Source organism: Fringilla coelebs, assembly GCF_963513975.1.
Source record: "Fringilla coelebs genome assembly, chromosome: Z".
In the NCBI taxonomy this organism is placed as follows: Eukaryota; Metazoa; Chordata; class Aves; order Passeriformes; family Fringillidae; genus Fringilla; species Fringilla coelebs.
In genome coordinates, this window is record NC_140031.1 from 67551244 (window position 1) to 67695422 (window position 144179).

The following is a 144179-nucleotide window of genomic DNA, read 5'->3' on the forward strand; positions in this document are numbered from 1 at the left end:
CAGATGAAGCCTCCACATTTATCTCAAAAGAAAAAGAGTTTATTTTTTGCAAGGTTTGCATAGGATCATCTAGGTTTACTAAAATATTTCTCTTTGCCAGACAGATTCATGGCTTGATCACGACCATGAAGTTTTGGGAGAGGTGTTCTGTATTTATATTTTTAAAACAAGCTTTTATTGGTATCTAGTGCAAAAAATTTTAACAGGAAAAACTTATGAATTATTAAAGAAATATAGGCATTTTAAGTTATTATGGTAACAGTGCAAGTAATATACTTTTCTTCCTTTTATTAGAAGTTAGAAATTTGTTATTGACTTCAATAGGTGACTTTTAATTTTAAAAATGATGACAGGTGTAAATTCGCAGTTAAAAAACTTTGCAACTGAAATTTGCTTATGTCATCACAAATTAATGTTTATGTGTATACCTTAATGAATGAGTAAATTCTTTGGGTTTTCCCGGTTGATATAGTAGCACTGAAAGTAGTAATGATAGAAGTATTATGAATAAACTTAGTAACATGCATTCTAGGATAATACACAGTAGCCCATACTTGAGACAGAAATATAATACTTTCTTAGTAACTGTAACAGAATCAGCTGTCAGAGACTTATTAATTTTGGTTTTAACAGACATAAAAAACAGTAATAGATACTGTACTATGAATTCTAGGACATATTTAGTGAACAGTTGTGTTTTTGTCATGTGTGTGGCAACTTTTTTACAACTGTGATGGATTTGGTTAATTTATTAGAATCTGTAGAATAAGAGAACTTTTGTATAGTTGAAGCAGCAGAAGGCAGGGTGGCTGTGAAACTTTTTTGAGCTATAAAGGGTAGTGTTATAAATGATCAAATCTGCAGCCAAATTATAAAAAAATTTAACAAAGATTTATTTGATCAATAACAAAATATAATTTCGAAAAACCCACCACAGCCAAGGCAGCGTCAACTCCGGAATTTGGTGCTGGGTGAACCTGGATCCGACTGACAGAGTGCCAGCATCTCCCCAGTGGTTCACCCCAACTGTCTCATGCAGCCAGCTTATATCCTGTGTATTCTGCCTGGGGCAGAAATGACAGAATGTCCTTTTGTGTCCCTTCACATGTACAACTGGGACCATGTAGACAAATGCCACTCCAGATGTCCAAATGGCTGTCTGAGCTTCTTCGAAATAGCCTTCTTTCACAGGTATAACTGGGACCATAGGATACAAAAGCCAGTCCAAGTGTCCGGATGGCTGTCTGAAATTCCTCTGGGTAGCCTTCTTTCACATGTAACCCAGTGGTGCCAGTACTCCAGATAGTAGATGCAATCTGCTCCAGGTGCAGGTCCTCTGAAAGGCTCAGACATTCCTGGGAAGTCAACACTCATGGTCTGGGAAGCCTTCATTCTTAAGCTAACGGGCTTGATATTTTCTTTAACATTGCCCGGGAACTAATTGAATAGAAATAGGACTCTGCTCACAGTCTGGGTGGTCAAAGACATGAGCTGGATTTTTACAATATTTTATATACATAAATATATATAAATAGCATGAATGAACTCTATATATATAACAGTAGGAACTTGGTGCTGCCTTTGTTGGTGTTGCTTTGGCTGGAGTTGTTAGATTTTTTAGTTTGCCTTTTCACTGCCCACACGCAGGGAGGTGCTGGCTTCATGCTGGGCTTGCTGAGGAGGTGGCTTGCTCCTAGCTGTCAAGAGGTAGGTGTGCTATGCTGCCAATACCATTTTTTCAGGCATGCTAGTTTACTAAAGTTCTTATGGTATAACCACTGTTATAAATGAATTAGCCAATTTGATTAATAAGGAATTGTAAAAAGGCACAAGCAAAGATTAGATCGGTGCTGAACCAGGCTAACAACGTCAGGGGCCACTATGGCTCCTGTGCATCAGAAAGAGACAGCTCTCACAAAGTCTTTTTTATACATTTCTAAGCTCCAAGGGTTGCCAGGAAGGATTTCTTGCTTTCTTATCGTATCTTATCCTTTTAGCATATTCATGTAGTTTTTCCTTTCTTGCTGCCACTCTTGCTGAGAGTTTCCCGAAACTGGTGAATAATTCACCTTGTTAGAGGAAAATCTCCTGCAATATACATTCTAGGAGACACATATGTATCCTATCGATGATCGAATGCATATTGCTGGGTTTTGGTCAGATGAATAATCCTCTGGAATCAACATTTCTGGAGACGAATACTCAAGCTAGGAATTTGGTGCATATCGCTATAATCTGGGAGTTTCCTGGAACTCTTCTTTGGTATGCTAGGATTTTCATCAGGCAAGATTACTGTAGCCTCAGCACGAATTTATACATATCATCTGTTACATCACTAAGAAACTAAACACCCCTCTGTGAAAGACACATGTTAAAACAAAAAAAAAACCTCGGGAACTTCCTCCTTCTTTCCCAGCTGGCAAGAAGGTGACAGCTCCTGGCCCAGCAGATCCCGGGAGTCCTGTCTCGGAGCAGGAAGCACACCCCAGTCCTGGGCTGGGCCAGGCAGGCTCTGCCACAGAGGGGGCCAGGCCCCTCTCCGGGGGCTCCAGGGGACTCTGAATCCTGTTCTGGCTGGGCTGAGCCCCAACAACTACCAGGCAGGAAGGCAGGGGAGGCTGCAGAACACTGACCAGAGCAGAGGGGCCACGGCTGCTAAGATCTTGCCATCAGGTTCCCTCTCCACGGCGTGGCTGAGACCAGAGACAGCCCTACAGCCACGCAGAGTGACCCTGCAGCTGAAATTAAACACAGAAAAAGCCAAGAAACAACCACAAAACTGATCCTAACACAACCCCAACCACAACTCCCACCACAAATTACCAACAAATCAAGTGGAAAACATCTTGCTCTGGAATGGTGCCAGTATGGGAGGCGCATTTAGGGTGGCTCAGTCACATGAAGCCCATTTCACCTGGCTGCATGTTCCACAGGCTTCGAAAGGTGCCCATCCCCACCCAAGAACTCCTCTGATGCCCAGTCCTTGGTATTTAATGTACGCCTCAGTATTTACCAGTCTTATTAAATCTAAGATAAGTTTCCACAGCTTTATAACTCTTATTGCATTTTTGTCATCTCTGGAGGCTGCTTAAATTCTAAATTGGCCAGTTTGTCCCCAGGTATTAGAGTCAAAGGCAGCTTTTTAACGTGGTTTTTAGCCCACATTATTAAAACTAGTAATTAGCTTTTTCATCATAATGTATGTTGCCTTACTCAAGAAGAAGTTTCCGTACCTTAAGTAGTGGGAGGTCTTACACAGAGACAAAGCCCCCCCATATCTTTGGTGGGATTTTTTTCTTCTATTTTCAACTTCTCTGGTTTCTTGTTTCACACAGTCCTTTGGCTGTGAGGTTTTTTGCAGCCTTTGCTGAATGGTGGGCTCTACTTGCCTCTGGTTTTTTTCCCAGCTTTTCACTGTGGAGACATGCTCTGCAGGCACTGCCCTGTGTTTCCCTCCATTCTGGCCATAGGACAATTCTTGGACTGTTCTTCCTCACAATCCGGGTCACCACATGTTACCACAGTGGTCAAGCATCGGAGACAGACACGCCTGACAAACCTCTGTTGGTCATTAGCAAACAGCATGTTTTATTCTTTGGAGCTTACTTTTATAGGCAATTCAAAACTCCTGGATTTAGACAGCTCATTGGTCTGATCTTTATGCTCCCCAGGCCCTGGACCAGTGATATGTTTGCACCTTGGGAAGGATGTTATTGGGTGGTGAAGCCTCTGCCAGTCAGCCTGTTATAAATGAGAAGCTTGACTAGGCCAATATTCAAGCAGCAATCAATTTATTAATTAATATGGTAAAGTATGAGCAAAACAGCACTGGGTACACTGGAGGCAATTTTCTCTCCAACTGCACGCTGATATTTGGGACTTACAGGTATTCATAGGGGTACTCATAAGCTTTCTTAGCAATTTCTATTCCAATTTTTTTTACTTATCAGCGGTTTCTATTTCCAATTTTTACATCACAATTCTATACACTATTGTGATTTAGTTTTTCTTCAGGATGTGTCCCAAAAAGGAGGATCCCCAGATGGTGGTGGTAGTTTCTAAGATGTTGGTCCAGTTTCTGCAAGAACAAAGACGAATCCCATCTGGTGAAGTCCAGCTCTCCAGATGTGGGTCCAGCTTTTTAATTACAATGACTATAAATCTCATAACAGTGATGCCCAGCTTCCCTTGGTCAAAATTATAAATCCTTGAGAGGATGTTCATCATCTTCCTTTCTCAAGCTGTTTTTCTCAGTTTTGTTAAGGAGTGAGATAAGCATATTTCCTTTCTATATATTCCAAAGCTTTAGTTTCAAGGATACAAGCAATATTCTAAAATTCTACTTAAAAAGGTTATTATTGCAGCACTCTTTAAGGCCTGACTACAAGCAAAGAGCAACATCCTGAATGCTGTAATTCAAATGCTCCTAAATCAATTCAGGTTAATTGCAAACCAAGGATAGGTTCAGAGGCCTTCTTCCATGCTTTACTTTCCTCAGTTATTATTAGAATTCGTCTTTATAACTGTCCCATGGTCAGTGTCCACACATATCACAATCACAAATACACACATTGCTGGTCTGTACCTGACAGAAAACACAGCTTTGTATTTCACAAGCCCAGGGGCTGGTTTATGAACCAGGCTGGGTTTCTTATTTATAACTGGATTAATGCTCAGTACAAGCCAGCTAGCACTGTAAAACAGGAGAAAATTTATTCAGGCAAAGTAAAACTCAATGAAAATGTTGTTTGATTCATAATAGTCATCTGTCACTCAGCAAGTTGTAAAATGTACCAATCTCTTGTTAAGGTTGTATTATTTTGCTTTAGTGCTCCATACAGGGCTAGCCAAAAATTATATGTTGAAACTACTTTTCAAAGGATTTTTGTTGAATTAAATTTTCATCCAAAAGTTTGTTTTTCTTTAAAGACAAAGGGAAAAAAATAATCAGTGAAAAGCTGACAACAGAAAAGATTTCAGTCAAGAGGTAAAAACACTTTGGAAAAAATCTTCCCATGCCTACCCTACTGTACTCAGCCTTTGACAGCAGGTCCAGATTTTTCCAGAAGTTAATAACTACAATTTTTGGTTTTGTTTAATTTTGTTAATGCATGCCCCCGGGTGGATAACTTTCAATAAGATGGAAAATACAAAATTCATCTTTCAATAAGCACTCACTAAGTGTCACCTATTGTCTGGAGAACGTAACCAGAATCTAACAGCCATTACAGGCAAAGTTATATTCTCCATTCTCAGACTAGGCAGCCAAATACACTGAGATCTGCAAGTACTGAGGAACAGTTCCACGACTGCTAGTGGTTCTGTGAGTGCTGATAATTTGGAGACAGCAGTTTTGCCACATATGTTAAAGTCACTTCAGAGTATCTACATAAGCTCATAAAAAAAATAATAGTTATAAATTTACTGATAACTGTTGAGAAACCCTAAAGAAATAAATCAATTACTGTAAAAATCAAGGTGTAACAAGGAAAAATTGACAAATATTACTTTTTGATAGACAAAAAGCAGTTCAATAAGTAAGAATACCTGAGGGTCATTTTTCAAATATCTAATACCTAATTTTCCACTGTTTGTTTCCTCATATTGACAGTGAAAAAAATGTTAAAAGAAAAAAAAATGAGTATGGTGACATTAACCAGAGTGAAGTACTTTTTTTGTTCTTGTCATTTGCTATCTTAGATTGGAAAATAAGAACAGAAAATTCCATTACAAAAACTAAAAGTTATTTGGTACCTTTTTGACAAGAGGATAAACACTGCACTTAATGTTTTTTTTTCATAAATATACATAAGTACGAGGTGGTATAACAGATGGGCCTCAAAGAAGGTCATCATCAGTTATTGCACATCTTTCAGACCAATGGTGAGGAAGGACAATGAGGTTTATGCCAGCAATGGAATATGTGGAGTCATTGGACATATTCAGCAGCAAAAAAGTCTATGGAAATGTCTAGTGCCATACAATGCTGTCTTAATGTGGCACTTGGAAAGTGATGCACTTCACATTACTGAAAAAAATGTTCCTTTTGTGTTCACCTTCCACATAGGTGTGATCTATGTCCCTGCTGTAGTGATGATGCAAAAGAGCTCTAAGAATTCAGATACAGTGTATTTCGTCCTGTCTAACAAGAGAAAGAGCAGCTTCAGAACCTGGACAGCACAGAGGAGTGCCAAGTTTTTTGTCTGGTCTTATTGTAGAAGGTAAAAGCATAGCATATGCATTTTAGTTTAGTGTAGAAACTACCATTTGACACCTAATTTTTATTTGGCAATGACATTTAATTCCAATGATTTATGATATTTTATCTGTTAATTATAGGTTAATAAACAGAATTTCAAAGTGCAACTATGCCGTGTGAAATAAGACCACTGCAATAACTTATAGTGGGAGGTTTTTGTTTGGTTTTGGTTTTTTATTGGTTGGTATGTTTGCTTTTGTTTGTTTGGTTGTTTGGTTTTTTTTAAATTTTGTTTGCTCATTTGTTTGGTTGGTTGTCTGGCTTTATGGTTGTCAGTGTCAAAGTTACTACTAGAAAAAGAATTCGGGTCATAAAAGTGAATCTCAGAAGACCTAGCAAATAGATTACAGAACAGGTATCCTGTTTCTGGCTCTTCATCTGACATGTTGAGGGAGCTTCTGTGTCTTTCAGTTTACATAGCTAGTAAATGAAACAGTGGTGCTGAACTTTTTGTTAAAGGTGAAAACAGTTCTTGATGAAGGAAAGATACATAAATTCTAGGTACTATTATTGTTATCTGAGCACGTAAATTTTACTTAATATCCTTTGCATCCATGTAATCGTAAGTCTACAATTGTAAATTGTAGACCAAATAGTATAAATTTACGCATGGAAGATTTGTTATGAGCATATGTATTCTGAAGGTTTTATTACATCCTTCACAGCCCACTCTCTTTCTTCCCTTGTCCTATACTGTACATAAGAACCAAAGAACTAGGTACCAGTTTGACCTTATGGCATAAAGTATATCAGCACAGATGTTTCATTGAACTTGTCTTATCTAATAGACCCTCTAGAGGCAAAATTATGTTACTCAAGATTACAAGAAAGAATACACTGCATACATCTAAGTAGGAAGACAGACCAGCAGTGTTCCCTGAAATAAAAGGGGAAAGCACAGAACTCAGAATTCAATGTGCTTCCATTTGTTCAAGGTGTAAAGCAACAATAAATACAAAAGATAATACTTACAAGAAGAAACTGTGCTTTCTGAAACACTTCTACCATCCATCTATTCTATCTCATGAGATCATGGACAAAATCTAGGCAATTCATAGTGGAATCAGTTACTTGAGAGCTTCCTTCAATCCTCTTTTTCACTCTTCACAAACCGTATTTGATAAGTATGTGCAGACTGTTTGTTATTCTAATTTATAGATGAATAAGAGCTGAACATAATACATAATCCAATGTGATGAGGAAACTTCTCTTCCTCTTCATTAATCCCCCAATTTTATTGCATCAGAAGTTAGACAGTAGAATCTTTCATATTTTTATTTCTAGGAAACATTTACCATACTTTTGGATACTATTAAGCAAGGTAAACTGAAACTGTCAAGGGACTTTTTCAGAGTTGTGAACATAATCCTCAGAAATCTCATCCTGACAACCACTTTTGGAAAAGCATTCAGCTCGAAGTCACTAAGAATAAATATTACAAAGCAACGACATCCTGTGACTTTGTGTTAGAAGAAAACATAAGAAAATCACTAGTACAGTTCACATTGAGATGAATTGTTGAAGCAATTTCCTTAGGGACAAAGGACCAGCATTTCCACTACTTCAAATAAAGCAACTGACACTGACATGTGCGCTGTCTGCTGAAACTTTCGCTCTGTCTGCTGAAACTTTCGCTTGCATTAAATAAATAAGTTGAAGGCAAAGTAATTTTGTCCTGTTCAACTTTAATGCTTAAAGAGCTGTAGCAGAAAGCACAAAGGTATATAAAGCAAGTTCAAGGTGTTGCCTATGAGAATATTTATCTAATCAGCTTAAATGACATTATATTCATTGCCACAACATCTGCAGCAATAGCAGATATTACTCTATGTTTTACCTGTTCATCTTTACTATCTTTTACTATCAGGCATATTTCAGTTTTACTAAGAAGTGAAGAGCAGTTTATTTTAAGATTAGCAGTCATTTCACTCTTGACTACCTCAGTTACTTTTTAACATTAATTTGATATATTTGTGGCAATCTGTGGTGCTCTAAGTCCCGCATTCTGACAGGTCCTTCCAGATGTAATGCTTTAGCTAGTTCAGTGGATGTACTGCACATCTCATTTTGATGACAGAGCATAATCAGCAGCACAGGAATTCTTTTTAGTCTACAAATGCAATTTTCCAAGCTTCTTTTATGCACCACTTTAGAGTAGCTATATAATTAGCACTTATTTTTATAAAATAAAATTTACACTCGAGATTATCACTGGGTTTCAAGTGTGTCCACTGAGTAAAAAAAATCAAAATTTAGCCCAGGAAGTTCAGATCTGTATCAGGAAGTTCAGTTGCATCTAGGAGTTACTCCCCTCTATTTCACATACATTCAATAACTAACGACATTACAGAGATTGTGCTTATGTTTCAGTTCCATTTGACCATGCTACAATTTTGCTGGAGAAAGGCTACGTAAGAAGAGAAAAATCATTTGTTTTATCTTAGTGATTTTACAAATCTGGTGTTGTTGCTGTCTAGCCAAATGCAAGGCAACAATGAATTCTGGTGGATCCCAGGAAGTTACTGGCTGGAAGATGTTGTCTCAGGAGTAATTGTTGTAATCCATTAGAAGTAAAAGGTCAAAGGCAAAATAATATGGTGATATTGGTGTAACAGGGAAACAGATTCAAACAATTGTAAAGAAATTAGCAGCTGAGCTACACAAATGTCCCAGGGTGGCGTTATGATGCTTGTATCTCCAATCATGTGTTCTGTTTATGCTGGATGTTATATTCTGTGCCTTCAAGACTTGGTCTGACTGTGAAGGTGGGGAGAAGAGGAAGCAGAGAGTTTCGTTATCAGCTGCACTTTCCCTCACAGTCTGCTGCAACACAGAACTCCACTGTTGTTGTCTGGGCATGGACGGGGCAGAACACAACGCTCCTTTTGCTTTGTAGTTAGTTTAGCTAGCTAAGGCAGCCCGAGTTTTCCCTGGACTGTTTTTTCTTTCCCTTTTCTTGGAACCGTTCAAACCTGCTCCAGACCAGGACCCAGGGAGACACCGAGAGCTCTCACTTTGTAGCCTGCCAGGACCTGCTGCGGGCAGCAGACTTTCCCAGAGCCGGAGGGACTGATAACAGAGCAGCCACTCCCAGGAGAGACTTTCTGAGTTGGTCGTCTCTTCAGAGTGGTGAATGAGTTTTGTCATCCTCTATTGTTCATTTTTTGTGCAGGGGAGTGCTTTGCCTGTTTAAATAAACAGGTTTTCTTCCACTTCTCTCTGAGGAAATTTTTCAGAACCAGTTGGAGGGGGGGGCCATGTGGGTTTGCTTTCGCGGGAGGGGGTGGGCCCTTTTGGAGGTTTTCCCCCAAATTGAAATAAAGGGGGAGGGTGGGGGGTGGTGGGCTTTTATTATTTTGATTTTCTTATTTATTTGGGTTTGTTGTTTGTTAGGGGGCTGTTTGTGGTTGGTTTGGTTTTTTGGTTGGTTGGTTGGTTTGTTTTGTTTGTTTGTTTGTTTTTTTTTTGTTTTGGTTTTTTTTTTTTGGTTTTTTTTGGTGGGTTTTTTTGGTTTTGTTTTTTGGGGTTTTTTTTGTGGGTTTTTTTTTTGTTTCTTTTTCTTGTTCTTTCCCATTTTAATCCCTGGTTGTCCACACTGTCCACACAACAAATCATGATTAGCCATGCGTCTCTTCATTGTCTTCAGCTGTTCAATAAAGGGCACACAAGAACACACTTGACTCTAAAGTACATTGATGTCTGACTTCTACTACACTAAGTATTTTTTTTATTCATCGAACTCACACAAGTTATGTGCTATTTCCACTCTCCATTGAGAAATGGAGTATATCAAGGATCTAGTTACAGCTTTCTGATTCTGGCTCAAATCATGCACATATACTAGCAACATCTAAAAGAGCACAGGTGGCATTTCAAACTCTGCCAACTTGGAACAGCTCCCTGAGAATCCCTTCTCAGTTTCTAAAAGCCCAAGAGCAGCACATGCTGCCCAAGTTTTGCAGCCCTAGCCAGAACTGAAAATGGAATGGAACAGCATCTGACTACATAGCTCTGTAAATGTTGAGAATTTCTCTACTTTGGTAAAATACAGTAAGTAATTTTGCTTCTTTTTCCTCAGTTATGCAACACAGTAACAGAAGGACAAGGATTGGGGACAGACCCATGTTTTTTCTGTCTTCGAATTAGTTGCCCCACACCATACAGAGTACTTCTTTTTGGACAGTTGAAAAATATTTTGAAAACAGCTGAATATTTTCAGAGCAGATACCCCTGTAGCTTTTAAGAGATATGATTACATATGCTTTTTTCTATACAATAATGGTTTTGTACTGCAAGAAGAGTAACTGATTTAGTTGGCAAGAATTGTTTGCTGTAAGATTTATTAAGTATATTAGACTTTTTAAAAGTGTTTGCATAATTTTCTTTTAAAGAAAGCATAACATATTTCTAACTTCAGTGTCCTAAAACTATATCTTCAGGTATTAAAAAAAAATTAGAATGATGTTTCAGATCATCAAAGGTAGCAATAAAAGTATTAGAAATTTCAAGACTGTACTGTGCAGTCTTCCCCTCACCTGATCTGACAGATGATTTTTCAATGTAACACCAAAAAACCCATGCTTGCTCTTTTGAATCTTCCAGGCAGATTAAGTTTTTGGAAATTCTCTTTGGAGTGATCTCTTCCCACCCCTCCCATTTTATGAGGTAAATTTTTATCTGCTTTGTCTGTCTTTATTCATCTGTAGAATCTATGCACAGAAACAAGTATTTATTCTCAAGTTTTAGCTGGGCCTGCACAGGAGAATTGTGGAGTCTGGGTAAAAACGACCATCACCATATTATCACACTTGAACTTTGCTCTGAAAAGATGGGAAAAACCTTTAATTATTCGCTTCTTGCTGTTAAATCTGTTGCTAATATTTTGCTGGCATGAGTTTAATTTTATACTGCATCTAAGAAATAGGTAAAATTCTGAAGGACTTTTCTTTGTGCTTTGATACTACACCTCAACTGTGCAGAAAACAGATAAATCTACCTCAATGAAAATTCAACAACCTCTGAAGTAATTTTATATCTAAGCAACCAATTTGACTCAGACTGATTGAAAATTTTCCCTCTTTCATGGTTTTTCAGTCTGGCAAGAATGGGAGGGTGAAGTGAGTTTTTGGCCACAGTGGTCTTTTACTAGTGGACAACTAGCCAGTGGCACTGAAGTGCTTTCCTAGCCCCAAAATAAATCCTTTTAATTTGACACATTGACCAGAGGAAATGCACTCGGAAAAGTCAGTAACAGACACATTATAAATCAAAAAAATTCTAAGTCAGACTACCTATTTTATAGTTCTTTCATCTGTTTCTAATACACTGAGAAAGAGTATATCTTTCTTCCAAAATTTCATCTTTTCACTATAAAATATGAACAGAAATTAGAGCTTATTTCTGTAACCATCCAAAATTAGTCTCATTTTTATATTGGAATCAATATTTGCAAAAAAGTGTGTAAATACCAGAGCAGTAAAATTGGACACTTTTCCAGTGTACCTTTTGTTGTCTTTCAGTCTGGGGAGCAGCCATATTTTTTGAAAATAGTTTTTCCATATGTTCACTGTGATGACAGCTAGAGGCTTCAGCTCATGATTCGGCTAAAGTAATGGGGTTTTATATCTTGTTTCCATATATCAAAGCTAAAATTTGTATGATTGACTATGTCTATTCACTTCCTGGTTGAGTCATGATAGAAATGCATATATGCAGAAATTCATCAGTATAGTTTTGTAGTCTTAAAAAGATATTCAGTTGTTCAAGACACTACCCGAAAAAAAAGGACAAATGAAATCAGCCTTACATTGACAGCAACTTCAGTAGTTAAGTTTTCAGGGATATCACTGAAAATCAGTTCTTCCAGGACATGTGATGATCTACCTGCTGCCTGGGTCAATCTTCCCAAGAAAAGTGTAAAGCCTTACTCAAAGCAAATATTGCTCCATTCTAAAGTTAAAAAAAGATGGCTGCAATTTATGATTACAAAAAAAAAAGGGACAAGATACATGGAATTTCCTAGCTCACTGTCATGAAACCAAATTATAAGATTTGTGCAAAAAAATTTTTTTTTACATAAGGAAAATAGTAGTTAATGGCAATGTATTATTTAGAGTTTCAGTAATCCTTTGGCAATGAACTGTTACTGTAGGAGACATGAGGTGATGTATAAAGCACTGGTATATGAGTAAATTGCTAGCAACTCACAAACTAGCAATAACTGAGCAGTTTTCACTTCCAGAAAAAGTTAACTGTAGTCTGGTCCAGGGTACCTAAATAGGCCCAATCATAAGGTTTGTTAATGTTAAACTAGCTCCCCAAAACAGATATTAACTGTGAAAATTTGTAGATGACTATGGTCTATAGTTTTAAGCAGAACTCCTTCACAGACCAAAGATGTCTGAATCTCTTCTGGTTTTAAAGCTCAGGTATACAGTATTAAAAATATTATGCAAAGACTTTTTTAGGTCACAAGAGGCCATTGTGGCCTTAATGAAATCAGTGGGAGTTTTGGCACTGGAATCAAGAGTGACATGATTTTAACTTTTTTTTTTTATCCCTTCATTTCTGAAGGTTGGTCTCATTAGAGGCACATCCACTACGTAGATTTTGCTGACACAGTTCATATGTACAAAACACAAATCTCTCCTTTTTTACACAGTTTTGGAATTTGAGGAGTTTAAGCCTAAGGAGAGAACAGATTGAATTTCATTCATGAAGTTATGTCTGGCTATCATCAAACAGATGCCCTCATTTCCTATTACTTCTTACATTTTATATGAACTAGATAAATTTGTGTTGTGCCCTAAAACTGACTTAGTAAAACAGAAAGTAGACTATTCACTATAGAAAATATGGGAGCAAGCATCCATGACAAATTGCTGATTTTTTTTTTGATGATTATATTGGATCTGTCTACAGTCAAAAGATATATATGAAAGCAAATCTGTGTACCATTTTCAGTCTCTACAAACTGTAAAATAGGCTTCTTTTTTCCACTGCACACTAGATAAGCAAAGAGCTCTATTGCAAGAGTAAGCCAATATCTGTTGTATCACAACACTCTGGGACAGTGAAAAATTATTAACAGAGGAAATAAAAAATAAGAACAGTACCAGGAAACAGAGTTGAATTTCTAAACTTGCAGCACAAAAAAACATGCAACATCACAGATAGTTTGTTTTAAGGTCTTGCTCTGGGAAAGAAAAGGAGAAGAGTAAAAGCTTTTTTTTTTTTTTTTTTTCCATAGTGACAGTCTGTTTCTGATTAATAGACCTGCAATAACTGAATAAAATCCTTTAAGTCTAATTATTCCTGAAAATGTCTTCAATGCATAAAAGAAATTCAAACTCGAATAAGTACTAATTAGGGTTTCTCAGGTCCTGATTGTCCAGAGATAAATCAACAGAATTCATCTCTTTTCTGAACAAGGAGAAGTTGAGTAGCAGAGGTGTCAGGCAGGGAAGTCACATCACAAAATTTATTCCCATGTTGACATGTATGACAACCAAGGCAGGGACTCAGACCAGCAGGGATATTGAAACATTTATTCACACAAATGAGCTTGTTTTATACACTTCTTCAAGACACAGTATTTCCTTAGATGGTATTTCTTACTAAGCCACCTATCACACATTGCCATGTCAGCAACACGCTTTCTTAATGTCCTTATATTCAGTGATCACGCGCTGCTCGGGTGTCTGGCAGCTTCCAGCAGGCTCCTCTCTGCGCAGGACATCTGCCTCATTGCATCTCCTCCCTCCAAGGTCAGGCAGAAACAAGCTTCTCTGTGCTGCCATGGCACTCTGCAGGTGCGTCCCACAGCCTGTAATGTGATTCTGTCTTATCTCTCTCCTCAACTCCTCCGTTTTGATTTCAAACTGTAGTACTATAACCTTTTATCCATAACAAAAAGGAATCGGAAAAAGCAGGCAGTCACAAGGTGGTATGGTAAAAAAGCAGTCTTTGAGATGGGGTCCAGGATTGTGTAACATCGCAGGAGAGAGTAGGGCACTGTAGGGCCCCAATAGGCACAGTAACATAATTGATTTTTCTAAGATCGTGCAGCAATCACCATCTGAATAACAAAACCAGGAGAGTTCCACGGACCAGCTGCAGGAACAACTTGCTCAGCCTGCAGCTGCCCCACCACAAGCCAGTGCGAATACTCCAGCCTTTCCCGAGCAACAGGCCACCCAATTATCTACTCCAGCACAGTATCACAAGGGTCCTTAGGAGGCTGCAATCTATGGCAGACAGGTGGTTCAGCACTGCACTGCTGGGTGCTTGCTGGTGCAGCTGGGCTCCCAGGCTTGTCTCCTGACTTCCCACATGCAGAGGGCCATGCTTGCCTTGCCAGACCCACTGTGATGCTGGCCCACCGCTTGCTGCCATCCCCGGGCTGCGCCATGCGCTCACTGCCATGGCATGGTTTCGCCATGTGCTTGCCACCATATGCTCATAGCCATGTGCTTGCTGCTGCTTCTCCAGTGTACTGTGGCTCCACAACCTCCCCACCCCATCCCGCTGCTCACAGAAAGCGGGGAGAGAGGGAATACGCGGCCAGGACAGGCTGTCCTAGGTCCTGCTGATGCCGAGATGATTTTTTGCCTTTTCTTTTATATACCTTTTATATAAATTTTATGTATCTTCAGTATTCTTAACATGCATACTTGTAATTTCTTAAGTCTGATAACAGCATAGTCCTAGCATTTTGTTAGGCCACGAGACCAAATATCCTAAAGGCCTTATTGTAGGAGGCCAGAAAACCCTACACCATCTTGAGAGACTGAGGAACCCTCTAGAACATATCCTGTAAACTAGAGATTTGGCCCGTGGAGGGGGCAATTCATTGAATGGAAAAATATCCCACCATTCATCCAGGCCTCCCACTGGGGCATCCTTGTTAGATATGCTAATTTGTAAGGTCTATAAATTGTACATGCGATCTACCATGTTTGTGCATTGCACTGCATTCCACTTGAGCAAAACAGTGCACCATAAGGATCCTTATTAAAATACTGAGGTAAAAAACCCTTATCCCTTAACCGTATCTGGCTCTCAGTTTTTTAAGACCAGGAAAAGGCATCACTGCGACTTGCTATGGCAGTGCTCCAGCTGATCCTGCACAGCACCAGGCAGTGTGAGCTCTTTGAAATCCACATCCCCCTCTGCCATCCAGATCGGGGAGAGGGGCGGAAGGTCCAGCTCCCCCCAGGATTGGGGGATCAAGGGCCATGCTTCCCTTCTCCTCACACAGAATGCACAGAAGGGATGTTGGAAGGGACCCACAAGATCATTGAGTCAAACTCTTAAGTAAATGGCCCATACAGGGATTGAGCCCACAACCTCAGTGATATTAGAATCATGCTCTAACCAAGTGCAAGCTTAGGATCAGAGCCTTGTGTTTTGCTCAGGGGCAGTACAGAAGGGGTCAGCGTGGCTATCAAGGTGACAGAGGTGTCCTTCTTTTTCCAGTTTCCAGGTGCCACAGGCACCATGAGTGCCTCACACGCATTCCGCCGCAATCACAAAAGTTCTGCCAGCATTCTGTCACCTCGCGTCACTAGGTTCCACAAAGTGTCCCCTAAAGCGTCCCATGTCCGAGGCTCAAAAACATTGGTACTATTCAGAGCTGAATCACAGTCTTTCAAATGTGTAGGTTCAACTTTCCTGCCATGTTTTTTCAAAATCTGTTTCAACGTGTCCGCCATGTCTGTTTGTTCCTGGTGATGCCTTGTGAAGGCTGACCTAGAACAGAGGGTAGACGGAGTTAAAGACGGAGTTAAAGATGGAATTAAAGAATAAAGTAGGCATTTATTAAAAGGCTTCAAGAGACACACCTTTGTGGTAGTTTGGTGTTTTATCATTGTTTTGACAGAAAAGTTGGACCTTCTATGTTAAGTTAGTTATAATGGTTTCTCCCATGTACCCCATTCTGTTCCCCCAAATGGTTCAGTCCAAGTTTACCTCAAAGTCCTTCCTCGGCCACAAAGTCTTCCTGCCGCCCGTCTGCCCAGCACAGCGTCAGTCTCCCTGTTCCTCCCCTCATTTCCTTATATGTCCCTGTCAATCCCGGTCACCCTGCCCCTTGTTCCTGTCAGCCACTGTTGTCACGCCCCTTGTGTTCTAGAATGTTCCCTGTCAGTTAGCCCTGCTTCAATGATTGATTGGTTTGAAAGGCTTCTTCCCTCCCCTGAGTACTCCCTATTGGTTATGTGATGTAACACTGCCCTAAAATCCCCCTATTAGTTAAGAATTGTTTTCACCCTTTGTACTGTCCCGTCTTTAAAAGTGCTAGCTGGACCCATTTTCTCTGTCATTTGCTCCTGATCCCCTTTGGGAAATAAACTTTCCTTGGAGACTCAGGCAAGTGATCTTCCCCTGTTTCCTTCACTTGGGATTCCTTGTGCTGAGCCCCTGCTGTCACCCACGCCACAGCAAGCACTGCCACCCTAGTGGCAGAGATCAGGGGGTGGCCATCCTTGTGAGTGCCCGCCGGCCACTAAGGGTGTGCTAGCCAGCAATCCTGCACCCCGTGGCCGCAGACTGCGAGTCACACACCTTGGGCAGTATAAGAGCTCAGCCAGGGCTGCACCCAAGCTGAACCCAAAATGGTCACAAAAATGGATGACCAGTCATGAGGTCTCTCACTTTTACAAGTTCTGGTCCATTAGCATATTGATCTTAATTGTCCCACTGTAGCCTCAGGTTATGAAGTCCCATCCTTCTTGTTTTTCTCTCTTCATTCCACATTGTTTATGCTGTTGGGCCTGAAATTTGGGTGGTTGTCCTTGGCCCTAAGCTAGAAAAGGAATTGTTTTGTCTAGCTGTTCTGTGAAGAGAGATTGCCATTCCTTAATAGGAAGCTCAGAGCTACATACTAAAGCAGTAGTGGATCAGCAGTAGATTCTGAAAAATATAAAAGCTAAAACCTAAGGCATCACTGGAGTGCACCACTTTCCATAGCTGCTTACTTTCCATCCTTCAGAAAGGTCAATCAGGACCACAGGCTTTGTTTCAGCTCCCAAATTTCATTTCAACTCCCCTGGAGTTCAGCCACACATCATTACCAGCACAGCAATTAGTTGCCTATCAAGTCCCAGATGCAGGGTTCCATTTGTAACAACCAAGGCATGGACTCAGACCGGCAGGGATACTGAAACATTTATTCAGACAACTGAGCTTGTTTTATACACTTTTTCAAGATAACAATATTTCGTTAGATGGTATTTGTCACTAAGCCACCTATCACACATTGCCATGTCAGCAACACACTTTCTTAACGTCCTTATATTCAGTGATCACGCACTGCTCGGGTGTCTGGCAGCTTCCAGCAGGCTCCTCTCTGCACAGGGCATCTGCCTCATTGCATCTCCTCTCCCAAGGGTTGTGGGTTGAACTTGGTTGAATGCAAGGTGGTCAGCCAAGCCTTGCTATCACCCTCAACTGGACCTATGATGAAAATATGATGATCTCATGGATCAAGATAGGACAGGGACAAGTCACTCAACAACCAGCTACGACTGCAGACAACAGACTTAGCTCAGGGAAATTAATATCACTTATTGCCAATCAAACACCAGAGCAGGATAACTAATACAAAAATACATCTTAGAACACCTTTTTCCCTCCATTCCCTTCTTCCTGTACTGAACTTTACATCAAGTTTTCTATATCCCTTCCCCATTAAGTGGTGCAGGAGGTACAGGAAGTGGTGGTTAAGGTCAGTTCACCACATATTGTCTCTGCTGCTCCTTCCTTCTCATGTTCTCTGCCTGCTTGAGCAGAGGGTCCCACCTAGATAGGACAGTCTCTCATCTACTTTCTCAAAAATTGCTCCAGCTGCAGTTTCTTCCACAAGGCGCCAGGAAAGGATAGATTGTACATAAGATCCCCCTATGGGTCACAAGTCCTGCCAGAAAACCTCTTTCAGTGTGGGTTTCTCTCTCCACTAGGCTACTGCTCAGCAGCCAGTTCCAGTGGGCTGGAGGATTATCCTTTGGTCATCCACTGTTTCTGGTGTGGGTATCTGCTTTTGATGAACCAGTTTAAACCCAAAAGAGCAAAGAAAACTAAGTCTATGTGTAGAAAATTGAAAGAACTTTGAAGGTTCAAAATATTCCCAAAAAATGAGGTTAAAACCAAACAAGATTAAATGTTGATGCCGCAAAATTGATCTTTTTTTCTTTACTAGTAAGAGAGGCAAAGAGAAAGAAAGAGAAAAGTAGAGAAAAGTTAGAAAAAGCTAAGGTTACTTTAAAACACACAGGATAGATCACCACCACACTGTGCTACTACCTTTGTTGCTGCTGAAACAGTGTGGGGATCAGAGAAGTTTTTATCCTTTTATTATTTTCCCTGTTGTTTAAAGCATCTTATCTGCCTTCTCCAATCTCTGGAGCAGTTTGGCTGGGATGTGGTGGCTAGTCGTCCAAGATGCAGGTGTGATGCCTGGTTGCTGTGGCTGAACCCTGGTCCACTTGTGGTGCTCTCACCACAGAGCAGCGGGGTAGGGGTTCCATAACTCACTTGAGACTTTGGCCCAAGGGTGCAGGATTGTGAGTTCTCTCCAGGTGGATGCTCTCGGCTCCTGGAAGCCTCTGGGTATCTCAGAGCAGGCAATGGTGAGAGCAGGGAGGGGCAGGGGTGATTCTGCTCCCTTCTTTTCCCTACAAATTTTGCATCTGTTTTGCCTCAAGGCGGGTTAGCAAAGCCCATCTCACACATAGTTTCCAGGTGTTCAAGAGTGATTATGATAAACAGACATAATGACAAAGCACTTTTTGAAGCGTTTCTCTTATTAGCAGGGTCTTACACTGCTCCAGTATGGAGCTCCATGGGGTACAGGGTCACAGCTGCCTCACTATGGTACCCACTGCAGGCTGCAGGGGAATCTCTGTGGCATGTGGAACACCTCGTCCCCTGTCGCTGTAGGACACGAAAGAACACATGCACACACCGCTCTCAGGGTGAAGAAGAAAAAAGGCAGTTTATTTTCTGACTCCAACATTTATAGTTTTACAAAGCTGACAGTGGATTGGAGGGTGACAGTGACACCTGTCCACTGACAGTGGTTTAACCAACAGTCCATCAACTCTCTCCTCCTCCATAAAGGAATGCAAAACAATGAGTTGTTTACAGAAAGTGTGTGAGAAAGTTCGCTACAAGAATGTCAACATCAGAAGGCTTAGAAAATCTCAAAAAACCAGGGTGACGTCTCACCCTTTTCTGTTTAAAAGGAAAAAGAAAAAGGAAAATGAACAATGCTCAGTGTCCACTTGCGGAGGAATCATCGGTGTGACCGCTCTCATCATCTGCATCAGAGTCATCACTCAATGATTCACCTGCTTGATACCTTTCAGGTTGGTCACGGTTTCCATCTTGCTCGTTGGCTGGATTCTGTCTCTGTAGTCGCAGGTCAGGGCGAACACATTTTGAAGGTACCCAGCGTACCCCAGTATCTGTGGATACACAAGTATACCCGCGCCCCAAGGCGATCAGGTCATAGGGACCTTCCCACTGTTTGGTGACTAAATTCCGCACCCGAACCTTCGCCCGAGGCTGATGTGCCTCGTCCGCAGCCTGCAACAAGAGATGGTGATTCAAAATGACAGGATTATTTGAGTTCTGCGGCACTGTGAGATGATTGATTGTGCACAAAGCTTTTGCCAACCGACTGTGCGGGGTTTCACCCTGCATTCCCCGTTTTTGTTTTTGTAGAACCTGCTTCAGAGTACCATGAGCGCGTTCTACAATAGCTTGACCAGTCAGAGAATGCGGGATACCAAACCTGTGCGAGACACCCCACAACTGCAGGAACGGCCGCACCTTTTGTGATGCGTAAGCAGGACCATTGTCGGTTTTCACAGCAGAAGGTATGCCCAGAACAGCAAAGGCCTGCCTCCAGTGGGCAAGGACATCACAGGCCTTCTCCCCAGTGTGAGCCGAAGCCCACATCGCAGAGGAGAACATGTCCACCGTGACATGCACATACTTGAGCCGGCCAAACTCAGCAATCTGGGTGACGTCAGTCTGCCAACGCTCCAAGGCCCTATGGCCTCTGGGGTTTACCCCTGCTGGCAAAGGCGGAGCAAGTGCATGGCAGTCATCACATGAGTCAACAATGTCATGAGCCTCAGTTGGCGTTAGGTGAAACTGCTTCTGCAGGGTATGTGCGTTTTGGTGGAAAAACCCATGCGATGCCTTGGCCTGCGCGAGTGTGTCAGGCTGAGGTGCTACCTACGCCGGGTTAGCCAACTTGTCAGCCCTCGCGTTACCTTCCACTATAAAACCTGGCAAATTGGTGTGACTCCTCACATGCAGAACATAGAATGGATGAACCCGAGCCTGAATGGCACACCACAGGGTCTTCAGTAAACGAAACAAGGCAGGATTACTGACCTCCTTCAAAACCGAATGACCCAACCACTGTGCGATATCAGCCACATAGGCGGAATCCGTGACCAAGCTGAAAGGTTCCTGGGAAAATTTCTCAAATGCCATGACAGCAGCCCTCAGTTCAACCAATTGGGCTGACCCCTCCTCATGGCCTACCAAAACCTGCCACTCAGATCCGTCCCTCCAGGTAACAATGGCCTTTCCTGTCCTTCCTGAACCGTCAGTGAAGACGGTGGGTCCTTGCACGGGGTCCTGGCTATGTTTAGGCCGCAAAGAGATCTGCGTGCATTTTGCCATAGGCAGTAGCCTATGGCTGGGCAGATGATAAGAGATCTGCCCTGAAAAATTTTCCAGAGCACTCTGCAGCGACACACTGTTTGCAAAGCTCCAGTCAAAATCCTCCCGTGACACCGGGAGTATGATCTTTGCAGGATCCGCACCCATCAATTGCAAACACCGTTGCCAGCATTTGAGTATCAAGTGAGCAATCAGCTCAAACAATGCAGTTGCCGTCTTCCGCGGCTGATGGGGCAGGAAAACCCATTCCAGAACGTGCTAGGGATCAGACCATTTGTCACTCCATTGGCCAATGATGCCTGTGGGGGTACGAATCTGGAGTGGTGACAAACACAGTGATATCAACAGAGGGATCAATGCGATAAACCTGGCAAGCCGAAACAGCCTGCTGAACCACCTCCAACGCTTTATGCGCCTCGGGGGTGAATGTGCGAGGTGACTTTAGATCAGAGTCTCCTTTCAACAAATCATACAGAGGAGACAACTGTGCATCGGTCAGTCCCAAATACGGACGCAACCAAGTGATGACGCCTACCAGTTTCTGAGCATCATTCAGCATCTTCACGGAATGCACAAATTGCACCTCCTGGTGACAGATTGTTCGTTCCAGAATCTTGACCCCCAAGTACTTCCAAGGTGGTTGTTGTTGAACCTTTTCTGGAGCCACCTGCAGTCCATGAGCATGCAAGGCATCGAGCAACTGAGGCTGAATCCTCAGCAGCTCATCCTGGGTGGACACGGCCACCAAAATGTCGTCCATATAATGATACAGACGTGCATCAGGGAACTGCTTGTGAACTCCAGACAAGGCACGAGCCACGTACCACTGGCATATGGCAGGGGAATTGCGCATGCCCTGAGGCAATGTCCTCCATTGATATCTCTGTGCGGGCTCAGCCTCATTAATCGCTGGCACCGAGAAGGCAAACTTCGGTTTGTTATCAGGATGCAAAGGAATCGTAAAGAAACAATCCTTCAGATCCACAATGAGGACCGGCCAGTCTGCGGGAAGCATGGTAGGTGACAGCATGCCTGTTTGCAACATCCCCATGCTTTCCATCACGGCATTGACCTTTCGGAGGTTTTGTGACAACCTCCATTTACCAGATTTCTTTTTTATGCAAAAGACAGGAGTGTTCCAGGGACTGGTAGAAGGCTCCAGATGACCCTGGTCCAACTGCTCCTGCACCAGATTCTGAAGGGCATCCAGTTTATCTTGAGGGAGGGGCCACTGCTTTTCCCAGACAGGTTTGTCCACCAGCCACCGTATAGGAGGCGTAGGACACCCTGCGCCCTTCACTGCAGCGGCCCCCATCAAAAATCCGTCCCGATGCGCACCCCCCAGACAGACAGAACATCCCTCCCCCAGAGGTTGGCAGGAGTAGAAGTAACATGAGGCCTAACCCAGGCCGTCTGTCCCTCCGGGTTCGCGACCAGCACCGGCCGCTGGCTCACGTAGCATTATGCTGTCCCTCCCAGGCCCGCAACAGACGTCCCCACCGGATCCAAAGGCCACTCCGGGGGCCATGTGGCAAGGGAGAGAACCGTGACATCAGCACCGCTGTCAAGAAGCCCGCGGAGGTGGATTTCCGACGGCGTTGCGCAAGGAACAGACAGGGTACACAGCATCTCGGGACGGTCCTTGGTCAGAACAGCAGTCCAGTGAACTTGAGGCGGCCCAGTGGATCCAAAGCCACCAGCTCCACGTGACTGGTCAGCTGTCCTGCGAACAGAGGACTTTAAAGGCACAAGTTGAGCAAGCCGCGTCCCTTTCGGGATCGTGACGTGGGGGTGGGTGTGTAGACCGTGGCACAAATCTGCCCTGTAAAATCTGCATCAGTGAGCCCCAGGTGAACAATGATGCCCTGAAGGGTGGCACTAGACCTCCCCATAAGGAGAGCACTCATGCCCCCACCCAAAGGACCAAAGGCATCCAGGGGAAACTTACGTATCTCAGAAGAATCTAAGACAACTCTTGCTGCGGTGCAGACATCCACGCCTGCTGATCCGCGGGTGCTGGCTGCAAGCCGGCAAAGGAGACCTCCATCGGCTCCAGGGTCTGGAGAGGAGCTTGTGTCCGAGCACGTCCCCCCAGCTGCGCACTCCGCTTGATGTTTCCCGAGCCCGGTAAAGCCTGGCCATTAACATGAACAGTCGCCTTACTGTTGGACATGTGATTCGACCTACCACACCGACCGCACAAGAACATGGGGAATTTGGCCTTCTGCGCTTTCTTTCTCCGATTTTTTCCAGCCTGCGCAGTCCCCTGTTGTGGCTGCCTGCCCTGTGGCGATGCCCAGACCGGCTGCACGGCAGCAGCCACGGCAGCCAGCTTCTGACCTGGGGCAACGACGTCCACACAGGCCTCCGCCATCTCCCAGATGGTAGGAACACCAGGCATAGCTGCTATGACCTTCCTACAAGCCGCGTTGCAATTGCACCTGACAAGGTTTGCAATCGTAACACTCCTTACCACAGGATCAGGCACCTGCCTCTCTATGGATGCAGTCAGCCTTGCCGCAAATGTCATGAAAGGCTCATCGTCCCCCTGGACAATGGTTGAAAACGGCTGCCTTGGAGCAGCCATTTCCAGGGTCTGAACAATCGCTGCCATGCCCAGCGTGCGGCACTGATCAAGCACAAGGGGATTGTATCCAATCTGCCCCTGAACACTGTCATAATGCCCTGCCCCCATCAGCATGTCAGCAACAACTCCACGCCTGGGGTCCTGTGGTGCCAGCGCAGCATTCTGCGCCACCGCCTGGGCTGCCAAACGAGCCCACTTGGTCTCAAAAACACCAAACTGCACAGGGTCAAAGAGAGAATGTGCCACGCAACGAAGATCATGAGGTGTCAACACATCTGAAGCAATCCTGCGGAGAGTCTGCATAACTTCAGCAGACCCCAAGCCATGCTGAGCAACTGCCTCCCAGAGTTCCTTCTCCAGCTTATATGAAACGGGCTCATAGGTGTTCTGAGCAACACCCCTGAACACAGGGAAAACCTGGGGAGCCCCTGGCAAAGCCACCGCACCTGCTGCGTCCCGGTCCTTGGGCCCACAGGGACAAGAGAGGACGAGCAACTGAAAGCCGGGTTAACGCCACTCGTCCCCGCGCCCCCTGCAGCACTGGCAGAGCCAAAGGAGTCCACCCCGTGATCCTGCAGATGCCATGAGGAGGCAGGCTCATTCATCTCGTCGGCTTTGGTTTTGGCATCACGCCAAAAACGCTTGGGGTGCCTCGGACGTACAGTGACCTGGCACTCAGGAAGTGTCCAAAGATCCGACAAGGAGGTGCCACGGCTCCGGGCGCCCACCGGCCTCCCGCCAGCCGTGTCAGCAGTTGCACTAAAGGTAAACACCCCAGCGCCCTGCTGTGCCGCAGCCCTGTCAGGGGCCGCCGTGCTGAATGCAGGTGCTGGCACGGCCCCCAAATCCGGCTTGGGCCGGGACGCAACCGGCGCGGGGCCCCCTGCCCCGACACGGGAGGGGGGCGGGGCGCTGAAAACGGTGCAGCCTGCGGAGCCGCGTCACTGGGGGGCGGCACAAGGGAGCCAGGCAGGCCTCCTATGAGCGCCCATCCCAATCCACACGATTCCACAGAGGGCACCGCCCCCACCAAGCGGAGCGGAGCCGGGCAGAGCGCCGACCGGTGCCCCGCCCTCAGGCGGGAGAGGGGCGGGCCACCCGCCTACTGGGGCGGGGCCAGGCGGAGCGCCGACCGGCGCCCCACCCCTGGCTGCATTCACCGACTGGGCATGCCCAGCAGCCTGCGCAGGCTCAGGGATGGGCGAAGTCGTCCCCTGCTCCGAAGGGCCCGACTCGGGGGCGGGAGAACCCATCCCCGTCACGCTCGGGGGGAACGTGATGGACACACTGCAGTTCGGACACAGAGTTGTCACCGAACCAGACCCAGGCGGAGGTGAGTCCTGGCCCTCGAAGGCTGGGAAGGCATAGAGAGAGGGCGTCCCACCCCCTTCCCCGCCGCTCGCGCAGGGCGGGGCGGGGCAAGGACGGACTGCCGACTCTCCAGAGCCCCCCAGACCCGAGGCTAGCTGGGCAGGAGCCCAGTTCACCCTGGGAGGGGCAACCGCCACCCCCCAGCACACCGTCCCGGGGCGGGGAGGGGGATACCACCTCAGACAGAAATTCAAACTCCCCCTCATCCACGTCCGAGATGGAAGGGCTCCCCTGGGAACTCCAAGGAGTACAAGAACCAGACCCATGCCAAACCGCCTCACATCTCTGAATCAGCAGCGGTGCCACGTCTATAGTGCAGTCATCAAGGAGGGCCTCCATGAGGCGGTCCCCCACGAGAGACCACGCCTGCCTGGAAAACGCCTTCGTAGGGACTGAAAAGAACCCTTGCTCCCGGGCCCACAGAAACAACCTCTCAAGATCACTCCAGGAAACAGGAACCTGTCTCCACTCCAGGAGAGACTTCCACAGGTCTGAAACAATGAAGTCGTCCTCAAAAGACACAGAGGTCGCCATCACCCCAAGAACAGTAGGCTAAACACCGAAGGGGAATAACACAACCTCACCAAACTCCACAGTCTGTATCTCAGCCCAGGCTGCAGTACACTCAGCGGTCACCAGATGTCGCTGTAGGACACGAAAGAACACACGCACACACCGCTCTCAGGGTGAAGAAGAAAAGAGGCAGTTTATTTTCTGACTCCAACATTTATAGTTTTACAAAGGTGACAGTGGATTGGAGGGTGACAGTGACACCTGTCCACTGACACTGGTTTAACCAACAGTCCATCAACTCTCTCCTCCTCCATAAAGGAATGCAAAACAATGAGTTGTTTACAGAAAGTGTGTGAGAAAGTTTGCTACAAGAATGTCAACATCAGAAGGCTTAGAGAATCTCAAAAAACCAGAGTGACACTCCCACTCCCTACTGACTGACCTGGATGTCTTCAGAGTTGCTCCTCTCACATTCTCACTCCTCTCTCCCATTTTCACTTCTCACTCCCAGCTGCTATCTAAGAGGTGCTATCAATGTGTCTGGTTGGCTCAGCTTCAGCTAGTGGCATGTCCATCTTGGAGATAGTTGGAACTGGGTCTACTGAACATGGAGGAAACTTCTGGCATCTTCTTATAGAAGACACCCCTGCAGTCCCCTCTCACAGTACCAAAACTATGTCATGCAAACCCAACGTCCTTGACAAATGTACTCTCTTCTGGGTCATACCCATCCAGAATGTTTCTACAAAGACTATTCTCCCAACCTTTCAACTAGGTAAAGACACATTTCTACATCAGTCTTCTACTGTTCCACTTTCTCTATCCCATCAAATGGATGTTTATTGTATTCTTTATTTTCCCTCTATATTTTCATGTTATCTAGGCCAATAGGCTCTTGTGCCTATTACAGTCAATGCCACATACACAATTGCAAATACAGCAGCATTACAAGTGTAAATCTGAAAAGCAGTCATTCCAATGAGATACATTTTTCTAGAAGTTTAAAAATTCAAAAGGAGGATAGCTATGTTTGCCATGGAGATAAAAATTCAAAACGATCAAATACATAAATCAACACTGTTGTAGGACTGCACATTTCCCCTCCTGTCAGAAGTTGGTATTATCTTAAAAGACATTGTCCTAGATGCAAGACAATATGTATTCTATTTGCCATCTGTTAGAGGTGTGACAGTTATCTTCTGTTAATTGGGCAGTTTTCTTTGTATTACTTTTCAAAATGGGTCTATTTTTAAAGTGAAAAGAAGACATTGGGAAACATTCAATTGCTAAATTTCATGATACACTGTTAGATTTTTGTTTCTTTTGAGAGACAAAAATGAGTTCACCTGACCATGGGATCACCTGATTTTCTTCCTTTCACCCTGCATTAAAATCACAACCATCTGCTTAGAATATCTCTTATCTGCTGTGGACATAAATACAAAAAAACTGTTGACTTATTTACAAACAAATAGCCATTCAGGAAAAAAACCAAGCAGGAAGCTAATACATACATCATTCTTATCCTTATTTATGTGGTTTTATTAACACATCCTTTCTCCTGTGACATAAATGAATTTTAAATGCTTATTAGTTTATATGATTCTAATATCATCAGTCTGCCCACATTTTTTCATGTTTTAATGTAAATGCATGTTAATGTTTTAAGAAAAAAGGACTGGAGTGAATGACTCTAGAAAACCTATGGTCTAGAAAACATTATAAGGTTACTATATTTTTATTAATTTCTCAAACCTTTTTAAGCCTCACCTAGGTTACTATTGCCCAAAGATAAAAGTAGGACAAAATATAGGTTGTTTCTATTTATAATTATATATAGCCTTTCTTCCCAAAGCTTAAAACTCATTGTTCTAGAAGCATACTTTGGCATTTGAATTAGCCTCACTCTCTTCCAATTTTTTAATTGTACATCTTACGATCTTTCATCTTGGCAGAAAGATTTAGGCGGAAATAATAATAAGGAATTGGGAGAAAATGGAGGAAAATAATGTGGGAAAAGAAAAGAAGGAATAAAGAAATATTTTAGCACACAGAATATGGTGTACTGTAGGCAGATGAGAGAACACATATAAGCCATATAAGAGATAAGTTATTTATAAGGAATTTTTTAAACAGTGATCTTGGAGACAGAGTATGTTTTCTTTATCTTTTTGTCAGTTTGGTGCCTGGTTATTGTATGTGCTGTAAAACATTCACATGATAATCTGCAATTAGTAGACGCCTTTTTGACTGTAAGGATGCCAAGGAAGGAAAAAACCCCAGGACAGCCATCAGAGAAAGACTGCAAGTAGAACCACATTTTTTTATAAGTCAAAATAATAAATATTGATAGTTTCTTCTGGTGTTTGGGATGGGGCTATTTGTTTATTTTGTTCCTAAGCAAGAAGGACATGCTTTGATATGTTTCAATTTAGCAAAACAAAGCAATCTGAAAGAATCCAGTCACCCAAAAATCATCCACTTCTTTGACTTTATGTCGTTCCTTTTTCAACAGTCTTTGTTTTTCTGAGTTCCAGACTAGTGCAGGTGTAATTAGTGCTACTCTTGATTCTGATCTTGCTGCTGTTGAAACTGTTATTACTTGTGGTCAGTACAATGTCCACTTTTTCTAGACAGCCAAGAAGTGTGATCAGAGTTATAAAGTGGAGATTGAATTGCCAACATTTTGAAATGCAGTGTCCTAAGCATGCCAAAATGATCTTCAGAATATCCACAAAATTACTTCTATGTTAGTGTTTCATTTACAGGCCAGGTTGTATCAGAACAAAGGAAAAACACTTCATGGATATGATTGCATTAATCTTCCATGTATATCAGAAATACAGGCTTAATATAATCAACAAGAAAATTTAACCAGTAAAATTAGGAGCAATAGAAGTAAAACAACAAAAACAACAACAACAACAATAAAAATAACAAACAAAAACCACAAAAAAACCAGAAAAGAGAGCCAAAGAAAAAACACCTATGAAGGCCACAAAATTTTTTTCAAGTTTCTAAAATTAGATCATACTCAAGTCTTCTTTTATTTTCTATTCCTCACAATTTTAAATTCTTTCATTGCACCTGGATTTTAATCACGTAGATTTTAAATCACTTAGATTTTAGTAAAATCACCTAGATTTTTGTCCCTCAGAATATATTTCCTACAAGTAATGATATCTTTTCTCAACACAGTAACAATGAAGCAAGTAAAACATTTTTTATTATTCACTGAAACTTAAATAAAACCAAAATAATTTAGATTCCCTTAAAAATATTTTTTTTCTGAGGAAAAATTAAAGGCCTCATGAATCACTTTGGAATTAACTGAAGAATTCTGCTTACAAATGAGAGAAATGTGACTGTAGCAAAGCTTATTCAAATATTTTCAAAATTCACAACATTTTTTGTTCACCTAACTTGTTAGAACTCTATTACTTAGTACTTAGACTATTCCAAAAAGTACTGTTCAGCAAAAACACAAGTAGCTTCTCATTTAATAGGTCAGTCTGTATTAAGAGCTATTAATTTTGTCCACCAAGCATCAGTACCTAAATGGTGACATGCTATATTGTAAACATTATTTTTTATAAACCCATGAGCCTAGAGAATTTATAATGGGGAAGTATTTGAAATATTTAGGCAGTTAAAAGAAGGGGAACGACTTGTAGTAAATAGTGCTGAAGAGTTGGCTTTGCATTTGTATGAAAATACTTTCTGTTTATGAGTTTCAATACTAGACTGCCAAATCTAAGTGATAAACAGAGTAAGTGTTAAGTTGATTATCCTCAGAAATTCCCAGCTGAACAGTCACTGGTTCCCACTCAGCAATCTCTAAGCAAAGTATTAAATATTAAAACCAAACGTTTCCTTAAGAAAATAAAACTAAAATTAAGAGAGTTTAAATTAATAAATTACTAATCTTAAAAGAATACATTCTACCTGCAGATAGTAACGTTTATTAAAAAGTCTTTTGCAAAGTACGGTGCAAAAATAGAACAACAGAGCCTCTCAGTTTTGTAAAAATGCTGAACACAAACAAATTTTTTTATCCCTTTGGACTCAATAAGTGTTGGATTCCATAGCTTTGAATATTAGTTAGATCTAAGCATTGCATTCCCACAGCTTTCCAGGTGCTTTGGCAAAGTGCAACCCAAATGCCTGGTCAAGACCCAACCCACATAAATATATAAAGATATTGTACTTCAAGCTTACTAAAGTAAATAAATAAAAAAAAATAGCAGACTGGAAATTGAATTATTTACCAAAGCGAACCAAATCCCAGCTGCCTCCCTTTGCACTACACAATAAAAGAGGCTTCCTGAACACCTCATTTTAAGGGATGAGTCCCTTGTTTTGTTCCCTATCTCTTTTCTCTGGTGCTGAGAGCAGCACATGTCTAGCCTCTGACCTCCATTCTGTTCACGTGGAAACTTTGAATGCATCTTCTTGAACATATAAAAAGACAATGTATAAATCTGTCCTTTCCAGCATACTGTTACCTGTATGGGTAAATAATCTTTCACCAATGGATAGCTAATATGCCTAAGGAAAACAAAACCTATCTTGTCAGCAGTTTTCATCTCTTTCAGCAATATGCTTGCTTTGGCTAACTCCTTTGTAGCACCAAAAAATTAGCTCTTTGACTAATGTTGCTTTGCAATTTGTAACCAAGCAAATAATTTATCAATGAAGAAATACTGGCTTAAATGGAGGAGGAAGACAGTATTTGGTTTCCTTGAAATTTTACATACTGGGCTTCTTTTGCTAAGAAATCTCCAAGTTTTTAAGAGTGGCAGAACTGGGTTCAGTTTGTTGCTCATTGAGAATGATTATTGCTTTGTGTTGAAAAAGCTCTAAGTGAAATAATTTCCTTATGCCGCTTACATGACAGATGAACTGAAAGTTGCAAGATCTTCTGCAGAGCTTCACGGGAGTAAAGTCCTGCTTGTCAAAATTGACTTCCTTCTACAACAGGGCAAGTTGATCAAAGGAAGCTAGTTAGTTGTGGCAGTGAGGGTTTGAAGCTTCCTGCCTGTGGCAGTGGTAGTTTAAAGGTGTTTGGTATCTCCTTGTCTGTGGAGTTGGTGGTTTGGGGATGTTTGGTCTGTCTGAGGTTGTTTGCATCCTATCTTGCCGTGGCAGTTGATGGTTCCAGCTTCTTCCCTGTCGATCCTTGGGGATCCTGCCCCTTTGCCTGGAGGGTTCTCCGTCAGTTAGGATTTTTTCATTCTTGCGATTGGTCTGTGTCTTTCCCGCTTCAGATTATGTTTACAGTTGTCACCCCAGACCCCTCCAAGCTAGCCGGAACAGTCTCTTCCAGGGTTTCCACCCCGCTCTTGCATAAAAGCCGCCGTTTTCCTCTTTCCCCTGCTCTCTGGGACTGCTCCCCCTTCGGGCTGCGCAGCTCCCGCGCCCCACCGGCACCCACCACGGTTCAGCCTCTGCAGCCGGCGCCGCTTTCCGCCGCGAGAGAGGAGATCACCGGCGCGGCACCGGCGGGAAAGCCGCCGCCGCCCTCCCCGGCGCTCCCCGGCGTTCCCCCCGCGCCGCTCGCGCAGCCGTGGCCTCTGCCGAGACAGAGATCACTCGCCCTGCTGCCACCGACCGCTGCCGGTACCTGCGCGGTGCCGCCACGGGGGGAGGGACTGCCACCGCCAGCGCCGCCACTGCTGCTGCCACTGCCCTGGGCGTTGTGTCCTGTGCCTCACTCCGGCGCTGCTCCCGCCGCGGGGAAGAAAAACTCCTGTGTCTTTCCAAGGGAAGGAATAACTCCTTTGTCTTTCCAAGAGAAAGAGTAACTCCTGTGTCACGCTGCCGGTTTCCAGTGGCATCACCCCGGCACTGCTTCGCCACGGGAAAGAAATCAAGCAGCTCGGAGAAACAAGCACAGAGTCCTTCCTTTTTCCCGTTACCTCGATCCTTCGGCGTAGGGTCCACGTTTATCGGCCGCCTCTGGCGGTTTAGGGACCCCAGCCAGCGGCTGTACCGTGACCCTGCCTGCCGGCGGCTAAGGCACGGTGCGCCTCTCCTGGCGGGCGTGCCGGTCGCCTCCCGCGACCAGGGCGCGACGTCAGTCAGGGTAATTTTTTGGACTTCACAAAGTTTTTGATACTGTCTTTCAGAGGATCTTTCTGGACACAAGGTCTAGCTCACAGCTGGATAACCAAGTTAGATGATGGATAAGCAACTGGCTCACAGGTTGAGCACTAAGAGTTGCAGTGAATGGGGTGACATCACATTCGTGACCTGTCACTAGTGGGGTTTTGCAGAGCTCTGAATTCTCTTCAATATCTTCATTAACAACTTGGACAAGGGATTCAAAGGAATACTATGTTTGCTGATGATACTAGACTGGGAGGAGCTGTCAACTTCTTCAGGGACTGGGAGACCCTATAGAGAGACCTCAACAAATTAGACAGATGGGCATTCACCAGTTATAAGGAGTTTAACCAGAGCAAGTGCCAAGTTCTGTACCTGGGGTGGTGCAACCCTGGTTGTGCGCAGAGAGTAGGAAATGAGAGGCTGGAGAGCAGTGCCACGGAAATGAACTAGTTGAAGGCGAGTTGAATGTGTGTCTCCAATGCCGTGGCAGCCAGGAAGACAAAGTGCATCAGGCACAGCATTATCAGCTGGGCAAGAGAGATGATTATCCCACTCTGATCTGTGATGAGGTGGCTTCACCTCCAGTCCTGGGGGCAGTTTTGGACACCAAAATACAAAAAAGGTATCAAGCTATTGGACAACATCCAAAGGAAGACATGAGGATGGTGAAAGACCTTGAGGAGAAACCGTATGAAGAGCAGCTGAAGTTACTTGGTCTGTTCAACCACAGTCTGCAACTTCCTTGTCAGGGGAAAAGGGACAGGTGTCACCAAAATCCTGGAAATAAATTCTCCCACCAATTTGTTAGGTTAGAAAGTTGACATTGATTTATTAGTAGGGCCAGATGCATGGGGAATTTTCCCCAAAGCATGTGTGCTCAGTAACCTTACAGACCAAGTAATATTCCTGAAATGAATAAATATTAGTCACATTTTTGAATACATGCATATATGCTAATTATTTCTATAGATTTGTTTGGATGTGGTTCTGGATCTTCTGATGAATCTTTTCTCCTTGAGAGTATCTCAGTATGTCAGGTCATACTTCCCTTATCACTCTTTGCTCTTACACACAATCCTTGTTCTTGAAACTAAGATATCAGCTGGTACATAGTAATCACTGGTAGAAGTAAACAAGGAAGCATTAGCTGGAAGATGACTTTTTAGTCACAGATATAGGGAATAACCACAAGGTCACATTAATCTCTGGCATTTCTTTCAATCACTGTAGGGTACAAAACTAAGCATTAACCATGAATACAGAGATCACACACTGCCTGTTAAAAGAATTTTTGAACATCTTTTCCCACTGCTGCATAGACTTTTACACAAGTGTTGTAGCAATGGAGAACACAGACACACAGACCTCCTTGCTTGCTCTGAAGAATATAATTTATTCCAACAAAACAAGCCTTTTGATGTTCTAAACTTAACCCAAAGCAGGCACTCATTTGGCTGCCTGCCCCTGCAGTATCACTGTTCACACATCCTTTACCCAGTCATCTCTCTGACCAAGTGTCCGTGCACCTCCTCAACCAATTGTTGCCTCATGCAAGAGGCAAGCACACACCAGCCATACAGCCCGACCTCTGCTTACAGGACCTGGTTCGTACCTCGTTGTTAGCTGAAACTTTCCCAGAGTGCTTTCTGTTGAGCTAGAGAAAACAGGATTTCTTGTCTCCCACAAAGTATAACCTGTTCTGTAACACAGACACTTGGTCTCTTCATTGTGGTGACGAGTGATGGGACTCAAGGAAATGGCCTGAAGATGTGACAAGGGAGTTTAGGTTGGACATCAGGAAAAGGTTTATCACCCGGAGGGGCTTCGGGCACTGGAACAGGATTCCCAGGGAAGTGGTCACGGCACCAAGTCTGGCAGAGTTTGAGAAGTGTTTGGACAATGCTTTCAGGCTGATGGTGTGATCCTTGGGATGTTCTGTGCAGGCCCAGGAGTTGGACTTGATGGTCCTGAATGGGTCTCTTCCAACTCAGCTGATTTTGTGGTTCTATGGTTTTGCCTCAAATCACAGAAAGCTGATAAAAGCCAACATTTTCAGGAATCTACTTCTTCCAGACCCGAGTCCAGGCTTTTCGATGATGGCTAGTAGCATTCTAACTGTTTGTGACATGTGGAAGCACATTGTAATGCCAGAACAAACTGGCGAGTAATTGTAAGGCAGTACCAGAAATCATGACATTGGTATGGCTGTATGAAAATGACCTCCCTCCTGTTGAGCAGTCCTGCTCAAAAACATCTAGTCCTGCTAAAAAAACATCTAATGAAATACAACCACCTCTGTAGCACAAGCTTTGTACAGCATTGTCACATGCTATAGGAACACATGTGATGGACTTACCAGATGCCTTGTAAAAATTTATGTATCAGTAAGATGGTGCTGCACTGTATAGGATCAAGATGCCTTGGTCAGATTTTCAGAGTTTCTGGCAAGCTGACAGCTCTCACAAGTAAGTGCTGAGAACATCTGGAAATCTTCCCTTTCCTTTTGAGAGCTTAAAAGCTCCCTCTGAACTCATTAACTAGAGATATTAAGATTAACATTGTTCACCATGGTTGTTACCTCATCCATGATAATTTTGTGTGAAAGTGAAGCAAGGTTTGTAGAGAAGAGACATTGCTTTTATTAAAACTATTCATGCAGTGTGGTAAAGAAAGATTTGAAGATCATAATCCTTCAAGTCTTTCTACATACTCAGTAATACAGGTGCTGAAGCATGTAAAAAGTTGCCTCCTACAAAATTCTGCTCGATTTAAAATACATGGTTAACATATTCAAGAAAATTATTTTTATTCATCCTTCAGAAGTAAAGTAGGGGTATACACAGAGAGGAGAAAAAACGAGGAAGAAAAAAGAACAACAGATGTTGGAGTGCAAGCCTCTCTGAGCTCCTTAGAGAGGGAAATAAATGCAGGGGTTGAATTATAACCTTTAGAGAAATTCAGTTATATTAAGCCACATAGATGTGAAGTAGAAATGTGGGTTTAAGTTTAAAGTAAATTGAAGTGTAAGTTATAGTTTTAAGTAAGTTTAAGTTTTAGGTTTAAAGCAAGCAGGAGTATATTTTAAGTGCTTTAAGAAACTGCATTAACTAGCAAATGCCCTAAGGCCTAGTTAAAAGTTCAGCAACGTAGCCCTAGACATAATATAAACACAGGAGAAGCTTGCCACTAGAACAGATAGAATTATTCATGTAAAATAGATAAAACTACATGCGTAAATAGATAGAACTATCCACGTAAATAGATAAACTTTTTAATGTAAATTTTAAGTAAGAAAACAGTACATTTGCATAAACAGATAATATTTTATGTGTAGTTTCTTAGGTAAGACTTGATAATACTTTTGTACTACGTTTGTACATTAGAATCAAGTTCAGATTGGTTTAGAAACAATGTTTTAGAATCCTGTTTTTAGTTGATTGGATGTTTTGTAAATAAAAAGCTCTGTAGTGGGGTGCCAAGATCATTATCATCATCAGCAGCATCATCAGCAGCATCATCAGCAGCATCATCATCTTCATCATCATCATTCACCATGACAGCATCAACGCATCAGCAACCAGAGGAAGAAGAAGAAGAAGAGGAAGAAAAACAAAGAAAAGGCTATGGTCCCTGGGGCTGCCTGGAACATTGGACTCTGTGCCTGAGAACAACTGTTGCTGTTGCTGCTGTTCCTGCAGGGAACCTGGGACTCTATACTAGAGAGCAGCCTTGCAGCTGCTGCTCCAGCTTGGGACTCTATACTAGAAAAGCTTTTAGCACAGGCTTTAACACCCTGAACTCTTTGCCTTCAAGACTGATGTATTCATGCAATATACAACCTTACAGCAACCTACAACTTCTGGTGTCTCTTCGAAGACCCTAGACACACTAAAAGCTCGACAAACAAATCTTTCACCTAAGACATATTTCTGAGTAATGAACAAAAGCTACGTTCTTCAGACCTCTAAGGAGTTCCATGGTTTTATTCTTAGCTTTCTTAGGAGATATGGAAAGTACTAAACAAAAATTTATTGATCATTGGATACTATCAACGGTAAATTTCATCACTATTTACTCTTCTTACACTTCAATTACAGTTCCTTTACTTCAGCTTAATATGTTGTTTACTAAAAAGACACCAACTGGGTGTGGGCACAATAAGAATAAACATTATAAAAAGAGGTTTAATGAGACAGGACACATACCCACTCTTATCTTATTATTCCATAGGGTGTCAGAATAGAAATGCATCCATCCTCTGTTGTGGCAGATATTAACTCTGATAGACTAGTCTTTGTAATAGAGGAAAATTGCAGTGGGGTAGTCTTCAGGGAGCTTTCACTGTCATTATGTTATATTGCACCTAAAGCAGGGCCAGCAAGAATCTTAAAAAAAGATGACAGCTAAGTGGCAGCAAGACGATTAAGAAAGAAAGAAAGAAAGAAAGAAGGGTAGACTTACAGCACTTGCTACTTAACAGAGGAACGAAATGTATTTCGGGGAAGGAGGAGGTATTTCAAGCAACTTCCAACACTTCATGTATAATTTAGCTCATTCTCCTATGTACTTACACAAAGGTTATCTGTACTCATCAATAGACAGTATTTACTGGTGCTCAAGTGATTCTTTCCTCCATTTGTAGCCATACATTTTCAGCTTTGAGTTATAGTTTTATTATTTTTTTAGCAAAATGGCATGTAATGACTTTGTGCAGCATGTTGTAGCAGCATCAGGAAACGAAAACTAGTAATCATGCAAATCAATAAACTTGATTTCCAAATATCACATCTGATGGTATGTTATCAGCTTACTGTCATCTTGTTTCTAAAATTAAAGACTGTTTATTCTAACCAAACAGGTGGATAGTAGAGCATTTTTACGTCCCTTCAGTAAGCATTATTTTTAAAAAGTCTTTATTGGGAGCTTGTTAAAAATAAGTCTACCCAGCGGCAAACTATATTGTGATATACAATTATAGAGAGCTCAGAAATATAATTTTCACACAAATCAATACTTTTAGATTCCCATCACAATTATCTATTTATATTTGCTGATAGAAATTAAGTTTTCATGTTGAATTAGCTCAGGTAGCGTGGAATACCTCATGTCAAGATTTAGGCAAAGAATTAAAACTACCTGAATTTTTAGAAAATATTTTCAAATTCCTATACAAACATACAAAAATACCATGTAAGACCAAAATGTTGTCATTTTTGTAAGCAAATATTTTGAAATATGTTACCTTTTTTCAAATAATGCTTCTGGTTATGCAACATACCTTCTGGTGAAGTTATTCACTCTGCTCAACAAGTCTTTTTCTCTGATGTGATCCCACTGTTCTTATCTCTATTTCCCTGAGATAAAAGGTGAGCTTTCAAAAATTAACCACATAGCAAGGTTTCTGTGTAAAAGTATTCCTGGTACTAAGTCTCATATTAAAAAATGTGATACAATCTCTTTTACTTTTATACTGTGTTCAGTCTGAGCTGAACGTAATCTTGGAGCTAGAGGAATCATTGGGGAATATATTCTGATTTCCTTGACTTATTTGCCTTCCTAACTTGTAGCTTGGAGGTGCCATTAAATGTTTGTTCTTACTGCTGGGACAAAGTTTATCTGAGATACATTAGTTTTTGATGTTGTAGTAATGGCAGCTACAGGGTAACTGTACTATAACATTCAGCAAATACTCCTCTGAAATTACTTCCACACCATTTGTCTGGTTAACAAGTATGATATGACCCACTAAACCCAGTATTTTTACATGTCAATAAGCCAGTTGCAGTTTTACACGTTATCATAACATCATTACTTTAAATTTCCACTTTTAAATTTTGTTTTAAATATATTTTCTTTCAAACAATTTAGTTTCTCTCTGGTTTTTCATGCTTTAAAAAGAGATGAAATTGTCACATAAATCATCTGCGCATTAATATGGATACAGAAGATTTCTCATTTTTGTGACTCTTCACATGATCATCATCCTTTTTCATTTGGATTACCTGAATACTAATTTTCAACCTGTTTCACATAAATTTACAATGCAGAGGTATAAAATAGAACATTGTCTTGAAAATTAACCTGAAATAATATATGTTTGACACTCAACAAGTCCATTTGAAGCATAATGGACTGGGCTTAAAAAAAGAAATTATTGTAACCTAGAATAATTATTTTCCTAACATTAATTCTGGGTGTCTGAATAAAGCCCAACAAGGAAAAGAAAAAAAAATTCATGTTGCAAATCCTTATGCTGCATGAAAGAATGTTCCAATTTAAAGTTTATGAGAGAAAAGTTCAATACATGTTTGGCATAGTTTTTTGCAGTGAGCAAACTTCAAGAGCAGAGATAGGGTCTTTGGAGTCATTACCTTCCAATCAACAGTAATTGCACATTACTTTGTTTTGTATAATTCGCACTTCTTTCAAAAATTAAAATTATTGCAATTCATACATTTAAGTGAAATATATAACCTTTGAATTTCAAAAGTGAAAAGTGAAAGCACTGTTGTATGTCTAACATGCTGTAAAGCTTGTTGGTCAAATGAAGAGAAATTATGAGACAACTAATCAACAATTATTCTGCAAAATTCTTTCTTGCTCTCCCTCAATGTGTTTGGGAGTTTTAAGGCACATTTCTTGTTACATCACCAGGTTTTCAAACAATTATTAAAGGATATCTTATTAAAGGATATCTGAGTTTTTCAACTAGCTTCGTATCTGTGAATAGTCATTTCATTACCTTTCATTTCATTTAGGGTCTGTGAAAGTGTGTCATGGTTTAATCACAGCAGGCAACTAAGCCCCACATGGTTGATCAGTTAATCCTTCCACCTGGTGAGATCGGGAAGGGAATTAGAAGGGTGAAAGTGGGGAAACTCTGGACTAAGATAGTTCAATAGGTAATGCAAAACCACAGGTGCAATCTACACTAAACAAGGAATTCATTCACCCTTCTCCCTCATTCACTCCAGTCAGGTGTTCAGCCATCTCCTGGGGAGCAGTGCTCGTTTTTGCATTAATAACTTGGGAAAACAAATGACATCACTCTAATTGTCCCTCTTTCCTCCTTTCTTTTCCTGCTTTACATGGTGATCATGATGCTGTATCGTCTGGAATATCCTTGTGGTCATTGTCCCCTCTTCTGGTTGTGTCCTGTCCCATCTCCTTGTTCACTCCTAGCCTGCTCAGAGGTGGGGTGAAGAAAGAAAGCCTTGTGCAAGCCCTGCTCAGCAATAACTAAAACATCCCCATGTAATTTACACTATTTTAAAAACAAAACATGGCTCCATAGTAGTTACTGCAAAGGAAACTAACTCTACCTCAGCTAAAAACCATCGCAAAGGTCAGACTGACAGCACAGGAAACTTATATGCCAACAGGTAAAACACTGTCAGTGGGTTACTGTGGGAAAACAACTGAGAGGTAGAACAGGGAGCACAGTGGAGCTTCTGGATCAGGATATTCTGGCCTTGGTTGGGTACAGGCAATGGCATAAGTGAACACTGGGAAAGTACAGCATACGCAAATATCAGAGGTTTTTGAAATGGTGTAGTTTTGTAAGGCTGCCAAGTAATGCAAACAATAGGCTATCTGTAGTGACAAATTTTTGCTGGAAGCTGTAGCCCTAGGACTGCAAGACTATTAAGAGGCACTATAAGAACAATACTCTGACTTCAATACCCTGGACTTCATATGCTCTGGCTTCAGTAAACTACTTAAACTCTGACTTCTGCTTGGTCTTTGGCTTTCTTGCTTGGATTACTTTTAACCCCTTTTCCTTTCTTTGGAGTCCTCTCAGTCACTGGCATGTTATGGGATTCTACAAGCTTGTCTCTGGAAGTGTAACACAAGGGAATAGTGAGTCCTAAAAACAGGGAGATTTTTTAACCCTGTGCAACATACAGCAGGTTGGGTAACTCCAGTATTTGATGTTAGTTAGAGCTTACAAAAATAATTCTTAATTTCTAAGGCACAAAAGGCAACCTTAATTTCTAAGAACTCAGATTTTTCTAAAGATTCCTACACTGGGCCAAACCAGGGACTCTAAAATCAGAACACTGAAACAGTTATAAATTTTATTTAAAAATATTTTAATCTGAAAACAGCTTTTTGCTGCAGAATGATCCACCAGTTATGCTGTGTCAATGACTCATTATTTAAGAATATGCTATACAGAGAGAATGCACTCAGGGGAATAAAGTTTCACTCTACATTATTTTATTTGAATCAATGGCTGCTGTTTTAATATAACAAAATGAGTGAAAGTATGAGTCTGCAGCACTGAGACCATAAACTGCTGCCTCCTAGAAAAAAGAAAGTCTAAAGAAATGCTATTTATTGCCATCTTCACATTCAAGCATGCTATGGAGCAGCAGTTGATAGTGGCAACATCCAAAGCAGTCAAACATCTAGAAAGTATGTCAGTGCAGTAGATAAAATATTTGCATGGAAATCAGTCACTCAACAATAAGTACTATGTTGGTAACTTTTACCTATAGGAAATAGTAGTTTTGAGGACTGTTAGCTGCTGCAGAGCTTAGCAGTCCCACAGAATAGCTTGCTCACTCCCCCACAGAGGGGACAGTCAGGTGCAAAACCCCATAGGTTTATATAAAAACAGTTAATTAGAAAAAGGAAAATTTCTATAAACAAAGAAAAACAAGGAATTTTTCCACTCTGTCATATGGTACTCAGCTATTTCCTGGACTCGAGAGATTCATAACAGTTACTTGGCAACAAAAACTTCTTAATTTTGAAAATTTTCTTGAGAGAAAATACCTTGTAGAATAAGAAAGAAGAAAGGCAGATGTTTATTGCTTTGGCATAAAGACAGTGAGCAAAATATCCCACATAAATCTGGCATTGCCTGGATTGAGGTGCTCTCATTGCCCGTTTTGGTTCCACAGCTTGTTTAACTGTAAGTGAAGATAGTATTTCATAGTTCTGTTCCCAGAATTCCCTGAAAGTGTGTAAAGATAGAACCATAGAATTCTTCAGGATGGAAAAGACCTGCAAAATTACCAAGTAAAAAGCACTTTCAAATGCCCCACTAAACCAGATCTTCAAGCACTGCATCTACATGTCCTTTAAATACCACCAGAGGTGGTTGTTATACCACTTCCCCAGGCAGCCTATTTCAGTGTTTGGCAACCCTTTCAGGGAAGGAATTTTTCCCAATATCCAATCTAAACTTCCCCTGGTGCAACTTGAGACCATTTGTTCTTGTCCTATCACGTGTGACTTGAGAGAAGAGATCAACCCCCACATTATTACATTCTCAGGTAGTTTAGCTGGCTGCATTACTACTGATGCAGGCCTGGTGCCTTTGGCCAATTCTTGTTTAGCTGCTGTTGACAAGCATTCCTTTGACAGGTCCCTTCCCACCAGACTGCCTTCCAGCCGCTCTGCCCCTGCCTGCAGCACTTCAGGGGTTGTGACCCCTAAATATTTGTCAAGCTTTATAGGGTGAACACCTTGAGAACAGTCTAATAAAAGATTGCAGCCATGTCCATAGTAGAAAGTTATCTCTTTATTCCTACAGGGCAAGCAAGCTGGGCTAATTAGTGTGGAGAAACACATAAATTTGAAAATTCAACAGTGGCTTGGGGGGATATAGGTGCACTTCTGTGATACAATCACACTGTAATTAACTCTGAGCAGCAAAAAAAGTCTTTGCCAGGGAAAGTCCACAGAGCTTTGTTACAAAAAGTATAATGATCATTGATCATCATCAATGGAATAAGAAAAAAAATGATACTACATTAATTACTTTATTACTCAGGATTTATATTAAAATGTGCTGGATATTTTCATCATTAGTCTTTTACTATAATCATATGTACAAACACAAATCACAATGAGTGTCTCTCAGTCAAGGTGCTACTGTATTATATGAGAGTTTAAAAATCATTTATATTGTTGTTGCACATACTTTTCTGTCATCAAAAGCTTTTTGATGTAACCTGGCATGTGATCGTGAAATTTCAGCAAGTTCTACAGATATCTGCCCTATTTGAATGTTCCTCCACTACTCTTCCCACATGACAAAAAAGGTCATGCAGAACAGAAAAGTCTTTGCATGACTGGGCAGGATACTGGCGATTTCTGAGCGCAGAATCTACTGAGACTGCATCTGCATTGCTGTGTAGAACTACTACAAGTCTCCCTGAGGGAAAGTCCAGCTGTGCCTCAGGAGATGTCATCCACAAGAATATTCTGAGGGCAGCACAGGCATAGCTGCCATACCAGCCATAGCTGCTGCTGCTTGCTTCCTGCAGAGTTCTCAGCCATTCTGTCAGCAGAATTGTATCTTAGGACAGCCCTGCCTTCCTTCACAAACCTCAAAGCACACAATGCAACCTTCAATCCATTGCTGTGAAAACATGACTCCTACAGGCCTCCAAAAAAGGCCTCACATTAATTCAGCCATGCTAAAGGAAAGAAATGCCTACAAGAATGCCATATGAAGCCTCGAAGGAGGCACAGGATATGTGATGCCATGTCTCATGAAAATGGCCATTTTATTTAAAGGATGTAGATGCATTTAAACTATATCTCCAGTCCACAGGACAGTGACTGCAACTGGTCAGTATAATACATTGTGGTTCAAAATGCCGCTCTTCCCTGCTGGGGCTGTGAAGAGGGTGACATCTTGCACCTCACCACCATGAGCCAGCAATTTCCAGAAAAGCTGGTGGGGAAGGTGCAGAAAACAAATTTTAATGCCTGGGGAGTAAGATTTGATTAAATGGATTGCATACATTGACATCCAATAAATTCTTGAGGTCCTGAATATTTCTCAAATGAAGGAAATCACAAAATATTACAGAGATGCAAAATGTAGAAAAAGCAATAATATTCCCAGGCTAATATTTTTTCTTATATTTTGAAAATTTTCAATACTTCTAAGCTCCAAAAGCTAATGAAATCACCATCAATAAAAATACTTTTATGTATCTGTGCAATGTTGATGGAGAAGAGTCAGTTTCTGATCTGAGCTGCCAATCCAAAAGCTCTGGCATTCTCTAACATTTCTCCAGGGCTACAATTTTATAAGTAGCAAAATAAAGTATTTAGACATATAAATGGACTGTTTTTATATTCCATTCAGTCGTGGTTTTCACCATTTATACTGGATAAATACTGACAAATATCAAATATATAGGTACTTGTTTAGAGGCATGAGTTGCTTCTTTAATAAACTCTATGATAAGTTCTGCCAACAGATACTTAGGGAAGAGCAAATGACCAGCAGATACTGAGTTGGAACAACTGGGCAACACTCAGCGTAGTGTAAGAGAATATTAGAAAGCTTCTGAGGTAATGAGTGAGGTAATTCATCCATACCAAGAATCTGAGCACTTTTGTGTCATTACTTATTTAAACTCAAGAAATGTTCAGAGAGTTGCAAAGTGAAAATTGCAGTAGCATAGCTAGGACCAGAAAAGGCAATAGATATACATATGTATTTATACATATGTATTTATATATGTATATAAGGTAACCTGAACACCCAGCCATCCAGTCAAGTAATTTAATTATTTAAGAATAAGAAACAAGGAGAGAGATATTTTGCTACAAACATGTAAGAAGCAATGTATGTCAGGAGAACTTACTGTTGCTGCCTTTCACAATCAGACAAATCACCCAGCTTATTGCTGCCCCTTCAGCTGAATTTGGCCTTGCATATTAGTCTTCATATTTGTACTGTTGGGCTAATGAGTACTACCTTCTTCTTAAGTATAAGCAGGTTTATAATGCAGGGTGCCCAGTATGCCATTTCAGCAGCCTGCAAATGACTTGTCAAAGGGTGAAATTGTTGTCTTTCCACTACTGTCACCTCCCAAAGGGAATCAACAGGCTGTTACTTTGTAGTGGCAGGATTCAGGGAATCAACTAATTTGCAGGTTTTAAATACTCCATCAGGTAACATCACACCACATCTAGAGAGTACTGTTAGGTGATGTCTGGTAGACAGGAGCATTATTCATTGGTTCATCTCTCTCCCTGTTCACATAAGCGGAAAATGACAGTACTCAACAGGTGTTGGAGAATAAGGATCAATCAATTTCCTCTAAGCCTCTCTGTACTGCATTCAGTGTCCATGTGTTTAAATTTCTTTTCACAGTATGGCACTGCACTGCTGAGTACAGACTGTGTCATAGTTTCATAACTAATACATTAGTTAGTGGCAACCTAAACATTTCACTTAAAACTTTTGAGCAATAGATTTTCCCTCCAAAACAGAATTATTATATTTTGTCCTTACCCATTTCTCTTGTTTGATAAGAAGAGTACCAAAAAGACTGTTAAACCTGTATGGATTTCCCCTCAGATTCTACTCTTTCTTTCCTCTCTTGTCTTTCATTAACAAGTCTGCCCTGTCTTTTTCTTCAGAATTTTGTTATTAATCAATATTCTGACTTACAGCATCTGTCATTGAGAGCCATGCTACATAGTGGCTCAATATGGGATTTCTCCAGCTAAAAATATTTTCTGCATATAGTTGCCCTTTTGCATTGGTATTATTTGCTTCTTTCATAGCAAGCATAGCTCTCTCACTGAATGTCTTCATCAGACACATACCAGTTGACAATGGAAAAATCACTTGTCTTGGCGTGACTTTATGATACTGTCACCTGTACCATCTGCTTTATGCCATGTAATGGGTCCTGTAATTTTAAGTTAGGCCCTAAGTTAAGTTTTTAAGTTAAGTTAGGGGGAAGGGGAAGCCAAGGGAATTCTTTTGGCAGTCTGCATTCATACACAGATACTCTTCTGCTGTCCCTCAGTTTTTTTCCTCAGCAGTGAGAGGGACAGTTAAATTCTTTGCTTGTAGGTAGCTTCTTTTTGTTAGCTGAGGCGAGAAGTTTTTCTTGGGACTGTGGCTGTTTTTTCTGGAACTGCTCAGCTTTGGTCGGGTCCCAGCACCAGAACATCGCCGGGAGCCCCAACGGGGGGAAGCTGCAGGGACACAGCATCCTAGCTATGGAACTCGGGAGAAGCCGAGCAGAACTCTGAATACTCCAGCTTTCTCCACAGTGAGACAGTTCAAATATTAACTGTTATACCTTTTCTCCCTGTGCCTGTGTTCACTCTGTTTGTTAAATAAACAGATTTTTATCACTTTCCACCAAGAAATTCTTTTCCTAGCTGAGGTGCAGGAGGGAATGCTGAAACCTGGCTTCTTTAGAGGAGATTTTAGGACACTTCCTCCTGAACTTGTCTCAAAGCGAGACATCATTTAACATTTGGACCAAGAGTATGTCCTGAAATCTTCAAGTGTCAGAGCCACATGATGAAATTTCTTGCAGTTCTTAATGGATGCACATTTCTGGTCACAGAACAAGTAACAGCAAACACTGACATTTGAACTGCAATGTAACATACAAATGTACTACACGCTTGCCTTTTGTCTTTAGAGTTACTTCTCATGCTTTGAATATCTTTCAGATCAAGTTCAAATGAATCTATTGCCATTCTTTTCACAACCAGATCTACTTCTTTCACATGGGACCTGGGACAACTTCCTTTACAAAAAAATCTTATAACAGGACATTTGCTTCAAATATGTTATCAGAATGCAGTTAACAATAAGACACAGTAGTTAGAGAAACAGTATTTATTAGCAGATCTCATTGATCGGCTTCTACATTAAACTAATCTCAGAGGTTTTTTCCTCTGCACCCTGGCATTAAGCTATAGAACCTTTAGACACTTTTTGCTGCCATAAATCTGTTACATCTCCAATTTAGACACTTCATATCTGTGCAAGTGCTTCCACAGTTATATCTATGGACTGTCTGCTAGAAAAGCTGAAGGACCTGTACTTCCTGTTTTGTTGCATTTTGTTTTGTTTTCTTTCCAATATCCAAAATATAGAATTGTGTGTTTCAGAGTAGAGGTTTGATCTTGTTCAGATTTTGACAAAGAGGAAAAATAATTTCTGTTTAAATCAACATAAAGCAATGCACTCCTCCACCTAGTTCCTACCCATATAAAACAATGGCTTGGAGCTGTCCATTACTGCTCAAGAATAACACTTTGTATGTATCAAAACATTACCAGAGTGCCAGTAATGATTAAAAAAAAAATAAAAGCATATTGCAGGGGAAACAAAGCAGAGAATTCCATTTTGCCAGTATGAGTCCTTAACTCAGCCACATTTGGAAAGCACTCACACAAAAGCAGTGGGGATAATCACTGTCACAGGGTAGTGAGAGGCCAGCTCTTTATCAGCCCTTCTGCTAAAAAGGCTCAGGATGTTATGTAAAACATAAGGATGTGATTTCTCATGTAGCAGGTAGCACGGATATGAAATGCATTGTCTTCAGAAACTTTTAATGCTAATGACTTTGGTTACCCATATTTTTAACAGAATAGAAGCACTGGAGATTGCATTTTAATAGCAATCTTCAAGTTTATGGCTTACCTTTTTGCTCCATGATAAAGAGAATACAAGTAGCAATAACAGGAAGACTCACTTGATTCATTACATGTTCCTAAGCACCCACACTTCGGGCTGATAAACACCCTGCCTACAAGAAAATTGCTGAAATAATGAGAGTAACGGGTGAAATAAATGTACCTGGTAATGATTTGAATAAGACAGCAAAAGTAGCCTACAACACCAATTGCTTCAAAGCAAAACAAGGACAGTGGATTGCTATAGAAATTATAAATCATATGCATTGAACTTTATATTGAAGCACTGATTGACTCATATACCATGTAAAAAAATAGCTCTTCATAATACTACATGTTTTTATAATCAAATTAGACTTTATGGCCATTTCAATAAATGATTGGCAAATGGTGCCAGGCATCTTCCTTTTTACTGGAATCCTGTTTCATCTTTACGTTTTAAGCAAAAATTAATATATAGAAAAGACCCATAGCAATGTTGGCTGAAAGGTAGTCCTCCAGGTCTGCCTACTGAAATAGGTTATGCTGTATATATGTCTGTACAAAAATCCAAATAGCTGAGTTCCAGATATTTTCAGAACATGCACGTATTTATTTTAAAACAGGAGTCATGAGATAGTTCTAAATGGTCAGATGACATCTTCTGTTCCCTTCAGAGAACACATAGGCATGGAGCTGCTGTGCAAAGTACACCCTAGAACAAACTAGAAAGAAAACAACAACTACAATAACCAGAAGAAGAAAAGATGACTCAGAAGTCCAAGTCCAAATGCTGCAGAAATTTACATTCTCATTTATCTGCTGCTTTGAAAGATACCCTTTATGTTGTATGTTTTTCTGTTTGGCAGATAGAATCAGTTTTGTCCAAAGAAAAAGAATTGGTAAAACTACTATAGCATGCAGATTCTCTTACTAGACTGCACTAGAACCTGGCAATTTCCTAATATAGTTCCTCTGAGATTAACAGAATAGAAGTCTCTCAGGTTGACTGTTGAGAGTCATGCTTAATAAACACATTCAAAAATACAAAGATGTTGGAATTCTGAAATTTCATCTGTTCTTAAGACCATGAAAAATTTTGATTTCTATGTTTTTAACCTAAAAGCTATTATCTGTGAACTATGTCATGTAGTGGTAGCTACAGTTATTCTACTAGTTGAAGACGAGAAGCTCTTCCAGTGATAAAAGATCTAAATTTTAAGTTGGTAATCAAAATAAAATAAAGAAAATATCTTTATCAATTATAACTACATTGACGGTGCAGAGTGCTTCTAATATTTTAATCCAGCAAAAGGAGATTTTATAACTGATTTAGATTCATTATGTCTAGACTAGATTTAAACTTAATTAAAAAAAGACAAGTATTCAATCAAAATAATAATAATAATAATAATAATAATAATAATAATAATAATAATAATAATAATAGTATTTTTTCTTAAACTCCTAAGCAGAAAAGCCTAGAAGAGAACTTGTCTTAATATATATGTAGAGCAGGTTTACAGGTTGTTAACTATCAGACAGGCTTAGGATGAAGTAGAAATACATCTCTGTGATTAAATTATGTGAAAAGACCATTATACAAAAACTTATTTCATCTGGAGCAATTTTATTACTTATTCAACCATTAACCTGTATGCACATTAACCTGTATGCACATGCTCCACTGGTTTCAGTCGAACAACTCCAGCAAGACAAAAGAAAAGAAATTTGGTGTTGGAAAAACAGTATGTAAAATTCACTGAAGTAAATGTTGACTAAATATTGTGGTTAGGCCGTGTACCTGACAAAAGATTTACATTCTCAAATAACTGCTCCTCAAGGGGCATATTGTACAAGATGCTGGTCTTGTCAAAGGGTAGAATTTGTTTTTACAAGAGGAGGTAACCACTGTAGTTACAGTAAGGTTACTTATAAATTAATAATATACAATTTAAATTACTGATAAATTTTCTGCTGTATTTGCTAGTGGTTCTGTAAAGCAACATTAAAATACGGGTAGACATTTTCTGTACTAGTCTGTTAACAGTCTGTTAAATTAAAAAAAAAAAGAAAAAAAGGAATACCCCAAAATATTTGAAGCCCTTTCAAAATCTACAAGACTTTTTTCTATTTTTTTCCTCTTTCTTTTCCAAACTGGGTGACCCTATTATTATTACTATTATACAATAGTAAATAAAAATTAAATGCAATGTTTTCATTATTTCCCAGTAAAAAACATACTATGAGAAAAAATTACTCTGTCAGATATTTTGTTCCCCTTTTACTTTCTTCACCTTCAGCAGTAGTTCAATTCCAGTAATTTTCTCACTGACTTTTTAAGTAGTAGGGAAAAAAATCTAGAATGTACCACTTTTATTAAGACATTTGCATAACATAATTCCACCTTCTAAAAAGCAAGGAATTCAAAAACAAAGACAAAGCAGGAGTTTTGTTGCAAAAGAGGAAAAAAAGTCAATTGGTTATACGAAGGTATGTTAGCAAATTATTACCTGCGTAGATTAATAGGTTATTATATGATGGCCATTTGGTAAATCATACAAAAGAAAAAAACAGTGTTGGGCTGGTTTTCAGCAGGCATTTGCCCCATTAGCATCTAGTTCTCATTAAGAGGCAAATTAGAGGAACATATATGGCAGGGGAGCCCTGGACAACTGTTTTCCTTTGTGATAAATGGCTCTGTATAAAAATAATGACATCTCTCTCACAGTTCAGAATTTTGAATATATATGGTGTTCTCTTGGACAAAAGCATAAAAATACTATCCAGGAGCAAAAAAGTGTTTTCAAGAGATTGCAAGAGATTACTTGGCTGGGTTGTGTACCTGCTGCTATGGAACACAATAATCAGGACACATTACGAGCACAAAAGCTGAGAGACCAGAATTTGTTAACCTCTACTGAATATTAGGTTTTTCAGAAAATCCAGGGAAACCTGTCTTTCCTGGAATGGGAGGAACAGGAGATCTGGGATAAAGTATAGGCAGAAATTCAAGGTAGTTTACATATAATTTTGTTTTATCACCTTGCTTCCCATCAAAAAATTGCAGGAGAGTAGGTACAAGTCTCCGACACAGACCAGTCGCTTGGAGATGACTACAACTATCCCCATCTCCTGGCCTGTGCCAAAAGGGGCTGCCCCCTGTCCACCCCTTGGGCCAGTCTGGGTGGCAGTCGAGCAGGGCCACTTAACTCTCAGGGGCAGCAAAGCTGCTCTGTGCGGCTGCTGTTAGAAATCCTGAGTTGAGGAAACCAGAGCAAAGGAAGGAGAGGGATCACTTGTATAGGTTCTCAAGAGGCTCGAATCTCTGAGAAGGTCCAGGGAAAAAAGACAGCAAATACAGGCTTACAACAGCTGAAGTATGGGGAGGGGAACAGGGGGAGGATAGAAACTTGGACCGATGACAAGAAACTTGGGGAAGAGCACAAGGTGGGGTACACATTATGACAACCAATGGGGAACAACAGGGGAGGAGAGTAAACTAAGCATACCAATGGGTGTTCAAGAGATACAAGATGACAAAGAAATTTCTAGAGATATATGTGGGGTTTCTGTAATGGGCAAGAGAGGGGGCAGGGTTTCTTTGAGGGGGCAGGGAGGCATCTGGAGTAAGGGGTAGGTCTTTAGGCATATGGACAGAGGGATGGGAAGGTATGTCTCTGGGGCAAGCCAATAAGCACGGGGGACAACTGGAACAAACTGTTTTTGAACTTATAGCACCATAATTCTATAACAAATGGAGTCTCCATGTGCTTGTAAAGTAGTTTTATTTCTGCTGCAAATTCAAGTAATTCACACTCTACAGACATCTTACTATTTTTCTTCAGCTGACTTCTTCCTAAACTCCTAGATTCCATGAAGAGTACTTATTCTTGCGTAAATATATCTTATTCCTCTCTTTTCTTAAAAGATGCTTTGTATGACATTTTATGGACTTACCAGAAGAAGTTCAGGTAGATGTTTGAACTTTTTTCTTGCAATGTCTGAATAAAATAGAGTGCGCCTTACAGTCTTACTGTGGAATACTTCTTGCTCTAATATGCTGGTAAGACATGACTATAAAATTGAATAAGTTATCCCAAAACATACAGTAGAAAACAAAATTTGTTATAGCATTTTGAGAGCATAATATTCAAGTTTATTAATTAATGTGAACAGCTATCATTTAGTTAAGGTTTTTTCATCTACTGTTATTTATAAGACATTTAACTTACAATCTTACCCTTGGTGAGTCAATGGGAGTTTCTTTATTTATTTCATTTAAGGCAAAATGATTTTAATTTTATCAATAGGTTTCTAAGAGACAAGTGCCTTGTATCACTTTTTCTACTCAGTTCAAGAGGGTTGTTAAGTATAATTTGTCTTCTACACATGAAGGGTTTCCCTATTAGGCTCTTCAGCATTCAGCTATCCCCCACATTCCTTGCAACATCTGCAGGGTAAAAATAGGGGTGGAAACATGGACGATAGTGCCATTAGAAAACAGATGTGTCCAGCTCTATAGAAGTTCTAAAAAATGTAAAATTTATAAAATTTTTATGAAAACCAGAATCTTTAGACCGCAGTGGCTTAATCTGGGTCTCAGGGAAGACTAATAAAATTTAAAGCCTTAAGTGGCAAGATCATCCTGGTACATTCATAGTCCAAAACAGCATTTCCTTAAAATAGCTTTAGGCATTTTTCTATAAAAGGTGGAATAGACCAGTTATAAAATACTTGCAGAATACTTGCTTCCATAATATAAACTCCCTCTCTCAATGAAGTACTGATGGCTAAGGAGAAGAAGGAATGCATTGCAGGAATGATACCCGCTTTGTACTGTTTTCCATCAAATGGCAGTTTTGATGGATTCAGGCTTCCTGAGTCTTGGGGGCAGAGACTTTTGTGATTTTTTTTTTTTAATCAATCGACAAGTTCTTGCTTTTGGCACACAAGTCTCCCTCCTAAGAGAGTGGTCCACTTCTAATAGATAGGAACTCTGCTGAATATATATATGCCATTGTAAAACCTAAAGATGAGAACAATTAATCTACTTGCACATTTTGTCAGGAACTGATTTATATATTTCTGCTGTCCTCTGAAACCTGGCTTTAAAATATAACCAAATTTCCATTTTATTTTGACCTTCATTACTACCCTCATTGTAGCTATTCTTCGTGCTTGTAATTTATTTAAGGTTGACTCTGATATACTGAAATACTTCTATATTTCCAACTCTTGCATTTGTAGTATTATATGATTCCTTTTTTCAACTAATGCCACAATTCTCTAAGCATAGTTGTGCCCCACTCAGTCAGCTGAAATCTAGCAGTTATAAATGGGATGTATAAGAAGAGAACCAAAGATACCAGATTTCTAGGACAGTTTAACTTGCTCACTGTTATAGTGATCAAATTCTAAAGAAACTTATCAGACAAGAATCCCTGTCCTAATCTTTATGACTCAAAAACATGTCTGTTGCACTACATGGACAGGCAAAAGTGAGTCTCAGTTCCCACTGTAAAGGTTATTTTGTTTCAGAATAAACACTAGAGCTTCTTGATGTGGAGGAATTCATAGACTATTTTTCTCTTCTTTTGGATTAATTTAAGATTTGAGATGTCAGAGTGTGTGTTTAAGAGCAAAAAGCAATCATTTTTTAACCACTGGTGGGAAAGCAATTTGTCAGTGAAGAAAGAAGTGTTGCAAGCATGCATTAATCAAGCATAGTTTGACCAATAAATCATCAGCAGATATAAATGGTATTTGAAAAGTTTCATACTGAATTTAAACTAAGTTGTAAATTGATACCACAAGCAAGAACAGTTCTAATATAAACTCAAAATTAATCAGCAAAAGAATAACAACTTCAGGGACAGCAACCAGAAGCAAAAATTTCATTTGTTCATAATGTTTAGCTGAAAAACTTTTGTAGTGAAACTGTGTCTGGAAATAAAAAAGGATATAATTTAGCTCATATATCACAGCAAAAGTAGCTGGATCTCAGCTCGATGTTCACTGCAAGATTCCAACATTTGGAAAAAAAAAGTACTTAAATAGAAGAGTCAAGCTAATGAAGTTTCATGCTTTCAACCCAGGAGAAAAAAATTGACCCTAAAATTCTATAGCAATTCTACAATCAATTTAATTTTATTTTAATGGATGACTCTAGAGGTTATTGAAACTCACAAAATACACTAAAGAAAGCATTTCAGACAAGATCCATAAATGTTTGAACTCTGTATGTGCCTGCTGTGGTTTCATTTTCTGTTTCATAAATTGAACATTTACATTTTTAGAGTTTTCCTAAAGAGAGGTTACAATTTTGAGTTCAATGCAAGGACGTAAAGAGTACAAGATCTGCCATGATACTAGTTTTTTGGTTTTTGACTGCACGTGGATAGTTGCTTTTTGGTCAACACTGCAAGAACACAGCTGAAACCCTTTTAGAAAGAGAAAAGTTATACCAAGCATTTGAAATGGAAAGAAAGCCAAAAGTATTAGTAGGTCATAAAGAACGAGTTCTTCAGGAGACCTGTGTGTGTCCGCATTTCTCTTCACAGAGAAAAACAAGGCACAACTTTCCAAGGATGTTTTCTGGGAGTTGCAGCGACGAACCTCAGAGAAAGAAAAAACAATTCTTATCTCAATTGCTGTTCCTCTTGTTGTGCACAAGTGGAATGCATTGTGGAAGATTGTTTACCAGACCAGAATTGGTAATTGGATTCTGGGGTGAGTGTTTTGATTCATTAACCAATTGAATCCATCTGTGTGCGTGTTGGGATTGTTGGCTGACAGTCACAAGATTCTGTTGAGTTGATTTGAGTGCTTGTGCAGTTTCAGTTTAGATGTAGTGTAATATAGTATAGAATAATATAGTATAATAAAGTAATTAATTAGCCTTCTGATATCAGTGGAGTCCTCCTCATCATTTCTCCCTGCCACAGGGGTGCCTTGAATCCAATATCTGTGCCAAAGTAATGCACAGTAGGGGTCAAGATAACAAATCACAAGCTCATTTTAAATGGTTTCAGGTTTTAGATACACACACACAAAAAATTATTAAAAGCTTCCAAAAAAAATTTAGAAAGACAAAAAAATAAAAGAGATTGATTTTGACTCATTTAATGACCAAAACCCACAAAACTTTGTTATTCTACTCTTTTTTTTTTTTTTTTTATGAAATCAAGCCTTTTTACTGGGAAAAAAAAGTTTATGTCTTTGTAAAAAAAGATCCAGTTTGAGACATTTTAAATAAGCTTTTGCTTTGATATTTCCTAGAGAAGACTGACTGTAAATACCACTTTAACCTTTTCCCTATTTTTTGTGTGTTCTTCATATTTCCTCAATCACATACAGCAGTTTGCTTTTTAGCTAACTTCCTCCTGGTCAGCACACAGAAGCCAAACTCCCAAGTGGAGTTCAAAATGTCAAGAAAATCAGCAAAAGAATTTCTCCTCTTATCTGCAAGCTATATTTTCCTACAGGTTTTTTATTTCCTTGCTTATCCTTTTAAAAACAAAATAGCATCCTTACGCAAAACATCTGGTTTTGAAATATTTTGATACAATCAGAACTAAAACTGGTATTGCCATAAATGGATTAATTAAATTAAAAAAACCCTATTGTTGGTATTATTCAGATCACAAAACAGTAGTAGGTAGGCAGTATTGAAAATATACTATTACATTTTATTAATAAGTACAATTTACTTTATCTTTGACCAGAGTGATATTTTCAATTGTATAAAGCCTGAAGATTTCAATACACCAATTATAATATCTATTTTGACACTAAAGTCAGAAAGGTAAAATGGCAAAGCATGTCAGCAGCACAAATGAGAATAGAAGCCAAACTTCCTTAGCCATTGTCACTTGGCTATCACTCAATACTAACACTCACTTTTACAAGACCCTTCAAAGCTACATCACAGTTTCTGAATTAACTTGAATTTTGCTAGTTTTTGAAAAGTCTTCAAGGCTAAATCCCTTCAGCTCTGAGCAGTCAAATTGATATGTGGTATTATCTTTGCTTATTCCAAAAATAGTGACGGATCCCAGCAATACTATGGATGTTATTGTACACCCTGTTCTGAAAATCCTGTCATTGTGGAAGAAATGCTCGACCTGGTTACATTCAAGGTAGAATGTCTCCTCCCATGCTCCAACACCTCACCATCATTTGGCTGGAGAGACCTCCAGCCAACTATACCAACACTGAGTGGCAGGAAACTGATTCTACATCCTCACCAACACAACTGGATTTTTAGATAATGTTAAACAGCGGCAGTCTTCTGAAAAGAAACCCAGCTCTCTGAACAAAAGTGTCTGTGCTTATCCAAACACCATGAGGAAGGACACAGAGAGGCAGTACCATTCAACCAGAGAAAAAAACCCTCATTGCAGTGCCATGCTCATGCCTCAGATATTGTGTTTTCTTCCTGAAGCTGTCACCAGATAAGGTCACCGTGGATGGGATGAAAAGACAGAAGAACAGTTAATAGGACAAGCAGTAAAAGAACAAGTGGGAAGAAAATGCATTTTATTCCTCATGGTAATGACTGAAAAAACCCTCTTAATGTCTTCATATCATTAACAGAGACAATCAAAATTCCAGTGTCCATAAATTAACTCATTCACAACTAAAATTATCTTTATCTAATATAAATATTTTAATTCACTTAAGACTCCTATTCCCTTCCCAACTTAAAACTTGCAATGAATCTGTACTGATGTTTTCTGATCCTCTCAACAAATATGTTCCAACAGTTTGGGCTGCGTCTATTGAGCAATTTTAAGTTATTTGATTATATACTCTTGGATTTAGTTCTTACAGATGTAGAAGTATACACTTTTTTTCCTCCTATGAAAAATTTCAGATTTAATCCAAGAAATGTTACCAAAAAATTGATTTATATTGCTTATAAATTCACCCTAGTATTTTTGTTGTCTCACATCTCCGATTTCTAACTAAACTGGCTCCAGCATGCATAGCATGGGGAAGACTCCTGTAGCCTGAGACAACTAAAACACAGGATTTTGGTGCATATAGGTTTTCTTTTGATCCAGAGACACTTTGATTTATGTATTGACTTTATAATATTAGTCCCTGATATAGTAGCAATGTGACAGTGGAATTAAACTTTCTGACTGGAAAATGGTTCCCTGCTTTGAAAATAAATGTCTAATCTTCACCTAAGCATTTTTTAATATAACTTCACTTACAGTGCCTCAAAATTTAACTTGCTGTTGGTGACTATTATCTGTTCAGTGATCAATTCCACTTGCATCACTCCTCATTTGTCAAATAGAATTGACATCAGCCAAACAATCAGCTGGAGGCTAAACTGTCTTTATTGTTATTTACTGCTCATGGTTTCTTAAAACACCTATAAATAGACAACTATAACTATTTTAGTTATAAAAGTGCTGCCAATATTTCTTGACTGGAATATGCAGTAAGATTTCATCCCCCTCAATAATCTAGTTTGGGAAGAAAAAAACTAAATTAAAGAAATTAAAAGGGAAATTACTATTTAAGAAATATCTATCAAAAAGATGACAAGCAACCTTTGTGAAAAGCAAGATGAAAACATTTCAAATAAAACTATCACAGAGAAAATAATTTGCTCTAACATAAGCTCTAATATTTCTTGTGAAAATTATTTCTTTGGTTGGGATTATTCCTTTTAACCCTGTCGCATTCCACTGAGGAACTGCAAGGAGTTCTTTTAAAAACAGATGATCTAGAATGAAATTAAATCAACCAAGACAAGCTTTGTATCTGAGAACCATTTACTGATAACAAAAAAAAAGAAACAAAAAGCAGTTACCCAGCGAAAGACAGCTAGAAAACACAGAGCAGGGGGAGGGGAAATGGAAAAGGAATGGGGAGCGCCTGCAAGAGAGATGGAGGGGGAGAGAGAGGGGGTAGACAGAGAAAAAGCAGGCATTACCACCAGTGGATCAGGGAGTGCCGTCGGCGTCCACGTGGTGGAGGGTGGATGGGCTGCCTGCTAATGAGGCTGCCGAGCTCTGGAAAGATGCAGCTCCACATGTGCAGCTCCTGCAGCGCCAGGAACCGCTTTGAGCGGGCGCTTGGACGGGAATTCCAGGACCCCGGACAGGGTGGCCGTGAGGAGAGCAGCGACAGGCTGGATTGGAGCGGCAGGGGGGAACAGAGGTAGCTCAGGCAGGGATGTGGGAGGTGAAACAACAGGGTGGCGGTCGGGGATACAGGGGGGCAGGACAGGTGCGAGGGTGAGCAGGAGCCAGTGAGACCGGGAGAGCCAAAAGACAGGATAGTGCCAGAGCAAAAGGGATGACAAACAGGCCAGGGCTACATCAAAGGAGTGAGAGAACCACAGCAGTGAGGAGTCTCAGCAGCCTGGACCCAAAAAGCACAGGACTCAAAAGGCGTGGAGCTTGTCCTGCAGTTCTTTTTATGCCCCCTGGCTCCTCCCAAAGTCCACCTGCTGACAGGAGACCATTGGCCCAGTCCAACCTTCCACTGCAGTCCACTGGCGGAGACTTTTTGCCGTCTGGTTGGAGAATGTCTCTGGAGGGTACAGTCTCTCCTGCTGAAACCAAGACTAAATTGGCTTCTCACAAACCCATTAACTGTTTTTCACAGAATTCTTAATTTTGTGCATGTTGTGAATCAGTGTGCGTTAAAAACTGTGAGCTTTTTAGCCAGCATAAGTTCGTGTCAGCAGACTGTGTTTCTGATAAAATCAAGGGGAGCTCAGCCCAGGTGCTGTTCATCAAGACTAAGCAAGAGGCCTAAACAAGCATTTCTCAGATTGCAGTGCAGCCCAAGGAGGGCAGATATGCAGGATATGCACCATGACAATGTAACTCCTAACAAAAAAGAAAATAGCTTCAAGAATAGCTACAGAAACTCAGGACCTAATTTTCTTACATTTGTCTATTATGTGCTTTATGGTGCCAGGAACTTTTTATGTTAACTTGATATCTGGAATTATGATGATATTTCCTCAATCCGATCCCAGAATGATACTATCCAACATAATTTTATAGGCCAGTTCCATAAATGTACAAATAGAACATTTTTTTTTCTTTGTGCATAGTTAGATAGAGAAATTATTGGATATTATTTGATTATTTCTGTGTATTACTTCAATTTTCCCATGCATTCAGTGTCTGTACATTGTTAAGTTCTGCGGACATGAATTGGAGAGCTACCAGTTAATTTGTTCTTTCTGTATGCATTATTTTGTGTAAGGGTTAAAAGGCATGTGCTGTAACTCTTTGTCTAATTCTGAGAAAAGAAGTTTGAGAGGTGTCCTCATTGCTTTTTGCATCTTAAGAAGTGGAGAGGAAAGTGCTGAACCCTTTTCCCTGGGATCCAGTGACAAGACATGTAGGAATGGCCAGAGCTGCATCAGGAGAGGTGAAGTCTTACATAAGGAAGCATTTCTTTACTGAGAGGGTTTATGGATCTAAAACAACAGTACCGAAACTTTCAAAGTAAGCAGCATGAAAATGCCTGCTCAGCTGCTGCCTGAGTCTAGTGACAGATCAGTGTTACATGGTGGTGTTCCCTGTCTTTTAAGGAGTCCTTCCCTGGACAGAAGCATACGAGTTTATTCAGCACAGGGCAGTAGGGAGAATGTGCTCTGCACTCACATTTAGTCAACAGCCAGAGCAATTAGACATTTATTCCCAGCAGACTCCACAGAACAGTTCATTTTAACCCAAATCTATACCAGCAAACTGCAGAAGATTCACTAGTTGCCACATCTGTGTTTAAAAATGGGGAAAACCCAAACAAACAAACAAACAAACAAAGCCACCAACAAACCAACTTACCTTGTACTTTTTAGACCTTTTCCTCCTAGCTTTTCCTCACTAGCTTAATAACTAGGTCTCCAGATGGAGACCTAGTTATTAAGCTAGTGAATCTGTGTTGCCATCTTTTTAAATGAAGAAGTAATGGTTTATTTTAAGCACAGTAGCCCAACCTGTATGTCCTCCAATCTGAGTGGGAAAACAGGAACACAGACTATGAATAAAGGTTCTTCTCTGCGGCCCTTCATTGAATGTGATCTATGAGTTGCATCATTCTTTACAGTGTATCTTTTGCAATCCCTTCCAGAGATATTGCAAGCTTACAAAGAGTTGTAAAGCTACTGGAAGTTTGGGTAATATTTGTAAAGAAGGAAGAGATATACATTTTTATTTAAAATGCACTGTTAACCTTTACAGCAGTTCTGATCCAGCAAGAAAAAGATTTGTTAATCCCTATAGTAATCATAATACTTCATTTATAAGAAAATAAAGGTCTCTAAACATGACACAGAAACACTTTAAATTCTCAATTATGTATTGTGTTTATATAACTCTCTGAATTTTTTGACAGCTTGTCAAAAATCACTGAGGAGCCAAAATAGTGATATCTGCAGTCCAGGTACCCTCACCCTCAGATGGATTGCAGATACAGTTTTTCTGCTTGGGCATTATTGTCTGACTGCCCCCTGATCTTCCTAGTAAACACCATGAAATTTTCATGCAACAAGGCAGCTATTAGTTCTCCTTCACATGAATCCTAGACTAGTCTTTTAAAGCAAAGTCTGTCAACACAAGCTATGCATGATGGTTCCAAAATGAGGCAATGTTGGACAAAGGATGACATAAAGATTTATTCCACTTGCAGCTTTTCCCAACTATTTGAAACAGTCAGAATAATTTTAAATCAATAATGATTTGTGTGAGAGTTTAACATTACTGCCAAACAAGGCAACCCTTGCTTCAGTAGTATATAAATCATGTTTAATTTTATCAGACAAAATGCAGTCCATTAGAAAGAATAAAAGATGCAAATTCTATTAAAATATACCTTGGAAAGATACCACAAACTTTTTTTCCCCTGTTTTTTCATGCAGCTTTTTCACAGCTTCAATATTTTCTTCTCATTAGAAAAGAGAGTGTTCATATAAGTTTTTTGGTAAAATTTTATTGCAAGTATAGGTTAAATTCTCAGAATAAAGCTTAAAATTAGATTCTTTCAAAGTAATATCCACATGGGTCATGACAAAGAAGATGCAGAATTAGTGAATTTGTGAATAAGTGTCAAGAAAGACTAGTTCAACTGTGGTGGTCCTTTTGTAAGATTCAGTTGAGCAGTTTTCATATCACACATTATGTTTAAAGTTGACCTGAACAGTATTCTGCAAGTCTGTGCTACCTTCTTTCACCCTAAAAAGAAATATTGGACCTATTACTGGATTTCTTCCTACTTATTTTCCCTTTTGGCTAATTTTTACTAAGGAATCATTTTTAACATGAACTAGACTGCACAGTAGTTTTAGACAATCCTTACTGAAATTATGGGAGGATTACCACTAAATTGAAGAAAGGACTTAGCCCTCAATAAATTAAGTTAAGCTGGACCAAATTTTTAATTACTTGTGTCACAGAATGGAATCCAAATACAGGAGTTTATAATGTTTCAGAACAGCATTAAAAGCACCTAATCTGATATTCCCTTGAAACCCCACCATATGGGCTTTAATCACCAGCTGACTCCTAAGTCCAGAATTTAAGCCTAGAAGTCAGAAAATTCTTCAAAAGATATAGTGATGACAGAGATCTTACTGGCACTGCCCATTTTTTTTTCAATGCCGTGAAGAAAACAGGAAATTAAAACCTAGCTTCGAGTCATTCCTTTGGCAGGAAGGAATTAAACGTATGTTTCTCAGTGAAGTGTAATATCTGAAAGGCTGCTAGCAACTTTAAGGGTAAACATATCTTACTGCTGCTGTTGGGATTGTGCAAAAGCCAGTACAAAATTCCCTCTACAATGTTTACTAATTCTTGGGGTTACATCTATGTCAAAGTTCAGAATGATGTTGATAGAACTACATACTCAGATCAGCACACATTGTGAGTTAAAGTTGCTCATTCCTTTTTGTGGGTAAAAACCTTTCCCTTTGTTTTATACTTTTCTTCTTAACATTGCTGTTGGTATGTATGTCTTATTCCATTGTTTTGTACCTTTTAGTAAATTGCTATTTCAACACACAGTCTCTACTTTTTTGTCCCTTCCTTACCAGAAGGGACAGGGGAAGAGGAGTAGCTAATTTGGAGTTTAACTTCCTGTTGCTGGTAAAACGAGCACACTCGTCATATTCTGCATCATATTCTGGTTACACATGCAGGAATCTCCTGTTCAAAGAGGAGTAGAGAGTTAGGCCTGATACTGTCTCTTAAAAGATAGACCTAAATCCTTCTTTACATTAAATATTTTATATTAAGTTTCTTCCATTTCAATTAGGCTACTGTACATACTGCTGCTTTGAAAATAGGATGTTGGTTATATTAATTTTTCTTTTTAAAAATAAAGACAACTGGTCATTTCTTTTTTGCTCAGGAGATAGGACAAACATTTCAACAACAGCCCAGAGATGAGTGTCCAGTTTGCAGAGTGGAAAGGGTTTGGGCACAACTGCTGTGCCCTAAGGTCATTTTGACCCTAAGGTCATTTTGGGCAGTGCCTTGCTGATCATACAAGAAATTACACTTCCCTTTCTAGGAATCTTTTTTTTTTTCTGGAGTAGGTAGCCTAACCAAAAACTATAGTTTTTAGTCTGAATTCTGGTGCTTTCAAACAACGAATTGCATCACTCAGCCTTGCAGAGGATGTATCTTTGTCATGGTTTGACCCGGAAGTGAGGTTTTTTTTTGGAAAGTTATGGTCAAACCAATCAGTGGCCAGATGTGAAATTGGCATTTGGTGTGGCCACTGAGGACTTGCGTACGCCTCCAAGAACACACTTAGGGGTTAAAAGCAGAGGAGTCAGAGAAGAACTCTCTCTCTGGAGTCCGGCCGGTGAGTTGCTCGGACCTCTCCCCTGCCCAGCTGCGTCTGGGCCGGGGAGGGGAGGCCATGCGGCCTGGGAAGGAAGGCCGGAGCCCCGGCAAGGTGCAGGGTTGGAGGAGTCCTGGGATGGTTTGGGCAGCCCCCCTGGGAGAGAGAATGATAGAGACTGTGCAGGCTGGATATTTGTTATTTTGGTACTGGGAGCACAGCCAAGAGGAGAAAGTGGGGGGGGCGGCAGGTGCCCAGCCGCCAGCAGACTGGGCCGAGCTTTTAACCTTTTTTTTTGAATTTTTGGAAGCTGAAAAAAACACTGGTCCTCCTCAGCTGAGGAGTGAGAGGGGAAAGAGGATGGGAAAGAAGAAGAAGTTTGACTAGGTGAAGGAATGCTTGCAGATGAGAGTGCCCTAGGTGGAGGAGATGATTGGAGTGGCTTTGGCTGGACTTTTCTCTTACACAGCCACGGGCGAAACCAAGTTCTTCTGATAATACAGAGACTGCTCCTTGGGGGAGGCGGTTGGCTAGAAGCCAGGAGTGACAAGGCCGCGAGGAGAAGCGGAGAGAACAGAGACTGAGGGGGAGGGTGTGGTGGAGCCCTCTGCCTCCAGTGAAGGATCTTTGTTCCTGACAGCCCCAGGCCCCAGGGGAGAGAATATGGGGGCGACAGGCGTCCCAAATGGTGAGAGGCGGCCACTTCTTGGAACTGGGCAAAGCATTCTTAAAAGGACCTAAGGAGCAGTTTGGATCCATGGACAGTGGTGAGAGCACTGGACATGGAAGGAAGATGGTCACCACTACAGATTTTCTTCGGGCGGCTGCAGTGTGTGACATGGAAGCACTGGGGACTTTACAGTGTTTTCCTGGGGAGGCCCATGGTGTGAGAGGAAGACTCCTCTCTCCTGATGAACTGGGGAGAGTGTGTGTGAAGGAGGGTATTGGACTGAGAATTGATGTGTTAGAGGGGATTTGTTTGTTGGAGAGGTGGGGGGAGGAGAAGTGTTTTTGAAGATGTTTCCATTGTGGATTGTTGTGTGTAGTTTTTTCCCTTTTCCCCTTTTGTGTCTATGTAGATTAATAAAATGTTGGTTTTTTTTTCCCTCCATTCCCAAGTTGGAGCCTGTTTTGTTCTGTTCCTGGGTCACATCTCACGGTAACCATTTTGGAAATCCATCTTTCATGGGGGCGCTGGCACTGTGCCAGGGTCAACCCATGACAATCTTCAAAGATTTTACACTCGCATTGCAGCTCAAAAACCTTTTGTGCTGTGTGAAAGCGTCAAACACTTCTTTTTAAAATTTTAAAGGTTTAATAGTAATAAAATGGTTATAGAAATAGCAATACTGTTAGAGTAATAATAATCTGTACAACTTGAATTAGGAGAATATGAGACAACAAAAACAGTTACAGACGTCCAGGTACCTTTGTCTGGGCAGCAAAAGCCCAAAAAAGGACATGCGTTAACAAAGGATTAACCCTTAAAAACAACAGCCTGTTGCATATTCATACACTTCATACATGATGCATAAATTCCATTCAAACCAAGGATTCGGTCTGGTCATCCTCAACTTCTTCCTCCTAATCCTAACAGCGCCTTCAAGGTGGGAAAAAGTTCCGTTTCTTCTGATAAGAGGGCAATAAATTATTTTTCTCTGAAAGATTTAGGTGTCCTGTGGCTGCTAGCTCACTGCAAGTCCTTTCTTAAGAAAAAATATCTTACGTAGCATAGTTTCTATTTTAACATTTTGTTATAACCTAAAAGTATATTTAACCCACTACTTAAGAGAATTAATACAGCATTACTTTCTAACACAACACATATAATATTCATTTTAATATTTGCAAAAAGCCAATCATAAAATATGCATTTTTCACATGCTGGTTTTGCATTAATTGATATTTGGTGAGGAGGGAAGGAGCCAGTCGCTGAAATGATTTTCTAAGAGAAGTTGTTAGCAGTTTCCTCTCCTCCCTGCCTGACAAAACCAATCAGTGACTAGTTTTGAATATTGACACTTTGTTAAACCACTAGAAAGTTGAACACTCTGTGAACACTCATGCTACTGTGAAAAACGCCAATCACTTGCTTTTTTAAAATTTTAAAGGTTTAATAGTAATAAAATGGTTATAAAGAAAATAATACAATTAGAGTAATAATAATTTGTACAATTTGAATTAGGACAATATGAGGCAAAAACCCCCAAAGAGTTACGGACGTCCGGGTGCCTTTCTCGGGGCAGCACAGGCCCGGGAGAAAAGGACACGTGTTAACAAAGGATTTAACCCTTAAAAACAATAACCTGTTGCATATTCATACACTTCATACATGATGCATAAATTCCATTCAAAAAAAGGATTCTGTCTGGTCATCGTCAACTTCTTCCTCCCACTCCTAACAGCGCCCTTGAACAGGGAAAGAGTTTGTTTCTCCTGATAAGAGGGCAACAAATTCCTTTTTTCTGAAGGATTTAGGCGTCGTGCAGCTCCTATCTCGCTGCAAATTCTAAAAAAATCCTACATAACATAGTTTCTATTTTAACATTTTGTTATAACCCAAAACTATATTTAACCCACTACTTAAGAGAATTACTACTGCATTACTTCCTAACACAACACATATAATATTCATTTTAATATTTGCGAAAAGCCAATCATAAAATATCATTTTTCACACTACAAACTCACAAACCCTGGGAATTCTCTTTTTCTGACCTGGGAGCTGGTAACAAGGCTGGCCGTCTCCCGTCCTGCAGGGCCGGGCAGGCTGTGCCGCAGGCCCGGGCCGCTCTCGGGGGAGCCTGCCGGCCATGTCCCGGCCGGACCCGGCCCAGCGGCTGTCAGACAGGGGCAGGGGAGGCCGAGGGGCCCTGGCCGAGGCAGGACCAGGCCATGGCTGCTAACATCTTGCCGCCAGGTCCCTCCGCCCAGCACGGCCAGGTCAGCCCACGGCGTGTTGCAGCTGAGATCTTCGCCCCTCCGCAAAGGCGTCGTGTGGCTGAGGCCAGAGGCGGCCCTGAAGCCTGTGCAGAGAAATCCAGCCCCTGGAACTGAAGGCAGCAGGGGCTGGAGACTAGTCATGCAGCCAGTCCTGATACAGCCCCAGCATGGCCTGAAATACATCCATATAGTGCTCTGGCTGCAGCCTGGCAGAGATTGTGAAATACAAAGCTGTGTTTCATGCATTTCTGGTACAGAAATGCAATGCGTGTATTTGTGATTGCGATATGTGTGGACACCGACCATGGGACAGCTCCAAATTCTAATAATAACTGAGAAAAGTAAAGCATGAAAGAAGGCCTTTGAACCTCGCCTTTGTTTGCAATTAACCTGGATTGATTTAGGAGCATTTGAATTACAGCATTTGGGATGTTGCTCTTTGCTTGTAGTCAGGCCTTAAAGAGTGCTGCAAAAATAACCTTTTTAAGTATAATGTTAGAATATTGCTTGTATCCTTGAAACTATAGCTTTGGAATATATATAAAAGAAATATGCTTATCTCACTCCTTAACAAAACTGAGAAAAACAGCTTGAGAAAGGAAGATGGACACATCTCAAGGATTTACAATTTCACCAAGGGAAGCTGGACATCACTGTTGTGAGATTTATAGTCATTGTAATAACAAGGGGGACCCACATCTGGGGAGCTGGACTTCACCAGACGGGATTTGTCATTGTTCTTGTGGAAACAGGACCAACGTCTCGGAGGCTGCCACCACCATCTGGGACTCCTCCTTTTTTGGGACGCATGCTGAGAAAAACTAAATCACAATAGTGTATAGAATTGTGATGTAAACAAGTAGAAATAGAAACTGCTGAGAAAGCTTCTGAGTACCCCTATAAATACCTGTAAGCCCAAATATCGGTGTGCAGTTGGAGGGAAAACTGCCCCCACTGTATCCAGCACCGTTTTGCTCATACTTTACCATAATTAATTAATAAATTGATTGTTGCTTGAATATTGGCCTAGTCAAGCTTCTTATTTATAACAAGATCTCCCGGCATGATCACCCACAGGCCTGGGCGAGATTTAATTCTTTCACTACACAGATGAAACTTGCAAAGCATTGCTCCTCTCTTGAGTGAAAGAAAAGAAAGGGAAGACAGCATGAGACACTGAAGTCAGTAAATAAGAAGTCAAAATTCCAGATGGGAAGGAGAATGAGAAGATGCCTTAGGTTTGGGCTGAAAATGTTCTTGTAAGGCTGTGGAGAAGAATGTAATTGATATATCAGACTCTTTTACCCTGTAACTCATTGAAAGGTATGGAGAGATGAAGCATTCAAATAGTATATATGAGTATAGGCATTTGTGCTAAAGCAAGCAGATGCTGAAGTAGTTGTGATCCCATGAGGAGTTTGAACAGAGAAAGAGGAGTGATGAAGACCCTTTGACCCCAGGCAAAGAAGACAAAGACCTCTCTTCCCAGAGATGAAGATGATCTCAGAGACGGATAAAGAGAACGTTTGCTCTTGAACAGTTTATCCTTAAAATAGTACCCCATAAGTTGACATGGCCCATAAATGCAGCTGTGGGAACTGTGAAAGATGGGAGGGACTCCATGACTGCAGACACCCAGGTGGCTGCCATTCATGGAAATTAAAAGCCACAAAAGAACTGTTTTCTTGTGGAAAAGTCTCCAAAGTATTAACAAGAGATAGTCCTCTCCCTAAGTGAACTGAAGAAAGACTGTTTTGAAAGTGATAAACTGATGGAATTGTTTCACATAGCACCAAGGCCTTTTCTGTTCCTCCCCCCAGCACACCACTGGGAGTATGCAGGGAGATGAGAGGGGATGCAACCAGTACAGCTGACCCCAGCTGACCACAAGCATATCTCAGACCATGTGGTTTTGTGCTCAGTACATGAAGCTGAGGGGAAGAAGAAGGAAGAGTGGTGGCATTTGTACCAAGTAATTCAGATTGATGCCATCTGTACCAAGTCAGAGTGAGGGCATTTGTACATTGAAAGTGATGGCATTTGTAGCAAGTCACCATTACCTGTGATGGAGCCCCTCCTCTTCTGGAGATGGCTGAACACCTGTCTGCCCATGGGTGAGAGATTAATGACTCCCCTGTTTTGGCTTGATTGTAAATGAATGGCTTTTGCTTTCCTTATTAAACTTTCTTTATCTCAGCCAATGAATTTTCTCACTTTTACACTTCCAACTCTCTTCCAAGTTGTTGTGTGGGACAGGACTGTTGGCTGTGCTTAAAGCATGGCATTGTCTTTATATGAAACCTAGATATTTGTCTTCATGGATATTTTTTTTTCCCTGCAGATTTTCCATTGAATTAATTTTCATACACAGACTTATTATTCCTATGGATAACTAATACACTCAGATTTTTACTGAACTGTCTAATCACACATCACATTAAGGTTATCTGAAGAACATACAAGAAACACATTTAAAGTTTTAGAGAACTCACTGCCTGCTACTTGACAGCTTACAGAGGTGTAAGACTACATTTGTGAATCTAAGCAAAGCAAGTGCAAAGTATACCTGAAGCACTGTCAGCTCCTTCATCTTACACTGAAACATTCTTCGTCTCTGTTTTAACCACATGACACAAGGTGCTATGGAAATCTGTGTCACAGTAACACGTCCCTGGATAGGTTGGATTCAAACCTATACAGGGGACCTTCAGCCAACCCTGTTCAAGCCTAGATGCAGAAGCACCACTGGCTAGAGATCTGGGTGGAGAGAGATCCCAAACAATCAGCTGTTAAAACCCTGGAGTTTAAAACCCCCCTTTAAAGATAAGCAGGACTCCAAAATAAACCATCGCTGTTGTCACATGGATTTCTAAGCGTTTGTGTCATCCCTGTCTCCAACCAATGACCCCATGTAACAAGTCTGAACCCAGATTTTTAATATTTCTGTAAGAATATATGAAATTATTAGGGAAAATAAAGAGATAGTTTTAAGGTTTATGAATTTTCTTTTGTTTCATTAGCCAATACTTCCTTCAAACTTGTTGTTTCATCTTTTTCACACTATATCATTCTGTCACAAGCAAGGACATCTATGATCAGTGACTTGCATAAGGGTGGAATAAAAAAGATGATAAAAGCAAAGCAGTGTCAAAAAACTGAGCTTCCAAATGGCAAGTGACTTGCTTTTCAAAGAGACAGTACAGGGATGGGGTTCAGTCTTGGGCATGGGTACACTTTATGTTGCAATGTGCAGTAAGGAACAAGTGGCAGCTAAGATCTAGATTTGCACAAAGACTCCTGGGATATTTGCAACCAACATATATGTTAACCAAAGCAGCTGCAAAACTCCCTTACAGATCAATGGTCAGGACAAACATCCTCTCTCTTTCATATCTTTGTCCAATAAAGCTCATGAATAAAATCCTTCTGTAGGGAATCTTGTTTGGATTTCAGCTGCAAAACAAATTAGTTCAGACCTAGCCATTGGGCTGGCACATCATGTAAAACCTGAGAAAGGATGAGTGCAATCATGTTGACAGGCAAAAGCCATTTGCATCTAGAGCCTCTTATTTCCACCACCACCCCTCCCAGTTTACTCAATCAATAGAATGAGGATATGTTCACAGCTCTCTGTTTATGTGGCTGCTCACAGGCACTTGACAAAAACAAATATTCATGTTGATGTTTCTTAAGCCATAGTAGATGTTTCCATTGTCACACATCAAATATTTTGGCATTTGAAGGGATTTAGACCTTGCTCAAAATAGTGAAGCTTCATGAGTGCTCTGCCGTCTGAGCACACCAAGACAGAGCTAGGACATTGTATAAGGCCTCGCTCAATCAAGAGCTCCCACCCTGCCAAGGTTTTCTCCCTTAGCTCTGCATCAAGGGCACAACTAAACCTTTAAGCACTTAAGCACTGCTTGTTTTATTCAGGCATTATGGTTCAACTAGAGAAGGAATTGAGGAGTGTGTTTTTATTTTTCATGAGCATTTGTTTTTGTTCTAGCCAGTGATTATTGCACAGTTCTTGTTTGGATGATTTCTGTTTTCTTCTGTACATCTCAAAAGAGTCCATTCCCATTTCAAGGAAACTGATCACTGTCTTCCCATTAAAGCCTTCCTCTTATCCACCCCACAAACAGCAAAGAGGAAAAACTCCATGTGGTCTTTTAGGTGCTTACAGAGAGAATATTCAAATGAAATGAGAGGTGAGTAATTGTTTTAGCCAAAAATAGTCTTGTAGAAAATAAACATATTTTCTCCACATCCTCTAACGGTTTTTAGGTTGACTTTTCTACTGAAGTCGAAGATGCCTAATAGATTTCTTCTCCCCCCTAAATTTAATAACAAGACTTTGGTTTGCCCTGATTTAAGTGGGAGAGTGGGTTAAAAGAGCTTTATTTATTAGATTTACTTTATTCCATTTTTAAAAATAATAATCAGGAAACAGAAGCCAAAGACTTGGCAATCTTACTGGTCCAAAAGCATTTTATTCAGCAAAATTGGTTAAACAAGAGGGCTACATCTTCAAATAGACTGCCATTTGGCTGCAAACAACCTTTCTAAAGTTCAGACACTGCATTAAAAAGAGGATTATAAAGGGCATCATTAGAATTGAGGTGGAAAACTGTTACTCAGAATTTAAATTACTGAGCTACATGAGTGGAAAAATAAGCACAAATTAGTACTATTGAAAGTTTCTAAATATCTATTCAGCAGCCTTGAAAAGTGATTTGTATTTATATACTGTCATAAAATTGGAAGCATTCAAATAAGTTCACCAATCTTTCTCTACTTGCTCAAAATTTCACTTCCAAAGAATTTTCTCAATGCAAAATTGTGGACCTCGAATGTTCTCCTTATTAGTCTGATTACAACTTCATCAGCATATTTTGGCACTTTTCCCCTTGCTGTGTGCACGAGTAATTTATCAAAAGCATTCTCACAATTTGCAGTTCAAACTAATAAAAGAAAGGCACCTTCCAGAAAGGCACCTTCCACAATTTTTTTTTTTAAATTATCCAATAGAGACTGTGAGTACTGAGTGCTGTATTTACTCAAAAAATTGCTTAGGGCATCCATTATATAATATGGTAGTTTAACAGTGTACATAAAAGGATAGTCATGTGGTCATCACTACAAAAGGAAAGCCCATGTGTTACTGATATGGTAAGTTCTAGAGATGCTATTGAACATGGATAGGACTTTTATCTAAATATTAGAAGTTAATAATGGCTATCTTCTTTCCTTGATCTATGGCAAATAATGTTTTAAATAAAATTATATTTTCGTATCTCTCTTAAGTGTTAACTGAAAGAAAATGTGGGGATATTGTCAAGAGGAAATTGTGGTTTTCATTGACTGTAGTCTCAAAGACTACAGGACGAAGAGAACAAAACATTCTTTTAAACATGATTTTTATTTCTCCTGTTTCCTATAGTCTAAGTCATGCTTTAAACAAAGCAAAACAAAACCACAGTCCAAAAGATTCAACAAACCAGGCAGCTCATCTTTGAGCCCAAGTTGCATTTATCATGGTAACAGAGTATTGCTGTATGGATTTCAGCAGTATTCAGCTGTCACATCTACTCATGTGAACTGATAAATCCATAATGGATGAAAGACAGCAATAGATTTATGAGTTTGTCAGAGTGAATGGAACCACTGAAAATGCACTTATTAAAAATCTGCCGTTTTTCCCAAGGACTTGTTTGCCTTAATATATATGAGAGTGAGTTTGATTTCACTCAGAATTAATATAGTTTTAAAATAGAAATGAGTTACCCTGCTGCCTCCAGGAGGTCTGCTGACATTTTTAGTCTACTGTCTAAGCCTACAGAGGAAAACCAAAAGAATATAAGATATTTTCCATATTTTGAACAGTTAATATATTTGATGAAGTCAAAATTAATTAATGCTGATTTGGTATAATAGGGACCAAACTATTCATTTTCATACATCAATATCCACTATAATTACTGTAGCTGAAGAAATCTGAGTAATATATTGATTAAGGGGTAAATTTCTTAAATTCCTGTTCATTTCAACAAACTTCTTCATTCCCTCCCTATGTTACCTACCCACACTGCAACTGAAAAGACAAACTCTGTGTAATATGAGGCTATTAAGCTAAACACATATACCCCAGATGACAATACAATAGACATACTCCCACTCCCAAAAGAGAAATACATCTAGTTATAGAATTTCACCTGAACCACACTACTGGCTGATTTTGTAAAACTGCATGTAACATGAGATACTTACAATAATTGTAGACCAGTTGCAAAAAATGTTTTCTGTGGAAGAGAACAAATGCTTCATTTTTTATGCATGATGTCATATTTTTGTTGAAAGAAATAAAGAAAAGTTATGCTTTTTTTCTTATTTTCATTTAATTCAGTCTTAAATTTCTCAGTATTGCTGTAGCAACTTTTTCAGATTAAAAAAAAAAAAAAACAAACCAAAAAAAAAAATCCCCACAGATGGGTGAAATTGAAGGGAAGGCTGATCTGAGGTATGAGACTAAGGTTTTGTGCATACTCTGGTACTGAAAACCGGAGCAGAAATAAAATCATTTTTGAAAAAAAATATACAACATATCTTTAAGTGATAGATTCTCATTCCCATAGAATTGTAAGTTTATGTTTACATTGCACCAAAGATGAATAAAGCAGAAGTATTAAGCAGAGTTCCTCTGCCATTTTTGTGGTGCACACTTTAGTAGACCACAACCAGTTATAGAATTAAGTTTGACTTCCACAATCAGGGTATGTATTCTGTACTTAATTATTTTCTTTATCTGATGCTCGGCTGATATTTCAACTGTTTGATTTGTCACCTCCAGAGAGTGTGTAATTCTTCCCAAAGGAGGTCCAGGAAGGAAAAAAGGAGACAGAACCAGTAGAAGACAAACAGAATAATCACTCTTGATATTAAATCAAAGCTTAATTTATATTGAAGAAATAAGACTACAAAAGAAATGGGGGAGGCAAAAATAGTCCATAACAGACCAGAGGGATATAACATCAGTTCTTGTTGGCAAGGGGGATAAGAAGCCAAGTTCATATGCCTGAGGTTCTAAAATAAGCATTGGAATGAAAATGACACAGGATAGCATAGAATTACAAATGAGGGAGATTGCCTCCACTTACAGATTAATATAATGAAAAACGATCTTCATTCATAAGAACAAAACATTTCCAAATAAAGAAATCAGATAGTATTGGGCTTTATGTTACCTGAGATTGCAAAACACATCTGGATTTGGAGGCTAAATGTCATGCAAAGACGCAATGCAGGCACTTTAAAAACATGAGACTGAAATTCAGACTGCCTTAAATTTCAATGGCTTAGGCATTTTTCAAAGCTAATTGTTGCCTGAAAGAAACTTAGTTATTTCAATTTATCTTATGGTAGGACTGTGCTTGGTGTATATAAAACCTTGATTTGCCGAATGACTGGGGGAGATAAATCCATGTTAAAAGTCTACTTCTCTTGGATGGCAACTGTCAGCCAGGGACAAAAGCTCTTCCAGGTAGAGGGAGATTTTCTTATATGCAATAAACAATCCTCAAAACTGAAAAAGCCTTCACTGACAGATGTGTGTTCTGTCTCTATACTCTAAAAACATTCCAGGGGATTTTCCCAGTAGACTCTTCTTGAGCTTTAGAGGTATATACAACACATATAAGCATACATAGGACAAAACAGAGAATCAGAAGATCTCAAAACTGTTTTCCAGATTGGCATGAAGATGAGCAACAGGACAGTAATCCAGTCCCTTCTGTGTGCTGAAATCTGTTTTTTTACAATGTGAGTTGAATGTTTATAGACAGCAGAACTGTTATCTTCATTTTCATGAAAAACATTCTGATGTCAGAGTAGTCTCTAATTTTATTTATTTTGGCATGGAAACTTCAGGATCAGGAGGAAAGTAAGGTGTATTTTTTTTTCTTTTATTCTGAATTTATTTATTTATTACAAATTTTATTATACTAGATATAGTATTCAAATAAAATTTAAAGCAGTATTTTTAGGCTATAGCTATTTATTTTAATATTCTTGTTTCTAAACTGTCTTGTGCTTGATTTGGTAACACATAGACTGTGAATATGCTATTGAAAATTGCCATGACATTCATCCCCTGACATTCATGCTAAGCTCTGAGAGGAGTTACCTATTGTCTAACACAATTGCTCAGTGCACAAACACTATCTGGAGGACATTTCCTAGGTCATAAGATTAAGTCCTTTGACATCACAAGCAGTCACAATCTATATTGTAGCATAATTATTACCTTTTAAAGAAGTTTTGTGTTTCATTCACACTGCTTTGACCAAAAGATCACTTCAGAATCTCATTCCCCTGAGGATTACAAATCCCCATCTCAATTTGGTCATAGCTTATTTATCCCTCACACTGCATTCATAAATATCTGTTACATCCCTTCTTAGCCTTTGTTTGGCTAATCTAAACAAACTGTGCTCCTTTGCTTTCCAGTAGACTCATTTTCCCCTCATCAAGTGAGATTAAATTCATTTTTCATGTATATAATATATAGAATTATTATTCTTCAGTACTTTGTAGAATGGTGAGATGGACCGATTTGATTTTTATTTATACTTCAACATGTATTACGCATGGGGTGGCAAATTACTCTAGGGACTGTACATGGTGAGAGCCCTGTCCTTGGGAGACTTTGCCAGACAGCTGATCAAAGGAGAGAAACCTTCCACAACTGGGCTGGGAGGGACCCCCTCTTCCCAGTTAGGCAGATGCCTGGATGCTCCAGAAAAAATGCCTGGGAAATCAGGCTATGGGAGATGCCTTACCACATAAAAGCAGTTAACTGCAATATAACCAGGACCATTTTTCTTTGGGTTTCATGGAGGGAGCGGGGACTCACCCGGAGGTTCATCTTGGTCCCCTCACCTTTTTCTCCCTGTGGTCCTGCTTCCTTGTCCACACCTGTCCTGCCCTGCTTCACCCCTTGCCCGAGGCAGGTCATTGCCACGACAACCTAGTGCTCCATGTTTCCCCGATGGAGCAGCCACAGCTACAGCTGCTCCGCCAGTGCACCTGTAGCTACAGCAGCCTGTTCTCCAGCAATGGAAGACTCATGTAGCCTGCTGCTGTTTGGAAATTATGCCCAACCTGCCACAGGAGCCACGCAGGCTCATTGCAGCTTGCTCGTCACACGCTCTGTCTGCCGATCAGGTGTGGACAGAGCACCCTGGGATCCCTGCAGTAATGCTGTCCCTGTCTTCTGTTTCTCTCTCCATCTCTCTTTCCCCCCTTTTGCTCCCTTTTCTATCCTCCTTCAGTAGGAACACTTGATCTTCTTTTGTCAAGTAACAGTTCTCAGACGTAATATTGCCACATTTTTGCTTTATTATTGTCAAAGAAATCGATAAAAAAGAATCCTTCCTTACTCCCCCTCTGGGAATCCACAAAATCAGAGGGTTTTGGGAAAGCTGCAAAAGGCAGGCCTCAGAGACAACAGAACTGTGATCAGAGCTAAGCAGTAGCCATGAGATAGGTCAGCATAAAAATTATTTTAAAAGTAGAAAAGCAAGGACAAATAGAACAATGGTCTGTGTATTATTGCTTGTCTAGGATAACTTCCTAAGCTGCAGAAAAGTGTATCTAGCAAGATATTAGGAAGTTTGAAGCTTAATAATGGAGCTCTGTGCACTGTGTTTTAAGGCTTACAAGCAGGTATGGTATTCAAAATAAGCAAGCATTTTTTTAACCAAAGGTACGTGTGCTTATAGCAGTTGGATAAACTACTGTCAGTATGCTTCTGCTTTGTGTGATTGGTCAAAAAACTTTTAAAGTAAGTTGTAACATTAAGTTCTTGGTCTGCTGCCTGGGATGTGAGCTGCTGGCATCTTCCCATTGTCATAACCATGGAATGAGACTGATACTGGAAAATAAAACAGCTCAAGGCATGTCCACAGCAGTTCCATCCTATCTGTGATTTGTATATAAACCCCTAGCTGGTGATACCCCCTTTTACAGCAGGAAAGAACAAATGGCTTTAAAACTTCCATGTCTTTGCAGGAAATACATTATCTGAGACAGCTTAGGACTGCATTTGCCATTTTCTTATCAGCACTTTAATCATTCTGCATTTAATTAATGTCGCTGTGCTTTCTTCTCTGACATTTTTAACTGATGAACTTCCTGCTTCTGGAATAATTTTTTATTAGTCATAAAGAATGGAACTTTGCATTTTGTACTGCTTAATTTCATCTCCTTTCTACCTCAGTTGTCCACAGGCTGCCTAAAGTCTTTCCATATCATTCCAGTCCTCTGAAAAATTCAAGCTCTTTCCTCCTTCATAAAGATTCACTAGGATGTTTCCACTTGCTATTTATGAAAATGTAAATGAAACTTTTATAAACGCAAATAACTCTAGCCCAAACCTGCTTCTTACTAGTTTTTTACCTACTCTACGATTCTTCAATTCTTGAACTGCATTTATTAATAAATTTCCTAAGTGATGTCATAATAAACACTTTCCTGACAGACTAGATTAATTTCATGTTTTTAATCTAAAATACACTAAAATATCACTACATTTCTCAACCTATCTACAAAAAATACAGAATGTACATTTCCACAATTTTAATTTATCTGTACTTAATTAGTTTCCTTATTTGTGTTCAGTTCAATGTAATGAGGTTTTACTTACCAGCAGAGCAATAAAAGAAGGCAAGCTTTTATGCACTTTCAAAAAATTCTGAGACAATTTTTCCCTCATTGATTCAAGGAGGGTCAGGCCTGAGTCCTAAGTTCCCTTTCTTTTTTAATTCTGTCAAATTTCCTTTTTACATGTATCTGTCTCATTCTTACTCAATATTAGCTTTATCAATAACATGCTAGTTTTAATACTAATCCTAGAATTAAAGTCTGGATATTAGGAAGATGAGTGTTTCCTTGTTACATAATTGCTACCATGATGTTCCCTTGTGACAAACTGCATTTTCTAAGCATCTCTTTCTTGACTTACAAATTTCAAGAAACAGCTTTAATATTGTAGGTATGTCAACACATAGTGAATTAAAATATAACATTTTCACAGAAGCGTCAAGAAATTTTTTCTTAGTTTCCTTTGCTAATAACATAGACATTATTTGAGAATAAAAAACCATGACTCTACAATTAAAAAAAGAACTGCTTTTTTCCCCCTAAATCCCAGACTGGAACACAACAGTTGGAGCTTATTTTCCTTTTTATGTTTGGCTTTTTCAGCCATTTAGATGTCATAGAGACAACATAATTATGTCTGATTTGAGAAGGACTTTAGGTACTTGGAAGTAAGAGGAAGTAAGTGTGTTTGGTTTACAATTAAAAAAAACAGGAAATCAAGATTTTATTAACAGTTGTACTCTTCTATTTTCTCTTCATAAAAAAAAAAAGTGGCTTAAAATTAAGATGGAAATTACTTAGCTACAATATTCAAAATTATAAAAGAGTATCACATTTGATACCTAATTCTTTTTCAGCTCCTTGTAGCACATGAAGCATATGTTTGCTTTTTCTATTTGCTTTGTTTTGGCAGGAAATGTGAAAGATTTTTTTCATTACCCCATTTATACATTGTAGAATAAATTTGACACAATCTTGTGCTAAACAGTGCTCAGAATCAAAATAAGTGAGATGTCCCAAGTTACCAATGTTGTTTCACTATATATCCCTGAGCAATATGGCCATTTTGCAGAGGGCCTGAGGCTTTAGGAATGACATCAAATCTACTCCCATTTGTAGATTCTGAGCAACTTTTCTTTCTGTTGTATATGCACTGCAATGCAAATTTGATTTTTTTTCTTAATCTTTTAAGTTTGAATCAGGAGATATGATGAATTACTCTTTAAAAAAGTCAGAAATATATGTAACTTCAAAAAGCAAGATGTCTGACTGCATCTAATTAAATTCCTTTTATAATCCTATGCAAACCAGCTACACAGCAACGTGTGGATTTGGCTGAAGATTAAATTAATCCCTGTTTACACACACCAAATAATTCTATCTGCTTCCCCTGAGGGAGAGCAGGGAGAATTTCAGAAGCATGAGCAAGCATGCTAATTTTGACAACGATGGATATTTAGTTAACAAATGCTCTGTGTAACAATAACACTGAAAGAAAGGGCTTCAAGTACCATTCAGAAATCACCTCTTCCCCTCAGCCAGACAAGCAGTTGAGCTTGAGTATCTTCATTTCAGACACTCTTCTGGGATCTGAATCAATCTACACAGCCATCCTTTTCACTCCATAGGCACGTAAAAGAACACAAGTCAAAGCCCTCTGTGAAATCTCTGCCAGTAATGCCAGCAAATTCTCTGACATCCCCTTTTCTAGCAGCTGTGGTTGCTAGCAGATGGAAAATCTGGGAGCACAGTGGGCAAACACTCATGTATGCTTCTTGCTCTTGTCATGCCAAATATCACAGAATCAGAGAAAGGCCTGGATTGGAAGGGACCTTAAAGATTGGCTCGTTCCAATCCCACTGTGTTGGGCAGGGACTTTTTCCACTAGATTAGGATGCTCAGAGTTCCATCCAACCTGGCCTTGAACAACTCCACAGATACCACAGCATCTCTGGGAAACCTGTTTAGGGGACTCATTACTCTCACGGTAAAGAATTTCTTCCCAAATTCAAATCTAAATCAACTCTCTGTCAGTTTGAAGCCATTTCTCCTTGCCCTGTTAAAATTCTCTCTACATCTTTCTGGGAGGCTCCCTTTAGATTCTGGAAGGTCACAATTACATCCCTTAGAAGCCTTCTGTGTTCCAGGCTGAATAGTCCCTGAGCCTTCCCTCCCAGCAGAGGTGCTCCATCCCTCTGATCCCCTTGGTGCCTCCTCTGCGCTCTCTCCAGCAGCTCCGTGTCCCTCCTGTGCTGGGAGCCCAGGGCTGGGGGCAGCTCTGCAGTGGGGTCTCAGCAGAGCGGGGCAGAGGGGCAGAATCCCCTCCCTGCCCTGCTGCCCACGGGGCTCTGGCTGCAGCCCAGGACACGCTTGGCTCTCTGGGCCGGCAGTGCCCATGGCTGGCTCGTGTCCAGCTCTCACCCACGGCACCCCCAAGTCCTTCTGGGCAGGGCTGCTCTCCATCTGTTCATGCCCAGCCCGGGCTGGCACCAGGGATTGCCCTGACCCAGGGGCAGCACCTGAGCTTGGCCTTGTTAAACCTGGTGAGATTCCATGGGCCACTGCTCCAGCTTGTCCAGGTCCATCTGGATGGCATCTGTCCCTCCGGAGTGTCAGCTTGGGCTCATCTGAGAACTTGCTGAGGGTGCACACAACCCCTTTGCCTACGTCACTGATGAAGATGTTAATTAATGCTGGGCCCAGTATAGACCCCTGAGGCATACCACTTGTCACTGATATGCATCAAGACAGACCCACTGGCCACCACCCTCTGGATATAATGTAGGCTTTAAGAGAAATTATGACAACTGATTTTACTCCTACCTCTTTGGTTTATTCACCTGGATGCCTGGTATTTAACATCTCAAATCTGTGCCTCTGTAAAAACAATACTCAGAATTCTGGAGTGAAATGCTCAAACAATAGTCTAATTCTTTCTCAGAATTTTACAAGGCAGGGAATATAGATGTAGTCTGTAAAAGTAAAATGAAACCAAAGACATGAAGCTAAGGAAATCCTTAAATAAACACAAACCTTAATTCTGTTTAAAGAAATGTCATAAAGTAATGACACAATTCTCATTAATGCATAATAGTATTTGTGTTCCCAGACTAAATTAAACTGGACTTCAATGTGAAATTAATTTTCTTTCTCCATGAGGGTAACAATCAAAGGATTTAGCCTGTGTGTGACCTATTTCAAGGCTGTCTTTTAGAGCCCATAAATAGACTCAGTGTTGGAGAGATGTTCTTTTGTGTGTTTTGTGGGCATGCAGAAGTTGCCAGGGAAGAGATTAATATTTCCTGGATATACAGCTTCAGTTGCAAGGGAACCTTGACAAAAGAGTTTTATTCTATTCTCAACCATGGTGAATGAGGTATCTCAGAGTAGAAAGAGGATATGCAGTGTGTTAAAGATTAGACCCTCTTTGAAAGAGGGAAATCCTATCAAAAAGAGTCACAATATAGCAGTGTTTCTTAATCTTCCTGCTTAATTTAGAAGTCAAAGTGGAGGTATCTTCTTGATCATCACATGATTAAGACTACAAGAAGTTTGTGCAGCTGTTTTGTGCAGGCTGTGAAAAGTTTGCTGGTAAATTCCTGTATATTTGTAACATACAGTGTAACATAGAACTTTACATGAATGACCTAATTAAAGTGACATGAAAATAAAATCTGCTGTCTCCTTGAGGAGGAGACAATGTGCTAACCTCATGCAAAATACAAAATTTCAGCCTAACATTCTAAAACCACAGTATGTTTTTTCAAGATGGTTGGTAATGTTTCAGAATTCTCAACAGACAATTACTGAAGGAAACTGAAGTACATGGGGGTCAGAGAGCTTAGGTACAGGGCATAGAAAAACACATATATGTGTATATGCAGATAACTCTTACCTCTAGGGCTGGTGTGCAGTAACATCCAAGGACCCAGACAGTGAATTCTCTTTTTTGGTGCCTCACAGATTCTTTACGATGCCCTTTGCTATGTGTGAATAAAACTACAAATGGTTCCACATCCAACAGCTCAACAGGACATAGCCAAGATTGACAAGGACTAAACAATAATCAATGGGAAAAGTAAACACCCATCAGTATCATTTTATTAATGCAGTTAGGAGACACAGGGTAACTCAATGATTCACGTGGAACTAGCAATGGCTCTGACACACCTGGCACCTAAACTCTTCCACAAGGTGTACTGGTTATCTCAGTGGGGTTTGATCTAAACTCTCATTCTGTCTCACATGCTTAGGGTTTTCTGTCAATGCGTGTTCCCTACTTCTGTTAGTTCTGGTACTGTGCAGTGCAGGCTGGCTATGTAAAAAATCTGGTTTAGGTTATCCCTTTTAGAGAGGGAGAACACAGGGAAGAGAAGAGAGACTTTGTGAGGTTGGGTTCTCAAGGACTGAGCCTGTGTTATCTATTCATAACACATGCTCAGTCCTTGTACTGGATGTCCATGCCCAGGCTCTGGCATCAGAGGCCTGAAATAGTGACTCCTGTAAGGACATCAGGACTGCAGGACACAGCTGACTCCTGCCCACTCCAATGGACCCATCACATGGCAAAGCTGAGCCCCTCAGTCAGGACGGTGGCACTCTGGGAAAGTGTATTTATGAAATAACAAGAACATTTCACATCAGAGACAGAAGAGAGGAGTGGAGGAAAGTGAAAGAAACTACCATGAGGACCCTTAGTCAGAGAAGGAGGGGGAAGAGGTGCTGCAGGTGCTGATGTAGAGATTTCCTAATGGCCTGTGGAGAGAGAGAATCATGCAAGAGCAGAGACCCATCATTACCGACACTGAAGTACCCACTTAGAAGCATTATCTGGAGGAACCATAACTCTTGGAAAGGAGCCAGACTGGAGCAGGGCAAAGCAGGAGGAGGAAGGACAAGCAGAGAGGACCTGTTCTGGAGTAACACCAAACCCCCTTGCCACTGCACCAGGGATGGGATGGCAAAGTAGTGAATGAAGGAGCAACAACAAACTTGGGCAGAAGCAGAAGAAGAGGGAGGTCTATTAGATTTCTCTCCGACCTTCTCGCCATCTACTTCAGTTGCCAAGAAAATGAAATCAAGTCATGGCCAGTTTTCCCGGGACAGTAACTGCTAAGTGATCTCCTTGTCTTTATTTTGACAATTTTATTTTCTTTATTTTTATTGTCTTTATTTTGACACAATTTAGTTTTCTTTTCTTTCCATTTCCTGTTGAGGAGGGGGAATGAGGGAGTGGCTGGGTGTGGGGGCTGGAAGTCAGCCAAGGCAGGTCACCATGGTCCCTCAACCTCTTAAACCTCTACTGCGTTAAAAGATGGCAAGCAAGTAATATCAGTAAGAAAATTTAATATTTAGGTGACAAAACTTCCTGGATCATACAAGTAGAAGTAGGGGCTGTTTATTCTTTCAGGAATCAAATCACCATGAATTCCAGTGAGACTGAATTTTACTGTGCTATCTTCACTACATTATCCCACCAGCTCTGCAAAAACTCATAGTTAATAGAATCCATGTATTCCTGATTATACAATATTTAAACTTTAAACAGGTTCTAAGTGCTCCAAGCTCAATCAGAAAGCAGATCACTACACATTTTATGTAGACTACCTAAGTTGTTAAAATACATTGTTCAAATCCAAAACATTTAGAATAAATTTAATCTTTTATTTTCTTTTTACTAATCAAAAGAAAACTATTGGTTCCTTTACAATTGGTAGTTTTGTCACTTGTATTATGCCAACAGAAGAACATCCAGAAACAATCTCATAAAGACAATTTCACAGAAAGTGACAGTGCCACATAAGTATGTATGGACATAGTTCACTAAGCTTTTGGACTAAATATGTTTGTCTCAGTAGTCAAAATAATAACTTTAATTTAAAGTAATAATAAAAGTAATAGAACAACTTCCTGAATGAGCCAATAATGGAAATAGAAATTAAACTTTTGGTGGTGGTGGTTTTGACTATGCATAAGGTAGTTTCTGGTCCATGGAATGCACACATAATGAGATAGACACAGATACAGACAAAGGCATGGACTCAGACAGACAGAGTTTTGCCTTGTATTAAGTATTGTAAACTACTCTTTAAAGTAAACTGAGGTAACTTCTACCTGAGAAATTTGAGGATGAATACAGTTAAGTTTAATTTAATCTGCTAATTGGCACTGGCTGTCCATAAAAAGAGATTTATGACAGCTAAGTTTCTTCCTTACCAAATACTATGTTATCATGGAGGTTTCTTCTGAGAATACAAAACCCAGGAAGACAGAATAAATAATAATTCATAAAAGAGGACTTAGTCTTTTAAACATTAAGGCCTAGGAAGAGTGTCTTTCCCGAAGGATTCATTTACATTTATCCAGTACCCCCCTGGATTATGTGTCCAGACCACGAAAATTTGCAGAGCCTGAAGACCAGTGTGGAGCACACTCTGACTACAGTGAGCACTCAGAGTATCAGATCAGTGGAGCAGAGGGACCTGGGACTGGGAAGAATTCTTGGGTCTGCAGCTCAGGCCTGGGTCCAAGTATCACTGCTGCCCTGCACTCTGCAGCAGCTGATCCCAAGGAGCTGCCACGATGAAAACAAGGCTGCAACATGAAAACTTACAACTCATCAATGTTGTGACTTTGCTAAACTAAAAGGATATCAGTTCAAGTTTTTTCTACTTGTTTCAAATATCTGTATGGTAAATATTTTGTAATATTGTGTGTTGTGACGTGATTTGACATTGTTATTTGAATTTTGATATAGTAATTACTTAGGTTACCTCTCAATACAGAAATTTTCCATTTCTATATGCAGTATAGGTGATTTTGTAAGCTTTCTGAGATTAAACTAACACATTTGCTGTTTATTCCTTATAGATAAATTTACTTTCCTCTCTTCACTAGCTTCTCAATTCCTAAGAGGAAGATGCTGGCATGGCAAATCAAAGCAACAGTCAGCATCTAGGATGCTGTGTCATATTTCAGAAGAAATTAGAGGTTGAGAACTTCTTGAGAGGTCGCTGTTTTTTCTGTGGCATTATATCTGAGATTCTTTAGTACAGTCTTGATTAACTAACCTGTTATTTAACTGATTAAGAAAATGTGTACTAAAAGCCACTATCTAGGTTGCATAGAATTGCTCTTGAATTAACATTAATCTTTAAAAACCATTGACTTGCTGTATGTACTGAAGCCTTCTCTCTTGCTAATAGGGTAATGGGAGTCCTAAGCCACTCTATTTTTCCAGACCAGAGCAGCTGTGGCTAGGACTACAGTCATGGAAATAAGATGGTAGTACTGCAGTTTCTCCACGGTAAGTCACAGTATTTCCTGCACTCCCATGCTATTGTTATTAAAAGATCAATGACTGTAATGGGTTACAGATGTGGCTTCATCTGATCTTAGAGCTTGAAAAAGCATTTGTTTTCTTGCTTGTGTCAAGAAAAGCAGTCAAAGTTGTGTAATTCTCTGATAGGTGTTTAGACCAGCCAATACATATTGTCTGTGAACAGAACCATGGAAATTTCTTAGAAAGTCAAAAAGTGGCTTTAGCAGAGAATGAATCATCTCATCAGCCCACAAAGTTTAAAATTTTCTAACATATCCGTCTGCCTCAGTGCATTTCTCATCTGCCTTAAAATCACTGCACAAAAATACAGGTCAACCAAAATAAATGGTCATGACTTTCCGGTTTAAAGGTCAGCCTAGAACTTGTTTATGAAGAAAATATGCATTTGAATATTTAACCTCTTTCAATGATAATGACTATCCTTAGAAGTAACTTTAATAGTGACAGGCAGTTTTAGAGCTTTCTCCTCACCAAAACCACAAACACTTCAACGTTTCTTTTGAATCTGGAGCACTCCTGTCAAAATCAAAGTGACGTTTACTACAAGATAGTGAAGAAAGAAAAGACCAGGACTGAAAAACTACTCTGCTGTAGAAAAATTATCAAAGAAATGCAATGATATCTGTACTGAACGCTGTGTCAAGATAAATCATAAAAAAATGGCAGTTTTTGATTTGAAAATTTAAATTTTAATTCCTAGGTAAGATAATATATATGGTTCAGTCAATTAAGTCTTGTGTCAATAATGGGTCTATATTTTCCCAAATTAAGGAAATTATTTTAGTGGTTGATAGCTGTATAAACACATTCAGAAGCATAAAGGAAATAGGTTCACTTAGAAATCTGAGTGCAGATTAGAATCTCCACTATCAGTGAACAGATTTGTTATTGCTTGGTTTGCTTATTCATATTGATGAAGCATTATGGAACTGATACTGACATAGTAACTTGAATGTAGATCATACTCTTTTGTAGAGTTCCTTATAGCATTCCAGGTGCAACTTTTTGACACTCACATGCAAGTACATGTGTGTTTTTGAAGAAATGTGCTGAAATCCAAGAGTTAAGAATACCACCTATGTGGAAGCAAGCTTACAGGAGCCAGAAAATAAGGATTAAGTTTCCTGTTAGCTTCAGAATAGTGGGGGGAAAAAATGCTGGCAAATTTGCATCATGCCCATTCAGAGTAATGCTGTGAAAAGGATCTAATAACTAGGTGAAGTAACTATAAGTAGGGAAAAAAAATTGAATATTCTTGGATGTATATGGATCCTGAGTGTGCTGATTTACTCCCAGCATACCACCAAAGGACAAACATCTGGAGTCACTAGACATGAAATTTTCAAATCATTCATGTGTTACACAACTGTCAGGTCTCTAGAATAACTGTTATTATTGTACAAAATGTTATACTTAGGCCACTTCAGAAACCTTCAGTTTACTTCAGAACACTTTTTGATTATAAAAATTGCAATTATTATTATTTCACATAGTGCTAAAAAGAATTCTTCTGAAGGGAGGAAAGAAATAAAAGCTTTAAAATACAATGAAGGATTTTTTTCCCCATACTGATAGTGAATAAGCACTATCAGCTTAAAATGACTTTAAGGAAGCTTTTTTCCTATGCTTGATAACCTATGACAACTAATAGTTTACTGTAGTTTTTTCAAATGACTGAATGGAATTATTTGTGGTAGGCTGTTTATGTGATTACATGGTGAACCAGGAAAAGTATCTTTTCTGATTTTAGCAACTGTATGAACAGGAGAGAGCTTCTGTGTCCTCATGCAACCATGTTGCCCATGCAAACAGAAGAAGTTAGTGCAAGTGAATGTTAGTGAATTAATGAATGAACATTAGTAATAATTCATTGCTAATTCAAAATAATGAATTAGTGTTACTTTTGTATAAAAAGAGCAAGACTTACTGGTGTTAATTATTAACTTCTTATTTTTGTGAATGCTTTCAAATATTATACTGATAATAAATAGATTTTTTCATACTGCTACTCTTCAAAATTCACTAACAGTGTTTTGTGATGTGTTAAAACATGATTTTAGGAGAAAATAAGCATTTTACTTACCTGTTTATGACTTCTCAGTTAAAGACACAGAAATTTACTTTTAATAATCATAATTTGAAAAATATATTGCCAGCTAAATAGTACCTCACCTGTAGAACTGTCTTGGTTTGGAAAAGACAATTGCCTGCTAAAGGAGACAGGAGCTTCCCCTGAAATGGAGAATGCAAACCCTCCCCACCCCTACAAATTGCTATGAATTTTAAATTAAGGGGCTCTCAGGCAAAAAATATGGGAGCAGGAAATAACAGTTCTTTAATAGGGAAGGAAAAAAAAATAAAATGATAAAATAAAAACAATGCAATACACCAGAACAACACTGTCAGAGTCAGAACACAACCTGACACCCTGTGGGTCAGGGTGTTGGTAGCAGTCCAGTTGGAAAAGGGGATACAGTCCTCCTGGAGTGTCAGGCATGGTTCGGTTGGAGCAGGGGAGTCCTGTAGGAAAGGGGTGTATTCTTCCTCCACAGATCCTGGAAGTAGAAGCAGCTGCTGTTCCTCTGGGGAGTCCAGTGGAGAAGAGCTGCGTGGTGTGTCAGAATCTTCCAGGTTATATCTGTGTAGGAATGCTTGGCTCCTCCCTCTGGGCAGAGCATCTCCCAATAGGATGTTATAGTTCTTATCAGTCATGTGGTGACATTCAATAGCCCCTTATCAGCAGATGTTCCCTGCTGAGGGACCTTGATTATGATCACTCAGGAAGGGAGATAAGAATTGCCCACTTGACACCAGACAACTGCCATACAGATGGCAATAGAATACATCTTGCCTTGCAATCTGGAACATTATCCACCCCTTATTCTATTTCTATTTGCATCCTAATGAAACCTTACACACCGTTCTCACTTAAGGCTAGGTTTCCCTGTGGTACACAACGGCTTTCTCCATCTCTCTGCATTACCCACCAAGTGTAACCAGGTCCTTGAGCAAAAACTATTCCACAGATGGGTTTGTCTTTGCTTGAGGTGGGAGTAATCTAAACAGTCTTTCTTAAAATATCTTTCATGTGTACAACAGGGACTTTAACTCCATCCACAGTGTGCAGGGGTTCAGACTGGGCAGGACCAGCTCAATTGATGGACCCTCTGGTGTTGACCATCCAGGTGGCCATTGTTAAATTCATTTCCCAATTTCTAAAAGTCCCCCCCCCCCAAGTTCCTTCAGGGTAGTCTTGAGTAGTCCATTGCACCGTTCAACTTTCCCGGCAGCTGGTGCGTGATAGGGGATATGGTATATCCATTCAATACCATGTTCCCTGGCCCAGGTGTTGATAAGGCCATTCTTGAAATGGGTCCCATTGTCCGACTCAATTCTCTCAGGGGTTCCAGTCTCCACAGGACTTGCTTTTCAAGGCCCAGGATGGTGTTCCAGGCAGTGGCGTGAGGCACAGGGTGGGTCTCCAACCATCCCGTGGTGGCTTCCACCATGGTCAGCACGTAGCGCTTGCCTTGGCGTGTCTGGGGCAGTGTGATGTAGTCAATCTGCCAGGCCTCCCCATACCTGTACTTGGACCACCGCCCACCATACTACAGGGGCTTCACTCGCTTGGAGGATGTACATTCCCGAGTACATCCCCTGCTTGATGGCAGCACACGTCTCACAGTCATGGATAACCTGAGAAATACTATCTTTGGTTAAATCCACCCCTCGGTCTCGTGCCCACTTATGGGTGGCATCTTGACCTTGATGACCTGAGGCATCATGGGCCCATTGAGCTAGAAACAATTCCTCCTTATGTTGCCAATCTAAGTCTATCTTTGACACCTCTATTTTTGCTGCCTGATCCACCTGTTGGTTGTTTCGGTGTTCCTCGTTAGCCCAACTCTTGGGGACATGGGCATCTACGTGTTGGACCTTCACGGGTAGCTTTTCTAACCGAGTGGCAATGGCTTTCCATTCATCAGCAACCCAGATTGGTTTTCCCCTATGCTGCCAGTTGGCCTTTTTCCACCTTTCCGACCAGTTTGTAATTACTTCTAAAATCCCAGGGCGATTCAGGTTTCCAATATGGGCGCAATCCATTTACTCCATGTAGCGTCAGTGGCATGGTGGGTGGTGGGAGCCTTTCCTTTGAACATCCACCCCAGTACCGGTAGTCGGGGTGCCAGGAGGAGTTGTGTTTCTGTGCCAATCACCTCTGAGGTGGCTTGAACTCCTTTGTAGGCAGCCAAGATTTCCTTCTCTGTTGGAGTATAGTTGGCTTCGGACCCTCTGTAGCTTTGACTCCAAAATCCCAGTGGTTGGCCTCGAGTCTCCCCCGGCACCTTTTGCCAAGGGCTCCAGGACAAGCCATGGTTCCCGGCTGCAGAGTAGAGCACATTCTTCACCTCTGGTCCTGTCCTGACTGGGTCAAGGGCTACTGCATGAGCAATTTCCTGCTTGATCTGGGCAAAGGCTTGCTGCTGTTCAGGGCCCCAGTGGAACTCGTTCTTCTTGTGGGTGACCAGGTAAAGAGGGCTCACGATCTGACTATACTCGGGAATGTGCATCCTCCAAAAGCCTATGGCACCTAGGAAAGCTTGTGTTTCTTTCTTGTTAGTTGGTGGAGACATCACGGTGATCTTGTTGATGACCTCAGTGGGAATCTGACGTCGTCCCTCTTGTCACTTTACTCCCAGGAACCGGATCTCTTGGGCAGGTCCCTTGACTTTGCTCTTCTTGATGGCGCAACCGGCTTCTAGCAGAATCTGGATGATTTTCTTTCCTTTCTCAAACACTTCCATTGCCGTGTTTCCCCACAAAATGATGTCATCAATGTATTGCAGATGTTCTGGAGCCTCACCCTTTTCCAGTGCAGTCTGGATCAGTCCATGGCAGATGGTGGAGCTGTGCTTCCACTCCTGGGGCAGTCAGTTCCAGGTGTACTGCACGTCCCTCCAGGTGAAAGCAAACTGAGGCCTGCATTCTGCTGCCAGAGGAATGGAGAAAAATGCATTAGCAATGTCAACAGTGGCATACCGCTTTGCTGCCTTGGACTCCAGCTCGTACTGGAGTTCCAGCATGTCCGGCACAGCAGCACTCAGCGGCAGAGTCACTTCATTCAAGCCACGATAGTCCACAGTCAATCTCCATTCTTTGTCAGACTTGCGCGCAGGCCAGATGGGACTGTTGAAGGGTGAGTGGGTTTTGCTGACCACCCCTTGGCTCTCCAGCTCACTGATCATTTTGTGGATGGGGATCACGGCATCTCGATTCATCCAATACTGCCGGCGGTGCACCGTCGAGGTGGCAATTGGCACCCGTTGCTCTTCCACATTCAGGAGTTCTACTGCAGATGGGTTTTCTGACAGTCCAGGCAAGGTGTTCAACTGCTTAATGTTTTCTGCCTCTACGGCAGCTATGCCAAAAGCCCATCTGAGTCCTTTTGGGTCTTTGTAGTAGCCATTCCGGAGAAAGTCTATGCCTAGAATACATGGGGCCTCTGGGCCAGTCACAATAGGATGTTTCTTCCAGTCTTTCCCGGTCAGGCTCATCTCGGCTTCCAAAAGGGTCAATTGCTGTGATCCCCCTGTCACCCCGGCAATAGAAACAGGTTCTGCCCCCACATGTCCCGATGGTATCAGGGTACACTGCGCACCAGTATCAACTAAAGCATCGTACCTTTGGGGTTCTGATGTGCCAGGCCATCGGATCCACACCGTCCAGAAAATCCAATTTTCCTGTGCCTCTCCCTGGCTAGAGGCAGGGCCCCTCTAACCCTGGCTATTATTTCTTTCCTGGGCATACATGGTAGAAGTACCCTTAAGGGGATCTGACATATCATACTCAGCAGCACGGTCATGAGAGGTAGAGGCTACCTTCACTTTACTGGAGTTCCCTCAGTTAGTGTCTCCCTCCTTGAGCTGACGCACCCGTGCTGCCAGGACAGAAGTGGGTTTTCCATCCCACCTTCCCATGTCTTCCCCATGGTCCCGCAGAAAGAACCACAGGTCAGCCCGTGGAATGTACCCTCTCTCTCTAGCTGGGGAACGTTGGGGTCTGAATCTGGGGCCTGTTACTCGCACTGGTGCAATATGGGGATTGTTCCTTCTCACTGCCTCCCTCATCTTCCTTATCTCTTCTCTGAGTTCTTGGACCACAGCAGAGACATGAGCCTGTCTGGGGCCATTGATCATACTTTCATAATGCCTAAGTTTATTTGCAACAGACCCCACTGTCTCTCTGTTGGTATCAGCATTAATTGTGGCAATGAAGGTAGTGTATTGAGATGGCCCCAGATTTGCCAGACTCCACAGCATTTGCCCTGTGCATCTGACCTGATCGGGGTCATTATCGTGCTGTCCATCCCTCCCAAAGAGTACCTCCAATACTGCCACTTCTCTCAGTTGCTGGATCCTTTCCTCAAGGGTCTTCCAGCGCATTCTATGGTGCTGCTCCTGTATCCTTTCCCTGTGGACAAACCTCTCTCTGACACTTATTAAAAGCCGCTCCCAGAGGGGAAGGGACCCTGGCTCCCTTACAAAAATCTGATTGATACCTGAGTCCTGAGTCAAGGGTCCCAGATTCCTTGCTTCACCACCATCCAGCTGGACACCTGTGCCCATGAGATCCCAGACCCGAAGAAGCCAGGTTGTATAAGCTTCATGTCCCCGTTGTACAATGTCTTTATGCAGATTACAGAGACTTTCATACGTGAGGGACTCAGTGATGATTGCAACCTCTGGCTCCCCTGTGGGCTGTGAGGGCCCTCCCCTATCTGGGTTCTCTGCTTTTGTCTTCGATCTCCTTGTTTCTACAGGGGCAACTGCTGCTGGCTGTGACTGCCTCTACAGTTCAGCTGGAACCTGGACAGTTGTAACATCTGTGGGTTCTGTTGCCGCACTATTAGACTCTCCCTCTTCAAGGCAGGGGGAGGGCTTCTCCCTAGCTGGGGAAGTGTATTCCTTCAGCATCTGGTGTATCTCCTTCACCAGACCCCCCACCCAATCTGGGTAGTTCACATCTGGGGTGGGCTGTGGGGTAGGGTCAGGCTCTGGGGCAGCAGCAGCCCTAGACTCTGGTGGCATGTTAGGTTCTGGGGTAGGTGTCAGGGTAGTTATCCAGGTTAGTCTCCCCCTCTCTCAAAATGCTAAATTGAACAGGCCTATCAGCAACACCCGCCACTGTATGATATCATTAATATTTAGAGTGGATCTGATCCCTTCAAAAACTGGTGGGGCAAACCCGAAAAGATGGTTAAAGGGTTGGGAGAAGGTTTCCCCCAGTGTCATTTCCTTACAGCAAGTGCCATTATTAAAGTAACCCCAAAAACATATAGTTAGCATGTGATAGCTGTGAATCCATGTGCCTGCTTTCCAGAGGAAGTTAAAAATCCATGAATTCCTCACCTTATTCACCCATAAGAAAAACCGGGTAATAGCCACAGGAGCCTTGGTTATAGGACCCATGTTCAGATAAGGGCCTACAAATGGGAGACATACAGCCATGATCACGTGCCACCCAAACCAGGGTATGCTGGACCACATGGTGTCGCCTAACGGGGTTTCTATAGCCACACACAAAAAATCAGATTATTCAAGAACTGTTATTCCCTTTTTTGTTTAAGTGCCCTCGAGCCTCACGTTGGGCACCAAAATCTGTCTTGGTTTGGAAAGACAGGTGCCTGTTAAAGGAGACAGGAGCTTCCCCTGAAATGAAGAATGCAAACCCTCCCCACCCCTCCAAACTGCTATGAATTTTAAATTAAGGGGCTCTCAGGCAAAAAATATGGGAGCAGGAAATAACAGTTCTTTAATAGGGAAGGAAAAAAAAAAGAAAAGATAAAATAAAAACAATGCAATACACTAGTACAACACTGTCAGAGTCAGAACACAACCTGACACCCTGTGGGTCAGGGTGTTGGTAGCAGTCCAGTTGGAAAAGGAGCTGCAGTCCTCCTGGAGTGTCAGGCGTGGTTCTGTTGGAGCAGGGCAGTCCTGTAGGAAAGGGGTGCATTCTTGCTCGGCAGATCCGTGGAAGTAGAAGCAGCTGCTGTTCCTCTGGGGAGTCCCGTGAAGAAGAGCTGTGTGGTGTGTCAGAATCTCCAGATTATATCTGTGTAGGAATGCTTGGCTCCTCCCTCTGGGCGGAGCATCTCCCAATGGGATGTTATAGTTCTTATCAGTCATGTGGTGACATTCAATAGCCTCTTATCAGCAGATGCCCCCTGCTGAGGGACCCTGATTATGATCATTCAGGAAGAGAGATAAGGAGCATTGCCCACTTGACACCAGACAACTGCCATACAGATGGCAATAGAATACATCTTGCCTTGCAATCTGGAACAAGAACTAATATTCCCAAATAAAGACAAGAGCTATAGAAAGATTCTAGACAGAATATGTTGAAGAGCTAGAGAGTATGTTAAGCTTTACAACAGAGTGAACTGTGGGTAAACAGGAAGGGGGAAAGAGAAGGGGAAGAAAGAAACAGGGAAGGAAAGAAATTCAGCAGATTGTAGAAAGGCCCATATATTAATAAGAAGATTACATGGAAAAGTTGAAACTGAAGTCAAAGTACAAAGGTTACACTGCTGTGTTTATGCTAATAATTCTGAAGGCAGTCATAGGGAATAATCTATTTTCCTTCTATGCAGAAAAGGCATTTGTTGTCATGAAGGACTGACAGTTCTCTTCAGAACCAGGCAAAAACTGCACACATTCAGCTGAAATGCTAACAGACTTTTCTCAGTGAACAGTGCCAAGTTTAACAGTGAGAAACAAAAAGGAGGAACGTGATTCCCCCCTCCCCCCACCCCCCACCTGCTTGGGCAGGTAGATACCGCATGAAAATGTTCCTCAAGACAGCTTTGCAATAGTGACGAGAACTTCAAAACTGAGGATAAAACCCCATTCATTTCCCATTTCCTGGGTTGATGATGTTAGAATACATAAATTTCCATTGCGAATTACACACATAGCTCACCTAGAGCCATATCCTGTGCCAGATAATGACCCTGAGTCCCTTTTCTGAAGGTATGAAAATGCTATACAGAGTTAATGTGCTAGAATATCCATCTAATGAAAGTCCCGCCCTCTAAATGAAGAAGAGAAAATTGACTTGCTTCCCTAAATGTGAGACTTCATTCCACTTAAAATCCCCCTTTTTTAGGTCAATGTAATTCTAAATCACTACTTGTAGAATTGAATAGCATTAATTAATAGCATTGCTAAGAAACAGTGTTCATTCTTTCTTTTTGAAATTGCTTCCTTTCATTTACATTAATGATTATCATACTCTTACAAAATAAGACAGAAAGAGAGATGTCGTTTTCCATGTCTTTTATACCCATTATTTTTTGCTGTTTTTCTCTTCTTTAGGGACTTGGATTTGATTCTGAAGGGGAAAAGAATCCTCTTTTACACTTTTTAAAATTAATATTTGTCCACTACCCCCTGATTTTATCTGACCTTAGTTTCACCACATCTAGAATATTTATTTTCAAATGAAGTGCTATATACCAGACTCCAGATAATGCCAAGACACTTACTTACATAATTACATTATTTAAAATTTTCAGTATTACTTTTTGTTCTGAGCATTAAGGAATATGTGCATGATGAAAATGTCAATTAATGCATTATTAGAGATAACCAAGTAGTATTATTTGCCATAATTAGGAGTGGTAAGTCCATACAAATGGATTTTCTCCTTCAAGAATTTTAAATGTAGCACCCATGTGTGCATTGGTTTGATGTTTCTTATTAAAAAAATGCACCATGTATAATAAAGAAGAACCACGTGCACCATGGTTTTAAGATCCATCAGCACAGACAAGCAAGTTTGATGAGGAAAAACCTGACCATTCTAATTACTAAAATTACCATAATATAAGTAACCAGACTAGTTCAGACTTGCCAATATGAAATACTTTCTAACAGAAGTTCTAGTTCATAAAAATATAGTTTTTTTACATTTGTATCATTAATCAAAGGATTGAGAGGAAAAAGGAGAAAGCCTCATTTTCTACTGTAGTTAATCTATTAACTCTGTATTTTTTCTTTCTTTTCTTCTTCGATTACACGTCTCATTACAAATCTTATTTCCTAATAGCCCACTATTAGGTCAGTCAGAAGGGAAGAAAATTCATACTACTTATTCCATCAGACTTTTATGGATCTGTTATGCTTCAGGTTTCTGTAATAGTTCTTAGCTTGCATTTTCATCAGGCTCATTATTTCAAAATTTGCACTTTTAAAATTAATTTCCCCTGTTCTCTTAAAGGCAAATTTTAGTAGGATTTGCATGAAGGTTATAACATAATTTCTGACTGTATAATAATGGGGGAATTTAATTTGTGCAATTATGAACTCTAGTAGTTATAGTTGTCACTTTCAGTCATTTTTCTGATCGTACTGGGTTCATGTGACCAGGATTTGGTAGGGGGCAGTGGGTTACAGGGGTACCTTTTGTGAGAAGATGGTAGTACCTTCCCCTATGTTCTACAGAGACAGTGACAGCCACCTCCAGAGTGGCTGCTACTGACCAGGTCTGAGCCTACCCATCAGAACAGGTAGTAGAGCCTCTGTAATAAAAGAAAAAAAGTAATTCCACAGATACTATATTGCTCAGAGGAGTGGGAACACAGGAGAGGAAAAACTCTACAAGGTCAGTGGAAAAGGAACAGCAAGGGTGCTCCAGGAGCCTCAGCTGAGATTCCTCTGCAGCCCATGGTGCAGACAGGGTGAGGCAGCTGTGCCCCTGCAGCCCATGGAGGAGCCCCACACCAGAGCAGCTGGACACCTGAAAAGAAAGCTCTGAATCCATGAAAAGCCTGTGCTGGAGCAGGCTCCTGGCAGGGACCCACAGACCCACTGAGAGAGGAGCCCACACTGGAGCAGGCTTCATGGTAGGAGTTGTGACCCTGTGGGGTGCCAAGCTGGAGCAGGCTGTTCCTGAAGGACTGTGGAAAGGGAGCCATGTGGAGCAGTACATGAAGAACTGTAGGTGGAAGACTTACACTGAAGAAGCTCATGGAGAACTGTCTCCTGTGGTTAGGACTCCACATTGGAGCAGCAGCAGAAACAATGTGTGATTAACTAATTAATGTGTGATAAGCCCCATACCATCTCCCTGGGCTTCTGGCAGGGGGGAGGTAGAGCCTGGTAAGGAGGGAGGGGGAAGGTGTTTTTAAGATTTTTTTTACTTCTTATTATCCTGTTCTGATTCTGTTTGATAATAATGTCAGTTAATTTCCCTAAGTCAAGCATGTTTTGACCATGATGATAAGCAGGACAGGGTTCTTCCAGTTCTTATCTTAAGTCATGAGCTTTTTATTATATTTTCTTTCCTGTCCACTTGCAGAAGGGAGTGCTAGAGCAGCTCTGGTGGGTACCTGGCATACAGCAACCCACCACATTGATCAAATGTGGAGTTTTATGTAATAGATTGAAACATTGTGAGATTGGCAGTAGTATAGACAAAATAAGTGCAAGAAAGGGGATTTTGTTGTTTACATTGATTACAACAATATTTTTTAAAGTCAATATTATTTGAAAGTCACATGTGATGAAAACGTCAACATCTGAACAATTTCTGAAAAATGCATTCACATATACTGTTCCTAAATTATTTTCTGACCATTACAGATAGAGAAGTATCTGCTCTAAGTCACCAGTGAAACTGTTGTTTGGTCTTCTCCATACTTTCATATTCCATGAAATTGCAAGGATACCTAGAAATAATTGTGAATAATTTCTTCCAGATTTCCAGGAAATTGTCATGGATTCATCTACCACAGACAACTCATCCCTAGACATAAAGCCAAAAGCAGAAAAAGTACAATAAAGAATATTTACCTTTATTAAAGCCAAGAGACAAACAGATCCAGTCTGGTGTTTCACAGTGCACAAAGACAGAACAGACTTTCAATGGGAGGAATTTTCTCTTGCTTTTCAGGCTTCGTGTTCACTGAATGTTGCTTGGATGAAAAAGACAATAAACTGGGGAAAGAAAACAGACCATGGGGAAATTGATAATCCCTTTGAGTTGGGTCCCAGAAATATAGGGACAAATGGAGAAAGTTTGAACAACACTTAGGAAACATGAACTCTCATGAAGAAGGAGACACTCCACAGAACACTATGAATCATCTGAGGCTGAAGAATCAGTGTGACAATTTACAGAACCAAGTCCCAGATAAAAAACATGAACCCAACAGCCCAAGTGGGGCTGCCAGGAGACAATTAAATTTGGCAAACTGCCCAGAATAGGTAATAGACCTCGCCTCTTCCAGGCTATCATTTAGTAAGCACTGCTCTAGCGAATTCAAATAGTACAAGAAAATATGAGAGGCAAAAATTGCACAGTGCTCAGAAATAGAATTCACAAAAGGGCAGCACATGGATCTGCACATGAATCACCAGCAGTACAATACACTACAAAACACTACTACAGTACAGTATTTGGAGAAACATGAAAGGACTACCGTGAAATGTACACTTTGCAAGCCCCAGCAGACCATGCAGAGCATGGACAAATCAGATAACAGGAACACTATTAGTTCCAAAAATTCTTCAAAAAAAGCTGCAAGCAGTGGTGAAGCAGAACAAGGATTCTAGCTAGATTGGCACGGGTAAATACAGTATGTTTGCAGTGGTGAGCTAGTGCTAATAATAGCCAACAACCAAACCAAGCCAAACCAAACCAAACCAAACCAAACCAAAAAGTGAGCTGGAGGAAAGAAATAGATGAAACTCAAGGCCCAAAGGCTTGTCTTTCTGAAGGGATTCTATGTCAAGTCCTTGACGAAGAGCATGTATTCAATTTAAACCAGTACCGAGGAAAAAGCACCAATTACTGGATTCAAAACATGTCATGTCCACATCTTTTTCAAGAGGTTGTTCTCACTGGCAGAATGGATTCTACAGCTGTGGAAAACTTTTAAGAATAATTGCTCTCAGAAGAAGCAAAGCTGTCAATAAAGTATAAAAAAAGAGCTAAAGAGGGCCAATTTTCTGCCCCCATGAAAATTGTTTTGACCTGAGGAAGGGGAATAAAAGAGAACTTGGATAGGTTAGGTTCTCTGGGAATTAAAGAGCAAGCAGAAAAAGTAGAAAAGTCTTTTAAGTTAGTTGGTTACTCGAGTGAAAGAAGAAAGTGACTAAGAAAAAAGAAAGAAACTTTGGCTTCTAGTGTGCTAAACCGTTGCCAAATAAAGGGATGAAAAGACAAAAGTATTTCTACCACTGGTGACCAGAAAATTCTGGAACACATCTTCCATACCAAGTATTCTTTTAGATTTCACTTTTCACAGTACAAAATGTTGGGTTCAGGCCTATACGAGGGACCCTCAGCCAACCCTGTTCAAGCCTAGATGCAGAACGACCACTGGTCAGAGATCTGGGCAGAGAGAGATCCCAAACCATCAGCTATTTTAACTGGGAGTTTCAAACCCCCTATATAAGCAGGTATCCATAATAAACTGATGCTGTTGTCATATGGATTTCTGAGAGTTTCTCCCTGTCTCTGACCACCAACCCCACATAACATTAATGAATCAGCTGAGTTCTGGACAATGAAACAGAAAAACAAAGTTTCCATTTTCAGATTTTCAAAATTTCTTTTGAGGAATGCTTTCTGCAGATAAATATCCAAGGTAAGTCGCAGGAAAATATAAACATTATTTAATTGTATAGAAGGCAGTAAAGTCCACTGAACTTTAAATGTGAAGGAAAAAAAATAGAGGTCTCTAAGCAGCCATAAATACAGAAAATTAGGAAGAAAAAAAAAAGCTGAAGTTCTTGGGCTAAGCTAAACCACAGGTGTTATTTTATATAGCAAGGTGTTAACATAACAAGCTAATACAGCAAAAGAGTGCAGGGGGATCCAGCAAGACCTTTCCAGCACAGGCAAGGGAGACTTAAAAGAGCTTGTTGGGAAGAAAAACTTCATGTCCAGAGCAGTCATCTAAGAATGGTATAATGCAGAGATGTCTAATGAGCACGTTCTGCAAATGTCAGTCACAAACTGGAACTGGTAGCTTAAAGAGATTTGCCTTTTTAGAGGAGCCTGCAACAAGATAGGAAGAATCAGTAAGGAGAAAATTAGATTACTATAGTGTCACTGAAGATTCTTCAAAGCCTACATGGGTGCAAAAACGTAGTGAGCACACACATACAGGTTATAGAGCTTCTAAAGCAAAGCAACAGCAATGTGCATTCTTTATGTACAATCAGAAAGTAACACTGACCTTCCCTAAAGCTTTGCACATAGTTTTGAAGTTTATATCTGAGAAGTAAACATGAAAATGAAAGTATCTCTTTTTATAACTGCTAGCAAGGGCAAACGTGACGTGGCAGCCTTATAATGGAGAATTAGCCAGTATTTTCATTAGTTCTCACTGCAGTAGAAATTTAAAAATCTCATGGGAAATTTTCAGTACAGTGACTCTGATGAGTTGTCTTTTGAAAAAAAGGGTTTGACACATGGACTCTTGTCGAGATTTTGCAGCAACAAATTACAGGCTAGTAGTAGGAAGCCCCTGAATTCACCTGTCAAACAACATTTTCAGAGAACTGCAAGCAAAAGCACTAAGAATTAAACTGGATACACAAGTTAAATGAAGATACATAATGAGGTGCAAAAGCAAATCAGAAATCACCGTGGGATAATATCTCAGGAGCTACTGGTGTATTCTTAAAAATTATCTGTCTACCTGACAGGGAGGTTTCACTACAGACAGCAGTGATGTTACAAGAGTTTGCTTTACCAAGAATGGAGGCACTGTGGAAAAAGAAGAGAGACCACACTCCCTGCCTGACTTCACTTCCCCCTTTGTGGCATATTTGATGCAACCCACAGAGGATTCTTGATGCACTGGGCTCCCTTTGCATCTTAGTGCAAAGAGAGCTTTTTTCCTGCATTGACATAAGTGACCCTGCTGCACAGCGACATTTCTTCACCCTGTTATCACCTTCACAGACATAAACTGTAGATACACATGTAGCACAGTTTTTTGGTTTTCAGCCAGGCAGGAACTGTACAATACTACAACGACTTTACCCCCAAGGCAACTACATAAATTGGACAAAACGTCATACAGCTGTGAAGGCAAAGACAGAGAAAAAAAGGATAATGTGGATGAAACAGAGGCTGACAGCAGCAAAAAGGGAAGTTGGGTTAAAAGCAGTGTGAATATAAACACACATAGAAAAACAGGGAGAGAAAACAGAGAGGAAGTCCTGTGGAAGGGGTAGGGGGGAAGAGGAAGGAGCAAAAGTGATTAAAAACATTCAAGATCAAAGTAACAGGCAGAAACCAACAGGGAACCCCTTTTCTCTTTCCTCTCAAAACAAAACTAAACTAAACTAAACAAATAAACAAACAAAAAACCAACAAAAAATCCCCCAGAACAAAGGGAAAAGGAAATGGGAAATGGCAGAAAGAGAAGGAGGGCATGAACACTGTGAAAGAAAGGGTACCTCTCTCTGAAAGGTGGAATAGAGCTGGGGGCTTATATGTCTCTGCATGCTCTTGTAGCACAAAGGACAACTTTCTCCTTATAGTGACTGATTCCCAATGCCAGAAGCTTCCTATTAAAAAAGTAATTTCTAATTAAAAACTTTGTCATAAAACATTTGCATAAGGGGCATTTTAAGGTTTATGGGGATTCTCTCCCAGGAAATTGCCCTGCTCTTGAGTACTTGACCTTAAAATCCTAATATTTTTTATGTAATCTGTTTTGGATGTTATGTATACACCACAGAAAAAGAGAAAGATGTGATTATTTGACTCCATCAAAATGCAACTGCTTCCGTGGTGAACTTGACTTTAACCTTTGTATCACATTTACCAGATGCATTCTATTGTTATTCATCATTTTCATGCATCAAGTGCACCTAGTTCCTTTGTATTCACACTATGAAATGTGGTGCAGACCAGCTGGCTTGTTCATTTTGTTTATTCAGAGGTCAGAGGAAATACGAACATTTGAAAACTTGTTAATATGCTTTAAAGTTAGGACAATGTCATCTCCTCTTCAGCTTACAGTCTGCTTTTTAAATAAAACACTCTTCATCTTGCTAGGAGAGGAGTGGGGCTTTGTTGTTTTGGCTTTTTAAATTGTGACCAGGGAATCAGCATTCATGCCTGTCATTCTGAATGCAAAAATAGTACTTTGTACCCTTTTTCTACCCACAGTAGCAAGACTTGATCAACCTCTCTAAATAATACATTGGCACTTATTTCTCTGCTCATGGCCAGAGGCAAAAATGCATGGTGTCTACTAATGAAAATAATTTGAGGAGACAGAGAACAAAATAAAGAGACAGTGAGAAATAGTACAAAACTTTTAAAAAATCCTTAAATTACAAATAGCTGTTCACTATTTTCTCTTCATTTGTATGGAAAAATTCAGCTGGCTCTGAATTAGAACTTGATGAATTACAAACAATTGAAAAACAAACAATTCCAGAATCAAATTTCCGTTTTTCTATTTTTGATATAAAATAACATATCTCAATTATATTTGATATTCAAAACTCTTCATGCCTGGCAGGCACTAAGTTCCTTGACACAACCCTTTTTGAGGTGGGACTCTGCCTGTTACCTTATTTGTCCCCCCCTTCTTTGTAGGTTTGTTTTTCCACATCTGGCATAGTTAGGTCTTCCCTCTAGGAAGAGAGAAGCCTTTTGTTACGGTTTAGCCTCTTCTGAAATCTGTATAATTCACTTGGTACTTTTACATATATATCTGTATGTGTGCGTACATGCCCATTTAAGTAATTTATCATATATATATCTGTGTCTTACTCTTGTTAATCTTATTCAGCAATGATATGCTTGTATATCTGCAATAGTATATGCCTAGTATATACCTAGTTGTGTACATCTAGTTGTACACTACCTGTGTGCTACTGCTTCTAGTAGTATAATCCTAGCTGGCTGCTGCTGTTGTGTTAGATGCTGCTGCAGTTACTGCTGCTCTACTACTGATTGGTGCTGTATTTGATTGTTGATTAAAATTTATATTAGCATTATATATAAATGTATAGGCTTTAATAATCATAGATATACCTGTTACTGGCAGTTTTTATGGTCGTTAACATGTTAGAGTTATTTTTTGTGGTATTTGTGGTAATCTGTAATATAGTGCAGAAATATACAAAGCCTCTGTTTCTTTGTGTATTATGGAATTCTATGGAACTACAGTCATGATCTCCACCTGCCCACAGGCCTGATAAGTCTTTAGGTCATGACACTGTTATTTGACCAAGTCATTGCCAGTCACTCTGAGATCCAACAACTCAGGAGCCCTCCTCTCTTTTGCTCTGCCTTCTCCTTCCCTGTCAATACCCTTCTTTCCTTCCATTAGTTAATTTGCCGGCAATTCATCCTTTCTTTTCTGCCAGGTTTCCCAATCAATTTTCTGAAACATGAACAAATGTTCTTCCTCAATCTGTCTTCTGTATCTCTGGCCTCCAAATAAATTCTCTCTACAGGACTCCTAATCATTACTTTAGACTACCACCCATATAATCTGTGAAGCTGGCAGTGTTATAATTTAACCAGTTCCACAGTAAAATATCTCATCTATTAATTAAATCCTCAAACCAGAATTCTTATTATTTTTATTATCCAATAAAAAAGACTAAAATATTGGCAAAAAGTTTTACATAAGCTCACTTCATTAGAGCTAGAAAAGCATTCTCTGTAGTACCATGTGACATTCTAAATTAATTCTACACCTATTACAGGAATGGATTACATGCCTCAGGACTAAATGTGTAAGGAAGGCATTCAGTACATTCTCTCATGATTTGGCATTTGGACATCACATCAGCTGGCCTCACATATATGTAGACATAGACTCATTCATCCTGCAGCCACAGGAACAATTTGCTGAGCTATAAGCCAATAAAACAAGAACTATCTGGTGCCATAGAAAGTGACAAGAAGTCACTTTCTGTTATCAATTTTTGGCTAAGGAATTATCATCTGTTTAGCAGCCCTGTTTATCCATTTATAATCCTCTGTCAAGGACTGAAAGAACTGGAGATAACAGGAATACAAGACAGTCCTTTTTTGTGTATTATCCTCAAAAGAAATGTGTACCATGGAATTAATAATTTGAGTTTTCGTGTGTGGTTTGGCAAAAGCAGCTTTGTACAAATGACACAGAAAAGTTACAGAGATTGTTAAAAAAACTAAAAGCTTTTTTTTTCCTACTAAGTTCCCACTGGAACAGTGTGTGTCTTATTCTTTGAGTTCTACATACTGAGTTTATGAACAATTGAGGTGGCCATTCTCAAGCAATCAAACCAGTGGGAGGCTGGCTGATGAAATATCACTGGGCCTTCTCTTTGCTTTTACCTTTCAAAGACTTATAAAGTTGAATTGATGGTATTTTTTTTTATATGACCAATTGCTGAAAGCCTTGCAGAGAGATTAATCAGAAAGAGAATGGTCTACAAGACTGTCAATAAGATAAAAGGCGATCTAATGTGCAACCTCTCTACTACCCTAGCCTCTCTACTACCCTCCCCTACCTGGTTAAGAATTGCAGACATGAAGGGAACTTGGAAAGCACTGAATAACGTTAGCTATCTACAAAGGAAAATTAATTAATGTAAAGTTCAAGTGAACTAATAGTATATATCCACTTTTTATTTTTACCATTTATTACTCTATTCTTAGAACTATAAATGGAACCATACAAGTAAGGTTGAACAGGACTAACAACATAAATAAAACGAGCTGTACAGCATACACTTGACTAAATAAGTCTTTCTGTTTCTCTTATGCACATTTAACAGATTTTTGTGTTGGGAAGATAAGCTGAATGCTTTTTCATGCTTTCTGCAAAGACCTTCATGTCACAGCCTTTTTGCCAGCAGTCTTGAGATTGTTTCCACTATACACTTCAGAGCTGGCTGACAGTACCCATTTTGAGCTTTGTCTTATTCTGACACAACAGCACTGAATATTGTAGAGACTGAGGTCTGGTAAACAACACTAATTTGCTGGATATTCAGGATACTGCAAACTATCTGCAAATGTAATGAGAACTGGGAGATGTCAATCCAGAGGAAAATTGCCCCTGCATTAAAGAAAATGTCAAAGGTTAGAAATATCTAATCTTGAAGTAATTTCCAATTTATGGTAAATTCAGACAACAGTATTCCAGTTTACTTCTCAGGTGAGAGAATGTCTACTCTTACTGAACAGACTGTATTATTTCTTTAGCAATAAGTGTATTTCCTTGTGTAAAAACAGGGTAAGATTTCAGGTAAACAGAGGCAAGAGCTGAGGTGTCCAATTGGAGTCACTTGGAGAAGTGACTGATGCACCAGAGGTTGTGCTGCCACGCAGAGGGTCCAGAGCAGGCTGCAGAAAGGGCTGACAGGAGCCTCATAAAGTTCAGTAACTTGAAGTGCCAGGTCCTGTATCCAAGGAGGTACAACCCCAGGCGCTTCCCAGGCTGGGAAGCAGCTTGGCAGCAAAGAATCTGGGAGCCCTTGCAGGCACCAAAATGAGCACAACCACGTGCCCTCGCTGGACAGCAGGCAAGCAGTATCCTCAGGTGCACTGGGAGATGAGCTGCCAGCAGGTCGAGAGAAGGAATGATTCTGTTTTACTCAGCACTGGTGACCTTAGACCTGGAACACACTGTTTGGGGCTGGCTCCCCAGCATAAGAGGTGCAGGCATCCTGAAAATCTTCCAACAAAGGACCACCAAGATGATGAAGGGACTGGACCACACCTCCTATGAGAAAACACTGAGAGAGTGTTTAGCTCAGGGGCTAGAGCCGGCTGAGGGGGAGCCCCAACAATGAGCCCGAAGGGAAGGTGCAAAGAGAGGAGTGTGAGGCTCTCCTCAAATGATGTCTAGTGATGGAATAAGAGGCTGTTTACATTTTTTCTCCGACTCTTTCTTAGTGGCACTCCCCACTATTTCTGGTTCCTTTTGTCTAGTAGAAGTCTTGATGAAGAAATCTCTCAAAGGAAAGAATGAGAATGGTCAAAGCTGAAGTATATTGTGGTCATTTTACATTGTTTTTAATCTTTCAATAAATATGTCTATGTATTTTCTGTTTTCTTAATCAGAAAGAAGCCTACCAGCGTGATTTCATCTGAATTATGACTCATAAATCTAGTATTACATGCAAACACAGTGGGACCTAATTTGATTATGAATCCAGTGTAAAACCCATTGTGTTCCAGGGTGTAGCACAATAAGTACTTCTAGGATTTCACAGTCTAGAATCCTTAACTGGAAGAAGCATGACTAGTAGGAGCTCACCTCAAGGTCTACATATTCTCTTACAAAAAATTATTCCCTCGTATGTGATGTAATGCACTTGCTGCAATCTTCCTCTGCATCCTAATTTGTTCTTTTTTAATGCATCAAACATGCTGCTGTCAAAAGCACGTTATTTTCTTGCCACATGCAGTGAGTTACTTCTTTTACAGCCAGTTCCTGGTTTCTTCTAGGAGGAAAAGTTGAACTTTTTGTTCTCACTTTTAAGGCTTGTCACCACAGTGCTTGTTCTGACCTACATTTCAGTTCCTCTGTCCTCCTACACACCTTAGGAGATGACAATACTTAGCATAATTTTCTTCATCTATTGGGCCTCTTCTTTTTTCCTCCCTTCTTACCTTGTAAGAACATAAAACTGAATCAGAAAAGGGTGTAACTAGCCCAATATCTGACTTCCAGCACCAATAAAAAAGTGTCTGCTTCAGGAGTGAAAAAGTGCACAGGTTTATAATTCCTTCACAAGTACTCTACCCACTTCCAAATAACTTACAGTCTCCACAGAGAATCATGTAAATGTCTTGTATGTGTAATTGCTTTTCTCAGTGGTATACAGGGTCTATTCCTTCACGAATAACTTTCTCCTCTGGAGCCAGGGCTGTAGTTCCATGGGTAGTTAGAGGAGTGAAAGCAGAATCAAGGATGGGTGGCTCCTCACCGCTTGTCTCACATTCATGGAGAACATCCTTAGCTGGCTGGGGTTGTCCCTCTCCCACCCTGTCCCTGGGTGGGAGAAGCCAATCCTGCCTGACTCTGACTCTGTGATGTCCCCATCCTCTCCCGTCAGTCCCTGCTTCCCTGTCGTGCCCTTGTCCAGGCAGATGTGCTCTTAGAGACTTTGTCTGTAGGTCCCACTCAGAGTGTGAGATTATGGTCTTCACAAGGGCCCCTATGCACCCCAAAGGTACCATGGATGAGTGTCAGCCTACTGCTACCTGCCTGGGAGCCAGTTTGGGACACTTCCCTCAGTCATGAGCATCATCCTGGACAGTGCCCCTGTTTTGGCTCGACTCTCTCGTACCCATCCCTTCCACCCCTCTCTTCTCAGGACCAAGATTTCTTGGACGGTGAGCACATTTTTCTGGATTCCCTGAAGAAAGCGTCCCACTGTCCATGATGTCATTCCAATGCCCCACAAAGGGACAATGTGCCCTCCAACATGAGGAGGAGAGAGAACCATAAATATTCGCAGTTGTCAGCTGCTTCTCTTTCCAAACACTGTCAGAATGCTCCTCATAGGAAATCCATCCTTGTGGGCTGTGGGGTCAAGGAGATTGAGGCAGTACCATGGTGTTACTGCCATTAGTTCCTGTGTTATGGGTCCTGTCAGAGACAGTTTCAGGTGTTGTAATTTTTTGTGTTCACACCACCAGGTATGCTTTTTCTTCCAGTGAAAGTAGCCTATGCTCTCTGCTCACTTATCAAACAGAGCAAAAGTAATGTCAATACGTAACACAGAGGCATTGTCAGTCCTGGAGGAATCTGCTGGTCCTATTAAAGAGAAATGAATGATTATATAATGAACTTCTTTGTACTCAGGATCAGCGTCCCAGGAAATTGAGTAGAGACATATCTCATTACTTGCCCCCCTTCCCTGTCTGTAATTTTTTTGTCTTCTTTTTCTTCAAGCCAGACTGTCCTATTTCTTCAAGCCAGACTGTCCTACAGACTTCAGCAAGAATGTTCAGCTGGTGCCATGATAATTCAGCTGCACAGTCCCTTGGTTTGGCTGTTACTGCTTGTTACAGTCATGTGCTTATTACTGTGGAGAGCAGTTTCCTTCAATCTTCAGGGTTGCTCAGGGTTGGTTTGAGTTTATATGTCACCTGAAGTAAAAATCCCAGCCCTGCAAGCAGTGTGGAGTGATACAAACCAGACTGTTAAGACTGTGGTTTTCCCTGCCTGGTACAGCAATGTGCACCAAGCTGGAGAAGCTGGGAGATTTTCTTTTGCTGACTTCCTCTTCCACTTCCCCCTCATAGACTGGGGTGATGTAGGGCAGTAGTTGCCCACTTCTACAGAAGGCATGAGGATGCCATGACCCTGGTAGTGCTGGAGCTTTTCCAGCATCAGTGGGACAGTTCTTTTGCCTCAGTCTTCCTTCAGGTCCTCGGCAAGGAATGCAGCACACTAAAGGGAGCTGGGACATACTTCTATAGGCAACACACAGGGTCAGTGAGCCAGATGTGGCTGCTGGCTCATGGTCCTGGGATTTGTCTGGCATCTGTTACACTACAGACTGGGTACTTGGTGAGACATCTTCCACCCAAGTAGCAGCTGCCTGAGGAAGCAACTTCTAAAAGACTTTTTGGAATGAGTATTTTAAAATAATTCCAAGAGGATTTTTGCCAGGACATGCTTGAGCAGTCCTGGTCCCATGTGCATGTGGGTGAACACTCTGACCTGAGCCATTGTGACAGCATTCTGCATCACCCCTTCACACAAGGGTGATACAATACAGGGTGATACAAGAGAGCCTGTGCTGGGATTTGTGAGGCTGCTCATTTACCATCCTCCACAGTTCAAGTTTCTGTGCCACTGATCTCCAGTACTTGGACAGAGACAGAGAGGAGAATACCCACAGCATTTACTAGGGAGCTGGCCTCCTCTTCAGTCACTCTGGTGTACACTGTCATGCCAGTTCCTAGCATTCCTGCACACCCACAATCCTAGAACTGGGAACTCTCAGCTTCTTTGTAGAGAATCTTGGCTTCTCAGCTCCTGGTTCCTCTGTGCTGGCAGTGCTGGGAAGTGTGTAGCCCAGAGCAACAGGTGTTCACAGTGCTGGCAGCTCCAGAGACTACTTAAAGAGGACATTGAAGAAGAAAGCAAACCCATGGCCAGGTTGAAATCTTGCTCCTAATTCTGTCACAGAGCGAATCAGTAAGGCTAGGAGTCTAGAGCTCCCCCAGAGATGCCCTGCCTTTCTTCTTTGCAAGGATCACCAATCTCCTCTTTCTTATTTCTGTAACAAATAGAGCCAGGCCAGATTGGATTTTCTTCTCTTACATCTCTGTTGTTGCCTTTTATGTGCACAATCCTTTAAAGAGATGAGTCTGATTAAACACATCCTGGACATTGCTGTTGGAGCTGTCTTTATTTGGATGATCTTGGCATCTCTGCCAGCTGGCACAGAGCTGGGCAGCTCAAGACAGTGCAGGGGAGAGAGGTATCCTTTTGCCTGGCTGGAGTCACTTTCCCCTCTTAGATATTGTGGGAGAAAACTGCTCACTTTGAAAGTTTAAAAGGTTTATTAAACTTTAACAAAAATACAGCAAAAGGACTGCATAAGGAAAAATTCACAGCACTGGGAACTGCCCTTGTGAGAACCACATGACCAGTTCATCTTCAAGATGGATGGGTCTTTTATACCCCTGGGGGTTGCATCAGACAGCCCAAAGTCTATCCCTCAGCTCTTCTTTGCCATTTATCAGTGGACACTGCTTTCTTGTCACTTGCTTGGACGTCAGGTGCTGCCATACTGCACCCCCAAAGCAGCAAGCTTTTCCATCCCCAACTGCCCCATGCAAGGGACACGTGCATGTCTTGTTTTCACCTGTCTTAGACAACCCAGGCTGTCAGATGGCAACAATACAGAGGGGGAAAAGGGAACTATGGGGAGAACTGAGACATCTAAACTACAATAACATAGCTATACATCACTAAAGCTTTTCTTAATGTTCACACAATAGTCATCCCTTAATTGTGAGAGCCAATCATCTCATTATCTACAGATATTGCGGGGTGGGAGGATGGCAGCTGCGCAGGTGGTCAGCCTGCAGAAGGTCATTGGTTATGTAGTTGCCTTCTCCAACCAGCTACCCAGGCAGGTGGGCCTCAGTCTCCTGAACTTGTTTGCTAAGCATCACATACCAGCTGGGTAGGTTTGAGCAAAAGCAGAAGTGCAGAGCTGCTGGAGTTGGGCCAGATGCTTGCTGGTGCCTTCTGCTTTCCGCTGTGTTTTGCAGGGGTCTTTATGACTTCCCATTCACATGTTTTAGGGCTCCAAACACCATCATGCTTCTGCTCTTACACCTGCCTGCTCCCAGCTCCAGTTTGTGGGAACTCAGCACATCGCTCCTGATGTCCAAAGCTACTGAGAGAACCCTTGGGGGGCTTGGAGGTCTTGGAATGTTGCCAAAAGTGCCTGGTGGCTTGACTTTGATCCCTCTAGGGATGTCCCACCTGTATATGGGGATATGAGAATCACTGGTGTTTAAAGGGTATAGAAATAGTATAATTACAGGGCAAAACACAGGTTTTAAGATTTTGCTACAGGGGGGTTATGGAGACAAGATGGAGGGAGTTTGGGCCTGCCTCGTGGTTCTTCTTCCTTCTTCATGCCTTCCATTTTCTGTGTGACACAGATATTTTTTGATAGGTTCTTGGTGAAGGTACACTTGGTAATAAAAATGATAAGTATTGGGGACAAAAGATAATTATGATTTACGTACTCTTTGTTATAAAAAGATGCGACTGCCCTGTGGGCGGTCAGAGTGCCTTTAGCTGCCTTGCTGGTCAGACCCCAGCTGAGCAGAAAAGAAAACTTTGTAGATAAGAAATAATAAACAACATTGAAGACCAAACCTGAGAGTCCAGCCTCGTCCTTTGAAGCCCGATCGAGCGAACCCATCTCACCCTTGTCTGGGCAGAGACAGACAACAGCCGGCCTGGACACCAGTTCCCAGTGGCTTTCTTTGAGGATCACCCTTTCCTCAAGAAGTAAGAACCTCCAGCAAGTGACTGAGATTGTGCTGAAATGGCCCCTGCTGCCAATGCTCAGGGATGGTGCTACTACCCTGGAGCTCCCTGAACTCCTCACCTGCCCAGAAGGTTTCTGGGGTCTGGTTTGAGTCAGGCTGAGTGAGCTGATGAGGAAGCCCCAGTGGGAGTGCAGGTGTCCTGCAGTTCCAGGCAGATGTATGGGATGTTTTACGCCACTCTGAGCTTTGAATATTTGCTCCCCAGTGAGGGAAAGCTCCTACATTAAATGCACAATTTACATTCCTAATTTTCCATTAAATGCCACTTTGTTTCAGTTTAAATAACTACTAATCAGTTCATTAGAGCACTCTATCAACTAATATACATATGCTTTGAATTTTTACTTTGAATTAGATAAAGCAGCAGGCCTTTTATCCTTTGTATCCTCCATAAAGAGACTTCTGATACAAGAAACAGTAGTTGCCAATGAGTTTTAATTTTTGTGAAGGCTTGCCTTTAGTGCGCATTTTTGATCTCACATGTCAGATCATATTATATCTGTACAGGTCCCTTGCTGGCAATTAACAGCTTTAATTAACAGAATTTTATGGTGAATTTTGGAATTTAATTAATTTTACTTTTGAACGAAGTAAGAAGGTGGGGGGAACCTGTGGTATTTGCTGTGCGGCTGGATTTTTTAAAGGGAAACATAAGAAATAAACAATGAAACAAAAGAAGTATTTTAAAAGCAACTTCAGCTCCATTTCTTACATTTTTTAAAGTGCTGGTAAATTATTTCAATAGTAGGTGCTTTTTGGTAACACCTCTTTTTTTCGTCCTGCCTTTGTGATTATATTCTTTGCTCTAGGTTTTACAAGGGGTTAAGGTACAATCGAACAACACAAATCCTCCAATGTTGCTTTGCCCATGCATTCTGATAGAAACACAGCCACCTAACAAACAAAGATTACAGTTCTATGTACACTTCAAATGTTGCCTCAGGGTAGCAATGCACATAGCTATTTTACACTGATCAGCAAAAATGGATGCCCTAATCAGGCACAAAAGGACATTGGAACTGAAGTAAGAAAGCAAGTGGCTTCTTGGGGATACAGTCTCAGGATGACTTGCCGCTTCTTTTATCAGTCTTACAAGTCTGAAGTCTGAAATTTCTGAAGGTCCCGTTCAGAATATTGTTTATTTCACCTTCCTATGGAATTTAATAGAGTATGCAAAAGGTGAATTGAAAGGCTTGTAACCAACCAAACCGTTTGTTCAAGTTCTTTTCCCCCTTTAACAGCTGAAACTATTTTCTGAAACAGAAACTTCCAAACTTTGTAAGTTTGAAGAAAAAGATGATATCACTAATAAGAGCTCTCTATAATCTCTGTTTGCATTTCAAAAGAGTTCCGTGGCTATTTTGGGGAAATTTTCTCTCCTTCTCAGCCTCTGTTTCTTGCATACATACAAAACTGTGCAGAGAGGGAAAGAGAGAGACAGAGAGAATGGTATCTTTTAGATAAAATAATTAATTACCTTTAGTCAATCTTTTGCCTGCTAGAGTAGATGGACGAATGCAATACCCCACAGAGAAACCAAATTTCATTCTGCTGTGCTTTCTGTAATAGCATTGAAAATGACCTGCACCCAGATCATAAAGACTCAGATGCTTACAATGGGAATTGAAATACCTGTAAATCAGTGATCCTCTTGGCTAACTTTAGAGGCCTTGTAAATACCCCAAGCGGCTGCATTTTTTAACTTATCTTTTTCAAATGCCTACAGTATCACCTCTTTGCATGCTCAGAAGTGCCTCTGTTTGGGTAAGATAGTTCCCTCCTGTTGAGGCACTTCTACTGGGCTGATTTGTCTGCCTCACATTTCAAGGAAGCAGAATTGGCGCACCTTCAAGGACGGATTACTTTGAATGGGTGCAGATAGTGGCAATCATTAACATATACTCACTATTTCTTATTTGCAATTTGAGAGAGCTCCCTGCTCTGAATGCTAAATTATTTTATAACAGCATGCTAAAGCTCTTAAACATGCACTAGCTAAGAAAGGCATGTGGGTATTTTACTCTGGGATTTGGACTCCATTATGAACAGAGGAAGCATTTGAAGTTAAACATGGAAGTCATCAATGCCATCGTATCTAAAACACATTATGAAGCTGGTTCTTACCTCCATGTCTTATGCTAACTAAATCAATTTCACCAGCTAAGAAGATTTGGGTTATGGGAATGTTTTCTTACGTACACTTTGAGCAGCTCTTTATTTTACGTTTGCACTTACTACTTTCAAGTCAAAACTGCATTTCAGTGAAGTAGTTTACCCTCTGTTCCTTCCTCTATAAATTGTAATTCTTATTTGTTGGGGTGTTGGGTTTCTTTCTTTTTTACTTATAGATTTTTTTCTCGTAAGTTATTAGGAAACTATCTTCAGTACTTATGGGTACTGAAGGAAAACAAAAGCGACAAAGGTGGGAAGAGGAGTGCAGCATCCGGCTACACTTCTTTATCTCTGTGAGTTTCTCTCCAAGGGAAGAGATACTGTGAGTTTTGGGTAAAGAACAGTAAAGAATGGGGTTGGGGGCAAGCTGCTCTCTCATGCTTTCATTATCGGAAGGAGGACCGTTCATCTCTTGCTTACTGCGGGGAGAAGTCACTGCACCGCCGGAGTCCAGTCCTGTACTGCTTCTTCCTTTCTTTATATTATAGATGTATGCTTAATTCATGCTGTAAGTAAATATGTGTATGTATAAAACACTACATTAATCACCACATGCCCTTGACCACTCCGGCCAGGAGCATAGTCCCATTTCTACTCAATCAGCTCCCGGAACATGCTAAAGATAATATCAAGTCTTTAGCCTAAGAATGAAGCCTTCCCGGGCCATGAACTTCGTCTCCTTCGTCTATTCACGAAAGCGAATGCCAGGAGCTGATTACATCAGTTGTCCCGAAGCACCGGCCAGCGTGTGAAAGACAGCTATACAGACATGGAGGCACGCCTTTTGCATCTGTATGGACTCGGCCATCCATGTGAAAAGAACATCCAGGAAGAACTGAGATGGTTGTAGAAGCACCGGAACTGACTTTTGCATCCCTATTTTCAAACTCTACATACGAACAAATACAAGGGACATCCTGTGTTATGCAGGCCTTGGGGAGAATATAGGGTATATAAGCAGGCCATATGAAGCAATCGGGGTGAACCTCCAGGGAAACGCTGGCACTCTGTCAGTTGGATCCAGGTTCACGCAGCGCCAAATTCCGGAATTGACGCTGTCTTGGCTGTGGCAGATTTTTTTTTTTTCAATTTGTAATTAATAAATCTTTGTCAAATTTTTTTAAATTTGGCTGCAGAGTCAATCATTTATAACATATGGGTGAGCCTGTGGTCGTTAAGAGCGGCTGTCGGGCTGGGACCTTATGAACACCCGCCTCGCTAAAAGAGGGACCTACCCCACCTGCTCGGGTGCCCAGGAATCCTGAACTTCGCCTCTCCCTGCCCTGCTGGAGCCGGGCTGCCGCTGTCCCGTCCCCGCTGTTCTCTTCAGCGCTGCTCTGAGTTTCCCCACGCTGTAACTGCAGCCCCGGCCCTGCCGGGAGGTCCCGCAGTTCCGCCTACCGCTGCGGAGCTTCCGAAAATCTCCTCCACCAGCCCGGGGTTTTTGCTCATTCCTGCCATTTCCAGCTTGGTGCTCCTCAGAATCCCGCAGAGGCACCCGAGTCGACTGCCCCAGGGTTTGGTGAAGCAAAGCCTCACCTCCACCCCTTTCCGTCTCAGCCGAGAAGGCTGTCACAAGGTTCCAGGTTCTGTTTGTTGTTGATGCCATCGTTATTGTTGTTTGTTTGCCTTGTTATACACACCAGTAAAGAATTGTTATTCCTATTCCCATATCTTTGCCTGAGAGCCCCTTAATTTCAAAACTATAATAATTTGGAGGGAAGGGGTTTACATTCTCCATTCTAAGGAAGGCTCCCGCCTTCCCTAGCAGACACCTGCCTTTCAAACCAGGACATTATTGTTTACAGTCGCTTAAAATTAACCATCAGTGTTTATTGCCTGTCTTGATGGCTCTTTCTTTGTCAGGGATTCTTTGCTTTCCTCTCAAGATAAATTGAGAATTTATTTTGAATTAAGTACATCAAAGCACAAATCAGATTTGTGTTTTAAGTTAAAACCTTAGCTGTGAGTGGAAGAAGAAACAAACCAAAAAACACCAACATCAATAAGAAAAAAGTCAGCCTGAATCTTAGAGGCAAAAGCAGCTCATAATACTTCTTTCTTGTCACCATTATCATGTTTTCCTCCTCAGATTATCATAGAGCAAATAATATGTTCTTTCATTTTTCCTAATGAATAACTTTTAAAAGATATTTGTTGTTTTGCATGACTTCTAATGCAATGTTAAAAGTCACTCCACTCTAACAAGAATATTCTTTGTAGTGCACCTACATATTATTTTAAAATACAACATAACAAATATTTCAAGAAAGGTTAGTTTTAATTAACAAATCTCTGATTCCCATTATTGTGCTTGAAATTTATGAAAATTTAACTTATATGATGTCATCTCTTGTCCCAAAAACCAGAAGATTCAATATTTCTACATATCTCAAGATTTCTACTTTGTTTCCAGAGGAGACAATTTACTGAGGAAAAGTAAAAATGCAATCTGAACTAGAAAACTTAAAGTACTTTGTCTAATTATATACAGATGAATTGGACATAACCTTAATCTAGCAAATTATGTGGTTCTCAGGTACAGTATGGCCTGGTTTTTTCATATTTATGGGGGGTTTGTTCCCATAAGTTCATAAAAACTAGTATTGTGGAAGTCTTAACTATGAAATAAAATTCTTAGACATATCAGATATTCAGGAAAATTGCCTTTGAAGAGCTAATTCTATTGCCATTTTTTTGACATTTTCACAAAACAAATTTCATGTTATTTAAAATATATTTCCAAAACTATATTTTTTAATCTTTCATGGAAGACATTTGCTTGAGACCTCTCTGTATCTGTTCTTTGTTCTATATATGTTTTCCTTACAGTTTACACTGTCTGAGTTTTCCTTTAAAGTTTCTTAAATTGTCTCTTAATTTTCTCATCAAGGCATTTAAATTCAAATTGAATACTCTTATAGAATATGTATAATTAAAGCAAAACCGACTGAATTGATCAAGAAGGAGGTTTGTTTTTATATTGTCATTTTTTCAATTTACAAATAACTTTTATTTCTATATATATTTCATAATTTATAAATATATTATTCATACAACAGAAATGGAAAGAAAAACTGTAAATAAATTATTTCTACTCTATTTAGATACCTGGTTTTGGTGGTGTAGTCTCAGCTTCTGACAAGGAAGGCACAGAGATTTTAAGAAGAAAAACTAAAAAATAAATAGCTGAAACCAAATAGAAAATCTAAAAAAAAATATAAGTTTTTCCTACAATCCATAAATATAAAGAAATAAGGAACTACCTTTTAAAATATTCAGTAATTGTCCAAGGTCTTAAAAAAACCCCAAAAACCCAAAAAGCAAAACATTATAAACTGACAAGCTAGAGTGAATTAAACTCTATGCTTTTCTACTGAATTTTGTTTTCATTCCAGGAAAAACTCCAAAAACTAAAAAGGAAATCCTTATTTAGTAAAAGTAAATAGACACAGCCATTCTATACTAAATAGAAGATTAATTCATGATATCAGATTAAGCATTTTCTAGACACAAGTGTATTTTTTCATGTACCATATTTTAAAACAAAATTCAGATGAAGCAATAAAAAATGTAAGGGAGTAGATACATGGAATTGCTCTGAAAAAATTAACCAAATATTAAGGAACAAGTCCAATATACCATAACATTTTGCACCCAAACTGTTTAAAAAAGCATTGCATGATATATCATGATATTACTTCAATCACAGAGTAAGTAAACAATCATATAAAGCAGTTATGACTATGATCAGCAAGGCTATTATCCAGTTTTAACTATTTTCTTAACTCTTGATTCTGCCTTGATGCTGAAGCCTTCCTTACAAATATTTTAGTCATTTTACACAAAGCTATCACTTGTCTGAGATGGACAGGAAATCTTACTGAATATTTTGCAAAGCACTCTGTAGTGTTTATTGTTTACCTGACATTCAAATATCTCTTACTCAGTTCTTTCTCCCTCGGCAATCTCATGGATTTAAATCTGTTTGTATGTTAGCTGATATTAAGAAAGACATGTATTGATGTGTCTGGTAACAAACTGGATGTATACAAGACACAGTGACTTAAAAATGATTCACCAAAATGATGGCGAAGGTCATCCTGAAAGAGAAAAAAAGAAAAATTGTGAAGGAAAGATTACATTGATCAATGGTCTGGGTTAGGGAGGCAAAAGCCCTCAAATGTCATATTCACTTCCATCACAGCTTGTACCTGTTTGAGACAAAATTTGGGAAGAAACTTCCCAAAATAATGTCTCTTCTAAAAGGCAGATTCCAGCAGTCCTTCCCCAACTGGTTTGGGAGAAAATCTCTTTGGAGAAAAGTGGAAAAAACTTTATTTCACAAGCAAAGTACTCACCAATATGAAGAAATGTGAGAACTCAGCGCACCTCTCCTGACGCCCAGAGCTACTGAGAGAACCCTTAAGAAGCTCAAGAGCCTTAGAAAGTTGCCAAAAGTACCTAGTAGCTCAACTTTGACCCTTCAAGAGATGTACCACCTGTATATAGAGATATAAGAATCACTGGTGTTTAAAAGATATAGAAATAGCACAATTACAAGTCAAAGCACAGATTTTAAGATTTTAGTACAAGAGAGTTAGAAAAACAAGATAGAAAGAGTTGAAGCCTGCCACATAGCTCTTCCTCCTTCTTCATGTCTTCCATTTTCTGTGTGACGTAGATATTTGTGATAAATTCTTAGTAAAAGTACACTTAATAATAAAAATGATAAGTATTGGGGACAAAAGATAAATATAGTTTACGTAGTCTTTGTTGTAAAAAGATGCGACCGCCCTGTGGGCAGTCAGAGTGCCTTTGGCTGCCTCGCTGGTCAGACCCCGGCTGGGCAGAAATGAAAACTTTGTAGATGAGAAATAATAAACAACCTTGAAAACCGAACCTGAGAGTCCAGTCTCATCCTTTGAAGCCCGATAGGAGCGAACCCATCTCACCCTTGTCTGGGCAGAGACAAACAACAACCAGCCCAGACAAAGAAATGAATAATATAAAACAATAATACATCTCATTGCTGTGAAGAGATGGCAAATTCAGAAAGTCCTTCTGTGGGTGGGTCTCAGCCTTGCTCAGTCTTGCTCATCTCTGTTTCTCCAGGACTTGGGCCCAGCGTCCAAGTCACAGTGCAACTTGGGGAGCCCCCGGGTGACTGTTTTGGTGTTCCTGACTGGAGGAAAACTGAACAGTTCAAGAAGAAGCACAGTCTTGGGAAAAATTTTCTTGCCTTAGCTAATGAGGAAAACCAGTGAAAAAAGCGAAAGCAAAACTCTTCATCTCTCTTTCTCTCTGCCGAGCTGAGAATTCAGAGAGCACTGCACTCCTTATTTCTCTGTGTTTTGAATACAAGCAGTGAGAAATTTCACTACTTTCCCCCTGCCCCCCCCCCCCCCCCCCCTCTCTCTCTCTCTCTCTGGGCCTAGATAAAAGCTGCATGACCCATTTCTAGACAAAAAAAACAGATGATGGGGATACTGGACCACACAGGCAACCCAGGAAACAGCTCTACCAGAGACAGAAGACTAACATTAAAATAGTTTCATCAAGTCTTGGAGAACAAATGGAAAGACAAGTGTTTTTATCTTAAACTGAGAGATTTTATATATCTTATCATTTTATCTTAAACTGAGATATATATAAATACTTCTACATAACATAAGAAGTTGAAAGTTTGGTTTGGGTAATTTAAAGCCATTGTCAGAAGGATAAAAAATAGGGCTGGGAAATAATGGCTGCCAATTTATCTGGCTTAAACATCAAGATATGTTGTCACAAAATATGAAAGTGCAATTAAGGCTAGGAGAATGAAACAGGAAACAGTGAGCTCTGCAATGAGTGGAAAGGGGTTTTAGATGTAATGATTGGACTGGCCGTATTTCTTGTTGTCTTCTGTCCTGCCATTCCAAGGAAATTCCTTTACAGTGTAAAATGAATCAAAATCTCACCACCAATAATAGCAGATCATGAGGTGATAGTTTCTACCTTCCAATTTATGAAGTACCTTCATACACCATCATTAAACAAAACATGTTAGCACTCCTGTATTTCACCAGTTTTCAGAAAGCACCAGTTGCTGGTAATCCTAACTACTATATAAAAAACAAGCCAATATGTTTTAGAATCTTCAAGAATATATCAAATATACTGTGAATTAATCAGTTCTGTATAGTGGACACTACTGTAGTTTAACAAAGGCAGGTCTTTACATAATTTTCTTTATGTTAACTTATTATTTTCCCTTGAGTCCTCTGTCCTAGAAATATTAATTGTAAGGTTGGTTGGAATACCAGAAGATACTGACTTTGCTGATGGTACCTGTGCCTTGCAGTTAATGATAAATGAAATGCAATAAAAGACCTACAGCTTAGTCAGAATTGCTCATGAATTCTGACTTTATGACCAATAAGTCAAAAATACAAGTTTTGCTGCATAAAATAATATCAGGTAACCCCATCTCGGAAAGGAACAGCACTGCAGAACTGTTCCATTTACTTGCCTAGGCAATATAAATCTGGTGGCTACATTTGTAAGTGCAGAAGGCAAGCTCCATTTTTAGAAGCACAGTAATGGGCAAATACTAATATTAAGCAATGTTATCAGCATCGACCTGTTATGAATAAATCTAAATCATAGAATACCAGCAAACCCATCCTACAGCTAAATTCCCTTCACTACAGATGTGAGGAGCGCACATTCAGAGTCAGAAGGCAAGATAAACAGAAGTGTTATTGGAAAAATTATTTACAATTGCACAAATGGCAGAAAGATTTGGGCATACAGCAAAATAGGTTCTTTTTGGGAAAAGAAAACTAAGATGACTCACAGCATTTTTTTGAACCAACTAAATGCTCTAAGCCAACCTTACAGCCTTGTAATATAAAGAAATTGAAGGGATTGGCCCAAGATAGCCTTGGTTAGGAAAAAAAGAAATTTGCCTCCTGTTCTTATTGATGCCGCTTATGAAAATTGATTGTATCATATACCTGTCTCACTCCTCCAAACCATTAAATTAGAATAAGCAAAACATTTACATTTCATTCTTATTCATATTAGGAAATTATACCTCTTGGAGGACTGATTTTTTCCTATGTAGAAAGTTTAAAATATCTGCAATAGATGTGGTTGTGTTTTGAGCTCTCTTATTTGGTGCATCAGTCGCCTCTTCTGTTCTTATGGGCAGAGCAAACTATATAACTGCAAGCAGAGAACCACTGATTGCTGATTGACCAAGCTGATTGACCTACCACTAAAAGCCATAATAGATACACCAAAGCTAAAACAAAGAGTGATAAAAATGAATTGTAATTAGAGAACAAAAATTCAGTTAAAAAGTAAAATAAACTGCTAGCAAATGGTAATTTTCTGCCATTTTCCCCATCTTTGTTTTTACTTTAATATTTTGTATATTTCCATTCATATAAGCTAGGTCAATATACAAATCTAACTGAAAAGTATGATATGAAAGGCTTTTGTTGCACAGTAATCAAGGTAAGTTTCTATTAAACTTGTATGAAATTTAAGTTTAAATCATTTTTACAAATGTCTGTTTTGTTGGATAGTCTCTATGTTGGCCCTGTAGCTTCGTTCATGCTTTTATATTTTTATTAATTATTTCCCAGGATATGTGTTATTTTCAGTCAACCAAGTTACTCTGCTGCTTGGTTTATGCCTCTCCTGTGGATCATACTTTCCTCTGTGCTGTGTAATTACTGATGCCCTTGTGGTTTATGAAACATTGTCATGGAAAACAAAAGTTTTACCATGTTGATAAAACTAAGCCACCTTGGATATGTAGACTACTTGCAGAAATAGATAAGTTTGGGTTATTTTTCAATATATGTGTAAGGAAACTAACTGTGGTTCCAGTTTGCTTTGTATTTTAGTTTGCTTACAGGGAAAGAAAAACTGTATTTCATGAAAACCAGGCTATAGATAAAATTCTGAAAGACTTAATCCTATTTCTTCTCCAACAGATATTAAGATACAAATATTAGGAAAAGAGTTCTAGACCGATAAATAATAAAATACATTTTGTTTGCTAAAGCTTCATGGCTTTAGCAAACAAAATATATTAAATAGAAATATTCAACATTGCTGTATCAACAACACTAACAAGTTAGAAAAATACCTGATTCAGAAACAATCCAGTCCAATATGTCTTCCAAATATCCTTTATTGTGTCTTCACTTAACCCCAAGGAACATAAAGCTAAATAAAATCAGTCTTCCAAATGTGCCCATTAAACATTTACAAGTAACATCAAAAACAAGTAACATCGAATTTTTTCTGTAAAGGAATTTTGGATGTGTACCACTTGTGCATTTGACTCTTATAGGAGATAGCTTTCACCTGTCATTCAGCTGACACAACAGCAATATCCTTCAAATTGGATTCAAAGGATTGCTTCAAAGCTTCAAAGCTCTCTCTTTTTGTCTAGTACTTGAAAAAGAGCATCACCCAACATAAAATGTCTCTGTAATGTCAGTGCAGCTGATCTGATTTCATTTGCTGGGCACTGCTCAGTATATTTGTATGTAATGTTTAAAGTTCTATATTGTGATTATTTAGCCTTTTTATTTTCCTATCTTGCACATTTATGCTTAAATACCTGGAAAAAGCTTAGGTCCCAAACCATACCCGGACACAAGACACAAATGCACAATCAAATAAATTAGCAGGTTTTTTCACTGTTTAGTTCTGTTTTAGTTGTTTATGGGACATATATTAAACTATGTTCTTTGAAAATTAGCATCAAATAATCTAAGAATATTTAGAGTAAGATCATAACACTGGTTTTTAAGATTTCTCCCTTTTTCCATGACAGCTTGTTTCAGCCTGTAATTTCACCAGTTAAAACAGATATTCTGTTGAATATGGAAATACCATTAGCATTTTGATTTTACACTCAGCAGAAGTAACACTGACCAAGACAAAGTCATGGCTGATAACTCCCTTGACTGAGGAGTCCAGAGGTGCTGTCTGTTAAGCTGTGTGGTAAAACCAGGTCTTCACACCTACAGATACACTGGGAAAGCCCCAGTGAGCCCCCAGATGAGCCCAAATGAGCCCTGCTGGGCTACTCCCATGGCCCTTTACAGGAGCCACCAACCCATCCAATGTCCACGGCCACAGACCTGAAGAACTGGACACGTAGTCAACCAAATCATGGACTAAGAAAGAACCACCAGGGGTCTTGTCCAGGCCCCTAGTGGGGCTGTCCCAGATATGAGTATGTGTCAGTCCATAAATCTTCAAGTTGTTCAGTAGAATAGAATAATACATAGTAGTACGGATTGAAATATTTGGGGTTTTGTCTTCCATTTATTCAATTTTTCACGTACATATACCCTGCTTTTCCAGAAATCCAAAAGTTCTTAATCTCATGGATTTTCTTCTTTCTTTCACTTTCCAATATCCTCACACTGAAATAGCAATATACAGTTATTTCTTATATAACTTCTATACAGTTTTAATATTGTTTTAAATATCTGTCATTTATATATAGTCATATATGTTCCACATGTAAAAAATAACTATCTCTATATAAATTCAAGGGTGAATAAATTTAAGAGTAGTAATTTCTCTACATAAATTTGGGTTTCCTTTTTTTATTTAGTACTAACATTCCTTTTTTGTCCTATTCATGGGGAAGGTAAAATACTCACCCTCATTCCTTGTAAAGAAGAATGCTACTAGTTGTTAGTTTGGCTGAAGTTCAGCCAAACTGAAAACAATGAAAGTTTAATAAAATAAAACAAAGAGTTCAGTTAGTTTGGGTCAATGGGAACTTGGCATCTGAATGTCTGAACAATAGAAATGACTTATCACTATGGATTTGGAAAGGAGTCTGATTGGGTGAAGAGCTGATATGCCTTTCTAGCTGCAAAAACAGATCTTAGAGGAACATTTAGTCAAGCAAATCCTGTGTCCTTTTTGACCAAAATCTTTACCCTAATATCTTCTGTTGCTGTAGCAATTCCATTTAGCATAACAAATCATATAATCATAGAACCACTTGGGTTGAAAGGAATCTGAAAGACCATCTGGTTCCCAATCCCCTGCCATGAATGCAGATGCCACTCATTAGACCAGGCTGCTCAGAGCCCCATCCAGTCTGGTCTTGAAGACTTCCAGGGATGGGGAATTCACAATTTCTCTGGGTACCACTTTCCAGCTCCTCACTAACCTTTGGGTAAAGAAACTTTTCCTTAAATCCAAGCTATACATCTCCTGATTCAGTTTATCCTGTGTAAAAAGTAAGTCTCCCTCTTTTTTAAAATTCCCTCTAAGTACCGGAAGGCCACAATGAGGTCTCCCCAGAGCTTTCTCTTCTCTAGGCTGAGCATCCTCAGCTCCCATGGCCTGTCCTAATAGGTGAGGTGCACCAGCCTCTAGTCATCTTTGTGGCTTCCTCTTGCTCAGGCATGTCCACTCACTTCTTATGTTGGGGCATCTAGAGCAGGACAAAGCCCACCAGACGGGGGTCTCACAAGGGCAGAGTAGAGTACTCAGTATCATGTATAGATATGCATTTATTTATTGTCAATTAGGTCATGTGACAAATGACTATGCAAATTCTTTATTATTTAGTTAACTGAGTCTCGTAATACTCTTCCAAGTATTCTGTGTCAGTGACACTATCTTCAGTTTAAAAAGGACATACTGCAGCCCAGACACGTCAAACAATTGATCCAAGGTTTCCAAGGTACTTGTCTCAAATAATGTATTGAGAACACCTCTAAAACTCCAGCTACTGTCTTATGTTAAACATCTTTTTTTAGGGAGCATAAATGCCCTTCTTTAGGTCAATTTCCATGTGCCAGGCAAGGAGCAAGGACAGAACACAAACACAGAGGTCATTCTTCAGTGATCAGAAACTGCAGCTACAGAAAACTCTCTTTAACATTTCTTCCTCTATAAATCAGCTGAGGTTTGGAGAAATCTGAACGTTAAGTTAATGATAAGAAAGAATGTCTCCTTTCTTGTAAAAAAAAAAAACATGGGAAGATCAGCCTTCATGCTTCAGGCACAGCCTTCCTTAATAGATATAACTCTGATGAAGCACATGCCATTAATTGCTCTTATGCAGAAACTACACTAATTTAGGCGTACCCTTGATTTGCAATAGCAATTCCTTTGTCTACATTCCTAGTAATGTAACCTCTGCCTTTCAAAGATGCTCTCTACCTGTTCCTTACTGACCTGATATATAGCCTAAGAGACATGTTTTGGATTATGAAAGTTTCCTAATTTCCAAGTCTGTCCACTGAAATGAGTCTCATCTCTTCTACAGTGACTTAAAGTGTGTTCATGCATACACACAGAGATGTTCTACTGTGTTCACTGCAACCTGCCTCATAATTCCAAGTGCTTTTTGCAATTAAGTTTTTGTCTGTTTGTTTTTAATATCCTCATAAGTGCACACTTTCAAACATCTATCCCTAAGACTTAGGTTTTCTAATCTTTCACAGTTCATGTTCCTGGCCATTAAACAAAAACATCCACCTTCTTTTTGGGTATGAATAACTACTTTGAGCAAGGCATTAGCAGACTTCAATTTAAAGTATTTTTTATTAAAATACCCTTAAAAGGCCACAGGGCTTTAAAATTAGTTTCAAAAGTTCTTTTATCTTACTTCCTTAAGATGTCTTTTGCTGAAATCAGGCTAAAGATGAACCCTTTCTTATTGGCATGGAGTATAATGGGTCAGAAAGTGAAGGGAACAAATACAGGGTCAAAGCAAATACAGATGCAGCATAGGAGGCACCCTGAGTGAGAGACCAGAAGCTAGCTGGGCACATGTTTCTGCAGCTTCAGGTTCTTAATTGTAGGAATAAAAAGCTAGCTCACTGTGCAAAACCCAAAGAAATCAAAAGCAAAACCAGCCTAGATGCAGTGCTTGGAATCATGTTCAAATCTGCAGCTACCCAGGGTGCTTGGAGATTTGACTGTGGCTTAGGAGTGAGACAATTTTGAATTCTGATCTGAAACGTATAGGTTGGGGAAATACATATTTTCCCCTGCAGTTGACTGTTCTACAGAACAGTCAGTTGAAATGGTAAGATTCAGTACTTGTAAGTGTGCTTACTAGGTGATATTTATCCTTATAAATCTGTCCTACAGAGGGTTTGCCAAACAGTAGACTGAAATAACTGTCTTTAAATGCCTAAATGCAGTGTAATGACATATCACATGGAGGTTTCTCATGGAACAGGCAACTTATAAATTCCTAAAAATCTGCATTCTCTTCTTCTAAAAATAAGAAGCAGCCCTATTTTTTTTTCTTAAAAAAAAATTTGATACATGTTTTTTTTACTTTTCACTTTCTCTTTTTGATTTGTTTTCCAAGTAAGCTTTTGACAGCTTAGAAAGCCTTTTGTTTGGAAAGGGTTTCGGGAGGTGGATTTTTTTCCCCAGAAGGTGAAGCCAAGGAATGCATCAGTCACTCTTTTTGCTTTCTGACAGTTCATGTCACCAGAGGCATTTGATAAACTTTAATCACTGTCACAACTGTAAAGGTCACACATGGGACCAAAAGCACGAATCAGCTACAATGCTGAGACACAAGTGCGTGAGAGGGGAGAGTGTGCACACACAGCTGTGTGCATGTGAGATAATGCATTCTGCAAAAACACCCTCAAAAAATTTATTTTCAGTTTGAGATACCTGGAAGGTATAAAGCTCTTAAATTATTTTTTTAATACAACATCTTTTTTTTTTTTTTTTTTAATTCCCTTTGAACTTATGGCAATTATGTCTGGAATAGTAGTACTTTTTTGCATGCCTCTAAATTAAAGAATAACATATACTACACAACTGCCATTTTTTCAACCACATGGAGGATTATTGACTTGAATAGAAACACCAAAATTTGAATCTATTTCTGCTTTTTAATAATAGTAGGCATTTTATTAAAAAGAATTTTCCCTCAGATATTCAGGGCATTTTGGTCTATTAATATGGTAACCTATTTTGGAATTTGAAGATTCTGAAAAGTCCTCAAATTCAGAAGCTACAAGATATTTATTTGTAAAAACTGTGGTATATGGAAAAATCAGGCCAAATATGTCTCACAACTCTGTTTAAAACAGGAGGCTGGAACAGATAAGATTTTCAGGCCCCTTCCAACTTGATTTCTAGGATCTTGGGACTCTGTTATTGATGACTTTCTTCCTTTATCGATAATAAGATAAAGATTGTGATTTTACTATTTTTTCCTTTATGGTTTTACTACTGGAGTACTTGTAATACTGCATCATACCAACAGCCTGATCCTGAGGTGGAACCCTCTTGTATTAAGTAATCTACAAGTAGTGTGGGGTCAAGAGATGGCAACAGACGGGTCTGGAAAATATAATTTAGTAGGACAGTAATAATCTGTATGATAGGCAGTAGGTCAAAATAATCTGGAGCAAACTCTTGCCAAATATATGAATTAACTTGTGAAGAATGGAAAATAACTGAACATTCACAAGGAGTTGTCGTGGAAAATCATACACTTATCTGCTTAAATGCATTGATGTCTACAAAACAGGTTATCCTTCTTTTGCAAAACTGCTTCAATTAGTTCCTAGAGGAATTATTTAAAGTATACGTACTTTAAAAGTAAAATATATTTTCATATGAAGGAAATCTCAAGTGTTGCTTTTACCAAGGTCTCCATAAAATCTTGGGTGCTGAGTAAATAGCTAATTGTGAACTATAGTGATCAGTAGGAAGTGCTTTCCTTCTATCCAATCCAGTCTCTTAATAAGAAAATGCAGTCCATAGTTCATTGTATACAGACAGACTTAGTGTTATGATTACACATGCCATCTGCAATACACACAATGACATCCCCAGATCTCCTGCACAAGAAGACCATTTTAAAAAAATAATGTTCTTAAATTCAACATAATTTTCAAATGGCATTGCCTCATTCACTGATGCCTGGAGTATATTACACTTGTTTATCACATGAATAGTACAGTCTTTAGGCATGTATGTCATATGTTATTGGTAAAGAGCTATATTTGATTTAAAGTAATTAAGATTTAGCCATACTAGTTCTATATTTGTTGCTCAGTAAATTTTGAAAAGTAAATTCAAATTCTTCACCCCTTGTACAGTTTTAACAACCCTTGTCGTCTCCCTTTCATGTGACTCTCAAAAGAAAAAGTTAGTAGAATTATTCATGATACTTTATAATGTTTGAAGAAGGCACTACAAGCATAGGATTTTCAGTACAATCTTCAAGGTTCAAGTGGTACCAAAAGGGCTGACACAGGATATAAGTTATCAGCCTTTTCCTTGCCTAGAAATAGTACAAAACTTTCCTAATATTGATGCTGGTATGAGTAATTTTTCCCCAAACATAAAAGAGCCCCTAAGTTCACATGAAGTATTTGAGATCTATCTATCACCTCAGGAATTTACCCAGGATATTATGAAAAGACTTCTCCCCAAATTTAGTGTTTTCCAAGGTAGTTCCTATTTTTCTTAGTAAAATAAAACTTTCTGAGGTATTCAGCTCACTCCCTCTCTCTCTCAACCCCTCTCTCAAATATCTGAAAGATCTTTGAATTTCATTTCTCAATATGTGATGTCTTTGGTTTAGCTAAAAAATAAATGTGTTTGTATTTCGTCTAAAGAGATGCAAATCTCCATTCTACAATGAGCGTCAAAGAGACGATACTAGAATCAGCTGCCACATATTTTTATTGTTTGAGAGAGAGCATAAATGACTGAGAACTTACCTGCCTTTTAGATAGTACCTCTCCAAGATTTTGAGGCAACATAAAGCCAAGCCCAGCAAAGAAAATAATTCAAATCTTTGAAATCTTGCAAAGCTTACACTGGAAGATCTCCAAGGTAATTTTATCACTCCTGCTTTTAAATAAGAAAGGATATATATAGCAGCCCAGACATATTTAAATTTTGCAAGTAAGATGTAACACACCTCAGGGGTCATCAAAACCAGAATGTAGAGAGATCTTTAAAATTTGAGATCACAAGGGAATATGAACTCCACATTGAGTTAACTAGGAAACAGTTTAACAGAATTTGTTCTTAAATCTTTGGAGGGATCTTCATTGATCAATGTAGACATGATACATCAACTGGGTGCCTTGACATTGTGACAAAATTACAGGGATTTGCAATATTATATTTAAAAAAAAAGAGGCAGAAAACCCAAATGATCTCACAGCACCAGTCAGTGGAAATTTATAGCCCTCCCACAGTACTACCAAGAGCCTGTTAAGAGCTGCAGGCTCTTTTCTTCAGCAGGTCATCTGAGGTTTTAACTCTGTAATTCCTAAAGAAAGTATTTATACATCTATCACTCTTTTTTGAGTTTTTGAAGAAAATAATATAAAGAAATTGAGTAGCAAGCTTTAATGTTTAAGCAGAATTATATTTTGAAAGGTTATGAACAATTTTTGAGAAATATATTATTAGCAAATAGATGATGATTATGTTGCTAACTTAATACCTGACATGACATTTCACAGTATTTTGTATGTGCAACCCTGTAGTTGTACAAGCCTATAGGATTAATGTACTTCATAAAGGAAAAGCCAGCAAGAAACAAGGTTAAATGTTTTAAAATTGACTAAATTAATAATCTTATACATTTGGTTACTGAATCTCCTCAGCTAGAAAGGACAAAGCAATTTATCTCTGCAAATGTTCAAGGCATAAGGTCCTGAGGCTAAAGATGACTAGCTCTAAGCCTACTTCAGACAGAGGATACAAAATTATGTTAGGTTTAAAATACATATCATTTGTACTAGCATTTATTTAATAGTTGAATTTACCTCAAAACACTCGGGTCTCTTCTGATGGCAATTCTTATTTTCTTGCCCATAAATCCTGTAGAGCAGCCTAACTTTTATTTTCCAAGCTTTAAAATATATGGAAAATTATTCCTATCATTCCTACCCTGTCCAGTATTCAGAGACACAGCACAGCCACATCATACCACAAATTATTTTTCAATGTTAATGTCAGTAAATACAAGTAGATTTAATTAGTTCAGTAAATTTAAATAAAAGCACCAAATTAATTTGGGTAAATTTAAGTCAAGTAGGGAATCTATTTTTCAGAAATCCAAAAACTGTTCTTACCTTCCTGACTTTCAAGCCTGACAACTTACAGAGAAGAGAGGATGTAAATAGGAATTACCAGAAAGTGAGAGCTGAGGACACAAATTGCAAACTTTTTTGCAACCAGATCATAAAAAAAATTTTAGAATTATCATATAACTTACCATTAGATATGATCCAAGGTCAGGCAAGTCACCAGACCTCACATTTATGAAGATTTAAAAAACTCTCTCTCTTTTCCTGTACTGCTGGAGTATCAGGTTACTTAAAATGTAAATAAAAGTTCATTATCAAATATATGTTTGACCTGGATACCGGTGAAGAAATACTTTTGCTCTTTCTGTAATAAAAAAAGCATGCAGCCTATATGTCCTGACATAGCCATCTAATTTTATTTAATTGTCCAGAGGACCTCCATGCTTATCTGGATAATTCTCCAGATAAATCTATTCTGGATATTTCAAACAATTTAGCATTGTTCAAAATTTACTCTAAATTTCCTCACTAAATTCACACTTTAAATGATATTTTTCTAATATACTGCTGCCCGAATTGTGTGAGGTCTCTTTACTTGCTCATGGTTTTACTCCTTTGTCTTCTAAGTGAAAACAATAGAAGTAGAATAGATGTGCATTGTCCCAGAGCTTTGGGATCTAAAATAATTTTATTCACACCTATGGAGCTCTTACTCTGATAATACATTATCATGCTTTATTAATATAATTATTTAATTACCAATGCAGGCAATTGCTAATATATTGCCAAATGGATTATTAAATGGCTCATCATGATTTCTCAAATTATCTAAACCATAAACTGGTGAATGGCTGTCTAGAATCTGAACTAGTATTTTAAAAACTCCTGAAATGTTTTAAATAATATTTTATCATATATTTAGAGAACGGGGGTTTTTTTAGAAGAGAAAATTGGATGGAGAATTATTAACAAATGTACTTTAGTTTTCTAAAGATCAAGTAATGGCAACTTGAAAACCCTCACAAAAAAAAATTAGAAATTAAAGTTTAAACCATGTGATTTAGTTTAAATACATGCACGCAGACACCAATGATGATAATCATAAAAGTCCATACCATTTCATGTGAAATGAGCACTTAACCCACTGTTAAAGCTTTACCCATCACAAAAATATGTTAGGACAACAAACCTTAAATTTGTACAGAAGAACAATTACTAGACCATTTCTTCATATTTTATGTCTTACAGACCAATACTGTTTCTTGTCAACAGCCAAATGCCTATGCTTGTGCCAGGATATGCCATGATGTTTCACATGTCCACATGCAGAAAAATAAGGTATGTAGATGAAGTTGGAAGCTTTCATTATTCAGTTCGAATAAAATTAGTTTAGTGGTATGGAGAGTTGGTTTTATGATCAGTTTTCCCACTGAAATACCTAGAAATAACAATAAAAATATACAGTAATATCTAAATAATATAGAAAACATGCAAATATTTGCACATGTGATCCTTTCTTCAAGCAAAGAAGCTCAGACCACAATATTTGAATTGGCAAATTTTAATGGCTGAGAAGAAAGAAGACAAAAGGAATCGGGGTGGAGGGGAGGGGGAAAGAAAACTGATGGAATGAAAATTAAGAAATTAGGTGTGGGTGTTGTTTAAAAAAAAATGCCAATGACCTCATCTCACAGCCTTTCAAAAACATTAAATTTTGTAATAAACTGTCCAGCCTAGACATATTTGTATGTAACCTCCTCCCATGTCTGCATCTCAAACCACCAACCCATTTATAAGTATGGGTAAGGGTCTCCATCTCAGTTCCATCTCTGGTTACAAATTAAATCAGATGCTTTTTTGGTTACTACTGCTCTTTCCCAGAACTTATCATAGAAGATTTTTCTGTAAGAAATATCAACCACACACAACTTCAGAAAGAAAACACCTTGAAAATTACTGTACTGTCCTGTAAAGTCTTAAAGGTCACAGTTGCCTTTATCAAACACTGCTTAGGCCACAGAAGGATTTTGCCAAGAAATAAGCACAGAGTGGATAGGATGTTTCTAACTTGAAGCCTGGTATAAGCAAGGTCTGTTCAGCACACCCTGGGTGCACATCCAGACCAAAATCACCACTGTGATAGGTTGTAAAGAAAATGCTTTTATCTGTATTTGTGGTCAGACTAAGATCCCCTCAAGTTATGGAACAGATGGCACCTGGGATCACCAAACCCCCCAACTGAATATGCCTCTGGTTAGCTGAAACCTGGACTGGGTAAGTTCAGCCACCAAGACAGGAACGTGAGATAAAGGCATTACTATTGCCCCTTATCTCAGGCAAAGGTAGATGAAAGCAAAGCTGGGGAAGAGGGATGTATCGCTGATAATGACAGAATTTGTGTGCTATGAGGAAAGCCAACTCAGCAGCTGTGCTGAAATCAGCTTGGACTGGGTGAAAGGTAATTCATACAAGAGGAGACTGCAACCACTGACTCAAAAAACCCATCAAATCAAAAGAAAAAAATGACTGAACATGGGACTAAGTAGCATTAGAGGTCAGTGAATGATTTAACCAGCAGAATAAGAGAACAGTGTAAAAAATGAACATTAATTTATTTGCTAAAATATATAAATAATGAACAATTTCCAATGACTTGAGGATCCCCACTGTTGAGAAGCTGAAGAGGGACTAATGGGATGCTGCTGGATCTATGTCTGATGACCCTGCCTGCTTAATCTCTCTCCCTTGTCCCACTCTCACCCCTCATTTTTCTATCTCCTTCTTTCTCTCTACCTGACATTTACTATTAAATAACATCCCTACTTTTGACTTCAGCATAAGATCTTTGCACCTTGATTTGGGCAGAGGCATCTCTCAATAATAGGATCTTAGCATGTGGCAAAATATGTCCTAATGGAGATTATGCCCCTCTATCATAAGAGCTGTATTTAGCCACTCTTCCTATTTGAATTTTTATGCATCAAAAAGAATCTTAATAATCTAGAACATGTGTGTGTGTGTGCAGCCTATAAGTTCTTCACAATTTCATGTTCTCCTACAGCATTCTCAGAGAATTCTTGCGCAATCTTTCCCGGTTTTGTACTGCAAAAAGTGGGAGGCTGTTGCCTTCTTTTCTTTCTCCTCATTTTCTTCCAACTGGGAGAAAAGGGATTAATAAAGTCAATTGTTATGAGAAGAGATAGCAATTTCAATTAAAATAACAATTTTCATACAACATAATGTTCCAAGAAACTTGAAAATAATATATTGTAAAAGGACTGGGCACTATTTTTAGTGTCATTTTTAACTGTTGTCACCTACTTTACAAAATCACTTGCCTTCTGCATGCTTCACTTGAAGTATAGATCATGCATAACTCTGCAATTAACAAATCGGAACAGGAAGACAGTAAGAGCAGCAGTTTTTAATTCATTAACTTTTCACCTCTGAAGACCTGTGCTTAAAGCTTACTTCATCTCTGTCTGCCCCTGGCTCATGTTGATATATCTCCCTCTCCTTCGGAACCCAAGCCATCATTACATGCAATACTCCAATCATACACTAAAATAAAAAAAATTAAAAAAAGAACAACAAAACCTTGTGCTTTTCACTGATCAGATTTTCAGTGCTCTTCCTTTTTATGCCTGTTTTAGTCTTCCCCTCTTTGGGAAGAGGTATTTTGGAAATTAAAAGTGGTGGTGTATATTGGCTCTCTTTCTTAACTGACTTCTTACATTTGTCACTAGTATAGGCTACTGGGTATGTCAGCTTGGGAACATTCTGGAGTGACTGTCTCTCTAAATTAGCTCTGAATTATTACAGAGCTCTTCAGAATTCTCTTCATCATGCCAGCAATTTTATTGATCATACTGAATTTCTACACATCAACCATTACCAGCATTTGTTGATCTTTCACCATTAGGGGCTCCTATATTTCTCATCAGAAAATTCCAGTGGAAAGTGAGGTGTACATTCTGGACAGTGTATTTATTGAAGCAATTGAAACACAATGCTTAGGCAATTGGCCCTTACCAAATTGTAAAAGAGCACCCAGAGATCCTAGAGTGTCGAAAAGCCTTAACTTCAGCAAACTCATTTAGTGCCAAATCAATAAAGTAGTACAAAATATTATGCATATGAGTGGTTCAGGTATCCAAAATTCTCCCTTGTGGCTGTTTTCAGCCCTACTTTTCTGTGGTTCCAATTAACTGTGGAACTATTGAATTTTGCATTTGCAATTATTTTTCAAAAGGTAAAAAAAGGGGTCAGTCTTTCTTTTCCGCACTTTCAAAATTTTACAGTCACTAACAGAGCTTAAACCCAAGACCTGCCTTTTAAAGGAAGATCCCTATTTAAAAGAGCAGAAAGTGAGGAAATTCAGAGTAGTCTATCCCACACTCACACAGACACACACAGCTGTAAAAGGTTGCAAAAGTTTTCACATAGGTGAAAGTTATTAATTAAACCTAGAGCTCTATTTTTTGTCCTCTTTATTCCTCCCCTTCCAATTGCTCCCCCCTCAGCCTCTGGCCCTATTAGGGGTAAAAAAAAAACCCAAACAAGAACAAAAACTAGCAGTAACAACAAGTAAATCTCCCCCCAAAAAATCAACCAAGCACCAAACAGTGATTCTTTTAGCTTTGTTCTGCTCTGTCCCAAATTGTTCTGTTCTCCACCATTAACAAAGAGCTACAAAGCATTATTGCTTCTACAGCTGAGGGGCCCTTCAGAGAAAAGAAATTGATCTATGTTCAGAGGATTATCATTCTGTGTTGTATATCTCTCAGATGAGATATAAAGAGTTGTGCAAGTGCATTTTCAAAATTCCCCTTTTGTTAGTTTATCTCACCCTCAGACACAAATTTTGCAGCTCTCAGATAATCATCTTAACAACACCCTGCTCTATCTCATACTAATATGGGATAAGGAGCTTCACTGATAGAATGTGAAAAGTTTACCTCTGCAAGCATACATTACATCTCACAGAGGAATTGCGGCATGGGGACAGGAGGAACAGACGTCTCTGTGAAATGATTTGGACTGAAGCAGCTCTGCAAATGAAGCAAATGGTGAACTGCAGAATTCATATCTTTTCAACAGATCACTAAAAATCCCTGTATAAATAGCTCTCATATTCAAGTTCCTATTGAAAGTACTAGTTGAACAAATTCTAAACAAATATGAGGCTGCAGAGCTGGAACATGCTATCAGCTTTGCTTATTTTTTCCAGCAAATGCATGCAGCCTTTCTCCCAATTTACACTTAACAGCAGCAAGAATGTGGACTGCAGAAAAGAAGCTGTCCTGTTCCTAAATGCACTACTTATTAATGCTGTGGAAAGAAAATAAACTGAACATCCAGAATTCCTTGCTGCAGCTTATTCTGCTGTATAAGAGTGTAATGAAAGATCTGACTTAGGAAACAAATAAGTGAATAAATTTAAGGGCTTGGCTCAATTGCCAGAACATAAAGGTGTGAATTTCTCTCTCCTTAGAGTTTTTTGTAAAAGAAAACAGCAAAAGCTAATGCTGTGCCAGGTATTCACCATGGGGAGCTCCTTTTACAGAAATATAAGAAGGAACTTAATAATTTTCCTTTTCTTCTTTATATGCTCCTTTCATTATATTCTTGCTTGTTCACATAATTCTCTGTTTCATTACTTAGTACTGTTATCCCTGCTGTAAGTGCCACACTGGAACTATGTTGCTCATCATTACCTTTGCACAAGATGTGTCTAACTTTCCCCTCATGCTTTTTTCTTTCCCTCCCTGGGTCAAGGTAGACCCAGACACAGTAATAAAGGGATCCATAGGGTAACTCACATTGCTTTGAATACTTGTCTCATCAAATTGAGAGATTAAAACATTGCTAAAGACAAAGGAGGAAAAAGCAAAATTGCAACAGTAATAATTTAATGTCCTTGATATGAAATATTGTATCTTTTGCCACATTAAAATATTTCAAAGGTCATGCAACTAAACCAAATGCTTGTAAATTTGTATATTTAAACAGAAAATTTAGAATTAATTTGATGGTCCCCCTGTAGGTTTTAGACTAAAAGGCAAGAATTGAAGAAGTAAATATGTTGAGAAAAAGCACAAAATATTTCCTAAGGATTTTGTTTTTCCTTTTTGGTCTAGAAACATTCTAATGCAAACTTTAAATAATTTTCATTATTTAATTGAATTAATTTGAAATAATTTTCATTTGCAAAGGACTTTAGACTGTCTATGCCAATCAGGTTCATAAAAAAACCTGTAGGTTTTGCAGCACTTATGCTTCATGTTAAAAATAGTTTATAAAAGAAACAGGAAAAAAATTATGGATAAACAGTTGTGGACCACACAAGCCTATCTTGCACCATTGTAAACAAGGAACTCAAGGAGGCCAATTACATTAACCTGGAGTAAAACAGTTCTGGGTGAGAAAACATAGGTACCAAAGACATTTAAGAAAAGTCCTCGAAAATCATTGGCCTAAAACTGAATCTTTTAATATTCCTTAGTCAGAACTTGTGATTTTTGCTTTCTGCTGGGGGAAGAACTCACAACACAGATGACATTTTCCTCTGCTTAGGGAGCTGAGGACAATTTTTTTCTATTTGACTTCTTCATTGATTATGAAAACAGAGTAAGGACAGCTACATGTGAAAAGGAGAAAACATCACCCCAGAAATAAAGGTCACAGAAAAGAGTAATTGAAAAGTTCATGATCATACATAAGAGGTGAGAAGAGATACATGCATACTGGTCTCCTACTTACACATAAAAAATTCTTTTCTAAGAGTGAAGACATTCTGAAAAAGGATCAGTCTCTGAAGGGACAATGCATTGCATCCAGTTGCTGTCTAGAATAAAGCAATCCTTAAAAGCAAAGACATGGAGGGAGGGAATATTTGTAACCAGAAGTGTTACCAATTGCTCCAGTTTGTCTGACCTTCCATTTTACAGAGGAAAACTGTCTGAAAACTTTGGAAAGATAAGCACAAATGCACAAAAAATAGGAAGCTGTGCCTTACAGACATGTTTTACAGAAAACTACGCAGACATTTGCTTCCTTTGGATGAAACCAGTTTGGAACAAACCAGAAACGTAAGCCAGATGGATCTTAACACATTTTTAAATATAGGGGACTCAAAAACCCCTTGAGATCGCCTTGGCTATTTTGTCATCTTTATTGATTTTCAAAAGCAGTAGCTTCACCTGTACAGCTCTCTATTACAATCAGGCCATTCTCCAATAGCCTAGTAAGGTTTTTTCTGCCTCCTGCCAGTCCACTGTGATAACTGCATGTCTCAAGATCCTAATCAAGGCATGCAGATGTGAGGCAAAGCAACCAGCCTGTTCTGTGGTGATGAATTTTTGAACAATGTTTTGTGTGCAGCAGCAGAGATGACACAAGTGTTAATGAGCCAAGCACTTGTGATCTGTCTTCACGTTGTCAGTATCATATAGAAAGACCAAAAGTTATATTGTACTGCATAAAACAAATTGATTCAAATGACACTTCTAAAATTTCATGGGTTTGGGACACTAATTACTTGTATTTCTATTTTTCAGCTCCATCTCTGAGAACAAGATTAAGAAAATGGTATTATTTGAAGATTATAAGCTATTATTGATAAAATACTCTCTTCACTTTATGTTATTGTTTGATTTGCTGCAGTTAGAAAAATGAGATATTCTTAGAGGTCCTCCTGGATGAAAAATTATAAAATGAAAATGATCACCTTATTATTTAATTATTCTGATAAAGAGACTTAGAAAGCAAACATTTTAACATAAAATCATTTAATTCTGCAGAATTATTAAGCATGAAATGGAAGTTAAACAAAGTGTTCTGAATAGACATAAAATGTGGATAAAACAAATTATTTCAGAGACCTTTCTTGTACTTCAGAAAAGCACAGTTACTTTCTAACTTTAGAGATATGGACAGGTATTTGAGAACCAGGAACCTTCATCCTACAAACCAATAGATAAAGAAGTGCATAAGCAAATTGTTAACATTTGTTTCTTTTTAAGTTAAAAACTTCACATTTTTTCATAATATTAACGCCTTACAGAATATCTTTTGCTGAGACATAACAGTAATTCCCCTGAAGTCAACAGATGTGCACCAGTTGAGAGCCTGCTTTACTGTATGCAGTCAAGTGCAATTGCATGAGAACTACAATTGATGGTGCAGTGATGTGAAGAATTAGCAAAACACAAATTAGAAGACATGTTAATTTGTCCATTTTATCCTTTAGAAAATATGTGCAATCTTTGCTAGTAATTTGCTTAAGCAATACAGATATGCTTTTTAATATGCTTTTTATAGGTTTTTAAAATTTTTATATATGACTTTTTTTCTTTCTTTCTTTTTTCTTTACTCTAACTCATGACATCTATCATTACTGCCAAGACCAGGATATGAAATTTGCAAAAATTTTTTTTTTAATTATTAACATAAATCCTAAGACAATATAGATTTTCCCTTGTCTGAATACCTTCATAAACTAAAATATACTTGAAGATGTTTCTTCTTCCTGTTATGGACGGTTACTTTTCTCAAATATTTCAATAATTAGCCAGATGTTCCAGGTCATTCTAAATGTCACAGACTAGAGAGAAAGGTCTTCTAACTGCTTCATGTTCCAAATATTTTTTGTTTTCATTTAATCTTTCAACATACAAACTCATTAGTGAATATTCTCAAAAACTTGTCACGCTCACTATGACAAATTCTATAAAGAGTTCAAATTAACACAGCATATTTAATTACAGTACCTTCCCTCTGATTGTCTACTTTGGAGCTCAGTGGAAATTACTTTAGCTGGAGGTAATAGGTTAGATTAGTCCCTGCTGTGCACCAAACTGCAGTAGCAAAACTGCTATGGCTTTCTGACTCAATTAACTTACTTTTGGTCCACTTGTTTTTACATTTCACTGCAGCATAAATCTAATGAAGATACACTTTAGCCTATCAAATGGAAGCAGTGCAGAAAGTGACTTATTCTCCTTTCAACTATAATAGAACTGTTTTAATAACAGAAAGCAAGAGGTTTCCTATCAAAATAAGTTGACTTGATTTTAAACTGGGAAAAAAAATCAACAACCCCCTCCTGAAAACAGAGACATTGAAAGAAAGCAGAGTTGAAAGAAAGCATGTAGTAGTTCCTATTACATGACTTTAGGAAAAAACCTGCAAAGACTTGTTGATTGGCTAGAATTGACTAGACCAGAATCTGTAAACAGGCACATAGGAAGTTGCAGGAACTCTTCTATGAGCAGACAAGGAGAAGTCCTCAATATCACATTCCTGTTTGCCTGCAGTAGGTAAAGAATTGCATCAGAATTCAATTATCATAAACTCAGTGCAGCTCTGAATTTTCTTATATAGGAAATGTGTCCTACCTTTTTTATCAGGTTATCAGGTTTTGAATATCAATTCCTGAATTCTAGAGATTAATATAAGGACTAATTTCAATGTAATTAAAAGTGAAAAATTAAAAAAAAAATCTAAATTTTGTGGTTTATGCATTTAATTTTAAATATTCCTCTTTTTAACTGCACTTGCTTTTCCACTAAATCTGTAACTATGGAGTCAGAGATGGTGAATTTTGTATAGAAAGATAAATCTAGCAATTCTCAGAGAAGAGATAGACATAACTCTCCTAGCACTGAAATTCCAGTTGACTTTAAGACTCATTTTACTGTTTTGAAGTTAATTCCTTTTTTATCTTTGAGGTCAGATTTTTGTACTGTCATATCAAAGATCTGTGAATTGTAATAGTTGGACTCCTGTCCCTTTGGTGGAACTTTTTAAAAACAGAAATGGCCAACAAACTCAACATCCACCTCCCAATTTGTGCTTGAAACTTTCCAAAATATTTCTTAGACTAGACCATACTTAGGGCAAAATCCTGGGCACATTTAATTCCATGGTATCAGGTCTGACACTTACCTCTAAGCCTGGTAAAAACAGACTTATGGACCTGCATATTTTGCACAGCAATATCTTTGCAGTTTAAGGCAAGTAGTTTTGGAGATGTATGGGTTTTTACCCTGTTTCTTTTTAAGGTCTTAAAAAATCACCCTCAGCCCTGGAAATTAAACTATTCTTCACAGATTGTCATCGCCTGAAAGAAATGTGCAGACCAAGAGCCTCACATCTGTTATTCCTTTGTAAATCCATACTTTATCTTCCTACAAGTATGGCAGCCAGGAAAGGAAGGTCAAAGAAATCATAGCCTCACTGATAAACAAGGCTGGCAAAGTGGTGGCAACAGATGGGAAAACTAGAGTACTCAACTTTTTGCTTCATTCCTCTCTGGTAATCTCTCTTCCCTTATCACTCAAGAAGACAGATTGCAAGACATGGACAGGGGGTCCCTCCCATAAGGGAGAGAAGATCTGAGATTCCTGACCATCTGAGGAATGGGATTTCATGAATATAAGACATGCATCACATATGTGGAGCTTTCTATGCTTTGGAAGAATACAGAAATACATCAGAATAGATTTAGTGTCTATTTCTGGTAAAAAAAAAATTATCAAAAATTTGCTAAAGTATCCAGGTATATTAACAACATCTATAGATCTTTGTGTAAGGGGGGCTTTATTATTACTTTACTCTGAAATACAAATAAAAATAAAAAATAGATTAACTCTCCGGGTATTTTGATGCTCAGATAAAATTATGCACTAATGAAGTTCAACGGTATGGAATTTCTTAAGGTTAGGAAACACAAGAAATAAATCACGTACTAGTAGCTGTTAAGTTTTGTACAGGAAAGCAAATCAGGCAAAGAATGAATTAATTGTCAGACCTCAGATGGAAAACATAGTTATTTCTGACTCTGTGCAGTACATAACGTCACACAGGCTACTTCATCGTTAACCATACTTCCTAGAGGCTGCTTTTCCAAGATATCACTGTCTCCTTTGTATCTCTACCAGAGCCCAAGAAAATTTCAAAGTGCAGCTGAAAAATTTCTACACTGTCCTTGACCCACATATTCAAAAGGGTTCTAGGATTACTGCAACAACTGAAAAAACCTGCAACTTTTGCCCATCATTTGGTCCACTTTTTTATGCGTAGTTTTCCTCAGTTTGAAATGTTGCCTTTTACAGCCATTGTAGGGAATTTTTTTTATGTGACCAAATCAGTAATTTTTTCTACTGTCACATTAAAAATATGTTTACTCTTTATATAAAAGAGCACTCTTATGTTTGTACATGCCTTCAATTGTTAATTATAAATATATTCTGATTTTTTTCCCTATTGTAAACAAGGTCTTAGACTCTTGAGTAGTCAACACCAAAATTATTTACCTTACCTAATTACAGAATTAGCAATTCCACTCCCAAAGCCTCCCCAAGTGAGCTAATGTTAGCAGGAAAATCAGGAAGGGTTTAGTTAGGGTGGTTTTGGGTTTTTTTTTCATGTGAAGAGAATAAATTGGTCAGTTATATATATGTGTGAGATAATCCTGTTTATTTACTAAAGAGCTGGGCAGTAAGTCACTAAAGAAAGATAACAAAACATTATACTCTAGAGAAAATACAACAGTGATGTACTAGCATTGCAACTTCCCAGACGTTCTGGATAACATTTTATCCTATTGTATCTTTTTATCCTATTGTATGTCAAAATACTTTTCTGACAGAAAATTTTTCTTCCAGATGCAACTATGTAATATTCTCTCCTGAGAATCTGAGAACTTGCGATACATATAGCTGATATTATGCTTCAAAATGTTACTCTGCAGCAACTAAAGAGAACAGATTGGAATCCCAGGAAAGTCTTAGGGCAGAGATTTGGAAAATTTAGTCAATGAAGCCTCCCAATGTATAATCAAGGATAGAAATCAGTAGGAGAGAATCTTTAAAATTTCCATGCTTCAGTTATTTTTTAATAAGAACTTTTCATCCTTCCTTTTTCAGATTGCTGCTTTTCCTTTCTACTTTTCAACGGAGATTCACTTGGAAGACCTTTTATATTCTGAGGAGAAGAGAGATACAGAGAAAAGCTGCTTTCTAGAAGGACTTTTGTTTAACACAATTCTCACATTCTCACAAAACTCACATTCTGAATTCCAATGAGAAAACCGCTGTGAAACAAGGTTTTATAACTTTCCAAGAGCAACTGATAGCACATTATAAAATTTTACACCTGCTCTGATGTTGGTAAACCTGAGGTGACAGAGTATTGGATGGACCTCTGGTAAGGGCACAGCACATTGAACAGTTCTGCTATTCACAGTGAGGCCTGGGGGCACCATGGTTGAGTTTTTAGAGACTTAGCAAGAAGCAACTTAACTCAAATTTTCCATTTTGATAAAAATGATGTGATGAAACACTTCACTTTATGACAAGCACTGGCATCACCATCAATGCCAAGTGGGTGCCACCTGAAGAGCCTTCCTTGGTGGTTTCCCAGCCACACTTATCCCAGATCAAGAGGTATGTGCAGCACAGTGCAGTCCTGAAAGCAAAGTAATGTGTGCAATACAGCATGGCACTGTACAGAACACTGCAGAGCAACGAGAGTACTAGGGTGGACTACTGATGCTTGAATGTACACCAAACTTCCACTTAGGACCACTAAATATTGAGTTGTCTAAAGAGGATGTACTCCACTTAGAAGTGCCCACCTACACATTTGTGTTCCTTGTGGAAGTATAAGAATTTCAGGCTAAGCATTATCACCAAGACATCCAACCCACTTCATGAAGATATGAAAGGCTAAAAAATATGAGGTTCTTCAAAAATAGGTTAGTTCTTAAAAAATAAGGTAGAGTAAAAAAAAATCTCAGACTTGTATGATTGAGTTGTACAGAGCAGTTCTTTGGGGAGAGCTGGAGAGAAAATTCTTCCTCTCCCAGTGGCACCTCTAAAGTCTGTTGGCTGTTAAGGATCTCAAAAGAAAATCTGCAACAATGAAAAGGCACAAGAAGATGCACACAATGTCATGAAAGATTAGGAATTTTCTTTTTTTTAAACCAAGAGCTTTTCATCATCAGGGTAATTCTAACAGACAAGAATGTTTATTTCTTAAATAAAGCCAAAGACATGAAATGACAACTGCTGTCCAAATGTAGGACTGCCTCCTTTGTGTCCCTTTTCTACTTGAGTTGCCTGTCCGTGCAAGTTTAGGAAAAAGCAAAATAATTTCCCCTGCTAGCTTCTGCACAAACTAACAAATGACTGAACACTGTAATGCCCTTAAATGTTTGTTACAAAAAAATGAGCTAAAACTAGATTTTAAAATACTATAAAAATAAACTAATTCTGCCTTTCCACATGTTGTGACAAATTTGAACAGGGTACAAAGGCACCATGGTTGCACTCTGCCGGTGATGAATGTAACCATGAAGACAGAAAAAATATAAAATTTTAAAGAGATTTGTAAAATTCCAGTGGGAATGGTCCAGTCTATCTCCATCTTCCTTCTGCTGATTCATTTACAAGGAGATAAAATCTCTTTGGACAAGCAGCTATGTATTTTTTTTATCTGCTTTCCACAGGTAGATCATGCCTATTTTATGATGCTACAGTGCCCAGTTAGCAGTTTGTATCAGCTGAATCCCAGAGCAAGGACAATGATATAACAGAAAGTTTGGCTTGCTGTGTTTTTTTTAGCTGACAATGTCTAACACTCTTAGAGAAACACAGGGTAAAACAACAGATGTAATCTGGTTGTCACCACAGAGAAAGCACAGCAGAATCACAACTACTATTCTCTGTATAATAGCAAAATATAGGAAGAAACTTGAAGGAGTTTTATAACCTGATCTGACTAGTAAAATGAAAAATAAAAAATCTGTGGTATCTTCTATGGCAGCCATAATGAAAAACAATGAAAGTCTTTACAGATTCAGCTTTCATAACTGAATTTTTACAACAAATAATGTGTGCAGAGAAAGCTATATCTATTCTAAATTAAATACCACCAAAACAAGGCCTTGAATTCAAGAAAGCATTCCAATAAACAACTGAAAAGTCAGTATTTTCCATGCCAATGTTATGGTCTGGTTTGGAAAGTTATTAGAAATGCCTCTGCATTTCTGTGCATTTCTATCTTAACTTGAATTAAGGTGTGAATGAGACCATATGCCAAAGTCAATAGTATGGGTTTTATTTAAGAGTAAATATGAGAGAGAGAGAGGAAGTAAGAGAAAGAAATAGAAAAGAGGTGTCGGGAGAGAAAGAGAGTGACAGAAACAATATCACCATTCTGGTGTCCCCATGATCCTCTCCAGCTGGTCTTCTTGATGGTGAGGGTCCCCCCAGAAACACAGAACCCGATGGATTAATATATGTTCAGGCGTTCAGGTGGGAATGCCCGGGTACCTCTCCCGGGGAAGTTGGTGCAGTTTGACAGTCTCTTTCAGTGTACTCTGGGCCTGTGCATCATTTTGCATCACATGCAGCCCTGTGGTGCAAGACCTCAGGAATGAATTTGAGGAGCATTTCAGGTGTCTTTGATGGATTATGACACCCCTTCAGCGGCCACCAAGAGGAATGTCCCATGGATGTGGTATTCCTGGGGTTGGGGTTTGACAGCTGGGCTGGTTGGGGCAAGGGAGGATGGGTCTTCAGTGCCTCTGACCAGAGGTTATGGTCACACCTGCAACCTCCTGCCCCCCACCTCGTTTTGGGTGAGAGTTTGTGTAAACCTGGACTCTGTGGGCTGTGGTGTTCCCCACTCCAAACCCAGTCAGGGATGATTCTCAGCGCAGAGAGTGGGTTTGGTTGTCTTGTGGATGCATTCTTCTGCCTCAGCTTGAGATGACTGAACATTAGTGTCCACTTTAACTAATCTAAGTGGCTTAACTTGCAGTCCAAAGTTCCAGCTGGGCATCTTCAAGGAGAGGTGGGCTTCTCTGTCAAAGCTTCTTCATACAGTTTTTGCTATAATGGGAAAACCTCCTTCATAACCATATCTAAAGGATGAACCATTTCAGTCCTGACAGTCAAACCTTATGTCGCTGGTCAGGCTCTGTTTCTTAGTAGTGGCTATTATCAGTCTTTTTACTAGTTCAGTAATAATAGCTCTACCTCATATTTCACTAAAGCAGTGGTGCCATTTAATTTTAATTATAGTTTGCTGGAGGATTCAAAGGAAAATGTGGAAACTATGTATATATATATTCCCTAATATTAGGTGAACAATAATGGAGGAATATACATTGGAATAAAATACCTATAAATCAAAAACCATTTTATTTTCTATGGTCATGTAAAAGGTAGCACTGTTTGAATCTATGATTCAGATGGCATAATCTCTTAGAGACATCACAGATCTTCCCTGCAAACTTCTGTTACATAGAAAACAGTTCTGAAGTGACCACATTAAATCAAATTGCAGTGGTGACAGCCAGTTACTGGTAGATAATTTAGCCCACTTTAACAAGTACTTATCCATGAATTGTACTTTTCTATATTTTTATTCTTCACATATTAATGCAGCATAATGGACATCTCTGTACATTATATGTGCATAAAAATTGCATACCTCCACCATGTTTTACATGTTTCACTGAGTGTAATCTCTCAAGAGAACTATTAGGATTCTCTCACAGAGATTTAGATCCACATTTTCAATCAGTAGTGAACAGAAGGGACTAATGTTTCCATAGAGTAATTTAGATCAATATTTTTTACTGGGATACCTTTGACATATTTGGGAATAAAAAATTCCTTTTAAAATATTAATTGCCTATAAATAATGTAAAAATCACTTAGACAGCTACCACTCTACAATTAATTATTCCTATAAAGTGGTGAATTTTAGCAGTGGAATGAGAATAAAGAAAGGCATATGATCTAAATAGACAATAAGTGTTGAGAGATCTGGGAAAATAATGCTAAAAAATTTTCCACTAAAACAGTCTGATTATCCCATTTTGGACATTTGGAATTCTCCTAGGTTACAATATAAAAATATGTTCTATTCCCATCCCCAAGAGCTGCTGAAACCAGGAGGGGCATTGTTTTTCCTTCTCTCCTGTTAAGGGGCCCATCAATGCCTCGCCACATGACTCAGAGATGACGCCCTCCAGGAGCCTTTTCTGATGGACCCACCGTGTGACTCAGAATGACATCAGCCCATTGTGAGATGCTCCGCCCAGGGGGAGGAGCTGAGCATCCCCGCCTGGATATAATCTGGGGTTTGGGACACAGCAAGCTGCCCTTACCCACTGGTTTCCAGAGCACAAGAGCCACCAGATTTTTCTATGGGATCATCACTTCAACAGGACCATTTCATCTGGACTGCTACCACCACCCTAACTAGCAGGGTGTCAGGTTGATTCTGACTCTGTCAGTGGCTTTTCTTTTCTATTACTGCATGTATTTTGGTTTTTTTTTTCCCTTTTCCTAATAAATTGTATTTCTGACTTGGTATCTCTCACTGGTTTTGCTTTCAAACCAGAACAAGAATAGAGTAAATGCTATAAAAAGGATTCCTGCCTATCTAAACATTGTCTAATTGATCCTCTCTGGCAAAGGATGGAGGAAAACAATATAAACACAGCACAGGAAATCAGAATGTCTGCTTCCTCCTTTCCTCAATCAGAAAACATTATGTGGAGCCGTGCCTGCACATAGATAGTAGCCCCTGTAGTAGACAGTTGTCTCTAGCTTCTGAAATTTTATTATACAGCTACAACCAGAAATCACAGCTTTCAGAAATTTTCATGGTAAGGGATGGGTAACTTAGTTTTTCATAGTAATACAGATGCTAGAATGTGATTCACAGAATCACAGACTGCAGAATTTTGGAAGAGACTAGAGTGGGTAATCTGGTAGAACCTCCCTGCTCCGACAGGATCATCCCAGAGCACATGGCACATGTGAATTTTGTCCAGACGGTTCTGGAATGTCTCCAGTAAGGGAGACTCCAAAGCCTCTCTGGAGAACCTGTTCCAGTGCTCAGTCACTTTGCAGTGACTTTTGCATCGCTTTTGGCCCCATTGCCTCTTGTTCTATTGTTGGGTACCACCACGCAGAGCCTTGTCCATCCTCTGACACCATCACACTCTGCAATTATCTTTTCAGATGATCACATACATTGATGAGGTCTCCTCTCACTCATCTGTTCTCCAGCTTGCACACCCCTAGCTCCCTCAGCCTTTCCTGGCAAGAGAGATGCTTCAGTCCCTGAATCATCTTCTTCGACCTTCTCTGCTCTGGACCCACTCCAGAGCACTCAACTACAATTCTACTTTGCAGATCTACTTTTTATTGCTCTGTATTAAACCATCATTGGTTTCCTCCTTCAATTGAGAAAATTTCATTTAATTTTGTAAATTAAGGTGAAATAAAAAGAAAGTCAAACAAGGCATTTTTATTTGTCTGTTTTGTCATCTTTTACAGAGGCACAGTCTTCCAAAATATTTAGGGATTTTCTGGGAAAAGCACATGCATCTCCTTTTAATCTATTTTGATTCCTAAGAGAAATAAACACACCGTTCTTTTTAGAATCATTTAGGTTCTGTGACTCATTCTGAACTATAATAAGCAGAAATTCCTATGGAATTAGGTCACTTCACCTTTAATTTTTTTTAAAAAAAATCAAAATATCAAAATATTATAATATAATATAATATAATGTTTTAAATAAAATGCCTCCTTATTTACCTGTCAATGCAGGACACAGTGTGGAAACACAAGTATTGAAATATTGCACACCCTGCATGACAAAAATTATATTTAAAAATATCATATGGTTGTGATGTCACTGGTTTTCTGGGCTTGAGGACATGACTTTTTATGCACTTAGGCATGATAAATGCAGATCATTTGATCTGCAGTTAACTTCTACTTTTTCATGTTTGCTTAGCATATTTTTCGGGAAAGCTGGACTGCCAATATTAGCATTTCTCAAGTAATAATTTGCTGGCTGAAGTTGAGATCAAGAAATGATGCAAGGTTCAAGGAAATCTCAAGGATAACTGTGTTTTATCCTAATCATTAAATAGCTTTACAGAGAAGTGGAGACCATAGAACCAATAAGATTACTAAAGCTGTAGCGGGGAAAATGGAAGACCATTGAGAGCAAGCTATGGAAAGTGTGGAATGAAAAAAGTACATGCCACTCCCATGGCAGTGAAAAGTGCTTTTTTTTAAAGCAAGGATTTTTTAAATGGATTTTAAAAATAATTTGAAAAGCTCGTCTGTTGCCTCTATTTTTTTTTTTTTTTCAGATTTTAAGTAAAAGGTGAATAAAACATTGTCTTTGGTGTCATTCATTGTAGTTAAATAAGCATCATTCACCACAATAGCTTTGCACTTGATGCTTCAAGAATACATAAAAACAGAAGAGAAAGGAACTTTCAAAATAAAACATTTTTAAGTCATTTGTAATTTGAAAGATGCTGTCAAGAGAACTTCTACAAAGAAAACTAAAAGTGATACGGGAAAAAATTTTTTGCAAAAAATATTTTTCACATTTACCTCACACTTTCCACATATACAGTCTGTTGTGCACGTGAAGTCTACCCACAGCAACGTCAAACAGATATAAGTGCTTTACATAAAAATTGTGATGGTAACCTCTAGTCTACTTTATCTTGACAATGGGCTGTAGCAAAAAGGTGGAAAAATACTGAGATTATACAAAAATTTGGGGGTTTATTTATAACTTTAGGCCAATTTATACTGACTGACTGACTAAATTGAAATTTTCAGATGAAAGAATTTACATAACCAAGATCTTCTGAACATCTCAGCATCTTCCACTATGCCCAGGCTTGTAGTATAGTCCAACTCACATCCAGAGCTTCATAAAATTTTAACAAGAAATCATACAGCCCCAGCACAATTCCAATTTAAGTACCTAGATCTTCATACAGTAGCTGGAGAGCTCCTGGCATCTCTGGAAAGGTTTAAAAGTATCAGAAAACCAAGCCATTTTAACTTAATCGGCCCAACTGTCTCGGTGTTCCTTGCCAAAAGAGATGCTCCAGTCCCTTAATATAAATTCATAGACCTTTGCTGGACTGTCTCTGGAAGTTCCATGTCTGTTGTACTAAGGAGCCCAGAACCAAACACAGCACTCCAGATGTGCCTCACCAGGACTGAGAGAGGGCCAGGATCACCTTCCTTGACCTGCTGCCAAAGCTCTTCCTACAGCACCCTAGGATAC